Here is a 109,166-nt window from a genome sequence, read left to right as displayed (position 1 = left end):
ATATCCAATAACATAGTGTCAGTTAACCTGACCTCAAAAATTGATTGCCATATTGCTTTATCAATTGGATGTTTAATTTCAATTAATTAAATAATTAATTTAAGGAATAATCGTTCCTCTTTGAGGAGTGGATGTCCTTAAATTTATATAAATTAACATGCATGGTTACCATTTTAAAGTTTAAAATTGAATACAAGTCTTCAGTTGTCAGCATCACAGTTTGCTAAGTACACATTTACTTCTCAAGGGACTGGATACTTTGAACAGGTAGTACATGTACTAGTCCAATGTTGACAGAGCTTGAATTACCTGCATATTTCAGTGGTTTGTAAAGTTATATGCCAATAATATATAGATCTGCTTTATTCATTTTGTTGTACTGTCCAGGATTAAATTCTTATCTTATTACATTGTACCAGGAGCAAACGTAGAACCAGAAGTCTCTGATGAGACTGTAGCTCTACTGGTTTTTACTTAACAAAAGTAAAGAAATGTAGCACTTCGACTTGAAACTATGGCAACAGCAATAAATAAAATAACGATCCTTGGTTTAGTCTCTTTCTGAGTCAAGTTTAATTGCAATTGAAAAAAAAAAAGGCAGTATTAGTAGAAGTAACATTTTGAAAGAATTTCACACAAAGGATGACTGCACTTAAAGACATGTAAAAATGCAGCAAAATACTTTCAAAACAAGCATTTTTCTTTTAATTGCAGGAATGGTCAACATCTAATATACAACTTTACTTAATTATTATAAATAAAATTATGCATTTATTAAGTACGAAACTGTTTTCAAAGGTGGGGATCTTCACACTTTCTTGAATCTCCGTACGATAATGAGGATGCCCACTTTTTTACTGACTTTATACATAGTCAGCACATGTTTGTCTATTGTTCTCCATTTAACAGTGGTTGTATATTTGCATTAATAATGTTGTGTTAAAAGAAAATTAATAGAAAAACATATGCTTATGGTTTAAAGAGAAAAAAACTGCTTCTTCTTACTTTTGCTTTATCTGTTGTAACCAAGGGCTGTGACAAGTTTGGTCCAGGTAGGACTTATAGTTACTTGGGAATGGACCTGCTACAAAAACTTTCACTTGGTCACTCATCTGGAAAATCTAGGTCAGATCCAGTATCTGAAGTAAGTGTGGTACTGACCATCCCTAGATGCATCATACATGCAAGTTTGGTCCAGGTAGGGCTTATAGTTACTTAGGAATGGACCTGCTCCAAAAACTTTAACCTGGTCACTCATTTGGAAAATCTAGGTCAGATCCAGCATCTGGCCTGGAGGTTATAAAACTTTTTGAGTATGTACTCTGTGCTCAAACTCATACTCCGTACTCCAAAACCATACTTATGCTCCAAAATTCCACTCTAAGTTGTATATAAATTTTGAGTATGTTTATGGTATCAGAGAACAGAGTTTGATTTTCAGCACGGAATATGTACTCAAAAAATTTTATAACCTCCAGGCCAGAAGTAAGTGTGGTAGTGTCCATCCCTAGATGCATCATCCACGCAAGTTTGGTCCAGGTAGGGCTTATAGTTACTTGGGAATGGACTTGCTCCTAAAACCTTAACCTGGATACCAATCACAGGGGTATAGCATAAGCTCATACCGACTTTGTTGAGGTGAACTAAAAGATGGGATATGGTGCAGCCCAATTATATGCATGTCCTCCCAACAGCCTATTTCAAATGTAACCAATAGGGGATGGCCATTGTATTTTGGGATAGCAAAGAGATTTTAAACAAGAGGCATAATGGGCCTTAATTGTCACCTGAATATAAAACATTGTTAAGAATCTATAGCAGCATATAAAACAAAACAAAATAATCTGGTACATGAAGCTATGTAGCCCAAAAGCAAGGGAATTGGATGATCATGCAGGGATCAACAAAATAATTAGTCTAATATTCAGTAACACATTTTAAAGTACACATGTAAATTTATTTTTTTTGCCTGTACTTGCCCCCATTTGTCATGATCACCAATCTGACTACACAAAACAATAGTGCTTAAGCATTATTAGAACCAATCTCATTTCCTCTCACATTGGATTTTCTTGTTCTTTAAAGAATAAAGATAAGGCAGGGTTGTCCCTAGGAAATCAAAATAGCAGGGGATTTAAAAAGTAGAAGGGGTCTGGGGTTCCTCCATTAACAGGGTGGTGAGGGAAAATACCAGATTACCCTGGGAATTACAACATTATAGACAGGGAAATTCCCCGGCCCCCGGGTCTTAGGGACAACCCTGGATAAGGTATTATTGTCTTTTTATTAATCTATTATTTACAACTCTATCTGAACATTAAAGACTATGAAAGTACTCTTTGTATTATTCTTTTAATAAAAATTCTTGTTTAATTCTCTTATTCAATTGACCTTTCCATTACATTATCAACAGTGATTAATCATCATAGGTAATTAACAGAGGTCTGTCCAACACCAGAACACTTGACCTAGTGGTCCAGAATTTAAAAAATCTGGTAAAAATATCTTTGCTTAGTACAACTTTGTACTCTTGTTTTTGCTCCCTAGATGCTCAGGAGTAAAGAAGAAGATTTTCAAAGAATAATGCATTTTCACCATAATAGATTCAACATAGCCCCACCCTTACACCAGAACCTGACCCTGGGGCCATAAAAGTCATAATTTTGGAAGAGGCACCCTTTCTCATCATAACCATGCAATTGTTTTGTTTCCTCAATATACCCAGAAGCAGAGAAGAAGATTTTAAAAGAAATAATGCATTTTCACTATAAAATCAAAAGAGGCCCCTTCCAGTATTTCTGAGAATTCAATGAATTTGGTGGTTGTTTGCCTTGTATTTTAAAAAATATTTTACAATATATGCTCTAAGATTTAATAAAAATCGATTTCAATAAACAAAAAGAACAGTTTACATTTATCAGAAAACAGTTTACTGGGTAACTGAAAAAAACTCGTAGTGTTGCATGTGATGTTTTGAGCAAATAAACATGGCGCTGAAGGAGTTGCCTATTCCTTTAGTATATATACAAGTATATGCATGTTCTTGATATGACTTAACATGGCTTTCCTATTCTCGAGAAGAAAACTTCAAATTAAAAAGTTTTGGGAATTTATATACAAGGGTATAATTCCAAGGAAAACCAAATACTTATACTTAAAAATTTTCAGTTGTAATTATAGTGTCTCGGGACAAGCTCTCACCACAGTTAGCCTTCCAAATACCCGCAATGTAGCAGAAAATTGCAGAATCACTCCAAAATAATTTTGGAGCAAATAAATGAAGTTGCATTGAAAATAACCATCAAATTAATCATAACAAGCCTTTTTGAAATTGTGAATACCTTTTATACAAAAAAAAAAGGAATCCATATAATGGAAGAATTCAACATTTTTTTCTCGACTTTTTTTACTTGTTTCAAATTTACACACACACCATGTTAACATTCAGAACTCTCTGGATTGTTCATAGTGTATTCACCAAGTTAAGATTTATCTCTGACCCATGTTTTTTTGCTATATTGGCAATACTTAACGCATTCTATTGTTAAACCAGGTCCATAGGACATTTATCATTTTAACGATTAGAATATTCTATCTAACTTAGGTAGTGTACAGGTCCAGTATAATCGGTACATTTAGCTATGAATTACCTACCACAGCTTTATAGACTATACCTTTATTTTGGTTAATATTTCAATGCAACTTTTCACAATTTAGCTTTTTATTTAAAAAGGATAAAGAATATATTATATATATATAACTACTAATATTTATACTAAGGAGTTTTAAAAAAGCAATCCAAATTAAAGCCAAGATAGTGTGCACATTGCTGCTTTTGAACACTTTTAGGCAAAAGATGCACTCCCTTGTTTGAGTAACTGTACACTGTGACACTTTGTGTGCAGTAAGGCATAGGTAAGTGCGATTACCTCACATTGTGCTGAATTATTACCAATCAATTATCATGTTAACAAGAACTGGTCTTCTTTGTTATTTCATTCAAGAAGTAACTGTTTGGTCACAAATTAACTGTTGTATATAGCCCCAAAATTTTAGAAATGATATTGCAATTTAGTTAGAATAATCTAACTATGTCTCAGGACAAGCCCTCACCACAGTTAGAATATACTTGCAATAAAGCAAATCGGAGTGGATCCACTCTAAATAGAACGTTCTATCGTTAAAATGATATTGTCCTACAGACCCGGTTTAACGATAGAATTCGTTCCGTGTATTAGTAATGTTGCAAAATAAACACGGGTGATTACTTGTACTCTGTGCATTTTCTATGAACAATCCAGAGAGTTACGAATGTCAACATGGCGTTAAATTTGAAGCGAGCAAAAAACGTTGAGAAAATGAGTGGAATTTTCATATTTATATGGATTATTTTTTAGGTTAAAAGACATATGCCATCTCAAATAGGTTCGTTATGATTAATCTAGTAGTTATTTTAAGTGCGATTCCTTCTGTATTCTTCAAAATTATTTTGGAATGGATCCACTCCGATTTGCTACATTGCAAGTATATGGGACGTATTCTAACCGTGGTGAGGGCTTGTCCCAAGACACAGTTAGATTATTCTAACTAGATCCACTCCGAAATGATTTTGAAGAATACAGAAAGAGTTGCACTTAAAATAACTACCAAATTAATCATAACAAACCTTTTTGAGATGGTATATGTCTTTAAACCTAAAAAATAATCCATATAAATACGAAAATTCCACTCATTTTCTCAACGTTTTTTCCTTGCTTCAAATTTATAACGCCATGTTGACATTCTTAACTCTCTGGATTGTTCATAGAAAATGCACAGAGTACGAGTAATCGCCCATGTTTATTTTGCAACATTGCCAATAAACCGGGTACGTAGGACAATATCATTTTAACGATAGAATGTTCTAGCTAATTGCAATTGTGCTGAAAGAGACGCCTAAAAATAAGTGACATCTTCAAGAGTGATTTTTTATGAATTGTTTTAAAATCAGTTCAAAGTTTAAAATTATCAGTGCATCAAATTGGGTATTCTGCACATCCTGAAAAAAAAATGCTAATTTAGGAAATAAGTATAATTTAGTAGCTAAATAAAGCTACTTCGGGTAGGTTAGGTAAATAAGACTGTAGGAAATATTCAAGCAACCTAGCTAGATTTAATGATTGTACCAGACATGGTGTAGATTCAAATTCGTTTGTAAACAAGTTAAACAACCATATCAAGTGAGCAATGTAACCCCTAGGCCTCTTGTTCAATAGTCTGTATATGAAGTCTCCAACAGGTGCTGTCGTTATAAAAGATTTTTCACTTAACATCGCTGTAAATGTCCATTATCAAATAAAGTCATCTTGAACTTTTAATGCCGTCGTTGACCCACTGTCATACGTGTCGTTCTTACAGATATGTTTGACATTATTCTGAAATATGGCGGGAATGTTGATAAACAACTCTGCCGCGGAGTAATACTAAAACGTAGTAAAACTATGTGAATATTATTGAGTCAAAAATAAATAAAGTCAAGAATAAAGAACGTATAAAATAACTAAGTTTGGCTTCAGAAGATATGAATAAAAACTGAGGGTTGATAAGCTTTTCAGAGTACTATATTTTTAGTAAGTGCATCCGTTTGGTGAACTATGTTAGCGCCATATTCAACAGTTGACATGTGGTTGAAAGAAACCAAAAGACACCGTGCACTGAGTAAGAATTTGTAAACTTGAGTAATATCACTGCTGATATAACTTATACAATTGTAAAGCATGCAGACTTCTTCAATATATTATTGTTTTGCTTACCAAGGTAGGCCTACTGGAAAACTATTAAATCGAGGCTTCAATATTTATTACTCGCAGCGGGTATCACACAGCAGGTTATATGTTGAGAAAGGTAAGGACAATAGGACAATTGCAGTATTGTAAACAAGTTAAACAACACTTAAGTGATGCAAATTATTTCGTCAAAAACATTCTAAGGGTAAGTTAAAAACATTGTTTTAGCAGTGTAATTGTTGCTTTGTAAAATTGGTCGCTGTGAGCACGCACAGATGGACGCATTCCGTTTTCTGACAACCCCCGCCCCTTCCCAGTAAGTTACAAAGATCCAATTTACAAACATCTTTCGTTCACAAGATCTCCAAATCGATACAAATTTGAATAATTGTTATCTATTTACTGTATTTCAGTTAGATTTTAGAAGTGTTGCATTTAACAGGTCTGGTACAATCACTAGATTTAGCTACTTAGCTTGAATAACCTACATAGCTTTATTTACCTACCTGAAGTAACTTTATTTAGCTACTAAATCAAACTTATTTCATTAATTAGCATTTTTCCCAGAAAGTGCAGAAAATTGCACTTTGATGCACTGATAATTTTCAACTTTGAACTCATCTGAAAACAATTCATGAAAAATTCACTCTTTTTCTGCGCAATTGCAATCAAAGTTCTAAAAGTTTTTTGGGCTATATACAACAGTTAATTTGTGACCTAACAGTTACTTCGGAGTTCTTGAGTGAAATAACAAAGAAAACCAGTTCTGGTTAACATGAGCACAATTTGAAGTAATCACATACTTATCCACACCTCATCGCACACAAGGTGGTGTACAGTTACTCAAACAATGGAAATGCATCTTTTCCTTGAAAGTGTTCAAATGCAGAAGTGTTAAAATATCCCTGCTTTAGATTGTTTTTTAAATGATACTTAGAATAAATATTAATAGACATTTACTTGTAATTTTTTTGTCTTTTTAAAATAAAAAGCAAAATTGTAAAAAGTTGCCTTGAAATAGCTAATTTAAGCTACCTCAGGTAGGTAAATAAAGCTACGGTAGGTAAATGTACTGATTGTACTGGACCTGTTTAAATACACTGCAGGCCTTTCAAAATGTGCTGGTACTTTTACCCTGCTGAAATTATCAATGTACCGTCCAAAATATTTGTTGGAGAAAAGTTTGATAACATATTCAGTTAAAATGGCTTCCACAAGGTACCTCCTATTTTTGAAAAAGTACCGCCTGTTTCTAATCGTTTCGAAAACCCTGACAGTGATGAACATTGAAATGATAAAATTAGCTGTGTGAATGGAAGGTTTTGAACTTACATAATGACACATCCATTTCTTCAGAAATACTTTTTTTCTCAGAACTGCTGGGGTCGTCCTATTTAACGAATCGACCTATCTAAGGCTCAAGTTTACGAAAAATGCCTCCAAATCAGTAAAATTTACGTCAATTTTAAAGCAAATCTGTGCCATTTTCGTATTTTTAAAGATGATTTTACCGGGGAAAAAATAATAAACAACAAAGAATTAAATATTTATTCCATTGATTTCTTACAAAATAAGTTCCATTAAATATCCGTCGATGTACAAAAAAAACTTATTACCGGTATATCATCTAGTAATTAATGTCTCAAAGTATATTTACAACATGCTGTGTCCATCTTGTGAAGTTGGAAGTCGCAATCGTTTACTAAAAAGAAAACCGCAGCCGTATCACAATTTAAAATACAGAAGAGTTTAAAATCGCAATTGTAATTCTTTTTTACCATTTATTTGTAACGATTAATTGAAATAGTATGCCTAAATATTTGTTCATTGTCTTGTGATATTTATTTAAATGTAAAATGCATGAAGTAAATTGTTGCGAGTAAATTCTGAAATTTATTTACCAAATATACCGCTAGTAATAACTATTTTGTTTTATATCTTAATTAGTTATAATAAAACGAACTTATCTTGAATATACTATTATACGTTTTTGGAAGTTATAAATTCATTTATTTACAATACGTTATTTTTTATTCACAGTTTTTTTGTTTTTGTTTTACAAAATAAATATTTTTTTAAATGATAGAATTGAAAGCTTCCTCGTACCCAAGGAGTACACTGAATTATACAAAGACTGGCTTCTAATAGAATTTTAATTGTTTGACAGATAAAGGGATATACACTGTGTACACAAAGGTGTTAACACCAGTGTTGGTTAAAACACCTGCGGGGCATGATTAACAGATCCACGTGCCGTTACAGGGGTATTAGTGCTATACATCATTGAACCGACAATACTGTGAAATTCTTGATGACTGTTAAATTGCAAATGTACTCTCAATTAAATTTATTTTTTACAACAATATCTCATGCAAAATTATAGCATGTTAATATGATTAATTTCATTTGCGCACTGTTACATGTAATAGTCATTTGCGTGTTTTAGCAAATCCCTGCACAAGAAAATATAAAAATGGCGGTCATTGAAGTTAATTTTTTACCCCGGTAAATAATGTCGGAATAAAAGAATGTGTCCACGATGTTCTAAAATGGAAATGATTATTGTTTCATTTCGGGTATTTCCCTAATTATAGCTGTTTTATACCACCATATTTATGTGTTTAACGACAGAGTCAAATTACAACGGCATTGAACAGGCAAGTTGGAGAAAATACGTTATATCACAATTCTAGGAAGTTTTAACTACATTTGTATAGAACACTATTAAAATACTGTACTCATAAAAATACTAGTTTATTTTCTCAATACGTTAATATCACGGGTTAAGTTAAAGAGGTTTACAAGTTCTGATACGTAGTATCCAGGGATGGGGTAATCGTAATCGAGTAATCGTAATCGATTGTAATGATTACTTTTTTTCAAGTAATCGACAGTAATCTGTAATCGAAGAGATTTTCGATTACTTGTAATCGTAATTTAATCGATTACAGCTAAAATTTTCAATGTAATTATAATTACTTTTTCGATTACTTTCGATTATTTTATATATAAAATGGATGTTATTTTGGAGAATTATTTCTTGTCATTCACACACAAATATCAAATATAAACAACCTAGTGTAATGTTTGGATTACCTAACTTTTATTATCATAAGTTTAATAATGTTCTCAATAAAATTTGCATTATAGACCTACTGGTCTAGTATTAAATAATTCAGAAGTGTATTTCAACTATTTATTAATAAAATATATAGATTTTTTGTATGCATTTTACATTTGACCCATAGTCCTCTTGCTGCATGTCCTTTTTCATATTTCAAATACTGGAAAACTTTGTGGTTGTAATAGAAAATTATAAATAGCAAAAACAGATTTAAGTGCTGTATTAAATATAAATAATTTGGTAAATAAACTACATTGTACTTGAAAAAAAGAAGATGGAAATACTTATTCATATCTGAAAATGTTTAAACAACTTCAAACTTGTTGTTTTAGTGACTTTAAAATTGGCAAAATCATTCTCATGTTTTCAGTCAAAATTGTAAGGTTTCTTTTGTATCAGTGAGGGGTTATAAGTGTCTGTAAGAGAGGGAGTGTGTCACTTGTGTTTGCTTATCTTGGTTATTTAATTGACTGAGACATCCCTGATTTGCAGATAATGAGGTGTAAACTGTGAACTACCTAGTATTTAACTTTTATTATTCGTAGTTCTATTGAAGACAAACAATATTATTGAAACAATTAATAGCTCTCAAAACACTTATTTCAATACAGAATGAAATTGTGCTATTAGTTTAATTACTTAAAGACGCATTTGATTTACATGTTTATTACTAAGAGTTCTAATTTACTTATTTTTTTTTGAAGAAGACACAAGAATGTTTAATGTGTACTGTCAACATACGGGCAGCCCAAATACTTCTAATGAAGTTATTCACAATAAAATTATTTTATAATAAATAATTTTTGCAACAAGTCAAATCTGAATATGGAGGTTCAGATCCAAGGTTGAAAGGAATAATTAATTCCTTGACATATTTTATTGTAGGAATCATGTCTCCACTTTTCATGGCACAGAATCCCTCATTAGGGCATTTAGTGAGAATGTTAGCCAGAATAAAACCTTAAAAGAATCTGCACTGAAACTGCAGAACACATTCAAACTTCAGTGGAATATATCATCAACATTACCATTTAAATATTGCTTTGATATTTGAAGGGATAAAAACTTGGGAGTAATCGATTATTAATCGATTACATCTTCCAAAGTAATCGATTACAATCGATTACAGGACAAAAATGAGTGTAATCGATTAATAATCGATTACACAAAATTCCTCTAAGTAATCGATTATTAATTGATTACATTTTTCAGTAATCGTGCCCATCCCTGGTAGTATCTACGTAAGAATCTCTAGAAATCGATAAACAAAGCCTCGTCCTATCTTCCGAATTCATCCTATCTAAGGATTTTTCAAAAAATGCGGCTGAAAATGAGCCTTTCGACCTATACATTCCATCGACATATACCCCAAAACTTACGGTACGCATGAAGCTGGCTTAAACCAGCTTTATTGAAAGTGATATGATAGCGGCTGTTGAAGTTTAGAACCTTAAAAATGGTAAAGCTGCAGGGTATGATAACATTATAAATGAACATATTTATACAACGTTGTCATCTTATTTACCTGTATGTAAGAAGGTCTTTAAAATATTTTTGATAGTGGGTTTGTTCCAGATAAGTGGTTAATCAGTATTGTCAGACCAATTTATAAGAATAAGGGCGATCCAAACCCAGCCTGAAAATTACTGTCCTTGGCAAACTGGAGAAACTGACATGATGCACGTTTATAAATTTATTAAATAACGATCCAGACTTTTATTTTAAACATCAATCCCGCTCTAAAAAGTACGCATGCAAACATCTGTAGTATTCTGAATAACTTCTCGGAACTCCTCGGATGGCTTGTACATCACACAAAGAGAACATAAACACCTTTTTGTCATTTTTTGAAGTTTTTTATTTTAATAATTTACATCTTACTTTTTTCATATTGGGAATTTTTAGGTATAATTTTGGGGAAAACATGCACTTTTCAGCATTGGAATGGGGCCGAATTTTGGCCCCGGAGAGACCCTAAAAAAATCCCTGGCCAATGCTATGTGCCATTGCTCTGATGTCATAGGTGTCAATCCTGGTCAAGCAAAGTACTTCTTGTGTATACAAAACGGCTTATTTGTTGTGTCTATTAAGCCTGTTAGTAAATAAATAAGTGATAATTGGATAATTGACAGCTAGTGCGGTATAATTTGTGGGTTAAGTATTCACAAATGTGCACAAGAAAGGTTTTAGGAAGACTTATTACACATTTTCTGGACTTGGTCGAGAGGTGAAAGGGGGCCCTTTTTTCTGCAAACGAGAGGGTTTTGTCTCCATTCAGAATAATTGTTTATGCCCGATCACTATTTTTCTCTGTACTATAAAATATTTTTAGGACCTTTTCAAAACGGATAAAAAATACCCAAAACGCATTTTTATATTCGCACAGAATCTAGTACATGCTCGTAGGAATGTTGTAAACTTTGTAATAGCGTACGGTGCCATTGAATACTGTTGAAGAAATGTCATTTCTAGTACATGATATTCACTGGAACAGATAGAAGATATACAGGATTTATTTATATAACTATTTATTAAAATACTGAAGAAGTTAAATTTAAAATTCTCATATATATAAATATTTACGAAGTCAAAACTCAAGCTATCAGTTCTATCTAGTCAAAGTCCCGAGGTTGTCAACGGCTTCGTCTTCAGTGTCCTCTCCTATTATGGGTCTATTGTTTTGGTTATTTCTCTCTGCTAGACGTTCATGCATGCAAGATTGACCGTCCATAACCAAAAGAATATCGTCGATGTCAAAATTTCCACCGACCTTATTGTGTAGCCTATTTATTTAACATCAAAATCTATTTAATATATTTTTCTTAAGATAAGCTTTACGTATCTAATTGACCATTGACACCTATGACGTTTCAGTACCACGTGACCCCTATCTATTTGGTGGAGATTTTACTTTGAGAACTCTATATTATGGGCGTTTTATCACCTAATTATGACTGTTTTCAATATTATTTAATAATTAAACGATAATTATATGTTTCAAAAATATAACAGTGTTTCATTTTTAAGAAATTTAGATACATGATAAAAACCCTTTATTGTGGTAAGGCCAAAAAAATAATAGTCTTGTTTCATGCTACCCGACCGACCCTATTTTTTTGCACCCGACCTTAACGTGGTTTTTTTTTTTTTTTTTTTAGATTTTGGGAAAAAAAATCTGGAATTTCATGCTCCAAAACTGAAAAAAAATATATTTAAGTGGTATTTCATGAGATTCCATGTTTTAAATATGGACTTTCATAAAATACCACTTGATTGTGCATCAAGACTTGAAATTTTATTTTAAAAGATAATAATGACCTATGACATGTTTAATTTGGTTTTGTATTAGTTCATATCCAAAAAATACCGTTGGAAAAAATAAAATGAAATACCGTAAGTTTTGGGGTATATGTCGATGGGTTATATAGGTCGAAAGGCTCATTTTCAGCCGTAATTTTTAAAAAATCCTTAGATAGGACAATTTGGAAGATAGGACGAGGCTTTGTTTATCGACTTTTTAGAGATTCTTACATAGTTACTACGTATCAGAACATGTAAAGGTTTTTAACTTAACCCGTGATATTAACGTATGAAGAAAATAAACTGGTATTTTTATGAGTACAGCATTTTAATAGTGTTTTATACAAACATAGTTAAAACTTCCTAGAATTGTGATATAACGTATTTTCTCCAACTTGCCTGTTCAACGCCATCGTTGTTTGACTCTGTCGTTAAACACATAAATACGGTAGTATACAACAGCTATAACTAGGGAAATACCCGAAATCAAACAATAATCATTTCCATTTTAGAACATCGTGGACACATTCTTTTATTCCGACATTAAGTGCGATGACCGCCATTTTTATATTTCTTGTCCAGGGATTTGCTAAAACACGCAAATGACTATTACATGTAACAGTGCGCAAATGAAATTAATCATATTAACATGCTATAATTTTGCTTGAGATATTGTTGTAAAAAATAAATTTAATTGAGAGTACATTAGCAATTTAACAGTCATCAGGAATTTCACAGTTTTGTTTGTTCAATGATGTATAGCACTAATACCCCTGCAACGGCACGTGGATCCGTTAATCACGCCCCGCAGGTGTTTAAACCAACAGGTGTTAACACCTTCGTGTACACAGTGTATATCCCTCTATCTGTCAGACAATTAAAATTCTATTAGAAGCCAATCTTTGTATAATTCGGTGTACCCTTTGGGATATAAAACAGAATAGTTATGACTAGCGGTATATTTGGTAAATAATTTTAGGAATTTACTGGCAACTTTATTTCACACATTTTACATTTAAATAAATATCACAAGACAATGAAAAATATTTAGGTGTAGTATTTAAATTAATCGTTACAAATAAATGGTAAAAAAAAAATACAATTGCGATTGTGAAAACTCCTCCGTATTTTAAACTGATACGGTTGCGGTTTTATTTTTAGTAAACGATTGCGACTTCCAACTTCACAAGATGGACACAGCATGTTGTAAATATACTTTGAGACATTATTGATGATATAATAAGTTTTTTTGTACATCGACGGATATTTAATGAACTTTTTTTGTAAGAAATCAATGGAATAAATATTTAATTCTTTATTGTTTATTATTTTTTTTCTCGGTAAAGTAATTTTAAAAAATACGAAAATGGCACAGATTTGCTTTAAAATTGACGTAAATTTTACTGATTTTGGGGCATTTTTCGTAAACTTGGGCCTTAGATAGGTCGATTCGTTAAATAGGACGACCCCAGCGGTTCTGAGAAAAAAAGTATCGTCCTATCTTCCAAAACTTACGGTAAAAAAATAAAATGATTTTCCTACCTACATGCCTACCTACCCTATTTTTTTCAGGCTGGTAGCAGGAAACAACTTTTTTTTTTGGCCTAACTTGAATAAGCAAGATAATTTCAGTTATGTACATATTCATGGAGTTTTACAGAATTGTAGAGTCTCATTCTCTCCTAACTTCATAAAATCCCTATTTAGCAAAACTCGTGTTGCTAGTCGCAGAGAGTTGGGTGTCTTGAAACATTGCGATAAATATTACTTTCTCATTTCTAAAGAAATGACTATCGATAAAAAAGACCCAAATGTTCCATTCACACACAAAAAATTAACCACTACAATGCACGATTGCATGGGTTTAATTTCATGTAAAAATGATAAATCGTAAAATTGATGTTGTTAATTTCCCAATCTGCAGTTTATAGTTTTTTGCGTGACTACAAGTACCTTTTAAAATAAATAAATAAATAAATAAAAATAAAAAACAAAGAAAAAAACTAAGGTACATTTCACTAAATTGACATTTTATAATGGAATAATTTAGAAGTTTCAAGTGTGAATTCTATGTAAATTCTCATTAAAGCTCAATTTGTTTCCCTCTCTGTGTTTCAGCAATGTGGAAAATCAATTAGCAGAAATGAACCATAATATACCAGTGTACCCTTACCAGATAGGGGATGGATATACTAAGTATTACACTCAGCCAAATTTGCCATATGTCCCATATAATTCAGGTATGTGAAATTTTAAAGAAGTGGAAATGGAGTGGGAGGGGGTGTCGTCAAGAGGTTATGACCTGTTCCCCCCTTCAACCTATTGGTAAGAGATTAAAATGTGGTACAATTCCATCTTTATAGAGGTAAATATATTCACTTCTAATGTGTGTTTAAACTAACAGGAGTGCCAGTGGGAATAAATCCTTACCAAGAAGAAAACAAGCTCCCAGCCTACCATGCTCAGTCATACACTCGAATGCCAGGTTCCTTGTCTGTTAATGCAGGGTCCAGACCTCCCCAGAATGTGGCTGCACCAACAGTGGGTCCTAGATATCCAGAAGCTTCGACTGTATATCCTCGGTCAGTTCAGTTGCTTTACAATATAAAACAATAATACCACAATGCTGCTATGTTATTATGCTCATTTAAACTTTGAGCTCACATGAGCTTTCTGGTCAAAGTTACCCAACCCATCTGTTGTAATTAACTTTTTAGCTCACCTGAGCCGAAGGCTCAAGTGAGCTTTTCTGATCAAAATTTGTCTGTCATCGTTGTTGTTGTTGTCATGAACTTTTCACATTTTCATCTTCTTCTCCAGAACTACTGGGCCAATTTTAATCAAACTTGGCACAAAGTATCCTTAGGTGAAGGGGATTCAAGTTTGTTCAAATGAAGGGCCACACCCTCCTCCAAGGGGAGATAGTTATGAAATAGCAAAAAATTAATGGCATCATTGAAAAATCTTCTCTAGAACCAATGGGCCAGGTAAGATGAAATTCATGTGGAATTATTGTCAGTTAGTGTAGATTCAAGTTTGTTCAAATCATGACCCCCAGGGGTAGGATGGGGCCACAATGGACAATCTAAGTTTTACATAGGAATATATAGGAAAAATCTTCTCAAGAACAGCAAAGCCATGACAGTGATTTTTTTTGTTTTTTAAACCACCACCCCCTCCTTTTGAATTGGGAAAAATTAGCCACATTTTCCTCAAAATGGGAAAAATCATTTATAGTAAATTAGAATGCTAAAAAATACATAAAATAATCAAACTAAGTAACAACAACAGATTTTGTTTGATTTTAACTTTGAATTTGATTTAAATTCATAAAATAATCATTTAAAAAAAATTAACATCAATATTTTATTGAATGTGAACATGGCTTATATCAGTCACATCTTGTAGCTTCTATTTTCTTGGAATTGCTTTGTCTAATTTCATAAAAAAAAAACCCCCCAAAAAAACCCAGCATTTAGACTCATAATCTAGTAAATTGTCTTATATTGATAATCAAGTTTACAGTCTTTACTGTTTGTTTTTTTCCTGATTTTAGTGAAACCCTATGTGTTGTACATTTCCTGTTATTAGCCTGACCCTCTATGCAATAATGGCGGTCAAACCAAAATCATTATGTCAACATGCAACATGACTTGTATCTGGGAACTATTTACCAATTCATTGATTATATTATAAGCTACTTATCTCCTTATATGGATATCTGCATTGTTTTACACATTCATTAAAAAAGTCGGCTGCATATGCATGGATTTGAAGAATAAAGACGTATTTCCTCTGTCAGCAAATTTAGTGACATTTGTTCAAAATTAAAATGTAATTTTCGTATGTTTGAAATTGGGAAAAATATACTAATAATTGGGAAAAAATAGCTAATTTTTGTGAGGGGAAACAGCCGAATATTGGTGGCATTTTCACCCAAAAAAATCACTGTATGATTGGTCATATTTATATGGAAGCATCCTCAGGTGGCAGGGGTTTTTTTAGGGTCTCTCCGGGGCCGAAATTGGGCCCCATTCCCAATGCTGAAAAGTGCATGTTTTTCCCAAAATCATACCTAAAAATTCCCAATATGAAAAAAAAAGTATTAAGTTGTAAATTATTAAATAAAACAATGACAAAAAGGTGTTTATGTTCTCTATGTGCGATCTACGAGCCATCCGTGGACTTCCGAGAAGTTATTCGGAATACTATGGATGTTTGCATGCGTACTTTTTAAAGCGGGATCGATGTTTAAAAATTAAAGTCGGGATCGTTATCTAAAAAATAAACGTTCATCGGTAGACAGACACCTCGGCCCAACGACACCTCGGCCCATCACGTTTGACACCTCCACCCTGACAGGTCGGCCCAAAATTATTGACACCTCGGCCCATACTGAAGACACCTCGGCCCAAGGAATTTGTTTTTTCAGAATTATTATCTGTATTCAGTATGGTTATATAAATATATGTATGTTTATAATGACGATATGTATACGATAAACAGGGGCAAATAATTTCAAAATAGATTAATGACGATAAATCTATGTCAGCTGCTGTATCTATTTAGTGGGAGATAGAAGGTCTATTTATTTATTTATTTTGTTGCTTATGAAAATGCAACTTTATTCATTTCATAATGTTAAGAATTCTTTTACTTAAAAATCACTTCGTAGTAGGGGCGTATTGGGGTATGTGTAAAACGAGAAACAAGAAACGCGAAACGAGAAACAATGGAATGTCAGATTCAGCATAAAACACCTAATGACCTTAAAATGTCAACAAAGGGGGGCAGCTTGTGCTTTTGATTTCATTTTGTTAGATAACAGATGCAGAGTGAAATGAAATATCTAACTTAGGTACCGTTCACGGTAGCTCAGTCGGTAGAGCGCTCGCACCGTGATCGGGAGGTCGTGAGTTCGAATCTCGGCCGCGACAGACCTAAGTCGATAAAAAATAGGTAGCAACTGTTCCTTCGCCATGCGCTCGGCACTTTGAAGTGAAAGTTGCGGGTCCTTCGGATGAGACCTTAAAAACCGAGGCCCCGTGTCACGGCAGGCGTTGGCACGATAAAGATTCCTCACTGCTCAATGGCCCTGAGTGCCGAGTAAAGGTCAAAATTTGAAGCCCTTCACCGGTATATGGTGACGTCTCTATATGAGTGAAAAATTCTCGAATGGGACGTAAAACAATATACAATCAATCAATCTAACTTCGGTTTATCATCGACCCGCACAACTATCTCACACACACAAAAAAAAATAATAAAATGTTGACAGATTTAATTAATACAATACTATTACCTGAAAGAAATGCTTACTCAGTTTTTGCTTAGAATAATAATGTTATCATCAAATGATACAATTTCATTGATAAACTAATTTGATGTATTTCCGTTAGGATACTATATATAATGGTCCAAATTTCTACATCAGAACTCTAACTATACCTCTGTCAAAAAGAATCAACTGTTACTGATCATTAGCTTTTTACTACCACAATGATTTAGTAGTTCTGGTAATACATGTATTATTGGTGAAATTTATTGTCAATGTTTATATAATAGTTTTCGTTACTACATATATAACAAAAATATAAATATATTATTTATAAATAATTATTCATAAATGATTATTTATAAATATATTATTTAACATTTTGTTTAGCATTTTGTTCAACATTTTGTTGATTATGTAAAATGCAGAAAATAATTTGAAGGAATCTGTCTCTTACAAATTGTGTACTTTTCAGCTGTTGATGTTTAATTAAATCTGTCATGTCTTTATGGGTTAGCAGTGCCGGATCACTGATAAATCTGTCCTAAGTTATATGTTTTAATTTCACTCAGCACTTGTTTTCTAACAAAATGAAATCAAGGCAAAAGCTGCCCCTTGGTTGACATTTTTAGGTTATTGTGGGTTTTTTTTCATGCTATTGTTTCTCGTTTCTCATTTCTCGTTTCTTGTTTCTCGTTTCGTGTTTTACACATACCCGGGCATATTGTACACATGTTAACCTCACAGATAGAAATTACGTTAACCTGATAGATCTTCGTTGCGTAATATTAGAGCATAATGGATATATTTCCCTAAACCAACCAAGGTAGATATGTGGTTTGTACCCAACAATTGGGTTAATTTAGCCTGCTCGTAATAAACTCCTAATTGTCACCACCCCATATGACACGCGCTTGAGACGCCAAAGGATGCGCCGTATTTACTCTCGGAAGATTATTCATTTATTTTCTTTTTTATTTCATGGATATATAATAATATAATCCGTTGCATTTAGTCCCTATAATAATTAATAAAATACTTCAGAATATATTAAATAAATATGTTTAAAATAAAACATTTTTGTTTGTGCCGAGGTGTCTTTTACGTGAGCCGAGGTGTCTCAAATCCTGGGCCGACCCGTCGGGGCCGAGATGTCGTTGGGCCGAGGTGTCGTTGGGCCGAGGTGTCTGACATTCCGTTCATCATGTCAGTCTCTCAAGTTTGCCTAGGACGGTAATTTTCAGGCTGGGTTGAATCGCTCTTATTCTTATAAATTGGTCAAACAATACCGATTAACCACTCATTTGGAACAAACCCACTATTAAAATGTTATTTTAAAGAACTTCTTACATAAAGGTAAAAAAGATGACAACATATAAATATGTTCATTTACAATGTTATCATACCCTGCGGCTTTGCCATTTTTTAGCTTCTGAACTTCAACAGCCGCTATTTATATAATAGTGTTATTATTTGGATGTACTATGCCGAAATAGTAGTCAGGGTTTGACACATGGTGCACGAGCCGGAGGCGAGTGCACTATGTGTCAAACCCTGACTACTATTTCGGCATAGTACATCCAAATAATAACACTATTATAATTATTATGCTGACTGTTGTTTGTATACGACAATTTAATTAAATTCTCAATCCCAAACCTGTTTGCAGACGTTAAATCTAAATGAAAATTTTCTTGAACATTCTTTAATCAAGCGTTATATCAAAAAGCGTTTTATTGACTCCGAAGAACCAGTTCATGTTACGTTGCAATTTTGGTTACTGATAAATTCGATTATTTGTTAGAGAATTTATCTTTAAGATCCTTATCAATAATATCAGTCTTTTAGAAATTATATTCATTTATTTCTTGTTTTGTGACAAATGTATAAAAACTACGTTTATATACTTGAAAATACATTCCGTAAAGCAGCGGTGTTTGTGGCGTAATCGGTAACGCGTTGGACTGACGTTCTCCAGATCGTGAGTTCGATCCCCAGCGTGGGTGCTAATTACATTTTCTCTAGAAAAGACAGCCGTGCACTATTTCGGCATAGTATGCTTACGCTATATAAATCCTTAGAACACTATGCGAAAATAGTTGGGTATTGATTATAAAGAGACAAACTGACAGGAAGCATAATAATATTTCATATCACTAAAGCTGGTTTAAGCCAGCTTCATACTATAAAAAATAAGAAGAATGATTAAATATTTGACTTTTGTTTTTTCCTATTTATTTGTATGAAGATATTTTTCCCAATTTCAACCAAATATCGCTATTTTTCCCAATCTTGACGGCCCCGGCCCCTGGAATCAAGGGGTAAAAAAATCTCTGGGTGGTGTGGGTTCAAGTTTGTTCAAATCATGACCCCCGGGGGTAGGGTGGGGCCACAATGGACGATTAAAGTTTAACACAGGAGTATATAAGAAAAATCTTCAAAAATCTTCTCAAGAACAGCAAAGCTATGATTGGTCATATTTATATGGAAGCATCTGCAGGTGATGTAGATTCAAATTTGCTCAAATCATGACCCCCGGGGGTAGGGTTGGGCCACAATGAACGATCTAAGTTTTACATAGATTATATATGAAAAATCTTCAAAAATCTTCTTCTCAAGAACAGCAAAGCTATGATTGGTCATATTTATTTGGAAGCATCCTCAGGTGGTGTAGATTCAAGTTTGTTCAAATCATGACCCCCGGGGCTAGGGTGGGGCAACAATGGACGATCAAAGTTTTACATAGGAATATGTAGGAAAAATATTGAAAAATCTTCTTCTCAAGAACAGCAAAGCTATGATTGGTCATATTTATATGGAAGCATCATCAGGTGGTGTAGATTCAAGTTTGTTCAAATCATGACCCCCGAGGGTAGGGTGGGGCCACAATGAACGATCAAAGTTTTACATAGGAATATATAGGAAAAATCTTTAAAAATCTTCTCAAGAACAGCAAAGCCACGGTTTGTCATATTTATATTGAAGCATCCTCAGATAGTGTTGATTCAAGTTGTTCAAATCATGACCTCCAGGGGTAGGATGGGGCCACAATGAAAGTTCAAACTTGTAGAGAAAAAAGTCACAGTTGGTCAAAAAAAATTATGTAAGCATCTTTAGTTAGTGTAGATTTAATTTTGTTCAAATCATACTCCCCCCCCCTCTCCCCCCCCCCCCTCTCCCTTTTAGGGGTAGGTTGGGACCACTTATGCATTTAAGCTTTTCAATGCTAAACTAATTTTCCTTTTTTCATAACCACAGTGCTCAGGTGAGCGATGTGGCCCCTGGGCCTCTTGTTACAATTTTTGTCTTTTACTCCAGAACCACATGAAAACATTTCAGCAAAACTTGCCACAAAACTTTTTTGGGGTATAATAAAGAAATACAGAAATAAGATGGATTTATTTAAAAAAAAAATCATTTCTCAAGAACCATTAGACCAGGGAAAAACAAATTGATCATTCTGCTTTTGTACATTTTTTGCAGATCATCAAATGATGAAAATGCATGATTTTACATATATTTATGAAGACCATGAAAGCATCGTATATGAAAGAGTAGCCAGGTTATTTGAGAACTTTGCCTCTGTTTAAATGCCCGTGAAGGGGGCAAAACTCGAGTTACAGTTTCCTTTAATCCTTAATGTTAATTTTTTTTGGAACAAACCATGGAGCACTAAATCCAGTATGGTGGAGAATGTATGATTGAAAATTTGACAAATTATTTTTCATGGATTAGAAATAATATTCAATTGTCTTTGTATGTTAGCAATTACAATCAACATGATTTTTAAATTATTTTAAATAATTTAATCAATTCTTAATATATTTTATATTTATTTCCCCTGTTTAAAATAATCTATCAGCCCCACAGTGGAGTGATATAAAACTTCTACTCAGGGTTGTGGATAACCACTCGTAAAAAAAAAAAAAAAAAAAAAAAAAAGAAGGATTTTTGTTGTTTTGTTTTTTTTACGTCACCTGAGTCACTCAGGTGACCTATTGCTATCTGTTTTCGTCCGTCGTCGTGCGGGTGTGCGTCGTGCGTAAACTTTTCACATTTTCGACTTCTTCTCAAGAACCACTGGACCAATTTCCACCAAACTTGGCACAAACTATCCTTGGGTAAAGATGATTCATGTTTGTTCAAATGAAGGGCCACGCCTTCTTCCAAGGGAAGATAATTAAGAATTAATGAAAAATTAATGGTATCTTTTAATAATCTTCTTCTCAAGAACCACTGGACCAGGTAAGATGAAACTTATGTGGAAACATCATCAGGTAGTGTAGACTCAAGTTTGTTAAAATCATGACCCCCAGGGGTAGGATGGGGCCACAATGGACGATCAAAGTTTTACATAGAGATATATAGGAAAAATCTTTAAAAATCTTCTTCTCAGGAACAGCTAAGCCCTGATTGGTCATATTTATATGGAAGCATCCTCAGATAGTGTAGATTCAAGTTTGTTCAAATCATGACCCCCGGGGGTAGGGCGGGGCCACAATGGATGATCAAAGTTTACATAGAAATATATAGGAAAAATCTTTAAAAATCTTCTTCTCAAGAACAGCAAAGTCGTGATGAGTCATATTCATATGGAAGTATCCTCAGGTAGTGTAGATTCAAGTTTGATTAAATCATGACCCCCGGGGGTAGGGTGGGGCCACAATGGATCAAAGTTTACATAGAAATATATAGGAAAAGTCTTTAAAAATCTTCTTCTCAAGAACAGCAAAGTCGTGATGAGTCATATTTATATGGAAGCATCCTCAGGTGGTGTAGATTCAAGTTTGTTCAAATCATGACCCCCGAGGGTAGGGTGGGGCCACAATGAACGATCAAAGTTTTACATAGGAATATATAGGAAAAATCTTGAAAAATCTTCTTCTCAGGAACAGCTAAGCCCTGATTGGTCATATTTATATTGAAGCATCCTCAGGTAGTGTAGATTCAAGTTTGTTCAAATCATGACCCCAGGGGGTAGGGCGGGGCCACAATGGACGATCAAAGTCTTGCATAGGAATATATAGGAAAATTTCTTCTCAAGAACTGCAAAGCCATGATTAGTCATTTTGATAAGATCAAAGTTTTACATAGAAATACATAGAAAAAATATTTTAAAAATTTCTTCTCCAGAATCACTGGGCCAAGAAAAATGAAACTTATCTGGAAACATCCTAAGGTAGTGTAGATTCAAGTTTGTTCAAATCATGACCCCCAGGGGTAGGGCAGGGCCACAATGGATGATCAAAGTTTTACATGGGATACATTGGAAAAATCTTCTTCTCCAGAACCACTGGGCCAAGAAAGATGAAATGTGGAAACATCTTCAGGTAGTGTAGATTCAAGTTTGTTAAAACCATGATCCCCAGGGATAGGGTGGGCCACAATAGACAATGAAAGTTTTACATTGGAATATGTAGGGAAAATCTTGAAAAAATTCTTTTCTCAAGAACAGCAAAGCCGTGATTGGTTATATTTACATGGAAACATCAGGTAGTATAGATTCAAGTTTGTTCAAATCATGACTCTGGATTCTGGGGATAGGGTGGGGCCACAATGGACGATCAAAGATTTACAAAAGCTCCTTTCAGTTTATTTTATACTTCTATGGATTGTTGTTTTATACTCAGGTGACTGTTAAGGCCTTTGGGCCTCTTGTTTAATTTACATATAATGTGGGCCCGCGGATCACATTGTGGGCCCATAAAATTTGAAAAGTTAGAAGCCCACATGGTCAAAATTAATAATATACAAGCATCTTGTAATATAAAGCATGTTTAGATGCTAGGGTATCGTTGTTTTACTGTTTTCAAAATTTTTTTTACACTTCCTGTAATTGTAATTTAAAGGTTTGAAAAAACAAATGAATAATTTTTCAGAATTTATAATTAGGTACCTAAACACTGGTATTTAAGTCTCTGTATCGTGATACATATCATACAATAAAAAAATCACAATATACAAATATAGATAGTTTTCAATAGATGCGATTTTAGCATGAGTTATTTCCTGTTGGTCGCCATTTTGGAGGTCAACAAGCCCAGTTTCCTTCATTATTCAACCAATTTAAACTTATTATACTGGGCAATGAGGGGAAGATAACAAAGTTTTTCTTACGGATTTATGTTAGCAAAAGCCTCCTTTAATTCATCTTTTTAGTAATTTAAAGATTTTTGCCCTTAAATGTTTAAAATTGGTTGCTCAAAGAAGAAAATTCACTAGTTATACCCCCGCTCTGAAGGAGAGGGGGGTATACTGTTTTACCCTTGTGTGTCTGTCTGTGTGTCCGTGTGTCTGTCCGTAACAAATTTTTGTCACAGTTTTCTCAGCAACTACTCAGCGCAGATGCTTGAAATTTTAGCACAGTCTTTGTTTAGGCATGCCATATGGTGGGATTCATTTCTGTTAGAATCCGATGTCAATTTCCTGTTTATCCGTGCATCTGTCCGTAACAAATTTTCCTCACAGTTTTCTCAGCAACTACTTATCACAGATGCTTGAAATTTTAGCACACTCTTTGTTTAGGCATGCCATATGGTGGGATTCATTTTTGCTTTAATTTGATGTCAACTTCCTGTTTATTCATACATCTGTCCCTCCCAAATTTCTTTCACAGTTTTCTCAGCAACTACCCAGCACAGATGCTTTAAATTTTAGGACAATCTTCGTGTCAGCATGCCATATGGTGGGATTCATTTTTTTTTTAAAATCTGATGTCAACTTCCTGTTTATCCATGTGTCTGTCTGCCAAATTTCTGTCACAGTTTTCTCAACAACTGCTCAGTGCAGATGCTTGAAATTTTAGCACAATCTTTGTTTAGGCATGCCAAATGGTGGGATTTATTTTTGTATGAATTCGATGTCAACATGAGAGTGTATATTCACATCAGAGCGGGGTTATTACTAGTGAGCATTTGCTCAAAGACTTCTTGTTTGACCTCCAAGATGGGAAATAACTCTAAGGGAAAATACATCATATGAAAACTCTATACCGATAAAATTGCACATCCCTAGACAGTTAATGTTTTATATCTACATGTACAATTCATTTGTCAGGAAGAGAGTGGTGACTTGGGTAAGTGTTGTGTTTCATGGACCTCTTGTTAGCTCACCTGAGCCGAAGGCTCAAGTGAGCTTTTCTGATCACATTTTGTCCGTCGTCCGTCCGTCCGTCTGTCCGTCTGTCTGTCCGTCTGTCTGTCCGTCTGTGTAAACTTTTCACATTTTTGACTTCTTCTCAAGAACCACTGGGCCAATATTAACCAAATTTGGTACAAAGCATCCTTGAGTAAAGGGGAGTTTAAATTGTTAAAATAAAGGGCCAAACCCCTTTACAAGGGGAGATAATCAAGAAAAGACAAAAATAGGGTGGGGTCATTAAAAAATCTTCTTCTCAAGAACCAGTGGGCCAGAAAAGCTGAAACTTATGTGGAAACATTCTGGGGTAGTGTAGATTCTAAATTGTTAAAATCATGACCCCCAGGGCAAGGGCGGGGCCACAATAGGGAATCCAAGTTTTACATTGAAATATATAGAAAAAAATCTTTAAAAATCTTCTTCTCAAGAACCATTGGGCCAGAAAAGCTGAAACTTATGTGGAAGCATCCTGGGGTAGTGTAGATTTTAAATTGTTAAAATCATGACCCCCAGGGCAAGGGCGGGGCCACAATAGGGAATCCAAGTTTTACATTGAAATATATAGAAAAAAATCTTTAAAAATCTTCTTCTCAAGAACCATTGGGCCAGAAAAGCTGAAACTTATGTGGAAGCATCCTGGGGTAGTGTAGATTCTAAATTGTAAAAATCATGACCCCCGGGGGAAGGGCGGGGCCACAATAGGGAATCCAAGTTTTACATTGAAATATATAGAAAAAAATCTTTAAAAATCTTCTCAAGAACCATTGGGCCAGAAAAGCTGAAACTTATGTTGAAGCATCCTGGGGTAGTGTAGATTTTAAATTGTTAAAATCATGACCCCCGGGGAAAGGGCGGGGCTACAATAGGGAACCCAAGTTTTACATTGAAATACATAGAAAAAATCTTTAAAAATCTTCTTCTCAAGAACCACTTAGCCAGACAAACTGAAACTTATGTGGAAGCATGCTGGGGTAGTGTAAATTCTAAATTGTTAAAATCATGACCCCGGGGGAAGGGCGGGGCCACAATAGGGAATCCAAGTTTTACATTGAAATATGTAGAAAAAATCTTTAAAAATCTTCTTCTCAAGAACCATTAGGCCAGAAAAGCTGAAACTTATGTGGAAGCATCCTTTGGTAGTGTAGATTCTAAATTGTTAAAATCATGACCCCTGGGGGCAGGGTGCGGCCACAATAGGAAATCCAATTTTTATATTTAAATATATAGAAAAAAAATCTTCTTCTCAAGAACCACTTGGTCAGAAAAGCTAAGACTTTTGTAGAAGCATCCTGGGGCAGCGTAAATTCTAAAGAATTCAAATCTTGACCCCTGGGTGTAGGGCGGGGCCACAATAGGGAATCAAAGTTTTACATTGAAATATATAGGAAAAATCTTCAAAAATTTTCTCCTCAAGAACCTCTTGGCCAGTAAAGCTGAAACTTATATGGAAACATCCTAGGGTAGTGTAGATTTTAAATTGTTAAAATCATGATCCCCGTGGGTAGGGCGGGGCCACAATAGGTATTACAAAAAGATCATCTGGTGAAGAACAGCAGGGCCAAAGTTATTCAGGTGAGCGTTGTGACCCATGGGCCTCTTGTTTTTCTGTACAGTGTCAGCTGTTGTGATATATGTATTGTATATATATGTTGCCTTAGAAGCTAGGGGTGAATTCACATAAAGCAGTATGCAATGGTTTCTGATAACTTAGTTAATAACAATACATTAATATTCTCTTTGGTAATTTTTGTCCAGAGGTACTTTGAATAAGCACTCATGTTGTAAGGTTTCTCAGGCCAGATCTTTCTTGGGAAGTAAGGTTGCATAGCCCTTTAGTGCTGTAGCCATTAAGACTTGAATAATATTCTGATACAGTAATATGTTAGAACTACGAGTCTTTGATTCATCATTCCAGTATAGAAAGTCGTATCAAAGCCCCATGTTGTAGTACTAGATTCTTACAATAAACCTAGCAGCTGCTAATTCTAACACTTTATTTTACCTGTACATACAGTATGTTAAAGTTTAATGTTTTCCAGTCCATTTTAATTTTATGTAGAGTAAAACAGTTATATTGTTAAAGAAGTTGATTCATTTTATTTAGGTACACTTATTCTGTTACATTGTAATTGCTTCATGCAAAAGTTATTATATCATATGGATTCTTTTGGTAGCAGTACTTGTAGGGTGTTAGAGCACCTGCTTGGATAGTTGTAAATCTGGATTTTTAACCCATTCTAACAGAAACTTACTTCCTGGTATGACAATCCTCAAAGTAATCCTAGTTTGTAAGTGTATCTGATTAAAGTTTGTTAAAGAAAATGATTAAATCATGTTAATGGAATTAAGTATGTAGGTGGAACAACAATTGTACAGTTTCAAGGAGGTCCAAGGATCCGGTGATTGTCCATTGAAGACTTTTCTTATGCCCCCTTAATCAAAGATTTGGGGGCATATATAGTTTTTGGTCGCTCCATCTGTCTGTCTGAAAAAACCTTTAACTTTGCACATAACTTTTGAATGGTTGGTGCTAGGGCTTTTGTATTTCACATCTGTATCCTTTATTCGGGTACCAACATATTTGACCTCTTGGCCTTGGACTTGATCTAGTTTTTAAAAATTTACCAAACTTTAACCTTGCCATAACTTTGAACTGTTGGAGCTAGGGCTTTTTTATAACACATGTTTATTCCATTTGTCCAGATCTTTCTACAGGTACCAACATTTTTTACCTTTCGACCCTGTCCTTTGAGTTTGGCTTACTTTTGAAAAACTTAAACCTAGACCATAACTTTTGAATAGTGGGTGCTAGGACTTTCATATATATATATATCACATTCAATTGTATTCCTTGTGACAAGACCTTTCTTTGGGTACCAACATTTTTCACCTCAAGACCTTGATCTTGGAGTTTGATCTACATTTGAAAAACTTAACCCTCTCCTTGAGCTACCATACATTTGTACAGGGGCATTAGTGTTTCTCAAACACATCTTGTTTCTTTTTGTCAACCAAATACATAAGGTGATGTGAAAGTTTTTTTGTTTTTTTTTAGTTTTAATGAAAATGTTGTGTTAAAAATTTCTAGCTGGTAAGTGGTAAATTGCCCAATATATAGTATGTCACAAAGTTTTGTATTTAGACTAGTAATGGTTAAAAGCTGGTAAATGGGGTGTTTGTTTATATGTATCATAGTACATGTATGCCTATTAGCAAACATATTTCTTTGTATTTCTTTTAGATTTTCAGTTCCTAATGTAACAGGACAATCCTTAATTCAGTCAGTGGACCTTCCTCCATCACCCAGAGCTAAAACATACTTACCCGGAACCTCTAAATCTTTACCTATCAACCCTGTGATGCTTGTGAATTCACCAGACATGTCAGGAGATTACCCTAAACCTACAACAACACCACCTGGATCTTACAGATCTTTACTAGCAACAGCTTCTACCCTGGGGACTGGACCTATAAAATCTCCACCCCAAGAGACATTAAAACCTCTAGCAAACCAAACAAGTTTTCCTACATTGAGTGGATCTTTTGTATATCAAGGTACATCCCCCCCCCCCCCCCCCCCCAACATGAACTACCTCCATCTTTTTTTAGCTCACCTGAGCTGAAAGCTCAAGTGAGCTTTTCTGATCACCCATCGTCCGTCCGTCCGTTTGTAAACTTTCACATTTTTGACTGCTTCTCAAGAACCAATGGGCCAATTTTAACCAAACTTGGTACAAAGCGTCCTTGGGTGAAGGGGAGTTTAAATTGTTAAAATGAAGGGCCAAGCCCCCTTCCAAGGGGAGATAATCAAGAAAAGACAAAAATAAGGTGGGGTCATTAAAAATCTTCTTCTCAAGAACCACAGGGCCAGAAAAGCTGAAACTTATGTGGAAGCATCCTTGGGTAGTGTAGATTCTAAATTGTTCAAATCATGACCCCCGGGGTTAGGGCGGGGCCACAATAGGGAATCCAAGTTTTACATTGAAATATGTAGAAAAAAATCTTTAAAAATCTTCTTCTCAAGAACCACTAGGCAAGAAAAGCTGAAACTTAAGTGGAAGCATACAAAGGATGACTGCACTTAAGGAAATGCGGAATTTGCGACAAAATAAACTTTCAAAACAAGCATTTTTCTTTTCATTGCAAGAATGGTCAACATCCAATCTACAACTTTATGTAATTACGTTTAATAAAAGTGTGTATTTACGAAGTTCGAAGCTGTTTTCAAAGGCAGGGGTCATCACAATTTCTTGAATCTCCGTTCGATAATGAGGACGCCCACTTATTTACTGACTTTATACATAGTCAGCGCATGTTTGTCTATTTTTCTACGTTTAACAGTAGTTGTATATTTGCATAAATAATAATGTGTCAAAAGGAGATTAATAGACAAACATGCGCTCATGGTTAAAAAGAGAAAAAACTGCTTCTTCTTACATTCGCTCTCTGTGTTGTAACCAAGGATTGTGACATGTTGAATATTATAATTCACCACGTGATTTCTTACCTCAGGTAACTTTGTGAATACTAAATTCCGTCACGTGACTTGTAAGGAAGCATGTGATGTGCTAACTAGGACATTGTGTTCGAACACGTTAAGTCATCTGGCATTGATATAAATTTGCTTTAATTACATTGATGTGCTCATATTGTTAATTTCGTTTTGAAACCTTTGTCAGAAGTGTATTTGTGCTATACAGAATGGAGAGGGAGATTGGAAAGAGTGATCACGTTCGCTTTTCAAAACATGTCATTGTTATTTATGTAGTCTAATTTTAGAGCCATTCTTACAATATTAGCTCCACCTCTCATGCATATCTAATGTTCAATCAAGGGCAGGTAAGTGTAAATTCACTATATTTGGAAAGCAGTAAGGACAAAGAACATTGAATCATTTTATTGTATCACAGTCTAAAATCATTTTAAGATTTAAATGTGGTTCCAAATTGACAGTATTCTTTCATAAACATACAAAAGTGAGGTAAGGTTTAGATATAAAAGCAACAGAAGCAACCGAAAAGGACCCAAAAACAGGCGTTAAGTGCAGTCATCCTTTTCTTGAGGATTATATTCTTAAACATTGTAATGTTTTTTAAATGCTGTTTCACCATGGTGGAACATGTTAACAATGTATTATAAAAACAAGAAATATGTGCAGTAAACAAGGGCTATGCAGAATCTGAAAGTGGCACCACTAGAGTTGATGAAGAACCAAGATTTAACGGTGAAGAAATGATTTTTTTTTTAACTTGGTTATTAAAATTGGAAAATAAACTCACGGTTACTTGAATATAGTCTGATTTTTATCCCCTCACAACAGAGTTGGAGTGGATAAGGTAATGCGCCTGTGTGCATTAGTGGGTGAGTGCTTTTCCGTTATGCAAGCAATAATTTATATTGGGATTGATGTGCTCTTTTGCTCCGCCTTGCATGCCCTTGTTTAAGAACTGGTTTTGGGCCAGTCTTTTTAGCTCACCTGGGCTGAAAGCTCAAGTGAGCTTTTCTGATCACATTTTGTCTGTCTGTCTGTCCGTCTGTAAACTTTTCACATTTTCGACTTCTTTTCCAGAACCACTGGGCTAATTTCAACCAAACTTGACACAAACCATCCTTGGGTAAAAGGAATTCAAGTTTGTTCAAATGAAGGGTCACACCCTCTTTCAAGGGGAGATAATTCAGAAATAGTGAAAAAATCTTCTCAAGAACCACTGGCCCTAAAAAGTTGAAACTTATAGGAAACTTTTGTTACATAGTGTAGATTCAAGTTTGTTCAAATCATGACCGCGGGGGTAGTGTGGGGCCACAATGGGGGATCAAAATTTTACATAGGAATAAATAGGGAAAAATTTTTAAAAATCTTCTTCTCAAGAACAGCAAAGTCATGAAATGTCATATTGATATGGAAGCATCCTCAGATAGTGCAGATTCAAAATTGTTCAAATCATGACCTCCGGGGGTAGGGTGGGGTCACAATGGGGGATCAAAGTTTTACATAGAAATATATAGGAAAAAATCTTTATAAATCTTCTCAAGAACAGCAAAACCATGTTTAGTCATATTGATATGTAGGCATCTTCAGGTAGTGTAGATTCAAGTTTGTTCAAATCGTGACCCCTTGGGTTAGGGTGGGGCCACAATGGAGGATCAAAATTTTACATAGGAATATATAGGAAAAATTTTTAAAAATCTTTTTCTCAAGAACAGCAAAGCCATGAAATGTCATATTGATATGGAAGCATCCTCAGATAGTGCAGATTCAAGATTGTTCAAATCATGACCCCCGGGGGTAGATTGGGGTCACAATGGAGAGCAAAGTTTCATATAGAAATATATAGGAAAAAGTCTTTAGTAATCTTCTTCTCAAGAACAGCAAAACATTGTTTAGTCATATTGGTATGTAAGCATCCTCAGGTAGTATAGTGTAGATTCAAGTTTGTTCAAATCATGACCCCTTGGGTTAGGGTGGGGCCACAATGGGGGATCAAAGTTTTACATAGGAATATATAGGGAAAAAACTTTAAAAATCTTCTCAAAAACAGCAAAGCTTTGATATGTCATATTGATATGGAAGCATCCTTGGGTAGTGTAGATTCGTGTTTGTTCAAATCATGACCCCCGGGGGTAGGGTGGGGTCACAATGGGGGATCAAATTTTTACAAAGGAATATATAGGAAAACATCTGCTGCTCAAGAACAACAAAGCCATTTGTTATATTGATATGGAAGCATCCTCAGGTAGTTTAAAATTCAAGCCCCCCTCCCCCCTGTAAACTTTTCAATACTGAATTGATTTGTGCTTAAGAATGGGTGGACTTAACGCCCTATTTTGGATCTTTTTGCGACTACTCTACCAAGCTGTAAATGAAGTGAATCCAAAATATATTACAAGCAATAGAAAGAGTTACGTATACATGGTTATATTAGGTAGAACATTTGTACAAAAGCAATGCCCTGTTGCCATGAATCAAAATTGAAGCAATGATACATTAATGTCGTCTTCCGGAATATGGCATGTACCCGGAGTGGTTTTTAGGTCACGTAATCAATATTAAGGAGGGATTCTTCTCTTATTCTACTCATATTTCTCGTATTTAAAAATTAATGAAATTTTCAGAGATTCAAGAAGACAATATCACTAAGTGATGGTATCAATTAGATTAAATTTGACCGTTTTATTTTGGAAACAAGGTCAGGTCAAGGTCATTATCTTTTTCCTTGACATTTAGAGTAAAAAATTACTGTTGCTAATCATGTGATGCCTTTTTCTATTTTAAAAGATAAAATGTTTTTTTCTTTTTGCACAAAGTATGTTACCATATCGGGTCTATCAGATGATTCTACCAAATTAATTGACATTATTTAACTTAAATAGATATTGGCTAATCCAGATTTCCTCTGTTTTTTCTTAATTTTTTAGGATATATTAGTTATTTTTATATACTTCTTATATTTAAATATTTCTTATTTTTACATATGGTAAAGAATTCATATAAATATACAAAATGATACAAAAACAAAAAGCTTTGACCGCTTAGTAAGAGAGAAAAAACACTTTTTACTGATTTTTTTGCTCAAATCTGTTTTAAGGTTGGAGGCTTTCAAAAGCTAACAAGATTTTAGTTTGTTTAGAAAATCATTTTTATTTGCTATGTTTTAAAACTTTAGGACATTATTATTAATTTTAGTTACATATCAAAATTTCTTCAAGTCTTTGATTGTTTAAAAAAATTAACCACATGTTATGTTCTGTAAGTGATTTTACTAGGCAGAAAAGGAGATATTTTCATACGCCGCAGTTGCGCCAAAAATATAGTCCCTTATGGATTTCAAACTCAGTTTACCATTTCTATTTAAAATTGTACAATTATGATGAGTAAAGAAAAATATGATCTTTTAAATATATTACAGCTAAGTTTATAAGACATACAAGCAAATATACTTGGAATATTTTGTCTAGTCAGAAACCAGACAAGAATCCCTCCTTAATAGAAGGCGGGGCTTTCGATCGGTGTCATTGTTGACATCTCTCTCTCTCCCCCCCTCTCTCTCTCTCTAGAAATTCGAATATGTGTATGGCATATTACAGCAATGTCAATATGAAATTAAATAGAAAAATGTGTGGACACGCAAAATTAAAACAACATTTAATTTGCTAAATTCTGAAAACGGCAACCAAACACGCTCAAAGATGTGATTTAGAACGAGGTCAGGTTGAAGAATACAATGTAACTGTTTTCACGAGTACACTCGCAGGTGGACATCACGTGATGAATTGTAATATTTAACAGGTCAATCGAAGTCAAATCTAGGTTAACTCAGTTATAACAATGGAAACGAGAACTTTGTTTTGAACATGTTTTTTGTTAAATTAAGTGTGAGCGCACATTTGTCGGCTCTTCTCCTTTTAATATGACATTATTTTGTTCAATATACAACTACAGTTTTCTTAAGAACAGCCGACAAACATGCGCTATGTATTCAGACGATGAAAAACGCGTGACCCTGATTATATATTGATATTCAAGAAATCTTCAGGCACCATGCCTTCGATATTTATTTAGTTTACCTCGAAAAGAGTGTTTTAAATTCACATCTGTACCATGAATTCACGGTTAAGATATCTGGGATTTATTTGATGGAAAGAAATAATCATTTTATGAAACTTTAATTTACGGCATTTTTTCTGGCCAGTTAAGTCCACCCATTCTTTTTCCTAGCCATTGTGCTCAGGTGAGCGATGTGGCCCATGGGCCTCTTGTTCATACCTACTAGCCCAGTGGGACAGTGAAAGTAATAGATTGACCAGTAAAATTTAAGTTGATAGCCCAAGTGACTAGCTCTGAAGATTGTCTTGAGGATGAGTAGGGTGCACTGATACACAACCTCATGTATATGATACATATCACGATATTCAGTCCACCATATGATAAATATCACGATATGACATTTTTTATGAATATAGGTAAACAAACACGTCTTTCACATTTGTTATCATATTGCTATTATGACAGATTTTTATCAATTGTTCATGTTTTTGAAAATAAAAATACCAATTTGTCAACTTGGTCTGGATTGAGGGTAGATCTTTGAGTTGTGACAATATTCCCTAAACTAACAAAAAAAAATTAATCAAGAACTGCAGTAGCTGGATTCATAGCATAGTCTTACTTAGAAGGGGGAGTCTTTCTAGTTTGGAACTATGAAAGATTTTTATGGCATCAAGCTCTAGAGCTTGAACGTCATCTAGTTATGGCCCCGATCAAAATTGCCATCGAATTTTACGTAACCAAATGTGTCAGTCGATGCATCCGCAAAATAAAATAGTAATACATGCAGCTATAAATCAATTCCTTTGAAAATGCTCACAATTGATAATAACTTGAAAATAAAATTGCATCAATTATATCTACAATTAATTCTATTACAAAACAAAGGTACTATGTTTATTTTCACACAAGAAAAACATGATAGTTGTTGGGGATGAATTTCTAAAGAAAGGGCTCATCGAATGACATGAATAAGGTTTTGGAATGATAACAACTTAATAGGCGGTAAAACATTCACAAAATTACATAAACACGAATACTAGAGGACCTAAAATAATGAATTTCAAAATCTGAACTTGCTTTTACAATCTAATGACCAATTTTATCATTAAAACCGAAGTTATTGACCTGTTTTACTATATTTATCCATTTCCCATTATACCCATATACCACGCTCGATCGTAATCGTAACAGAGCAGAGTTAGGTTGTATAGAAGCAATTACTAAAACAGCGCTTAGACATTGGCAATTAGGAAAACATTATATAAATTTTATAAAATAATATATAAATCCTTCATAGTTCTTCAACTGACTGGAAGAGATGAGTTTGATATTCAGAATGAATTTTAGACTGGCCTGCCTGTCTGATATGTCGAACGGTGTCTGGTCAATTCAAACCCAGCTCTATTCGGATCATGACATAGAGCCCTTGGACTATAATAGTTGACATTCTGTTTACAAAAAATTTTGTTAGGCTACCTGAATCATACAATTGACTTTTGCTTTCTTCAAATTCAAAAATTGACATGCATTGTTTTTCATGTTCGACGCTATTGAAGCCTTTCAGGCTTTTGATTTTTTTATGCCAACACTTGCACTGATATATATTGGTTAGAATTGTGTCCATTTTTTTTTTTTCACTTGACCTTCCCTACAACCTCTGACTATAGAATTTGTTGTGTTCAAAACTCATTTTTAAAGAAACTATTTAAGATATTTTCATCAAATTTCAGATGCTTATACAAATTGATGAGAGCTATACAACTGTAGCATAGTCTTACTATTCATTTACCCTAATTATGAATAAAGAAGCAAAGTAAATTTCTTTTCATGTTGCATTACTAATGCACCTTGGGCAGGGTATTCGTGTCTTATGGACATATCTCTAGTTAACATGGTTAACTATGAAATGTTTTAAAAAATTTAAATTAAAAAAAATTCCTCATTACATTACATCTGTTTATTTTTAGCTATAAGAACACCTTCACCACCACAATCAGCCGAGGACAAATTCAAAGCTAAAGCATCCCAGTATGGAATTGAGATCAGCAGTACAGTGGAACAGTTTCTGAAAACCCAAGAAAAGGACCAGAAAATGAGGATGATGACAAGTGTTACTAAATCAGATGGTGGTCCAAACCTTAGTCAAAATAAGCATGACCTAGACATGCTCAGTAGTTTCCAAGAAAAAGGGCTCACAAATGGAATTATCATACAGAATTCTGAAGAGATACGTCAGACTGACTGCAGAGGGATTGAAGAAAATATAGACACACTAATTAGTGGTGAATGCAATGCAGGAAACGAGTTACTTGGTGATGAGGAAAGAGATTCTTCTTGGAACTTAAAGAGGAATGATTCTGTACTATCATCTATGTCTACAAACAGTGAGAATTTAGATTCTGAAGAAGACAGTTTAAAAGGAAGTTTAGAAAGTCAGAAAGATAATGCTTCATGTGAAAACTTTGAAAAGAAAGTTGAAAAGCATCAACAAGATCTACATAGGGAGTCCACTTATGTTAAAGGAGATAAAAGTGAAAGTATTGATGATATAGCTAAAAGACTTGTAAATGATGCCATTGTTACGGCAGTAAATGAACTGAAAAAGGAAGTGGAAGGGAAGGAAACTGGAGAGAGTAAAAAGAAGTTGTACTCTTGGCAGGCCAGATATGGGAGTGATAAACAGACAAATAGACAAAGTGTTGACACCAATAAATCAACCAAGCTGTCAAGTGTTTTGAATTCAAAACTTCTCAGAACTGTACTTGATCCAGGATCTCCTGAATTTATGCCAAAAGAGAAAACACAATCCACCCTAAACCCTGTTTCTCCTGAGTTCACTCCATCTGCTCGAGTTGGTGATCCTCACAGCATGTCTCTAGTACATTCTGTGTCATCTTACAAAGAACCAACAAGCTATTCGTTTGATCCTGCTCATCACATACACAAACTGAATCAGAGTCACGGCCATTACTCCAAGAACGCCTCATGTCAGACCTGGGTGGAACCCGTGGTGGACGTGTCCTGTAACACTATCAGAATTAAAGTTAAGGACCAGAGTGTGGAAACAGGCACATGTGATTCAAGGGAAGTGGGCGTGAACACCACTGAGACATTTGAACAAGAAGATGATGATATAATCATTATTCCTATGAATGAACTTCGAACCAAGGTTTTGGAAACTCAGGTAGAGAATTGTTTTTTGTGCATTAATAGTGATAAACATCCAAGGTTAAATATGAAACATCAAATGGATAATCTTTATTTTCACATGCCTCTTTTTTTCTAGAGGGAATTGTTATTACTGAAAGGAAAGGTGTGTTTAGATGAAATGGAAAGACAGGTGACAAGCCTGGAGAAGAGCAAGGACACCTGGACAAACTATTTTGATCTAGAGTAAGATAGAGAATTCTTGTTTCTTGAGCATTTGCAAAGTGGTCCATGATTTCTTGATTTCACATAAACATTAGCATGTAATAGACATTAGTAGCGATATATACAAGGAGTACAAGTGTCTTTGTTAGGTTGTTTGATAATGTTCTATTTTCTTGTGTTTGATGAATTCTGGGGACTCTAATATTTGCAGAGAAATGGATGTGGGAGAAGTGATAGACAAACAGATCTCTGATCTAAAGAGAAACATCCGGAGTCTCTATGTATGTACAGCGTATTAATGAAAAGGTTTAATTCGAGCAAAGTAACGGATCAAAATTGTAGTATTTTAGGATTCAGTATTGAAATAAAAGAAAGTGTTCTAACAGTTACTTGAATATAGTAGTGATTTGGAATCATTTACTTGTATTGTTAAAATTCATTACTAATTATTAAAAAAATGAATACTAGCATTAAGCACTAATATTGCTTGTGTTAGTTTAAAGTGATTATGATTATAAAATGATGGTTTTTCATTTGCTAAATTAATATAAAATTTCCTTAGGAGGAAATAGAAACTGTACAAGAGAAGCTAGATTCAGGTGAAATTCTGTCAGAAGTGCCTTGCTTTGAAGTCAATTTTCCAGTTCAGCCTAGCCGGATGGTTAATAAAAAGGTACAGAAAATATCATGATTGCTTTTATCTGTTGATATATTTGTTTAAAATAAAAATTCTTGGTGGATATTTTATGATATTACAGTGCCTGGGAAGGTCAAGCAACAGGTGGGGCCAATGGCCCCACTGTTCATAAAATGATGGGTCCATTTTGAAATTTAAGGGGCCGAGGGGAAATATATTGGGGCCATTCTGAAATAAATCATAGTATGATGCTATAGGATAATGCATATATCTCTAATAACAAAATTTAGGAAAATTAAAAAGAAAAATGCGATAGGAATTGACAAGTCATATGACATTGACTAGTACAAATGATTTTTCCGTTTCAAAGAACTTCAGTCAATTGTCATCTAGATTCTAACCAACTAGTATTTAGAAAAATTATATTTAAACCAAAAGCACCATTTTTTAACGATGCCGATTTAGAGATCACGGGGCAGGCTAAAATACATTGTAAATGGACTTCGTTGAAAAGGTTTTTCATTGTAAGGTATATAAATTAAATTTTCCATGTGCGTGAGTTTCGTAAAGCTGTGGTCAACCATCAAAAACAACTAGACACTTACGAATCAAACAACATGAAAAAAAAAAACCTGTTTCTTTGCCAGTGGATGTCTATATGCCAAATGATGGTTCTGATTTTATTATATAATACATCACAGATTCCATCTTACTTTGATGAAGAATACAGATAGCGCGGACTGCGAAGAACTTGCAAAGTAATAAAACATGCATACCCGCATTTTGCGGGGCGCGCCACATGGCGCTGCGCACCATTATTTCATTGCACCATTTTTCAACAGTATGCGCATATGGCGCATGGCGCGGCCCCTTCCCAGGCCCTGGATATTATCTCAATGTTTCAGTTGTATCCACCAAAAACTATCGAGAATTTGAAAACGATTTAAAATTTAGATTACTGTAATTGGAAATGAAATTCACTGGTTTTATTGGTTAAGATGTATATATTTTTCAGAAACTAAAAAGTCTTCCAAGTGCAGATCAATACATGAACTCTCTCTCTACTGCAAGGAAAACAACTGTTGTCAATACAAGCTGGTCTAGAAATATTCTGGAGGAGGTCAGAGGTCATCCGGAGGAAGAGGAAATAACAATAAGTCCTGATAATTCATTAAGTGAAAGTCAAATCACAAAGAAAAAATCCAAAGGCAAATCTAAGCAGAAGAAAAGCAAGTCTGGAGGAAAGGTTCATGTGCAGGAAAAATCTTCAGATGTCAAGGTCAAAAGGGAAGGGGACAAACCAGAAATAGAAGATCAAGTGGAACATCAGGAGAAATTAGACAGTGTAGATGATGCTTTCATTAGGGTAATTATTAGTGCTTGAAAAGAAAAACAGATACTGCTTACAAGATTATTTTTGCTCATTGTTATTTTTATACCCCCCACCTGAAAAGTGATGATATATAGTGATGGGGGTGTACATCCATCTATTTACTTTTTTTTCACTTTCATCAGTTAAACACGTAAAACTTAAACAGAATACATGTGTACCTATCTAAATAAAAGACAATATATAGGAAATGTATTTTTTTTTTTTTGAGGAGGAAATAAATGTATGATAATCATAATGTCTTTCGGTAAAGTAAAAGTTGGACCCTTTAAAATGGTCGCCTATTAATGGTGTCTAGTTTTGTTTTAACTCTTGTAATACCTTTCTTTAGTCTTTCTTTTCAATATTTAAATTTCTAGAATTAAATAAATATGTTTTACAAATAGGTCACAGGGGATCAAGGGCATTTGTCTTCAAATGAGCAAGTGGTGCAGTATTTGCAACAAGAATGGGAAAGGTCTGTGCCCCAAGGACTTGAAAAATATGGTGATTATGCAACCCCAGCCAGGACCAGCTTGGAACATTCTGAAATAAAGAATTCTAAGCAAATGCATTTTGAAAGTGGTGAAAGAGACTATGAACTTGAACCTTCAAGTTTGGATTCCATAAGTGTTTGTAGTGGGAAAATGAAATCCATTTCTTTACCTACTAATACAGAGGAAGAGATTATACAGCAATCTAGTCATGCTTTACAGATGGAGAACATACAGACATCACAAAGTTTTCAAGATCAAGTTGAATTATATGAAGATAAAGGTGGCAGTGTTGAAGGGAACATTACTTCTCAGGATGGATCAGCTGACCTTGGTAAAATTTCTTGCACTGAAACAAAAGCTGATAATGGACATGATTTGAAAATTTCAGTTCAATTGGAAAATCAAAAAAATGACCAAAGCAACATTAATGCCCAGCCATTGTCTGAAAATCAAAGTGTACAGAACTTGGTAGTCCAAGAGAAGACATCCTTAGCATGTTCAGAGTTGAATTCTAAGGCAGTTAATGCTGATGTCTTGCATCAAAATATGCTAAAACAGGGTGTAACTGTTGACCCAATTCTATTTGAGGCAGTGAAAGCACAGATTGCTCAGGTGTATCCAGATTTTGCTAAAGATCCAGCAATGCTGAATTCCATTAGCCTTCAGCAGACCATGGTGTTACAAGCCTGTATGCTATCAGGTGGAAATGTGGGGACTGCAGGGATGCTTCCAAATATGAACTCTGAACATACAACATCTGAACAGGAAAAGAGAAGCTCTGCTGAAAGCCTTCCTAGGGATGAACTTAAAGATACCACCAGCTGTGTTCAGTCATCAAAGTCATTATCATCAACAGATGAAGCTGCAGGAATCTCTGTGCCATCTATAGCAAGTGGTGCCATTCCAAAACGCTCAAGTTCCTACAAAAATTTGGGAATTGCTGCACGTCAGTTGCCTTCGAGGTCAGGATTATCTGCAGGACTATTTAAATCACCCCTGAAAAATGAATTTGATATGCCATTTGAGGTTAATCCAGGGATTGCACCCCCACCAGATCTTGTTGCTGAATCAAATGCCAACATTTTGTCAAAATCCTCAAATTTATCTTTTGAAAACACTAACAGAAACTCCAGCAGTTTACCTAATATTCAGACAACTGTAGAAACTTCAGGAACTAAACCTTATGTAGATCAACACCTTTCAACAGAGAACCCTCAGATTGCATGTCCACCTCCACTAAATTTAACACCATTCACCTCAGATATCAAGGGCCACAAACCCTACCATACTAACTCTACTGTGTCTAGTTCAAGTGTTGTCTGTGCCAAACCGGAGGATACTTGTCTCAGTGTGAAGGAACTTTATTTTCAAGACACAGAGGGGCAGCTTCAAAAGCATGTCAACCAAAATCAAGAACTGAATAAATCAAAGGGGCTAGAGGCAAAGTTTAGCAATTTGGACCGTACATCAAGTATAAATCATGATAAGTTTACAAATTATGAAGAAAGTTTGTCCACACTGAGGAATTGTGCAGTAAAACCAGTAATAAAAGAGGATTCCAAACTTGAAACTCTGAACTTAGATGAGATTGAAGATGATGACATGGAAGAAGAGGAAAGGCAGTTTGAAATGAAGTCCAAGTCCTCTCAAGATGTATATAATCAGTGGCAGAAGCCATTGATTAAGAAGACAGAAGAGCTACCTCCCCCACTAGAGGTCAACCAGGAGCACCATGTGATGCAGAAACTGGGCAGTGTAGTGAGTACAAAGAGAAGACCAATGGAGAAAGGGTCATTGAGAGAATGGATGAAAACAGACAAGCCTGGTAATACAATTACTTTTGTCATGGTAATATGTTTTGAAAAATAAGATATTTTCTATAGCAACCAATTTATTGAAAATGTCACAGTTTTAAATAGCCATTGATTTTATTTTCAGTGGAGGTTGGTAAAGATGCTGACCAGTTAGACCAGATCTCCTGTACTTCTGACATTCCAACATCTGAAGGGGCTCAGAGAGGATCAGGAAGACAAACACCATCCAATGAAATGACTGATGAAGAGAAAGAAAACTGGACTGAGGTGAGCTATTTTTTTCCTCAATTAGATGTTTTTAGACGCTTTTTGATTTCACTGACAATTTCACACATGCTTCTGACGTTAGAAACCATTATTTTTGAAAATATTAGCCTTAGAGATTGTCACATAATGTTTAGTAAACTTTTATGTCTAATAATATTTTATAGGTCACCAAAAAAGGAAAGAAGAAAGAACTGACCCAGCTTCCCCTACCCCCACCTCTTCCACCACAGAAGAATTTATCCCAGAAAGCGTCAACTGCAAGCGAAAAGGCTAACAATTTTGAAAAACTTGTTCAGCGACTTTCAGAAATCTTTGCAGGACTTAATAGGTTAAAGTCCAGTTTATTTAAAATTTTAGATTTTCCAGAATATTGAAATCTTAAATAGTTAAGTTAAAGCTTTGTTTGTGTCATGAACCCTTTCAGTAAGGTATTTCAGCTGTAGCAATAGTCCTTATCTGTGGTATTTTTACTGTGCACAACTTGATAGCATTTCACTATAAGAAGGGAAAATGGAAATAAGTAAATCAGCAATCCTTTAAGATGTTAATTAAGGAATAAAAGAGTTTGAATAGAAGTGTCTGATTACAGAGAAGAAGTGATAAGTGTGATAACATCGGTCAGGAAGCAGAGAGGGGGACTCAGTGGATTATCAGTCAAGGACATTGTAGCCCACGCCCGAGTGTTTGCCACACAGATCATGAAAAATAAGGTATGCCTTCATGCACAATATCATATTTCACAGATGCATTTTCTGTCAATATCAGAAAAGGACAAATATCAGGTGATGTCCTTTCAGCGAAGAAAAATTATGAAAAGAATTTTGTGTAATATAAATGTCATCCCCATCAAGTTTAATGTTGAAAACACAAAAATCCTGAGAAAATCTTTTCAAAATTTTACTTGAATGCACACTTGAGAAAGTTCGAAGCATTGATGAAATTTAGCTCTCTCCTTAGCTAAAGAATCAGGTGAACTTTTCTGATCTTGGGGTGTCTGTCTGTCACCTGATGTCTATCATCTCTAAACTTTTTACATTTTTGACTTCTCAAGAACCTCTGGCAACAGTGGTTAAAAGGAATTCAATAGGGCGGCTAGAGGTTTCCTATTGTGATATATTGAGATTATTTTGTTCTTTTTCAACATGGGGTATATGTCATAATTATTTCTCCAAGAAAAGCGGTTATAGGCAATGATGTAAATGTGAAATAGATCTATATTGTTTACTTACACTGGAAATTTGGAAAAGTGCATGCAAATAATATTTCAGTTACTTTATCTTGATCTTATATAATGTTGTGAGTACTTTGATCTATTTCAAATGATGACTGCACTTGATGCAGTTTTTTTTGGAGGGGGGGTCTTTTTCAGTTACTTTCGCTTTTATATCTTAAACCTAATTTCACTTTATTTATCAAAGCAGTTTTTTTTTTTTGGGGGGGGGGGGTCTTTTTCAGTCACTTCTTTTGCTTTTATATCTTAACCTAATTTCACTTTATTTATCAAAGAATCTTGTCAATTTTTAACCAAATGTTAAAATGATTCTAGACAGTGAGACAATAAAATAATTTTCTGTTTTTTTTGTTCTTGCTACCTCCAAATATGAGAATTTACACTTACCTGCCCTTGATTGGGCAATAGGTTGATAAAAATATGCACGAGAGGTGAAGCTTACATTGTTATAGGTTTAAAATAAGACTAGCTTAAATAACAGTTAAGTATATATTTTAAAAAATGTGTGATCACTCTTTCCCCATCTCCCTCTCTATTCTGTATGGCACAAGTACAGTAGAAAGGTTTCAAAACAAAATTAACAATATAGTTATGTCCATGTAAGTACAGAAGATTTTAAATCAATGTGTGACATTTAATCATGTTCGAACACAATGTTATAGTTACAACAAAACATGCTACCTTAAAGTCACATGATGGAATTAAGTAATCACAAAGTTACCTGAGGTAAGAAATTGTATGTATTGTAATTTTCAACATGTCACAACCCTTATTTACAACAGAGAGCAAATGTAAGAAGTATATTTTCTCTTTTAAACCATGAGCGCATGTCTGTCTTTTAATCCCCTTCAGCCACCACTTTATTAATGCAAATATACAACCACTTTTAAGTGGAGAATAATAGATAGACATGAGCTGACTATGTATAAAGTAAGCTAAAAAGTGGATGTTCTCATTATCGTATGGAGATTCAAGAAATTTTTATGACCCCTGCCAATGAAAACAGATTTCTACTTTGAAAATACGTACTTTTGTTTAATGTAATTACATAAAGTTCTAGATTGGATGTTGACCATTCCAGCACTTAAAAGAAAAATGCGCGTTTTGAAATTTTATTTTGTAGCAAATTTGGCATGTCCTTAAGTGCAATCATCCTTTGTTATTTACTGAAAATTTCGTATTTAACATCAAAGGACAGACAATTCTAACTGCTTAAAACTACCATTGAATTAGAACTTCAGTGAGCAGTATTTAGGGGCCTGTATTTAGAGCTTTCTTAAGATAAATCAATATAGAGCTTATTAGCTCACCTGAGCCAAAGGCTCAAGTGAGCTTTTCTGATCGAAATTTGTCTTCATCGTTGGCGTTGTTGTTGTCGTAAACTTATCACATTATCATCTTCTTCTCCAAAACTACTGGGCCAATTTCAACCAGACTTGGCACAGAGTATCCTTGGGTGAAGGGGATTCAAGTTTGTTCAAATGAAGGGCCATGCCCTCCTCCAAGGGGAGATAATTACAAAATAGCAAAAAATTAATGGCATCATTGAAAAATCTTCCTCTCAAGAACCAATGGGCCAGGAAAAATGAAACTCGTGTGGAATCATTGTCAAGTAGTGTAGATTCAAGTTTGTTCAAATCATGACCCCCGGGGGTAGGATGGGGTTACAACGGACGATCAAAGTTTTACATAGGAGGGTATAGGAAAAATCTTCAAAACTCTTCTTCTCAAGAACAGCAAAGCCATGATTGGTCATATTTATATGGAAGCATCTGCAGGTGGTGTAGATTCAAGTTTGTACAAATCATGACCCTGGGGGTAGGGTAGGGCCACAATGAATGATCAAAGTTTTACATAGGAATATATAGAAAAAATCTTTAAAAATCTTCTTCTCAAGAACAGCAAAGCCATGGTTGGTCATATTTATATGAAAGCATCCTCAGATAGTGAAGATTCAAGTTTGTTCAGAGCAATAACCCCCAGCAGTAGGGTGGGGCCACAATGAAAGTTCAAACTTGTAGGGAAAAAGTTAGTTAGTCAAAAAAAAAATATGTAAGCATCCTTAGTTAGTGTAGATTCAGTTTTGTTCAGTTCATCCCCCTTCTCCCACTCCCTTTTAGGGGTAGGTCGGGACCACTTATGCATTTAAGATTTTAAATACTAACATGATTTTTGCTTCTTTTTTTCCCTAGCACAGTGCTCAGGTGAGCCATGTGGCCCCTGGGCCTCTTGTTAACTTGTATGCCATTGTTTTCATTTAGAACAAAGTGGTAACCCAGTCCTACCCTGACTTCTCCATGCCATTTCAGAAGACACAAGTGAAATCTGTGAGTATGATGATTTCCAAATATTTTTCCCTTTGATTCTTTGCAAATTGGAAAACAGTTTATTTTCACTACCATGAATGAGCATGAATATCTCCATTGTTACATCATAATACTGTACTTGATATCAAAACCATAGTGTTAAGTGCTTTGTTTTAAAATTAATATGACATATAGTTGATGGACATAATTTATTGCCAGTCCTCTGGTATGTAATTTAAATACAAGATTTTACATGTATATATACTTGAGGTGCCTGAATTACAATGCTTCATGCCTGTATATTTATCTTGTATGCCATTGTGAAGCGTCATAGTTAATGTACTCGGGATTTCTCAAAAAATATTCATTTCTTAAGTACATGCTTGTTAATCTTTTATATACCCCTGCAAACAAAGTTTGGGGAGTATACTGGAATGACCATGTTTGTAGGCAGTATTTGTCAAAAGATGATCATTGAAATGACTCATTATTTTTTTCCAAACTTTATAGAATATATGTGGGGTGATCAAAAAGTTTGCGAACTAATTGAATAACTTCGATAAAAGAAATAAAATTAAATTTCGTTGTTTATTATTATTTAAAGTAGTCCTCTCCAATTTTAATTCACATCTGCCACCATTCTGCCCATGCGCGAATCGTGATCCAGGCGGTCACTTGACATGCTCCCTAGCAGTCTGTTCAGAGAAGCTAAAAGATTTTTCTGAGTCTTATATTTCTTACGATGTAAGTTATTTTTTAAAACAAGAATTGTCCATTTGTCATAAATGGCCACATCTCGGCAATAGGTATGTTTGATAATGATATCTTTTCCCACAATGAGCATGGTGACCATCACAACCCGACTTCTCTGTCTTGTGTGCGTCTTTTTTCCATTGTGGATAAAGTATAGATGCCTTCTTTTTATCATATCTGATGTGTTTAAAGACTAAAGTAAATGGTACTTTAGGGATTTAATAATTATAATATTCTTAAAATATTCGACTATATTTCTAACTGTAACTTGGCAATCTTTCATAACAAATTGCTCAACTAAGGATACATCTCTTCCCCAGCTTACTTTCACTGGGCACCAGAACAAACATCAATTTTAACCATCTCCCTTCCTCCACTAAAACAATCAATCCAATTAATGATTGAACTTCTGGCAAGTTTTTTGTCTTCATAAACCTTGTACAAATTATTATATGCTACTGCAAAGGAATTTCCAAGATATACGTTAAACTTCACAGCCTTTCGTTGCTCGAGTACGACTGAGTTAGCCATTTTTATTGGGGCCTCGCAAGGATTTGCGGGTGCCCCATAGTAATCACTCTGTCTGTCTGTCCGTCTCTCATTCTTCCGTCCACAAATTTTCTGTTTTTCTCTAATAACTTTTTTTGTAGTTGACCAATTAAGTTCAAATTTGGTATGTTGGTTGAAGAGGCAGTAAGACATATTTTGATGCTAAGTTTGGTTCTCTGTCATCCAGTTTGGAGCTGGGGTGGTGGGGTAGATTCCTTAACTTTACATTAGAATGAATGCCAGGGCAAAGAGAGATAACTGCTGAGAATGTTCCTATTGTAAACTATGAAAGCTGCAACTAGTCCCGTGGGATTAATTAACTTTCCTCTTGAAGAAAATCCAAAGCATTTTATGTTTCTGTCAAGTTGAGAGTAATTAATACCTCTGTCTGCAAATGAAATTTGTTTTGAAGTTAAGGTCAATTCTGAATGATGTTTACATTCGCTGAAATGTTGATTTAAATAATGTTGATACTTTATTTTGGTAAAATACACAATGAGTTATGATTTTATTGAATTCTAAAAACAAGATATACATAAAGATATGTGTTGTTTTTTTTTTTTTGTTTTTGTTTTTTTTTTTTTAATATATATATATATATATATATATATATATATATATATATATATTATTTATTTATTCATTTCTTTTTTTTTATTGCTACCGTATGTAAATTCAAGAACACTATTAATTTTAACAGGTAGTCCAATAATAAACTCATTCTATCATTACTGAAAAAGTTCTTATTGTAAACTTGGAAGAAAAGGATGAGAGAGCAGTACAATTAATCCCCTGGGATGAATTATCTTGTCTGAGGCAGAAATGTTTCCAGGCTTATCTTTATTTGTCACTTTAAGATAAATTAACCTTTGTCTGCAACTGGTGTTTGTTTTGAAGTTAAGGTCAAGTCTGGGTGATTTTGCATTCACTGAAGGCTGGCATTTTATAAAACACATGCTTTTTTCTTGTTTAAATATACATTTAATTGAGTTATTATAGATATGATGTTTTTACTGCCTTATGTAAATACAGGGAGGATACTCTTTACAGGTTGTTGCATATTTAGGAATTATCTTGAAATTTTATAAATACAATTGTTATTGCATATTCTTCTTCATATATTTTTAAATTTTTGTAATCAATTAAAATTCTCTGTAAGCTGCACCCTTATATTTCTACCCCTCCGCGGGGCCCTTGCTGACTGGTCAGTTTTCTAGTTTGTTACAAGTCACCTACATATTGATGTCATTTTCACATTGTGACATCACAAACATGGAGCAAAACATTACGTAACATCTGCTTTTTATAGAACATGTTTATGACTATTTGTGTGCCAAATTTCATTCTGATCTGAATAGTGGTTTAGTATATATAGAGATAGTTTTTGATCACCTCTTGTACATTTGAAGTTGTGCACCTAGTATTTTTAGATAATGACTTTTAGGATTTTACTGTACATAACTTCTTTGACAAAATTAAGAGGAGTAAAATTCATGTCTGGGTGAAACTTTGTAACAGGAAACTTCAGAGATTCATACTTTATACAAAGGTAGCTTGTGTCCAGAAATATGCCTTGACACAGTACCAAGGTTATTTTGGACAAGGTCATATGGTTCAAAGTATTAAATTATTGTCTTAGAAGCATATCCTTACCATAAAAATATATATTTTTGATCATGTTTCAAATGTACAGTGTTTAATTTACATTAATCATACTTCACTTTCATGATTCATGATTGTGTCGTGTACTGTCTACATTCTAGATTATTCTGGATCCATGGTATAAATTCCTGCAATTTGTTTATCTTGCTTGACTATTGCTAGAAACTGATAATATTTTATGCACTTTTACTTTGGCCCGAAGCTGTATACTGACCTGTACAGAGGGTTATGTCTCCTACTTTTCTGAACCAGTTGATCTTTGCTCTAAAACTCCTGACAAATTTTTCTTACGAAAAATTGTATGTCAGTTTCGGAAATATATGAGAGTTACCAAAGTTTTTGTACCTCCAGATTTCTTGAGTATTTTTGTGAAAAGAACTTTATGGTCAGTTTTTGGCTGGAAATTAAAAATGAACATAAGAATTTTTGTGAGGTCAGTTGATCTTCACTGAGCTATTGGTAAGTTTATTTTCTGTTCACTTGCTAATACTCTGCAATACAGAACTAAATATTCTATTGTCAGTGAATGGCTTTAGGAGATTCAATAATAATGCTAATATAGCCTCTGATGTAAACTGTTTAAAAGATTGTTTTCAGTAATGGAAAATTGCACACTGTATTTTATAAACTTCTTAAAATGTAACCTCCCCCCCCCCCCCCCCCCCCCCCAAAAATAGATACCGGTAAACTAGTACATCGTCATTCTCCTTTAATCTCCATCAACTGTGGTGCTATGTTTAATCTGTAAATCCTTGAGTTGTTAGTTCATTTAGGTTTGTGATTTTGTACTTTGCCTTAAAACCAGGTCTCAGCTTGAAGTATCTAGGCATGTTTTCTCATCTTGAATGAAAAGATTCTAACCAACAAATATTGACATCTTTTTATCAGCAACTCAAAGATAAAAAAAATTGTTTTCAACCTCTAATCAAGATGTTATATTATCCTCCCATTAGGATTCAACAATTTATGATGACAAGTGAATATTATGGGCTAAGTGAATCTTGCATATATTTCTCTCACTTGACTAATGGTTGGTTGACAATACTTTCTATAATATGGATATTGGATAACTTTTTTATTTAATACTCTAGGTCCCATTTGATATGTATATTTTTGTTTTACTGTTTGTGTTATATTAAACAGCCACCAAAGGATGATGAGGACATATGTGTGATCTGTCATGATGGCCTGAGTTCTGAAGAAGTCAAGAATTTGGAATGCGGACATATTTTCCATGCAGGGGTATGTTAAGTAGTCCTTTCTTATATTTTTGAAAAAAAAAATGCCTTCTTTTGAAAAGTCCAATTTGCACTACATTGTGGCCATATAAATTAAAATTCAAGAAATAAAGATTTTTATGCCTGACCATGAATATGGACAGGGCATGTAGAGTTTGTTATGTCTGTCTTCCGTCCCTCTATCTGTCCTTCCGTCACACTTTGCGTTTAGCTCAGTTTTCAAAGAAACTATTCAAGATAATTTTTTATTAAACCTCGTATGCTTATTCATATTGATGAGAGCTATTCAATAGCAATAACATTTCTGAACTTGACGGTCCTTTTGACCTTGACCTCACTTTTCTTAAATTAGCATTTTTCTTAGTTTGAAAGAAACTATTCAAGGTATTTTTATGTAAGCTTCATTTAAAAAAATATATTCAAGATATTTTTATGTAAGCTTATGTACTGATACATAATTTGGTGAGAATTTCTCAACTTTGTCCAATTTTTACCTTGATCTTCCCAATGAATGACTTACTATTTATTGTGTCCAAAACTCAGTTTTAAAGAAATTATTCAAGATATTTTCATCAAACTTCATACACTTATACAATTTTTTATGTTGCATTACTAATGAACTCTTGGTAGGCCATTCATGTCCTATGGACATATTTCAAGTTATTCAGTACCTTGTACATTGTTGAATAATACTTGTGTAATATGAATTAAGGCAGTACCAGATGGAATAAGATTTTGTTAAAACAAAATCATCAGATGTGATAATTATGTGATATGATATAACAAGTACATGTAATTCTACCAAAATTTCCCTATTCTTGTGTGTAGTTGTTAACCAAAGTTAATATACCTTGTATACTTTACTTTCAGTGTATCAAACAATGGGTTTATGGCAGAGAAATGACCTGTCCCACATGTAGAAGACTAGTGTTGTTTCCTGAAGAATTTCCCAAACTTGGAAAATAATCTTTTCAACCAGTCCTATAGTGATTATATAAAACAGTTGTTTTTAGCTCACCTGAGCCGAAGGCTCAAGTGAGCTTTTCTGATCACATTTTGTCCGTCGTCCGTCCGTCCGTCTGTCAGTCTGTCTGTCCGTCTGTCTGTCCGTCCGTCTGTAAACTTTTCACATTTTTGACTTCTTCTCAAGAACCACTGGGCCAATTTTGACCAAACTTGGTACAAAGCATCCTTGGGTGAAGGGGAATTTAAATTGTTAAAATGAAGGGCCAAGTCCCCTCACAAGGGGAGATAATCAAAAGAAGACAAAAATAGGGTGGGGTCATTAAAAAATCTTCTTCTCAAGAACCACAGGGCCAGTAAAGCTGAAACTTATGTGGAAGCATCCTGGGATTGTGTAGATTCTAAATTGTAAAAATCATGACCCCCGGGGGTAGGGCGGGGCCACAATAGGGAATCCAAGTTTTACATTGAAATATATAGGAAAAATCTTTAAAAATCTTCTTCTCAAGAACCACTGGACCAGAAAAGCTGAAACTTATGTGGAAGCATCCTGGGGTAGTGTAGATTCTAAATTGTTCAAATCATGACCCCCGGGGGTAGGGCGGGGCCACAATAGGGAATCCAAGTTTTACATTGAAATATATAGGAAAAATCTTTAAAAATCTTCTTCTCAAGAACCACTGGACCAGAAAAGCTGAAACTTATGTGGAAGCATCCTGGGGTAGTGTAGATTCTAAATTGTTCAAATCATGACCCCCGGGGGTAGGGCGGGGCCACAATAGGGAATCCAAGTTTTACATTGAAATATATAGGAAAAATCTTTAAAAATCTTCTTCTCAAGAACCACTGGGCCAGAAAAGCTGAAACTTATGTGGAAGCATCCTGGGATAGTGTAGATTCTAAATTGTAAAAATCATGACCCCCGGGGGTAGGGCGGGGCCACAATAGGAAATACAAGTTTTACATTGAAATATATAGGAAAAATCTTTAAAAATCTTCTTCTCAAGAAACCACTGGGCCAGAAAAGCTGAAACTTATGTGGAAGCATCCTGGGATAGTGTAGATTCTAAATTGTAAAAATCATGACCCCCGGGGGTAGGGCGGGGCCACAATAGGGAATCCAAGTTTTTCATTGAAATATATAGGAAAAATCTTTAAAAATCTTCTTCTCAAGAACCACTGGGCCAGAAAAGCTGAAACTTATGTGGAAGCATCCTGGGATAGTGTAGATTATAAATTGTTCAAATCATGACCCCCGGGGGTAGGGCGGGGCCACAATAGGAAATACAAGTTTTACATTGAAATATATAGGAAAAATCTTTAAAAAACTTCTTCTCAAGAACCACTGGGCCAGAAAAGCTGAAACTTACGTGGAAGCATCCTGGGGTAGTGTAGATTCTAAATTGTTCAAATCATGACCCCCGGGGGTAGGGCGGGCCCACAATAGGGAATCCAAATTTTACATTGAAATATATATAGGAAAAATCTTTAAAAATCTTCTTCTCAAGAACCATTGGGCCAGAAAAGCTGAAACTTATGTGGAAGCATCCTGGGGTAGTGTAGATTCTAAATTGTTCAAATCATGACCCAGGGGATAGGGCGGGGCCACAATAGGGGGAATCCCAAGTTTTACATTGAAATATATAGGAAAAATCTTTAAAAATCTTCTCAAGAACCACTGGACCAGAAAAACTGAAACTTATGTGGAAGCATCCTGGGGTAGTGTAGATTCTAAATTGTTCAAATCATGGCCCCTGGGGGGAGGGTGGGGCCACAATAGGTATTACAAGGGGGGAGTCTGGTAATGAACAGCATGGCCAAAGTTACTCAGGTGAGCGATGTGGCCCATGGGCCTCTTGTTACACTTTATGACTGTAGCCAAAATATGATGTCTTACAAATTCCATCAAACAGATTCTATGTAAAAAAAAGCTTCAGTAGTGGACATTATAGTTCTTTGTGAAAATTTCATAAGATTCATTAAATGAATGTTAATCTTTAAATGCTTCATTATTTTAGATTATATTGAAAGACTTGGTGAAGGTTTTAAGTTCATCTGGTTGAAAAACCACAAATGATTCATTGCAAGTCAGGAGATGTAGTGAGCCAGTTGGTTTCTGAAACTTGAAATGTATTGCATTTGTAAGTGATATTTATATAATAAAAATTGCAGGCTAAAACCCCTGCTAGCCTTACTTTGCTAACAAGCTATCAGTGATACTGAGATGAAAGTTCCTGGCTGAAACACCTGCTAGCCTTGCAATGCTTAATACATGTTATCAATGATACTGTTGAAAAAGTTCTGGCTAAAACCCTTGCTAACCTTGCATTGCTAACAAGTTATCAGTGAAACTGTTATAAAAGTTACTGGCAAAAATTCTGCTAGCCTTCCATTGCTAACAATTATCAGTGAAACTGTTATGAAAATTACCGGTACTGGCTAAATAACACCTGGTAGCCTTATATTGCTGACAAGCATTCAGTGATACAGACAACAGTTGCTGGGTAAAACCAGTTTTTCATTGTTAACAACCAATCAACATTTGCAGCAAGCAACACTAACATGATGATTATCAGCTTAAAGACTCCTTTAGATACTGCTTACAGATATAGTAAAACACTTGTAACGAAGTGCCAGGGACGGATGATTTTGCTTCGGTATAACCGTAATTCATTATGTCTGTTCATTTCCCAATATATTTTATAGCCTTGTAGAATGAAAATCACTTCGCTTAAGCATCAATTCATTATCATGATTATAAGCGTGTTTTACTGTACATTATTAGAAATATTCATACAAGAGTGACTGTTCCTGACAGTGAAGGTTCATAGTACTCCCACTAGTGAAACCTCCTTTTATGTCACTAAACTCCTTATGGGTGCGTATCATTACCGTTACATTTTCAAAATATTCATTACCGCTACAAAAAAGGTTACGTTACCGCTACATTTAAAAGTATACATTACCGCTTCATTTCCTCTTTCATTAGCCAGGGGACTATGCATGTACAGATTGATTTGAAGTGCATGTACATCCATAAGACCTGTTACCCCTGCTCACCACGGGCAGGTGAAAGACTTTGAGCAGAATGTTTTTGTTTTCAATTTTTATTTAAAATCTATTTTATTCAATAAAACTTTTTAGAAAGTGTTAAAACCAAGCATTGTTAATGGATAAAACACATAGTCTTTACATAATTGGTAGAGCTTTGAAGGCCATTTGCTTGACGTACTGCTGTCTTGAAATCTCTTATAAGAATTATAATGACTAGAACTTGTATTCCGTGTCATTGCTGGCTGATTCGATATGTAGCGGTAATGAGTTGTAATCGGCAATAGTGTTATTGATAAAATGTAGCGGTAATAATCACCCGAAATTTCGAAGAAATGTAGCGGAAATGAGTTGAAATTTTTCGCAATGTAGCGGTAATGTTGACCTCCCCTCCTTATATACTTGGACCAAGTCAAAAGGAATCAGTTACAATGAAGTAATGTAAACCAACCTTGCTAAGCTTTTAATAAAGCTGTGTGAGAGAATGTGCAATAAATAGTCCATATCAATTTTCATCCTAGTTTCCAAACTCATTTTGCTGTACAGGAGTGAAATAAATGGAGTATCTGACGGGTTAGCATGAAAACAGACCAGCAGCATTGAATCGTACAAAGGTTTTGATTCAGACAAAATGGATGTAAAACTTCAATCCCCAGCTGTGTCCTCTCCCTAACCCCCGGGGGGGGGGGGGGGGGGGGGCAAGATTTTAACAAACTTGAATTTTGGACTATGAAGGAGGCTTTCACATGTTTTGTCTTTGTGGCGTATTATTAAGAAGGGTTTTTTAGCTCTAGTGGTCAGAGACCAGAAGAGCTTATGCGATAGTAAGGTGTCCGTCGTCCGTCCGTCTGTCTGTCTGTCTGTCTGTAAACAATTTTTCAAAACGCTACTCCTCCTACAGTTTTTGTCTGATTTCAATATAACTTGGCACACAAGTAGACTACACTAAGATACATAATTTAGTGCATCGGTTTTTGATTTCTATGAACGGTGTTGCCATGGTTACTAAAAATAGAAATTTCTGTGAAGTTCCTTTAAAACACTACTCCTCCTACAGTTTTGGTCTGATTTCAATATAACTTGGCACACAAGTAGACTACACAGAGATACATAATTTAGTGCATCGGTTTTTGATTTCTATGAACGTTGTTGCCATGGTTACTAAAAATAGAAATTTCTGTGAAGTTCCTTTAAAATGCTACTCCTCCTACAGTTTTGGTCTGATTTCAATATAGCTAGGCATACAAGTAGACTACACTAAGATACATACTTTAGTGCATCAGTTTTTGATTTCGATGAACGGTGTTGCCATGGTTACTAAAAATAGAAATTTCTGTGAAGTACCTTTAAAATGCTACTCCTCTTACAGTTTTGGTCTGATTTCAATATAACTTGGCACACAAGTAGACTACACTAAGATACATAATTTAGTGCATCGGTTTTTGATTTTGATGAACGATGTTGCCATGGTTACTAAAAAATAGAAATTTCTGTGAAATTCTTTTAAAATGCTACTCCTCCTATAGTTTTGGTCTGATTTCAATATAACTTGGCACACAAGTAGACTACACTAAGATACATAATTTAGTGCATTGGTTTTTGATTTCAATGAACGGTGTTGCCATGGTTACTAAAAATAGAAATTTCTGTGAAATTCCTTTAAAACACTCCTCCTCCTACAGTCTGATTTCAATATAACTTGGCACACAAGTAGACTACACTAAGATACATAATTTAGTGCATTGGTTTTTGATTTCGATGAATGGTGTTGCCATGGTTACTAAAAATAGAAATTTCTGTGAAGTTCCTTTAAAATGCTACTCCTCCTACAGTTTTTGGTCTGATTTCAATATAGCTTGGCATACAAGTAGACTACACTAAGATACATACTTTAGTGCATCGGTTTTTGATTTCGATGAACGGTGTTGCCATGGTTACTAAAAATAGAAATTTCTGTGAAGTACCTTTAAAATGCTTCTCTTACAGTTTTGGTCTGATTTCAATATAACTTGGCACACAAGTAGACTACACTAAGATACATAATTTAGTGCATTGGTTTTTGATTTTGATGAACGGTGTTGCCATGGTTACTAAAAAATAGAAATTTCTGTGAAATTCTTTTAAAATGCTACTCCTCCTATAGTTTTGGTCTGATTTCAATATAACTTGGCACACAAGTAGACTACACTAAGATACATAATTTAGTGCATTGGTTTTTGATTTCAATGAACGGTGTTGCCATGGTTACTAAAAATAGAAATTTCTGTGAAATTCCTTTAAAACACTCCTCCTCCTACAGTTTTTGGTCTGATTTCAATATAACTTGGCACACAAGTAGACTACACTAAGATACATAATTTAATGCATTGGTTTTTGATTTCGATGAACGGTGTTGCCATGGTTACTAAAAATAGAAATTTCTGTGATATTTCTTTAAAAGGCTACTCCTCCTTCAGTTTTAGTCTGATTTCAGTATAACTTGGCACACAAGTAGACTACATTAAGATACATTATTCCATTTATTGCTGCGTGTTGCAAAGTTTCAAATCCAAGTGCTACATTTCCTTTGTAATATGTACAGACCAGTAGAGCTACAGTCTCATCAGAGACTGCTGGTTTTAATGTACAACAACCCTCTTTTTGATTTTTAGCTCACCTGAGCTGAAAGCTCAAGTGAGCTTTTCTAATCACTTTTTGTCCAGCATCCTTCTGTCTGCCTGTTTATAAACTTTTCACATGATTTTGGAATAAAGAGGATTCTTAATTGTTCAAATGAAGGGCCAAATCCTATTCCAACAGGAGATGATCAAGAAAAGGCTAAAATAGGTTGGGTCATTAAAAAAATCTTCTCAAGAACCAATGGGCCAGAAGAGATGAAACTTATGAAGGCTTCCTGAGGTAGTTTAGATTCTAGCCCCCAGGGGTAGGGTGGGGTCACAATAGGGGTCAAAGTTTTGCAATGAAATAACATAGGGAAAATCTTTTAAAAATCTTCCTCTTAAGAACACTGGACCAGAAGAGATGAAACGTGAAAAAGTTTACTGGGGTAGTATAATTTTGAAATTTTTCAATTCATGGGATCAAGGGGTAGGGTTGGGCCACTGAAGGGGATCCCGATCTCAGTTTTACATTGAAATAAATATAGGATCGATGTGATTCGTCGTGAAACATTTGTTAAAAAACACTATTACCCGCAGAATGATGAAGCCACGCCCTCTAGCGTAGCAACAGTCAACATTGCCATCCCTTCATCCAAGGATGCTTTGTGCCAAGTTTGATTGAAATTGGTCCAGGCATAGCTACTGTACACTTGAGTCCCCTCAATAATCATGAATAATAACGTCTGATGACCTTTTTTTTTTTGTTACCCCCCCCCCCCCCCCCGACTGAAATGTTTCTTACGAATTTACAACGACGGCGATGACAGACAACGGACAGATCTCATCAGAACATGTGGCTCAGGTTAGCCAAAAACAACTAAAACATCTACACGTGTCATGCAGACTGCTTGCCTTCATCTCATGAGTACATAACCCGCTACCTAAAATTCATGCCTTCTGGGCTCAGCGTTTTGGGGCCCAGGTTGGGCTAAGTTGGGCATCAATTATTAGTAATTTACATCATATAGAATGGAGCTGGCAAATTGTTTGAAAGAAAATAATGCATAGCTACTAGTCCTCAGCAACAGAATTCTGTCCCCAGGACGGGGCAAAGTTGACCTTTGTACCTTATTTTCTTTACTGCTAAATTTCTAGGAGACGGACAGCATGAATATAATATGATTGAATTATTAACTGTAAAATATTGTCATTTCCAGATAAACCCAAAGATTTAGTAATTGGTGTTTATATTTTTTTTTCTCTTATTTTTATTACACACCGGGATCAAGCCCTAGTGCTGACACGAGTCTCTTGTTAAGGAAGAGGAAAATCCTTTTTAAACTGATATAAAGCTGGGAAAATGTAAATCACACCCCCTACCAAGTTTCTACGAAATCACCCTTTTTTGTTTCTCATTTGTTTGTTAATTAACCTCACCCTTCAGAAAAAAAAATATGTATACATGTAATGCCTTTTATGTGCCTTTATATCTAAATCTTTAGAATAGAAAACAAAAAACCCACACAATCATAAATTACGGACAAACGCTTGTGGACCCAATATATATATAGTTTATTAAATCTCGAGTTGCCTCCCGTATGAAATGACGCTTCAGGTGTAAACAGGTAAATGTGCACGCCGGGTGAGGTAAGGCCATGTTTACATTGTTTAAGTGAAATAATCTAATAGATAAGGAAATAATCGTAATGTTTCTTATTCAATATTAACGAATTATTTCCTATATGTTCCGGGGAGTAGCTTGATGTAATTATAGAAGGCACAGATCTTGTTTCATACCTTGGTCATTAGCCTGTCATGTTCAATCGAAATATACATCGTTTTTTCAAATCTAACCTGCTAACGTAGTGTCAAGTTTATGTATGAGAATGTATGGAAAATGTACGCACTGTACGGCCGAGTGCGTATTGTATTGATTGGATTGTGTTCAATGATAATCTAGTATTTTATCCAACCTTTAGATGTGATTAAGAATATGTGTTTTGTTGTTTGACCTGCCATCTATTCAACGTAAACATTGCTGATAGCATGAATACGAACATTTTAAAAAGAGGGCTGTGGGTTGATGAGCAAATGTAACACTGTATGGAATTCTTTTCTTGTGAATAGAATCTACTGTCGACAATAAATTGAGCGGACTATACAAGAGGGAAAGGGGAGTCTGTATGTCTTATATGGTGCGAATTTCCCTCTGAAATGGGCCTCACTTTTCTACTTACATGTAAGAATATGTAATATTGATGATTGGTTATACTATACATGTATATGATTAGCCCCAGTTTAATCCTTTATATTGTTTATTGAAAGAGCGTTTAAAAAGTATCAATTTAATAAGATTTTATTGAATTATTTTATTTTTGTTGTATTATCTATTTTTTTTTTTGACTTCATATACAATCTAGGTACATGTATTATAAAAATAGGTTACACTGCTATATCGACAACAATAGGTTACACTGCTATATCGATATCACAAAAATAGGTTACACTGCTATATCGATTTCACAAAAATAGGTTACACTACTATTATATATCGATATTACAAAAGATGGATTTGTAAGAACTTAAATTAATGAACTCCTATTCCTTTCAAGAGAAATGGATGTGAACGACGACAAGAAAACAAGTAAATCTGAAAGTGAGGATGACGATGACTTCGAGGATATTCAACTCGAGGTTGACACACATCTAGCGAAATACTCACCAGATCACACGAGTCCTAATTCGAAGGAAAACAGTGAAACTCATAATAATGTCATTAGTGACCAACCTGTTGACGCCTTACCCCCACCGTCATACGTCAGTGACGTCACAGTTTACAATATAGACGCACCTGTGGTTCGACAGGGACCATTGAAACCAAAGCCAAAAGACTACGTTGTGACGTCATGTTTTGTCTTGCTATGTTGCAATTTTATTTTTGGTCTATTAGGGTATCACTTTGGAGGTAAATCTTGATTACTAGCAATTTACTGGTTTTAAATAATCTAAATAATACAATTACATTCTGAAATTATATGTCCACTGAACCAATTTAATGCCCAGTAATGAAATTAAAAACTAAATTTCAAATTGAATTAAAGAAGATAGCACACGATCATTGAGAAGAAGTATTTATTTAGGAAACTTAAAATTTTACACGTTTTCCTTTTACAGTTCAAGCGAATCATGCATGGCAACTTGGAGACGAAGCGTCTTCCCGGAAGCGCGCCAAGGTAGCGCTGATTTTCGTCATATGTGGTGTTATTGCAGGACTAGTCACATATATTCTGGCTTTTACTTTGTATTTTACTCTGAATAACAACGAACCTGTGAACTACCATCATTCTAATACACAAGCAGGATAAGTTACTTACCCTAGTCATTAATAAAAAAGTAAATACTCTAGAACATATCTTACTTGCTATATGGCATGGGGTAAATCTAGTTTTTATATGGTAAAGTTCTAAACTATATTCAAATGTAGATTAAAACTTGTCAAATAAAAGTTTTATGAATTCTTTTTCTTTTGAAGGCACATTTTTGTTTTATTCGTCATTTAAAAAATGTAATAATTAAAACGTAAAGAGAGCTTGGAGCGATATTTTTACACTGTAAATAATTTTGCTACAAATACAAAAATATTTTTATTGTAAATTATGCAATCATTGACTTTTCCATAGTTCATTTTTATTGGACTTCAGTGCATGTATACATTCTTTGAAGAATGGTGTTATTTAATGTTATTGGATTCGGTAACTTTCTACCGCTTTTATCTCCAACGTGTATTGTAACATGTATTTTGTAGTTTATATGATTTTTACTGGGTTTGGTCACATTAAACATTTTTACCTGTTATTCTCAACTTTGTATGAGATGATCTTTTATTGTTGTAAAACATCTACAATCATGCAGTGTAATTTTTAAATATCAGAGATAAAATCATTTATTACCACACGTGTTAACCTGTATATATTACCATACTTTTGATGAAATTATTACTTTATATTGCTATAAAATCTATACTTTTTTTCTGTTATCTTCTGTCTGAAGCTCTTTTATCAAAGACCAGAAAATTACACTAGAGTAACAATATAAAATATCGACTATCGAAATCTCCACAAATTCAGATTGTACTGATTTTTATCTGAATCTGGTTACTGGTAAACTTTGTGTCACTTGAAACACAGACTACAGACTTAAGATTTATTTTCCATCATTTGCAAGAAATTATGTTAACATGGAAGGAAAGTATGTCAATATGCATGATAATTATGTTTACATGCAAGATAATTGTTGACATGCAAGTTACAAATCTTTTACGAGAATCTGATTTTAATATTGGTAAATCTAATTAACGCCAGTATCTGACATCACAGATGCAAGATGCAACATAATAATGTCGATATGCGACTTATGTCAACATGCGAGATAATTATATCAATATGCGACTTATTTATGTTTTTGTTTGCTGTTTAACGAAGGTGGACGAAAAAGGCGAGCGCAATGCCTATAGTGCAACAAACATAAAGGTGAAAAATTAAATCTCAATTATAACAAAATTTTCTTTGATATTTCATCTAAAATTAAAGTATACTTTATGTAAAATCTCCACAATTTGAAAAAATATCACTAATTAAATTAAAATTATTTACTTATGAAATAGCATACAAACACTAGATAGGGCAAATAGAATCATTTTCTCATACTATAACACAGTTTTTCGATATGAGTGGGCCTTCGCTCCATATTTTTCAAAGTTTGTCCTCAAGTTCGAAAAAATATACATTTTTTGGTCAACAAAAACATGGAGCAAAGACCCACTATAGCTTAAAAATACACTTTTATGACACAACATTTGCATCTTTTCGAGAAATACTCCATTTGGTCAAGGGTCATTTCACAAACATGATTCACCAAGAGCTGTGCAGCGTAGATGTTAGCGTGCTATAGTCTCAAAGGAAAATGATACTTGGGATTTTTATTGTTAGGGATTCGAAGCCCACGAATACCACATAATTTTTTTTAATAACAGAATAATTTTTGCAGAGAAAAATTTCCTCAGAAAAGTTTTGTTTATCATAATTTCATAATTTCCAATAATGAGAGAACTTTACTCTAAATACTAAATTCACAAATTGATTATGATTTTTATATACTTAAAGCTATAGGCATTCTGCGCGCCTTGCATGGATGATGCATTTAGGAATACATAAAAAGTAGATATGCTTAGGATGCTGGATCTGACCTTCGTTTTCCAGATGAATGACAATATTAAAGTTTTTCGGGCAAGTCTTTTCCCAGGTAACTATAAGCCCTACCTGGAAGTTGTATGGATGATGCATATCTCTTCGGATGCTTAATCTGACCAACAGAATAGGTTAAAATTTTTTGGAGCAGGTCCATTCCTAAGTATCTATAAGCCCTACCTGGATGAACTTACTTAGCCGATGAGTTATCTAAGAGTGCACATTTGACATTACTAGACATGCTTCCGTTGCTGGATATAACCTATATTTTTCAGTTTAGTGACCAGGTTTAAGTTTTTGGAGTAGGTCCCTTCCCGGATAGCTGTAAGCCTTATGTTGACCAAACTTGCATGGATTATGCATCTATGGATGCGTACTATCAGATGCTTGGTCTGAGGTGAAACGTTTGTACTCTTATAAATTTTGTGACGTCTGCTGCTCTCGGAACTTTTCATTCAACGAAATAAGTAATGTGGTCAAATGCACGAGGTTGAATATGATGAAAAGCATGACGACAGCATGGAAATATGAAGTTTATTGGTCCTGTCACATGACTGTCTCTAGACAGAAACGCCTTGTATAGGATAATTATAATTATGTATAATGATATTTCCTATCATTTATATCTGTATCTGCAAATGATTTGCATATCTTACTGTATAAACGCATTTACATATTAACTGCTGTAAGCATAAATTTGAACATAGTGTAACAGAGACATTTTTGTGCCTCTGCTAGGGATTGAACCCGGGGCCTCTGGCTTGCCAGTCCAGTGCTCTACCAATTGAGCTAAAGGGTTAACCCACTAGCCCAAGCTAGTAGGAAGCCGTGTATCTGACACTACCACAATAGTAAGGGACAGGTGCAAATCTATTTACTGATGCAAACCACATATTGTGAGCTAAATATTTCATCTATGGGGTTTCTCGATGGAGAAAGCTTTCCAGTAAGTCCTCTACGGATGAAAAGATCAGTCTCTCTTAATTCTAAAATTCTTCAACAATTGTTCATCATTTAATTTTTAAATTATAAGAAAATCATTGCCAACTAGATCACACCCTAATACCGGCAATGGGACTGCCGATGCAACTGGGACGACAGACGGCAAAGTTGTTAAAATTCGCTCTTACAGGTAAGTGATTTTTCAGGTATTTTGACTATAAAATTGATTTACAAGCGTATGGTGGTTTGTCATTTTGGTCATACCATAAAATAGTGTTTTTTTTTTAATTTAAACAAAATACAAAAAGAGTAAAAGTTAATTAAACCGACGTTCAAAAAAAAAATCCTAGTTGCAGTCCCAGTTGCCAGTAATGTGGTGTGTAGATGCTTGATAGATCGAGGTCTTCTTTTAATTTTGCGCTCAATAAAGCGTCATACTGTAATCCCAATGCTTTATACATTTGAAAGTAATTGTATGAGGCCATTTTTAAGGAAATCATTGATTTAAAAAAAATAAAATTGTAGATTACATAATTCCATATTTACTTACAGTGCATAAGATCGCAGGGGGCGCGTATAGTAAATACTTTTTGCACACAGGAGCAAATTTGCTTATGATTAAATACATGTAGTCATATAAACCCCCATTCATACGACACGATTTGCATACTTCAGTATATTTTGCACATATGTAAATTTACCTACATGGACAATTTTTGTCGTAGGAACTGATTTGCCCATATGCAAATTCTGCACAGTGGAGTAAATTTGCAACTGGTCAGGACAAGGTGCAAATTAACTTTTGCATACATGTTGTCGCAAATTATTTGCTCCAGTGTGTGAATTTTGTCTTATGAACATGCAACAAATTTACTTACTTAAGTTTTTCGTCTTGTGTATTGCATCAATCTCCATTTTAAGCATTGTTACTGTTGTGTATGCATTGGCGTGTAAAATATCAGTCGGTAACATGGCGGCTAGAAAGCAAAGCTCTAAAAATGCGGATTTTCAATGGTCATTCTTGCTCTACTTAAACTATAGCTGAAAGTGAATTCAGTTTTTGTAAGGGTAGATCTGTTGGTGTATGGCTTCAAAAGCCAACTCTACAAAGGATACATAAAGGTCGCCGAGAAGTACTGCTGTCTAGCATAGTACTTTCTCCAAATTGCTTTCTCCACTCTGGAAACAAGGAGCCATTATCTCCTCTGAAATAAATTTTTGAATTTGCAAAAAGAGCGGGCTTCATGAACCTTTCTTGGCAAACCCATTTATGTCTCTAAAGGTATAGCTGTGGTCGCAAACATCCTGCAGATGCAACGAGTAGAACCCCTTTCTTTTCAAGTAGTCTCCATGTGAACGCTTAAGAGTAATGATAGGAATATGCGTGCATCAATCGCCCCACCAAAGTTTAGCCCTTGATGACTTTCTTCATCCTTTTTCAGTTTTTAAACCGAGGCAAGCTACTGATATATAAGTTGATGTTACAGGGATGTGAGCAACCTCGTTTAAAGTCAGCATTTCGTAAATAGATAGTTTTCATATGAAGTATTTTCCCTTCGAGTTATTTCCCTTGGTCACCATCTTGGGGTGTCAAACTAGTAAATTTTCCTCTTTTACCAACCAATTTTAAACTTGTATGGCAGAAATATAAGGGCAAAGATCTTTAAATAACTTAACTTATGAATTAAGGAACCTTTTAACAACTGTTTTCTTTGCCTCATTGTTCAGTATGACAAGTTTGAATTGGTTGAATAATGAAGGAATCTGGGCTTGTTGATGTCCAGGGTTATACTTTGGCTGACTTGTTTCATACCAATTGTTAGGACTTTGTTTAATACTGATTTGACTATGGAATGTTCCGTCTACCTGATCATTACATTGGTCTCTCGGCGGGTGTGACCGATCGACAGGGGATGCTTACTTCTCCAAGGCACCTGATCCCACCTCTGGAATTGCCAGGGGTCCGAGTTTATTCCCTCTTCACATATATTTGTTTTGTTGTAACCAGTAGGTGGTAACAGCCACCTTTTTCTTTACATCTAACGGCTCTTCTAAAGTCTTTGGGCCGGGACCAAAGTATTTTCCAACTTTTCACAAAGTTTTAAGAAATTTTCCTTTTTTCGAAAATTCTAATACCAATCTTCGTTCTTAAAATTGTTAAGAACGGTTCGGTCTGCCAATCAGTGGATTGATTTTTCTTCTAGTTTCCTTCTGGATCATCCAAAAGTTAGTCCCACACCCAAATAGTAAAGAAATACCCCTTTTCTGTGAAAATTCACAATTCTGAATCTGTCCATCTCCTTTTTTTATATGACAATATGAGGGTTTATTTACAGTACATAAAACTCGTCTGAACGCATAACAAATTAACTCTTACTTATGTGTGTAAATTAACTCATGTGTAAATTTGCACACATGAGCAAATTTTCGTCGTATGAATGGGGTAATATAAAATGAAAAAGGTGAAGATAACGAACAGTGACGAACTCAAAAAATCTACACACAAATCTGTGAACAGGGCATAAAACGCGGACCCCTGAAAATTTCAGAGGATGGATCATGTGCCTAGGAGGATAAAGCATCCCCATTTGACCGGTCACACCTACCGTGAGCCCTATATATTGATCAGGAAGACGGAACATTCCGTAGTCAAATTTAGTATAGAAATATAGGCCTAACAATTGTGTGAAATAGGTCAGCCAAAATACGACCCAATGATAGGTCATTTGTTAAAAAGTTCATTATAACGACCATATAATTTACGAAAAGCGGACTTTAAACGAGGTTGTTGAAATCCCCATAACATCAACTTATCTGTCAGTAGCCTGCCTCGGTTTAAAAATTGATCATACTCGGAGCATGCTCTTGAATATCGAATAAGTTGGGAGACGTTTACACCATATGCAGGTGACTGCAGAATATTACTTCATAAGTATATTGAAATTCAATGCAGGAACGTGAAAAATTGTTATCTCCCTAAATTAAAGAAAAAATTGCTTCAACTTTACAATAATAATTTCATTTGCATCTAAAAACAGTAAAATACAAAAAAGTTGTGATAAAAACCCACTGTCTTCTTAAAATCCAATTTTACAAAAGGAGGTCATCCAGCAAAATTTATAATTGTCGTTTACATAGACCAATCATTATTTTCAAATTCCATGATCCATATGCTACTAAGTTCTGTCTTGACCTGCCTCAGCTACTGCTACGTGTTCCTTGTTGACTTGCATATTGTAGTCTTTTTCGTCATTCACATAAATTTTTAACTGTTTTTGCTATGTACTGCAAGATTTTTTTTTTAAAGATTGAGTTCCGATTACTGCGACGAGTATACCTGGTAGAACATGCGCAATTTCATGCACTTATTTTAGTAGGGTCAATACAATTATCCGGTATTCGAATATGTCATCAAACAAATTTCCGTCAAATTCATTGGGTTTCCTCTGCATATTTCAGATTCTAAATCAGGATGTACCTCTGCAGATAATTTAAAAGCCAAACATGAGAATACACATGTTTTACGACTTCTACCACTATAATGATGTCCACAATGACGCAATACATGTACTTTTCCAGGTTTTTGTGGAAAAGACACCACTACTTTTGAGTTTCGCATCGTTTATGATCTGTTGGTCTCCACTCGTTTTGTTTTCGTTTTATAGATTCGTGTCCCCCAGCTGCCCCTCAACTTTCAAGCACGCGTACGTGTTCTATATATCTTACTGGAATACATTTTGTATTGGATCATGTCGTTAGTTAAGCAACGCAGTCAAAAAAACTGGAGCATGTGATAAATGCATTTAACAGACACTGAAATATGAAATTTAAAAACTTTTAAAGAGATACCTGGATCTATAGCAGTTTCAAAAATTTAATTTTGCAGTGTGCATGTCTGAAATCATCAACAGAACATTTCATGCTATATCAGTAAGGTCAACACAATAATCAGATACGTCATCAAAACAGATTTTTGTCAGATTCATTGGACTTCCTTGGCATATTTCAGATTCAAAATCAGGATGTTCCTCTGCAGATAATTTCGAAGCCAGAAATGAGAACAGCACGACTTCTATCACTATAATGATCACAGTTACAGTCAAGCATATTTTGTCCAAAAGCAAGGCAATACATTTCCAGGTTATCTTTGATGGATTAACACCAGTGCTTTTGAGTTCTTCGTCGTTAATGATCTGTTGGTCTCCATATTATATTTTCGTTCGGTGGATTCGTGTCTCCCAGCTGCCCTTCAACTTTTCGAGCACATGTTTTATGTATCATATTGACGATTCGTAGGAATGCATTTGGTATTGGTTTTTCTTCTTGTCGCTGGTTGAGCAACGCAGTCAGAAAACTGGAACATGTTATAAACGCACTAAACAGGAACTGAAACACCAGAAAGTAGATAACAAGAGGAACTGGGTTTGGGGTTTCCGGAATAAGTCCAGCTATATAAATAAGATACACTGTAAAGGATAGTAGAAGTGCAATACAAAAAGACAATTTCTCGTCTGGGACTGCTGGGATAAAGTAAACGACCATATTCAAAAGACTGAGAACAAAAAGTGGGACGGCAATATTCACAAAAAGATAGGAGGGTCTCCGAATAAGTCTAATTGGAAAAACGAGAACGCGACGCTCATTGTTAAGTTCTACTCCATAACGGCTAGGAGAAAGATCAAGATCACAAGGTGTCATTTGGAAATATATCCATTTTGCATTGTCATTAAAGACTTGTGGTTTATTGTTTAGGTTTGCAATCACTGTAGAAGTTGCAACAAATTGAACGGAACATTCGTGTTCGTCAAAAGGAAAATCCTTCAGGTTTGGTTTACAGTAGGTGCCTGTTTTCAATAAGCCATCGTAGAACAACACACCAGGGAAGCCAAGGATTACCTTTTCACTTTCTTTTTCTTTGAATATATCCATTTCCTTCAGAGGGTTAAATAATTTTATGTCTGGTTTCCAAATATCTTTCAATTTCATTTGTAAGTAATCGATTTTTAAAGGATATCCGGCCTTTTCCTGAAAAACAGAGAATCTATCCGGATCCCAGGCTAATCTGACGTCAGACCAAAACATAAAAAGAGAGGAAAGAAGTTTAAGTTCTCCTGCAATTTCATCAAACTTTTCTAATCTTGAAATTTCAAACCGCAATCCAGCTCGCGTGATGGGGTCGTCTGCTTCTTTGTAGCCCGAGTTTTCGTTCAAGAGTATATTTCGAAGGAAAGAAGAAATATTCAAAAGTTCCAGTTTTTCATCTTGATTGAAATTAAATTTTTCACGAAGGTAACTCTCTCCTGAGTATATTATTGTCACCATTATCAGAGAGAAAACTATTTTGATGCTACGTTCTCCCATCATACCAGTTATTTACATTCTTCTTGGTCTTGTTCATCAATGGTTACACATGTTACGCACGTATCACAGCTGACTGCCGTTAAACAAATATGTTTCACCAATTTTTTCCCCTATCTAACAGACTACATTATATTGTTTTTAAACTCAAGCCTCCAAATGAATGTTTAAAATATTAATGATAACATCCCCAAAAGGATAATTTCGATAATGATAATTGTGACATTTGTCTCTGTAGAAACTCCGAGGGCAAAGTGGACACTCAAAGCTCTAATGTCTAATGTTCACTACAATAATTGAAATCAAATCTAAGTGGAGTAGTTATATTTACAAATGTAATTGATTGCTCACATGTCTTAATGTCAAATAGAGAAAACATTCTGAACAGTGGCGTATGACATTGAAAATTAGATTGAACGTTTTATCATATATGTATTTACGAGCAATAATGATCAAAATTAGAATTAAAAATAATAATTGAGATTTATAAGTAGAAATCCGAAAGCTTTTCACATTTATCTGCCTTATGGCAGCATTGAAAGGAGATCACAATTGGGTATTGTTTACTAAATAAAATATGTAGTATAAGGATCTATAAATAATTGAAATCCTAAATACTCTGTTATGAAAACTAAGGGAATAATCAATTAAAAGTATATTCTGATTATTCTCATTACAATATCAATCTGAGAAAGAGAACCAATCATTATAATAGAGAGAATGTCAAGGTTAGAATTATTTTTGCTGCTAGAATTTCTCACGAAGATTGTCTCTGTGTATGAAATATACATGTATGTATAATTTCTCCAAGTTCTTTATGACAGTGAATCAATTACAGAAGTGTGTATCTTGATGTTATCTATAACCGAGCACTTATGTGCCTCAGTAATTACAACTTGATTCTTTTTTTACATAAAACAAATAAGCCTACAGTGGCAAACCGATTTTAATTCTCCCTCTCTCTCTCTCTCTCTGAAAATATTAAAATCCCCATAAGAAGAAATTTTGATTGTGTTTTTCTGCAAAGGAATACAAATTAATGATATTACCACTCTGATTTTAAAAAATCGTCACTTTTGTGACGGAATCTTAAATTTTCAATTTGTGATTCCACGTCACTAGACGCTGCAAAAAGCGAAGTTCACTTTCTGCATAAAATGGCCCTGCAAATCTAGTGTTTTGTCGCCTGGTATGATTGATTTTTAATGATTGATGATTGATTGATTTTTAGAAAAAGAAAAAAAAAACTGTTATAATAAATTCAACTAATATGTAGCACAAAACACATTTGATTTTTTTCTTCTTCCTTTCTTTCTTTCTTTATTTATTTTTAATTATTTAGCTTTGTTTATTTGAATATTTCGCCCTTCAAGACATTTTCTCTAATATTCGCCCTCAAAGCATGGACTCCTGAGTGTTAAATTCTAAATCAATTGCAAAAATAAAAAAAATAGAAACAAACAAACAAAGCCCTTAAAAAAGCAACAACAACAAAGCCCTGTCTAAGAAGAAACTAAATGACATTCACTACTAGTATTACACGTCTCCATGTGGTAAAGTCTTAACAGGTCTTATGCCTAAACATTAACAAACTTCTATTAATAATTTATATAAACTTTCATAATTTAAACCATTTTCAGACAAAAACTTTGTACCAGGACACGGAGTCTTTTTAAATATTCATTATTGTTATGCTTCAAAATGTGTTTTCTATATAAATTCTAACATTTTTAATGTTTTACTGAGCGGTCCAAAAAGAATCGATGTTGGACCGCTGGGTGAGATATTAGTTCTGTCGATGAGATATTGGACCGCTATTACTTTTTTACGTCACATTGTAGGTGGTATCAGCTATATTAAAAATTATCGCAAAAATATAAAGTAAAAGGTATAACAAAATATTTATTGACTGTGTTCTTGGGCAAAATGCGTTTTCTTGACTCTTCGAAACAAACTGTTTGGTTCTTGGGTCCGACAATAATGCCCTCGAACCCAGTCAATAAATGTATACTAGTACCTGGTAGAACACGCACAATTTCATTCACTTATTTTAGTAGGGTTAATACAATTACCCGGTATTCAGATACCGTATGAGTGGAATTGTTAGCGAGACGCAAATTTAGCGATTTATCCCCCCCCCCCCCAAATTGGTATATATTTCTAGCAAGAAGTAATTAGCGGTTTTATAATGTCAGATAGATAATTATGACAACCGATACAGAATATATTTTTAGCGATATTCAATTTTAGCCATCTCAAATCTCTCGCTATTAATGTAAAAATTTAATCCTCGTCTAAAATTCTGCTTATATGGTTTGTCATCAAACAGATTTCCGTAACCATTCATTGGACTTCATCGACATATTTCCAATTCAAAATCAGGATGTACCTCTGCAGATAATCTAAAAGCCAGACAAGAGAATAGCACGACTTCTCTCACTATAATGATGTCCACAATAACGCAATACATGTACATTTCCAGGTTATATCTTTGTGGAAAAGACACCACTGCTTTAAAGTTTCACATCGTTTTTGATCTGTTGGTCTCCACTCGTTTTGCTTTCGTTTTGTAGATTCGTGTCCACCAGCTGCCTCTCAACGTTTAAACATGTGTTCTATATATCTTATTGAATACATTTAGTATTGGTTCAGTTTTATCAGTATAAAATATTTGATTTTGCAGTGTGCATGTCTGAAAATCTTCAACAGAACAATTCATGCTATATCAGTAGCGTCAACACAAAAATCAGATACGTCATCAAAACAGATTTTTGTCAAATTCATTGGACTTCCTTGGCATATTTCAGATTCAAAATCAGGATGTACCTCTGCAGATAATTTCGAAGCCAGAAATGAGAACAGCACGACTTCTATCACAAGAATGATCACAGTTACAGTCAAACATATTTTGTCCAAAAGCAAGGCAATACATTTCCAGGTTATCTTTGATGGATTAACACCAGTGCTTTTGAGTTCTTCGTCGTTAACGATCTGTTGGTCTCCAGTCTTTATCATCATATTTTCGTTCGGTGGATTCGTGTCTCCCAGCTGCCTTTCAACTTTTCGAGCACGTGTTTTATGTATCACATTGACGATTCGTAGGAATGCATTTGGTATTGGTTTTTCTTCTTGTCGCTGGTTGAGCAACGCAGTCAGAAAACTGGAACATGTTATAAACGCAATAAACAGGAACTGAAACACCAGAAAGTAGATAACAAGAGGAACTGGGTTTGAGGTTTCCGGAATAAGTCCAGCTACATAAATAAGATACACTGTAAAGGATAGTAGAAGTGCAATACAAAAAGACAATCTCTCGTCTGGGACTGCTGGGATAAAGTAAACAACTATATTTAAAAGACTGAGAACAAAAAGTGGGACGGCAATATTCACAAAAAGATAGGAGGGTCTCCGAATAAGTCTAATTGGAAAAACGAGAACGCGACGCTCATTGTTAAGTTCTGCTCCATAACGGCTAGGAGAAAGATCAAGATCACAAGATGTCATTTGGAAATATATCCATTTTGCATTGTCATTAAAGACTTGTGGTTTATTGTTTAGGTTTGCAATCACTGTAGAAGTTGCAACAAATTGAACAGAACATTCGTGTTCGTCAAAAGGAAAATCCTTGAGGTTTGGTTTACAGTAAGTGTCTGTTTTCAGTAAGCCATCGTAGAACAACAAACCAGGGAAGCCAAGGGTTACCTTTTCATTTTCTTTTTCTTTGAATATATCCATTTCCTTTAGGGGATTTAATAATTTTATGTCTGGTTTCCAGATATCTTTCATTTTCATTTGTAAGTAATCGATTTTTAAAGGATATCCGGCCTTTTCCTGAAAAACGGAGAATCTATTAGGCTCCCAGGTCAATCTGACGTCATACCAAAACATAAAAAGAGAGGAAAGAAGCTTAAGTTCTCCTGCAATTTCATCAAACTTTTCTAATCTTGAAATTTCAAACCGCATTCCAGCTCGCGTGATGGGGTCGTCTGAATCTTTGTAGCCTGAGTTCCCGTTGAAGAGCATATTTCGAAGAAAAGAAGAAACGTTCAATAGTTCCAATTTTTCATCTTGTTTAAAGTTAAATTTTTCACCAGAGTAACTCTCCCTTGAGTATATTATTCTCACCATTATTAGAAAGAAAACTAATTTCATGTAATCTAGTTCCATCATGCCAATTATTCACATTCCTCGTGTTCATCAAAAGTTACACTTTACGCATGTATCACAGCAAACTGTCGTAAATCAAATATGCCATACCATATTTCCCTATCTAACTGAATACAGTTCATTGCTTATATAAACTCAGATCTGCAAATGAATACTGAAAATATTTATGACAAATTTCCCAGAAGAATAATGTCGATAATGATAATCGTGACAGTTGTCTTTGTAGAAACTCTTGAGACAAGGTGGAAACTAAAAGCTTTAATGTTCACTTTAATATATATCAAAAATCAAATCTTTGTGGAGTAGTCATATTTACAAATGTAATTGATTTTTCATACATGTAGGCCATAATTGATTTTTGATAGGGAAGCATTCTGAACATAAGATAATGAAAATTATGACTGAACATGAAACTCCAAGTTCATTACGAAAGTGATCAATTACAGGGCTGTGTATCTTTATGTTTTCTGTAACCGCCTATGGGCCTCAGCAATAACAACTAGATTTTTTTTTTCAAAAAACCTGTAGACAGTGGCAAACCGATATTAATTATATATATATATATATATATATATATATATATATATATATATATATATATATATATATATATATATATATATATATATATATATATATATATATACATGTTTATATATAATAGATAAATTTACTTTCTTTAAGATTTTTGAAATGCTTTCTTGTACTTTATATAACCAGCAGACCCTCTCCTCAAGAACAACCATAATCAAGCATTATTTCTTTACATTAGTAAAAAAAACTTTTTGAACAGTATTTATTCTTAAAAATTAACACGAAATAGTGATGTGTATTATTCTAGAGTACAGAGCAAGTGGAGTACAACCAACCACACTAACCGCTGATCTAGTAGCTAGGATTCTGCTACATTACAGTTAAAGCTAGCTATCCATCTGATACAAGTTCTCTAACCTCTTCATATCTCCTGCTAATTGTAATTAAGAATATATTGGGAACTCTCTAGTCCTTTTCAGACTTCCGATACGAAGCTAAGAACACAATTCAAGGCATACCAGGAAAAGAAATTCGTTCATAGAGTCCACAAAGAAGGTTATTCTAGAAACACAGAAAAAAAAGTCTCGAGATGATTAACTGATTTTATACCTCATGGCTACGTCAGATCCGTCACATCATTGACTCGAGATATCTTGGAAGAAGATACACCTCCTTATATTCCGCCTTTGTTGAAGGTCGACAGGATCTCCTTTGGTGAAGATCTTTGTTGAAAACCAAGTTTAGTGGGATCAACACAAAATCCTGATAAGTCATCAAAGCAGAATTCAGTCAATCTGCTACAGGATGGGGTTCAACAGACAAGCGAGATGCGAGGTAAGCAAACAGTATGACTTCAAGCAGAATGATGCTACAAGTTACGGTCAAACGCAGTCTTTCCGCTAGCATGGCGATGCTTTTCCAGGTTATTTGAGTTGAAACAACATTTCATCTCTTGAATGTTTCATCATATGGGTTAATGTGTTCTTCAGTCTTTTCTTCCATTATATGTTCTTAAGGTAGATTATTTACTTCATCGTCATTCTCAATTTTCAACACCTTTTTGTGAAATCTTATAAAAATTTCTGTTAACACATGAGGTATTGTTTTTGTTCCTTGCCGCTGGTAAAGTGTAGACGTCAAAAAGCTGGAACGCGTTATAAATGCACTTGGCAGAAATTCAGAGACCAAAAACTATATAATCAGATGGACTGGGTTTGAAGTTTCTGGAATGAGTACAAGCGACATAAAAGATATAACTGTAAACGATAGCAGAAGTGCAATGCAAAAAGACAATTTTGCTTCTGGGACTACTGGGATAAAGTAAACAATTATGTTTTAAAACATTGAGAACAAGAGGCGGAAGAGTAATATGTACAAAAAGATAGGAGGGCCTTTGAACAACCTTTAAAGGAAAGACAAGAACTCCACGGCTTAGGTTGTTTTCAAGTTCATAGCCACTGGAAGCGATATTAAGAACACATGGTTCTATCTGGAAATATATCCATTTTGCATTCTCATGAAAAACGTGCGGCTTTTGAGGAATGCTTGTAATAAATGTTGACGTTGCCACAAATTGAATAAAACATTCATGTTCGTCGAAAGGAATTTTTTTTAGATTCGGTTCACAATAGGTGTTTGTTTTCAGCAAACCCTCGTAAGTCGTCAGACCTTCAGGATATAGAAGAACCTGATTCATACACATGAGTCATACCTGATTCACATATGCTGAATCAGGTAGCATAAGGTGATTCGCGCCCAAAGCTGTTATTGCCATCCGATGCATTTATTTGCCATTCCTAATGGACATTTTCTCTGTCTTTGTTCTGCAAACGTGTTCCAAATTGCTTTCGAGTGTTTTCAGACCAAAGTAGACAAATACAACTTAGAACATAAAAAAAACTTGAAAAGCATATATTCTATTCATCCCTTTGTTGAATCTGATTAGATTTGAAGACAAATGTCTCCATGAGGTGAAATTTTTTTGATTCATTTCTATAAATGTAGATGTAATAGATAATTTTAACAATTGCTGTTGCATTATTGAAAAAGGAGATGGTCATGGGTCCCACCTCCTTATTTGTGTTTTGTTACATGATGTGGAATGTGCTAAGGGTTAGCAAGACTTCGGTGAATGCAAAATATCACAACACAGATTTTTTCCATGTTTGCTGACTATTTTCAACTAATTTGAATAAGCCTTCAGCCGTTCCTTAGACTACATATTATTTTAGAACTAAATTTTCCCTTAAAGAAAATTTTTGACTTATTCACATTGAGATAACTATGTAGTAATAAAAACCGGTGAAATCAGTAAAGCTCAATACCAAATTTCTAGCAATTAGATCAAGATTGAAGAGGTATAACATTGTGTTCACATTAAAAAAAGGAGAATTGACTAGTAATTCTAGATTAAAATTCAAAGAATCTCTGAAAACCGAGAATTTTATTTTTAAAATGCAAGTGATTATCAAATTGTTTGCTAAATTATTCAACAATATTAATTTTTAAAAAAAAAAAATTCTCCGTCCAACGAACGTTTATGCAAGTGAAAATTTTCAGCACATTCGTCAGTTTAGAAAAACAATCATGATTTCAGTGCTTTTTAATCTTTTACAATAAAAAATGAAACAAGACAGGTTCTTCTGTGTATATCTTAATTCAATGTTGAAGTCAGTTCTGGTCAATGAAAAATTTTGATGTATGATTTTTGATATCTTTCAGAGGAAACTTTATCACTGAAGTTGCATCCGAGTTAAATTTTCAGGATTGAATCACAAATTCGTGCAATCATGATCAATTTCTTGTTTTTAAGCATTTTGAATGTATAGGAAAATAAGTTCCAAATCAGATATGTTTATCAGTGTTTATTATTTGATAAAACAAGATGCAATGCATTAAATAAATCATTGATACTACAGTACAGAAAAAATCAACACATGGACGGAACTTAAGATTACATGATTACATGTTCAATACAAATCCATATATATACATTGTGTATATATATATATATATATATATATATATATATATATATATATATATATATATATTCAATAAAATATTTGTCCTTGGTATAAAATAAATTACAAATCTAAATGAAAAACTCAAACTTTAATCTATAGGGCTTTCGTCCAATGTGGGCTTATCAGTATTTATTATACCTCTGTGAATTTTTTCTATATAAAAATATGACAAATAAACCTGCTATTTTTTCGAAACAACCCCTACTGTGGAATAGTGTCCATGGTGAAATAGTCATTAAACTATTCACCGGCAGTATTCCTTTTCCCTTATTTTTATCTCAAAACTATCTGGTTTGTGGTATTGTGACGTATCCGGTTTGTGATGTAACAAAAGTAAAGCCGCCTTTGGTATAATAAAACACCTATTTACTGAATATTCGGACAAGCAAGTTTACCGTCCCCCTCGACAGCAACTATTTCCCTCGACTGTGCCTCGGGAAATAGTTCCTGTCTTGGGGGACTATAAACTTACTATTGTCCTCATAGCCAGTAAATAGGTGTATAATATATACCTTTAGGTTCATAATCTCAAATCTACTGATGAGCTCACATGGGGCGAAAGTGCTATGGATTAAAGTTTGAGTTTTTCATTTAAATTTGGATTTTATATAATATATATATATATATATATATATATATATATATATATATATATATTTAATGCTAAGTATTGATGAATTGATTTGATGAAAAAAATATTTCAATAAACAATGTTTACACTATGTAAAACACTAATACTTTAAAATATTTGAGCAAAACCTCACTTTTCTGTGATTAATCAGAACTTCTTGAACAGAAAATCACTAAGAATTACAGTGGGTTCAATTCACAGACATACAGGTGTGATCTAGATAAAATTTAAAAACAAGACAAAATAAACAAAATTTCGAGTGAATGACGTATTATTGCAAATAAATGAACTCCTTTGCTTCATAAGATAAGCTAAGCTTTATTTAAAATCAGTATGGCAGTTAAAAGACAACACAAGCTCTAACGAGCTGTTGACTGTCATTTTATGTCAAGTACTCTTCATTCATGCATTTCCCTCCTTTAAACATGAAGACTAATAAAACTTTTTGTGGCAAGTCATGTAATACCTTAAACATTTACTGAAAGGTTTTTACATCTTTTTTTTATTTTTCCTATATAAATATCTCGAACAAAAATATTCACACGAAATTCAAAATATTGCAAAGACACACATTGAGAAGTGATCTATTTATATACTTAAGGTAATAAATAAGAAGTCTCCTCCACACATACACATTTTACGCACATTCATTTTGTTTATGCAAGGTCCAGTTTCCTTCATCATCTGTCTAGGAACCTCTGTTTATTGCAAGATTTTAAATATAAATGCTTAAATAATTCAAAAACTTAATAAAATTGTTTTTGTGAAAAAAAAATGTAAAAGCATGACTAATTTATAGAGCGCTATATATCTGAGTGTAGCATTTTCTGTGTGGCACTGTTCACAATCTCTAAACTGTCTCTGTCTAACTCCCGTATTAAAATCAGCACAGCTTGTAAAACATGGGCATTCTGAAAGTTAATAATATTAAAATCAGTACAGCTTGTAAAACATGGGCATTCTGAAAGTTCAAATAATGTTCAAATTCAGCTAGTATCTCTACTATACAAAGTCTATCGCAATTTAGAAAAATTGTACAAAACTAGTAGATTGTCCCAGAAGAATGTGAACATTGTTTCACTAATACATGTATTATAAAGTTAAAAGTTGGCATGCACCATAACCAACATTTTTTGGAATGCTACATACAGATATGAATAAAATATCTCTATAAATAACAATTTTCTCTAATTAAATGAGTCTCCCAAAATTGCTGTCAGCTCAACACTAAATCAAAACCTGGTTTGTAGTGAGTGTTAATTTGTGTACCAATTGTGCATCTTTAAAAATTCAGTTGAAGCATAAATTCTACACTGCATTTGATTGTTGTTTAGTTACCAAGTTATCCATCTCTTATATACTAGAGTCCTCAAAAGAATTGGTTCTCTGAATAGACATCAGCCAGGATCATAAACCTAATTACTTGCATAATTAAACAGCAGTCTCCACGTATAACGTCCATCTCCTGACTTCAGTTTGATGTCCTTTTTGTTGGTCTACCAAACGCCTCTTCCATCTGATAACCAGTCCAGCTATCATTTAACATCTTTTGCCAGGTATGTATACCAGTGTCCAAGTCATGTTTTTGTGTCTTTCTATCATTTTCATTACTTTTCCCTTATGGACAGGAATCTTACCCCACTCAATACAACACTGAATGATAATTAGGTGCACCGGCAGCACCACATATCGTCTGAACTCACCATTTTTGACAATTTCTAATGGAAAGTGTTTGTGCATATTATATCACATACTTTTTATCTACGATGTCAAGCTAATGAATTTTCCTACATTAGTACTCTAGTACCAGTAATAATTTTTATGGATGTAAATTTTATCATATTAAATTGCCATACATGTATAATCTGGTTATAGAAAAAAACTTCATTGGCAATGTTACTTTTAATAATCAGAAAAACTGTTCTGCCGACCACCGATATTTAACACCTTTTAAAAGCTGTTTCCATATGCATATGACATTACTATTCCATATAACATTCTGTCAAAATGACTAAAATATCATTTTCCAACTATGTGCAAAAAACGAATAATTTTGATGAAGTCATTTATAAAATATTTTCAAAAGTTTGCATTTTTCTGGGACAACCCTTACCTTAAACAGTTAAGGCTTAAACAAGTTTTTAAAAAAAAAAAAAAAAAGCACTTGTATTTCACTCTCTACATAAACAATCTACAATATATAACCTTTACCCTTGATTTCTCATTGGATTTCTGCACAGGTTTTGGCGTTGTGATTTTCTCAAATGGCAAGGGTTTTAAGCCTAACTCCTCTCTGATTTTGCTGGAAAATAAGACACAAATGATTTTTAATACCAACAGACAGATTTTCACGTTCTTTATACCACCACAGAATATACACTGAAAAGTCATAAATTGTTGGAAGATACGTTACAATACATGGTAGGTTTTTTTCAGCATTTTGAATGTATAGGGAAATAAATGTCATTCTAGAAAATCAGTTATATTTATCAGTGTCTATTTAAGAAATTATTCCTGCGTCGGAGGAATTGTTGGAGAATATACCCCGATAGTCGAGAGATTTTGTTGGCAAATAAAAACCGAGCCTGAAGGGCGAGGTTTTTATTTGCCAACAAAATCTCGAGACTGAGGGAATTACCAGTATTTCTGCTCTGCTATGGTGAATATTGAAACTTTTATATAGAGAAATGCAGAAGCTATATTTTTACGTCCTCATAAGTGTCTTATGACGTCACAATTGAATGCTATCCTTGTTCATTTGTATTTCAAGGATTAGAAAAAGTACGATGTAACCCGAACCCAGGGTAACTTTTCCCCCACCAATTTGCGTCACAATCAAAATATACCTCTATCCTTTTCCTTGTGAAGGCAGTCTAAATTAGAGAAAACCGATTTTAAATTATTGATAATTTGTTGATGACATTTGTGATTTAATGGAGAATAATGGCCTCAGCATCTCTTTGATCTTTTCAATAATTGTAGTAGAATATTTGATAATCATTGAAAAGTCACCAATCTACTAATGAGTATTTTGACATGTAATATCTGTGTCAGTTACTTCCATCAAAAAAAAATTACATTTTTATTCAAATACATGTAAATCGCTTAGGAATGGAACAAATATTTGGTTGCTTTTGCACAATAGATCAATAAAATGATTTATCCCGAAACACTAGGATCCCACAAGCACATAAATTATGATAAGTTAAAATGTAAACTCTGAGAGAAAAAAACTGAACCTTTAAATATAGTTCTTGAATACAAAACAGGTGCAAAAAAGAAATTAAACTGGAACCAGTATTTCTGTAAATCTTCTGTAAATTACTATATTTTCAAAATGATACTGACTTTGTTTCTTCCCAGGTTAAAGTGACAGGATCCAACATGGACTGTTTGGGTTTTACAGGGGAAGTCTTCGGTTTGTGTTCTGGTGTTTTGACTTTTGAGTTGGCATCTGTCTGTTTGTCTACTTGTGGAGAGTTATCTTCCTTGGGAGATTCATCATTTTTTTCACTTTCAACTGTTTCTTGCTCGCCGTTTTCTGGTAGATTCTGATCATCTTCATTCAACACTTCTTCAAAATCTTCAGGAGGGGTTAATATTTCTCCGTTTTCTTCTGCTTCCTTTTTATCCTCTTCTGTGACAACTAGACAGAATATATAAAAGCAAATGAATTTGTAGAAGTTTATACTATATATAGACCATGGATATTGGCCAGGGTAGCTAAGTGGTAGGGCACCTGACCAGTGATACAGGGGTCCCAGATTCAATTTCTGGTCCAGTCATATATTCAGGTCTTTCCACCTTTCTGTGGAAAGACCTATTGAAATTGTTCTGTTTATTATTAGGTCTTTCCACCTTTCTGTGGAAAGACCTATTGAAATTGTTCTGTTTATTAGGTCTTTCCACCTTTCTGTGGAAAGACCTATTGATTTTCTTCTGTTTATTATTAGGTCTTTCCACCTTTCTGTGGAAAAACCTCTTGAAATGCTTATGTTTATTATTATTTTATTTCTCACCAGGACTTTTGAAACCGCAAAACTTATCAAAAAAATTTATAGTTCGTGATACTGGATATAAAAAGTTATTCCGAAAAACGACCCCCCATGTTTGAACTTTGACCTCTTATGCGGTTATTGCCCCTTTCACCGTAAAGCTTGTTATCGCTACTCATTTGAAACCTTAAACCATAGAGGTACGGAACCTTCACCAATGTCTTCGACTAATTGAGGGGACTCTTCAATCTTTTCATTGCGAAACTATTCGTTGACCCCTTCAATGAGTTACTGCCCCTGCAAGTTTTTGAAGTTTACAAATAATCAAAAAATTTCAAAACGATAAGTCGTAGAGACAAGGAACCAACTGCATTTGATTCTTTGACTTTTGACCTTGAAATTTATATGAAGGTCAAAGGTCAAGGTCATTCCATATATGAAAAATATATTTCCTTCTATAGCTCTTTTGTCCTTAAAGATTTATTATCTATTGTTACATTACTGATATGTACTCTTAAAACTATTTACAATATTTCATTCTTGTTCCCTAAGTTTAACCCTTTTGAAAGTTATTGCCCCTTGTGCAAAAAACCTTGTTATCACTACTCCTCTGAAACCGTAGACCGTAGAGACATCAATCCTTCACTAATGTCTTCAGGGTCTTTAGACACAACTTCAATCTATTCAGTGCAAAAGTATCCGATAACCCCTTATTTGGGTTATCGCCCTTTAACGTCTTTGCGCTTACTATTAAACCTTATAACTTTAAAACTAAGAGTCGTAAAAGCATGGGGTCAAGTGCAATGTGACCCTTGACCTTTGACCTGAATATTTATTCAAGGTCAAAAGTCAAGGTCATTTCAAAATTTTTAAAATTTTCATTTTTTCTATCTTTCAAGCCATTTATGGATTCTTTTTGTATAAAGATTAACTTTAGAGAGTAAAATATAAAGATTAAAGAAATTTAAAGAAGGTGGAAAGACCTCCAATTGTTCGAGAACAATTAGTCTACTAGTTATTATTATTCTTCTTCTTATTCTTCTTCTTATTATTTTTCTTCCGCTGATTTTTTGTTTCGACATTTATCGAAAAGACTTTTTGTTCATCGTAAAGGTCATAAAAAGTTATGAACAAATTTGACCCAACGCGTATAACCTATGACCCCTTTCGCAGTTATTGCCCCTTTCACTAGAAACCTTGTTATCGCTACTCCTCCAAAACCGTAAACCGTAGAGTTACGAAACCTTCACCAATGTCTTCGACTAATTGAGAAGACTTTTCAATCTATTCATTATGAAAGGATTTGTTGAGCCCTTTTATGAGTTATTGCCCCTGAAAGTTTTTGAAGTTTACAAATAATGAAAAATTTTCAAAACGATAAGTCGTAGAGACATGAAACCAACTGCATTAGATTCTTTAACCCTAGACCTTGAAGATTATGTCAAGGTCAAAGGTCAAGGTCACTCCAAATATGAGAAATAAAGCTCTTTTTAGAGCTTTTTTGTCTTTCAACATATACAGTTTATCTTTGCATCTTTTATATGTACTTTTAAAACTATTTCAAAGATTTCAATCTTGTCCCCTAAGCATAAACCTTTTAAAAGTTATTGCCCCTTGTGCGAAAAACCTTGTTATCGCTACTCCTCCGAAACCGTAAACCGTAGAGTTACGAAACCTTCACCAATGTCTTCGACTAATTGAGAAGACTTTTCAATCTATTCATTACAAAAGGATTTGTTGAGCCCTTTTATGAGTTATTGCCCCTGAAAGTTTTTGCAGTTTACAAATAATGAAAAATTTTCAAAATGATAAGTTGTAGAGACATGAAACCAACTGCATTAGATTCTTTAACCCTAGACCTTGAAGATTATGTCAAGGTCAAAGGTCAAGGTCACTCCAAATATGAGAAATAAAGCTCTTTTTAGAGCTTTTTTGTCTTTCAACATATACAGTTTATCTTTGCATCTTTTATATGTACTTTTAAAACTATTTCAAAGATTTCAATCTTGTCCCCTAAGCATAAACCTTTTAAAAGTTATTGCCCCTTGTGCGAAAAACCTTGTTATCGCCACTCCTCCGAAACCGTAAACCGCAGAGACTCAAAACCTTCACTAATGTATTCAGGGTCTTTAGGCACAACTTTAATCTATTCAGTGCGAAAGTATCCGGTGACCCCTTATATGAGTTATCGCCCTTTAACGTCTTTGCGCTTACTAGTAAACCTTATAACTTTAAAAGTTAAAGTCGTAGAAGCATGGGGTTAAGTGCAATGTGACCCTTGACCTTTGACCTTGAATATTTGTTCAAGGTCAAAGGTCAAGGTCATTTCAAAAATTTTAAAATTTTCATTTTTTCCCTCTCTCAAACCATTTCTGGTTTCTTTTGTATAAAAATAAGCAGTAGAGAGTTAAATGTGAAGAATATATGAAATTTAAAGAAGGTGGAAAGACCTCTAATTGTTCGAGAACAATTAGTCTACTAGTTAGGTCTTTCCACCTTTCTGTGGAAAGACCTATTGAAATTGTTCTGTTTATTATTATTATTATTAGGTCTTTCCACCTTTCTGTGGAAAGACCTCTTGAAATGCTTATGTTTATTATTATTTTATTTCTCACCAGGACTTTTGAAACCGCAAGACTTATCGAAAAACTTTACAGTTCATGATACTGGATATTAAAAGTTATTTCGAAAAACGACCCCCCGTGTTTGACCCATGACCTCTTACGAAGTTATTGCCCCTTTCGCAAGAATAGCCTGTTATCGCTACTCCTTCGAAACCATAAACCGTAGAGATACAGAACCTTCACCAATGTTTTCGACTACTTGAGAGGACTTTTCAATGCGAAACGATTTGTCGAGCCCTTTAATGAATTACTGCCCCTGAGAGTTTTTGAAGTTTACGAATAATGACAAAATTCTCTAAACGATAAGTCGTAAAGACATGGGACCAACTGCAATAGATTTTGTGACCTCTGACCTTGAAATTTTTGTGAAGGTCAAAGGTCAAGGTCATTCAAAATATGAGAAAATTAGCTTTTTTAATATCTCTTTTGTCTTTCAACATATACTGAATATCTTTGCATCTGTAATATGTCCTTCTAAAACTATTTCAAAGATTTCATTCTTGTCCCCCGAGCTTGACCCATTCAAAAGTTGTCACCCCTTGTGCAAAAAAACCTTGTTATCGCTACTCCTCCGAAACCGTAAACCGTAGAGATTCCAAACCTTCATCAGTGTCTTCGACTCATTTAGTACTCTCTTCATTCTATCATTGCGAAAGCATTCTTTGGTCCCTTGTATGAGTTACTGCCCCTGAAAGTTTACGCTGCTTACATTTAATGAACTTTTTTTTTAAAACGGTGTATCCTAGAGACATGGGATCAACTGCATGGGCATGTTCGACCTTTGACCTTGAAATATAGGTCAAGGTCAAAGGTCAAGGTCATTTAAAAACATAAATCCTTTATATATGTGTAAAATATAGCAATTCACCAAATGACCTTGAACTTTGACCTTGACCTTTGACCTTGGGTCAAATAGAAAAGCTAGGACATGCATCCAGCTCCAGTATCTGGTAAAAAGACAGAAAGTAAAGATTTCTTGGGGGGTTTTGTTGTTGTTGTTGTTTTTTTTTTTTTTGAATGACCTTGACCTTTGACCTTGACCCAAGGTCACAATCAGGCTTAAGGAATTGGAAGTAGTTACAATTCTTAGTTTAAAAGAGGCATAAAATAAATAATTAACCTACCCCCCCCCCTTCTTAAAAAAAAAAAAAAAAAAAATCACATCAACAACAACGTAGAATATTTCTGTCAAATTCAAACCAGACCTCGGATCGACACCATATTTGGTACAATTGTAGTATAGACCTCAGAGAAAGTTTCTGGAGAGTTTTACGGTGAGTCCTATAAGTTTATAGAAGTCTTGAAGTTTCACGGCAAAAACTACAAGTTCTGTTGTGTTTGTAATTAAAGTGCAGGTGAACGAAGAAATGATCTAAACCTTTTATCGGCTATTTCTTCAGATGTCGTTAGCAGCATTCGATTCTCCTGATATGATACGACATTTTAATACCAAGCATTCTCTCTTTCTTTTACATTTGGAATTTATTTGATTTTTATTTAGAATTAATCAGTTTCCAGAAATAGCGATTTTCGGTAGATTAAAAACAATTCTCGCTTTCATTGTCGTGTTTCCCTTCTAAAAATGCATGTTGGGAGTTTAATTTGTGATACACATATTTAATTTAACCCAAAGAAATGCTTATTTAAATGTTTCATAGTTATTTCAGGATATTCAGTCAGAAATGTTAAAATCCGAACCCGATCTTTTAAGCTTACAACAAAGCTATTTACAAAAAAAATCAGCATGCTCACAATATCGATGAATCGGGCTACAGTCCATTAATACATTTTCATTAGGGAACAGTGTTAATGTTTTCTTACGCAGTCCGTCCCTTATTATTTAATATACTGCTTGCAAATTCAGGAACTATTTCCTTTTACGGAACTTCTTTCTTCCCCTACCGATTCTAAAAATACGCTTGCATTTCTTTTATACTCTGAAACAATTAACTTATGTGTGTTATCGGAATGCGTGGCCGAATGGTTAGCGCACCTGCCTTTCAACCCAAGGGTTTTGAGTTCGATCCCAGCTGGAGGAGCATTTTCTTTTTTTTTCTTTTTTTTTTTTTCATTTTTTGCATTTTTCTCCTTTTTTTCAGCCCAAATGACATGGAAACACTTAAAAAGGTGGAAAGGCCTCTAATTGTTCTCTGAACAATTAGTCTCCTAGTGTTTTATTAGGTCTTTCCACCTTTCTGTGGAAAGACCTCTTGAAATGCTTATGTTTATTATTATTTTATTTCTCACCAGGACTTTTGAAACCGCAAGACTTATCGAAAAACTTTACAGTTCATGATACTGGATATTAAAAGTTATTTCGAAAAACGACCCCCCGTGTTTGACCCATGACCTCTTACGAAGTTATTGCCCCTTTCGCAAGAATAGCCTGTTATCGCTACTCCTTCGAAACCATAAACCGTAGAGATACAGAACCTTCACCAATGTTTTCGACTACTTGAGAGGACTTTTCAATGCGAAACGATTTGTCGAGCCCTTTAATGAATTACTGCCCCTGAGAGTTTTTGAAGTTTACGAATAATGACAAAATTCTCTAAACGATAAGTCGTAAAGACATGGGACCAACTGCAATAGATTTTGTGACCTCTGACCTTGAAATTTTTGTGAAGGTCAAAGGTCAAGGTCATTCAAAATATGAGAAAATTAGCTTTTTTAATATCTCTTTTGTCTTTCAACATATACTGAATATCTTTGCATCTGTAATATGTCCTTCTAAAACTATTTCAAAGATTTCATTCTTGTCCCCCGAGCTTGACCCATTCAAAAGTTGTCACCCCTTGTGCAAAAAAACCTTGTTATCGCTACTCCTCCGAAACCGTAAACCGTAGAGATTCCAAACCTTCATCAGTGTCTTCGACTCATTTAGTACTCTCTTCATTCTATCATTGCGAAAGCATTCTTTGGTCCCTTGTATGAGTTACTGCCCCTGAAAGTTTACGCTGCTTACATTTAATGAACTTTTTTTTTAAAACGGTGTATCCTAGAGACATGGGATCAACTGCATGGGCATGTTCGACCTTTGACCTTGAAATATAGGTCAAGGTCAAAGGTCAAGGTCATTTAAAAACATAAGAAATCCTTTATATATGTGTAAAATATAGCAATTCACCAAATGACCTTGAACTTTGACCTTGACCTTTGACCTTGGGTCAAATAGAAAAGCTAGGACATGCATCCAGCTCCAGTATCTGGTAAAAAGACAGAAAGTAAAGATTTCTTGGGGGGTTTTGTTGTTGTTGTTGTTTTTTTTTTTTGAATGACCTTGACCTTTGACCTTGACCCAAGGTCACAATCAGGCTTAAGGAATTGGAAGTAGTTACAATTCTTAGTTTAAAAGAGGCATAAAATAAATAATTAACCTACCCCCCCCCTTCTTAAAAAAAAAAAAAAAATCACATCAACAACAACGTAGAATATTTCTGTCAAATTCAAACCAGACCTCGGATCGACACCATATTTGGTACAATTGTAGTATAGACCTCAGAGAAAGTTTCTGGAGAGTTTTACGGTGAGTCCTATAAGTTTATAGAAGTCTTGAAGTTTCACGGCAAAAACTACAAGTTCTGTTGTGTTTGTAATTAAAGTGCAGGTGAACGAAGAAATGATCTAAACCTTTTATCGGCTATTTCTTCAGATGTCGTTAGCAGCATTCGATTCTCCTGATATGATACGACATTTTAATACCAAGCATTCTCTCTTTCTTTTACATTTGGAATTTATTTGATTTTTATTTAGAATTAATCAGTTTCCAGAAATAGCGATTTTCGGTAGATTAAAAACAATTCTCGCTTTCATTGTCGTGTTTCCCTTCTAAAAATGCATGTTGGGAGTTTAATTTGTGATACACATATTTAATTTAACCCAAAGAAATGCTTATTTAAATGTTTCATAGTTATTTCAGGATATTCAGTCAGAAATGTTAAAATCCGAACCCGATCTTTTAAGCTTACAACAAAGCTATTTACAAAAAAAATCAGCATGCTCACAATATCGATGAATCGGGCTACAGTCCATTAATACATTTTCATTAGGGAACAGTGTTAATGTTTTCTTACGCAGTCCGTCCCTTATTATTTAATATACTGCTTGCAAATTCAGGAACTATTTCCTTTTACGGAACTTCTTTCTTCCCCTACCGATTCTAAAAATACGCTTGCATTTCTTTTATACTCTGAAACAATTAACTTATGTGTGTTATCGGAATGCGTGGCCGAATGGTTAGCGCACCTGCCTTTCAACCCAAGGGTTTTGAGTTCGATCCCAGCTGGAGGAGCATTTTCTTTTTTTTTCTTTTTTTTTTTCATTTTTTGCATTTTTCTCCTTTTTTTCAGCCCAAATGACATGGAAACACTTAAAAAGGTGGAAAGGCCTCTAATTGTTCTCTGAACAATTAGTCTCCTAGTGTTTTATTAGGTCTTTCCACCTTTCTGTGGAAAGACCTCTTGAAATGCTTATGTTTATTATTATTTTATTTCTCACCAGGACTTTTGAAACCGCAAGACTTATCGAAAAACTTTACAGTTCATGATACTGGATATTAAAAGTTATTTCGAAAAACGACCCCCCGTGTTTGACCCATGACCTCTTACGAAGTTATTGCCCCTTTCGCAAGAATAGCCTGTTATCGCTACTCCTTCGAAACCATAAACCGTAGAGATACAGAACCTTCACCAATGTTTTCGACTACTTGAGAGGACTTTTCAATGCGAAACGATTTGTCGAGCCCTTTAATGAATTACTGCCCCTGAGAGTTTTTGAAGTTTACGAATAATGACAAAATTCTCTAAACGATAAGTCGTAAAGACATGGGACCAACTGCAATAGATTTTGTGACCTCTGACCTTGAAATTTTTGTGAAGGTCAAAGGTCAAGGTCATTCAAAATATGAGAAAATTAGCTTTTTTAATATCTCTTTTGTCTTTCAACATATACTGAATATCTTTGCATCTGTAATATGTCCTTCTAAAACTATTTCAAAGATTTCATTCTTGTCCCCCGAGCTTGACCCATTCAAAAGTTGTCACCCCTTGTGCAAAAAAACCTTGTTATCGCTACTCCTCCGAAACCGTAAACCGTAGAGATTCCAAACCTTCATCAGTGTCTTCGACTCATTTAGTACTCTCTTCATTCTATCATTGCGAAAGCATTCTTTGGTCCCTTGTATGAGTTACTGCCCCTGAAAGTTTACGCTGCTTACATTTAATGAACTTTTTTTTTAAAACGGTGTATCCTAGAGACATGGGATCAACTGCATGGGCATGTTCGACCTTTGACCTTGAAATATAGGTCAAGGTCAAAGGTCAAGGTCATTTAAAAACATAAGAAATCCTTTATATATGTGTAAAATATAGCAATTCACCAAATGACCTTGAACTTTGACCTTGACCTTTGACCTTGGGTCAAATAGAAAAGCTAGGACATGCATCCAGCTCCAGTATCTGGTAAAAAGACAGAAAGTAAAGATTTCTTGGGGGGTTTTGTTGTTGTTGTTGTTTTTTTTTTTTTAATGACCTTGACCTTTGACCTTGACCCAAGGTCACAATCAGGCTTAAGGAATTGGAAGTAGTTACAATTCTTAGTTTAAAAGAGGCATAAAATAAATAATTAACCTACCCCCCCCCCTTCTTAAAAAAAAAAAAAAAAATCACATCAACAACAACGTAGAATATTTCTGTCAAATTCAAACCAGACCTCGGATCGACACCATATTTGGTACAATTGTAGTATAGACCTCAGAGAAAGTTTCTGGAGAGTTTTACGGTGAGTCCTATAAGTTTATAGAAGTCTTGAAGTTTCACGGCAAAAACTACAAGTTCTGTTGTGTTTGTAATTAAAGTGCAGGTGAACGAAGAAATGATCTAAACCTTTTATCGGCTATTTCTTCAGATGTCGTTAGCAGCATTCGATTCTCCTGATATGATACGACATTTTAATACCAAGCATTCTCTCTTTCTTTTACATTTGGAATTTATTTGATTTTTATTTAGAATTAATCAGTTTCCAGAAATAGCGATTTTCGGTAGATTAAAAACAATTCTCGCTTTCATTGTCGTGTTTCCCTTCTAAAAATGCATGTTGGGAGTTTAATTTGTGATACACATATTTAATTTAACCCAAAGAAATGCTTATTTAAATGTTTCATAGTTATTTCAGGATATTCAGTCAGAAATGTTAAAATCCGAACCCGATCTTTTAAGCTTACAACAAAGCTATTTACAAAAAAAATCAGCATGCTCACAATATCGATGAATCGGGCTACAGTCCATTAATACATTTTCATTAGGGAACAGTGTTAATGTTTTCTTACGCAGTCCGTCCCTTATTATTTAATATACTGCTTGCAAATTCAGGAACTATTTCCTTTTACGGAACTTCTTTCTTCCCCTACCGATTCTAAAAATACGCTTGCATTTCTTTTATACTCTGAAACAATTAACTTATGTGTGTTATCGGAATGCGTGGCCGAATGGTTAGCGCACCTGCCTTTCAACCCAAGGGTTTTGAGTTCGATCCCAGCTGGAGGAGCATTTTCTTTTTTTTTCTTTTTTTTTTCATTTTTTGCATTTTTCTCCTTTTTTTCAGCCCAAATGACATGGAAACACTTAAAAAGGTGGAAAGGCCTCTAATTGTTCTCTGAACAATTAGTCTCCTAGTTATTATTATTTTTATTATTTTTCCGCCGAATGGTTTTTTGTTTCAAAAGTTATCGAAAAGATTTATGGTCCATAAGAATGTACTTCATAAAAGATTTTTGCAGTTGACCCTGCGTATATGAACTTTGACCTCTTAAGGAGTTACAACCCCTTTCGCAATAAAAGCTTGTTATCGCTACTCCTTCAAAACCGTAAACCGTAGAGGTACAGAACCTTCACCAATGTCTTCAACTAATTGAGGGGACTCTTCAATCCTTTCATTGCGAAAGTATTCATGGACCCCTTTTATGAGTTATTGCCCCTGAAAGTTTTTGAAGTTTACAAAAAATAATTTTTTTTCAAAATGATAAGTCGTAGAGACATGAAACCAACTGGATAAGATTCTTTGACCTCAGACCTTGAGATTTCTGTCAAGGTCAAAGGTCAAGGTCATTTAAAATATGAGAAATTAAGCTCTTTTTATATCTCTTTTGTCTTTCAACATATACTAAGTATCTTTGCATCATTAATATGTCCTCTTGAAACTATTTCAAATATTTCACACTTGTCCCCTAATATTTACCCCTTTAAAAGTTATTGCCCCTTTCATTGAAAACCTTGTTATCGCTACTCCTCCGAAACCGTAAACCATAGAGACACAAAACCTTTACTAATGTCTTCAGGGTCTTTAGACACAACTTCAATCTATCAGTGCGAAAGTATCTGATGACCCCTTATATGAGTTATTGCCCTTTAAAGTTTTTGCGCTTACTATTAAACCTTATAACTTTAAAACTAAAAGTCATAGAAGCATGGGGTCAAGTGCAATGTGACCCTTGACCTTTGACCTTGAATATTTGTTCAAGGTCAAAGGTCAAAGTCATTTCAAAATTTTTAAAATTTTCATTTTTTCTATCTTTCAAGCCATTTATGGAATCTTTTTGTATAAAAATTAACTTCAGAGAGTAGAATATGAAAAATATACGAAATTTAAAGAAGGTGGAAAGACCTCTAATTGTTCGAGAACAATTAGTCTACTAGTTATTATTATTATTATTTTTATTATTTTTCCGCCGAATGGTTTTTTGTTTCAAAAGTTATCGAAAAGATTTATTGTCCATAAGAATGTACTTCGTAAAAGATTTTTGCAGTTGACCCTGCGTATATGAACTTTGACCTCTTAAGGAGTTACAACCCCTTTCGCAATAAAACCTTGTTATCGCTACTCCTTCAAAACCGTAAACCGTAGAGGTACGGAACCTTCACCAATGTCTTCGACTAATTGAGGAGACTCTTCAATCTTTTCATTGCGAAAGTATTCGTCGACCCCTTTTATGAATTATTGCCCCTGAAAGTTTTTGATGTTTACGAATAATTAAAAATGTTCAAAACGATAAGTCGTAGAGACATGGGTCCAACTGCATAAGATTCATTGACCTTTGACCTTAAAATATATGCAAAGGTCAAAGGTCAAGGTCATTCAAAATGTGAGAAATTAAGCTCTTTTTATATCTCTTTTGTCTTTCAACATATACTAAATACCTTTGCATCATTAATATGTCCTCTTAAAACTATTTCAAAGATTTCATGCTTGTCCCCTGAAATTTACCCCTTTGAAAGTTATTGCCCCTTTTACTGAAAACCTTGTTATCGTTACTCCTCCGAAACCGTAAACTGTAGAGACACAAAACCTCCACTAATGTCTTCAGGGTCTTTAGACACAACTTCAATCTATTCAGTGCGAAAGTATCCGATGACCCCTTATATGAGTTGATGGTCAAAGGTCAAGGTCATTTCAAAATTTTCAAATTTTTCATTTTTTCTATCTTTCAAGCCATTTATGGATTTTTTTTGTATAAAAATTAACTTTAGAGAGTAAAATCTGAAAAATATATGAAATTTAAAGAAGGTGGAAAGACCTCTAATTGTTCGAGAACAATTAGTCTGCTAGTTTCTTTACTCATTCCTCCTTTCTTACTACAAATTTATCCATTATATATAGATTTGAGGATTTTCAAAGTATTATCCCAATAAATATATATATTAACACTTTCTCACACCTTTCGCTTATAAACAGATAAGTACCATGGAAAATTAGTGGGGTTTATTTTTTTTACATTTACCGGTACACTTTACAATACATGTAATATAATTTGCAGTATCTATCCACATTTTCTGTGCATTTGAATTTATGAATTTATAATTTGTCGTAGTCATGAATTAGTGCACTGTAAACAGCTAAATATAAATCCTGGTCAAATAAGATCAAAAAGTAATCAGTTAATAGGTAAATTGTGATAAAATTCTTACTTAAAAGTTATTTGTGCCAATTTATTTAATTTCGATTTTATATTTCAGATATATATGTACATATAACAATTTTGAGATAATCCATCATACCAACATTATCCAGTTTCTGTAGATTGGGGAGGGTGCGTAGAACCGTTTGTCTGTAATTTTTCCTTTCAGCACAAGGGTTGTCAGCTAACCACAGATTCCTCAGACGGGGTAAGTTTTTTAAGTAATATATTTCAGATAAGTCCTCTATTTTGTTTTTTCTTATGTACAACTCAGTTAGTTGTTTACATCTTGCAAAATCAGCTAATGTCGTTATGCTGTTTACACTGTAATGAAATAATAAGGATATCATGCTTTAATAAGAATGATGTATATCCATTCTTTAAATAATTCAAAAAATTTTTTTTTGCAAACTTTGAACATAGCCTATCATTGACCTTTTTTTAATCTCATATATAAATAAATGTTATAATATCATGAACAAAAATCCAGTTGACAATCCTTGATCTGCTGTATGCTACTTATATCTCCACTTTTGTATGTACATGTACAATTAACAGGTTGGCCTTTATTGTAAAAAAAAAAATGTGTATTCTTCTACACATTAAACTCACCTTACACTGCAAACTTCTAGATTTGGCATACTTCTCACGACACTAATATCACTGATTTCTGATCCCCTGTAAATCCAAAACATTCAAAATCTATACTTCTTATATATGCAAAGACAGAGTAAGCATTTGCTTTTAAAATTAATCTTTCTTCACAAACAATAAAACTATGTAATCAGTATCTTTTCTACATTGATTTAAACATTTCATATATCTACATCTCCATTTGTAAATGTATTGTTTGTATTAAAGGGGTAAAAGTAATATTTTCAAAAAACATGTTTATCATCAGTTTTTAGTTCACAGACTTTTGAAGATCATTGTAACTAATAAGCCTCTTGCATGTAGAATTTTGCTAATGGATTTAATTCTGTAATTTCCGTTTGAGACAAAAAGAAATCACCGTCTAACCTTGATATATCAAACATGGCAGGAAAAAAAAATTAAATCACAAAATTTGGGATACTTTACTATTCAGAATATCAACATCTGACATAAATAAGTGCAACTGTAGTTAGAATATCAGAAAATTCCATAACAATAGCTAAATAATGTCTGCAGATTAATTGTAAAACATCCTACATGTGCCTAAGAAAGAACTGAATATTTTGATTTACTTTGAATGTGTCAATGGAAATCAACCAATATACAATAAATGTCACATAAAATGTGATTGGCTACTGAAAGGTCACGTCATAGGTCAATTACCAATAATGCTTTACTTGCAACTATAACAAATTTTAATGAGCTATGAAGTATTTTTTTTCTCATTCAACCATGGCCAGAATGGGAGAGGATTAAACATTTTGGTGGGGGTTTATGGAGACGAAATTTTGCAGCCATTATTTTAACGTGCATAGCAAGCTCTTAAGGCACTGCCTTGGCAGGAAAAAATCACACATTAATTCAAATGATTTTTTTTTCGCAGTAACCTCTGGACCCACAATGCACTGCATATAGACTGTTTTTCCATATCTGTCATTCTGTGGTACTGTTCTTTAGCTCATATTTTGCAGTACATGTACCAAAGAAAAGTCACAACTAAATATGTAACTCACTTTTTCTTTGCTGGAAATTGCAGATAAATACAGTAGATTACATACTCCTTATGCAATATTTGCCCTTTTTAGACTTTGTTACGGAAATGCAACTAACATTTGACATCATAATGTTACAGTCTAAAGTTTACGTTTTGAAGTTGTGGATCTAAATGAAAACTAAATAGGTATCCAGTTAATACTGTTTTTGCTCCAACAGTGGCACCCTCAACATATTATTAATTTTTTATGTGAATGTGCAATATTTGTCACACAATATTGAATGCCAGAGCCTTTATATAATTCTCCGATTTGTTTTGTACTACTTTGACAATCAAAATGGCATGTTATGTTGTGCAGGGATGGGGTAATGGTAATCGAGTAATTGTAAACGATTGTAATGATTACTTATTTTCAAGTAATCGACAGTAATCTGTAATCGAAGAGATTTTCGATTACTTGTAATCGTAATTTAATCGGTTACAGCTAAAATTTTCAATGTAATTATAATTACTTTTTCGATTACTTTTGATTTTTTTATACATAAATGGATGTTATTTTGGAGAATTATTTCCTTTCAGTACACATGGTACATCACACATAAATATCAAATATAAACCATCTAGTGTAATGTTTGGATTTCCTAACTTTTATTATCATAAGTTTAATAATGTTCTCAATAAAACTTGCATTATAGACATACTGGTCTAGTATTAAATAATTCAGAAGTGTATTTCAACCATTTATTAATAAAATATATAGATTTTTTGTATGCATTTTACATTTGACCCACTGTCCTCTTGCTGCATGTCCTTTTTCATATTTCAAATATTGAAAAACTTTGTCTTGTAATAGAAAATTATAAATAGCAAAAACAGATTTAAGTGCTGTATTAAATATAAATAATTTGGTAAATAAACTACATTGTACTTGAAAAAAAGAAGATGGGAATACTTATTCATATCTGAAAATGTTTAAACAACTTCAAACTTGTGTTTTGGTAACTTTAAAATTTGCAAAATCATTCTCATGTTTTCATTCAAAATTGTAAGGCTGCTTTTATATCAGTGAGAGGTTATAAGTGTCTGTAAGAGAGGGAGTAAATGTCACTGTGTTTGCTTATCTTAATTGGCTAATTAATTGACTGAGACATCCCTGACTTGCAGATAATGAGGTGTAAACTGTGAACTACCTAGTGTTTAACTTTTATAATTCATAGTTCCATTGAAGACAAACAATATTATTAAAACAATTAATAGCTCTCAAAACATTTACTTCAATGCAGAATGAAATTGTGCTATTAGTTTAATTACTTAAAGACACATTTAATTTACATGTTTATTACTAAGAGTTCTAATTTACTTATTTTTTTAAAGAAGACATGTACAAGAATGCTTAATGTGTACTGTCAACATACGGGCAGCCCAAATACTTCTAATGAAGTTATTCACAATAAAATAATATAAATAATTTTTGCAACAAGTCAAATCTGAATATGGAGGTTCAGATCCAAGGTTGAAAGGAATAATTAATTCCTTGGCATATTTTATTGTTGGAATCATGTCTCCACTTTCCATGGTAGAGAATCCCTCATTTGGGCATTTAGTGAGAATGTTAGCCAGAATAAAACCTTAAAAGAATCTGCACTGAAACTGCAGGAACACATTCAAACTTCAGTGGATATCATCAACATTACCATTTAAATATTGCTTTGATATTTGAAGGGATAAAAACTTGGAAGTAATCGATAATTATTTGATTACATCTTCCAAAGTAATCGATTACAATCAATTACAGGACAAAAATGAGTGTAATCTATTAATAATCGATTACACAAAATTCCTCTAAGTAATCGATTATTAATCGATTACATTTTTCAGTAATCGTGCCCAACACTGATATTGTGATCCTATACTGAGAGAGTATATTTTGCACTCTCGAGACTACCTGTCAATTGTCATGTGAAACATTGTTTTGTCATTCATCGGCAGCAAGATCATTATTCTGCAGATATCAATTATAGCCAGCGCAAAGTGCCGCTCGCACTGCGAGCTCTAACGACAACGCCTGGGCGAAGAGAAAATTCGGACTTACACAGTGATCCAAATGATTTTTTTTCCGCAGTAATTTCTGCTTCACTTGTTTAAGCTACGTTCTCGCGAGAATAACAATAAAAGTTCAACAAAAAATAAACTCGCCTTGATTCAATGAATATGTTGCAGATAAATAGTAAATAAAACTTTCGTCTTCAAAATGAGCACTGTTCAGGCTTCGGTTTGGTAATGCAACTTATATACGACGTCATGTGACGTCAGAGTATCTAGACGCACCAAATATCACGTGCGGTTTGAAGAGACGGTTCTAAATAGTAAATAATGCACTGAAAAGGTGAATCTGCGTTCGCCCTAACGGTCGCACCGTCAACATATTAAAATCAAAATTCTCTAATTAAAAATCATTTTACCAGAAATTTAACTTTTTGACGCCATCTAGATCTACAGCTCGAGTTCGAGCCAATACAAGACCTTCTGTTAACTTTTCTTCCTCGTATTCCATGTTGATCCCTTGATCATAAATTCGTTTTTCTTTCACCGGAAGTAAGATGGTATTTATTAACTTGTTCGAGGTATCGATTCATATTTTTTAGTAACTCGTTCCCCAGTTTACTATTCAGTCATCTATCTCTGACATATAAGGAGATGGGTGAACATAGCGTGCAGAAAGCCTATAGCTTCAGATCTATAAAAATCATTTCAATTTGTGAATTTATTATTTAGAGTAAAGTATCTCATTATTGAAATTTCTGAATTTATAATAAACAAAACTTTTCTGAGGAAAATTTTCTCGGCAAAATTTATTCTTTTATTTAGAAAAATAATGTGGTATGCGTGGGGTTCGAACCCTAGCAATAAAAATCCTGAGTATCATTTTCTTTCGATACTAGCACGCTAACCACTAGACTACCCAAGTCCTGATGAATAGTGGCATTTAAACCATGTTTGTGAAATGACCCTTGACTTTATGGACTTCAAGTATTTCTCGAAAAGATGCGAATGCTATGTCATAAAAGTATATTTTTAAGGTATAGTGGGTCTTTGCTCCATGTTTTTGGAAACCAAAAAAATGTATATTTTTATGCAAACTTTGAGGATTAACTTTCAAAAAAATGGAGCGAAGACCCACTCATAACGAAAAACAGTGTTATAGTGTGAGAAAATGACTCTTTTTGCCCTCTTTAGTGTGTGTATAATATTTCATAAGCAAATAATTTCAATCTTTGTGAGATTTTTGAAAATTGTAGAGATTTTACATAAAGTATATTTTAATGTTAGATGAAATATCAAGGAAATTTTTTACATAATTAAAATTTAATTTTTCACCTTCATGTTTGTCACAATATAGGCTTTTCGCTTGTCATGTTCACCCATCTTCTTTTAAAACAATAAATGTAATTTAAAAAAACATGAAACAAAAATAGCAATAAAACCAAAATCCAATCGGATGTGATAAAAGAATTAGAAAGACTACATGAACAATATGTTACTGATAATCCCAGCAGACAATGCTTGTAACAATATCGTCTTTAATATCATTATTATTAGAACTGTATTTTATAAGAACTTGGTTTGAATTCAATGTCTGGAATTCCAACGTATACATACTCATAGTTCACTTTCTAAGGATGAAATTCTTTAAATTCACATTTCATTTTTTTTTTACACTTTTAACATTCCAGTCAACCAAGGTGAGTTCGACTATCTATCCTATCTATACTGAATTCCTAAACTTATAAAAAATCTTACAAATTAAGATATTGCCAGGTCCACCAAATGCTCTGCCAAGCCCCTATCTTTACTCCTCACAAAAAACATTTAAAACTGCTGTAAAGGAGAAACTTCAGACGAACTGATCTACACTATATTATCGAAGTGGTGAAAATCAGATGTGGATTTGTCAATTTAGAACTGAAATTTACCCAATTTTTCAAAAGTTAGTAATATCAAAATGTACGACATTTTTACACTTTATACTCGTACAACTATTCCTCACGACAAATTAAAAACTGGGCTTTTTGATTTCATAGTCAATTGCTTCTTAAATAAAAATGAAACTCAGATAATTTAATATCTTATGGTTGGTCATCAACACAATTGTTAAAAATCACTCTGATTCTACACACAGGTACCCTGTAGTTGATATTAAAATGATGCTGGAATTCCTCATTGACAACATTTATGTAGTCTTTGGAGACCAGGTCTTCCAACAAACTGTTGAAAATCCGAAGGGCACTAATTGTGTTTCTTTATTAACTGATTTTTTTATATTCCTGTGAAGCAGAATATATTCAAAAACTTCTACATAAGAAGAAGAAAACACTTGTTTTGGCCTTCAATTCCACATTCAGATATATCGACGACGTTTTATCAATAAACAATAGTTACTTTCATTCATATGTCGAGTCAATATATCCCAGTGAACTCGAAATAAAAGACACCTCAGAGCCTGCCACATATGCCATATTTGGATGTTTTACTGACTAGAGACGATAAAGCCAGCCAACAACTAAATTGTATGACAAACTAGATGATATCAGCCTTTTCATCGTCAACTTTCCCTATTTATGAAATTATATCACTATTACCTGCATATGGTATTTATGCCTCCCACCTTATTCGATACTCAAGAGCATGCTCTGACTACAATAAATTTTTAAACAAGCAGGCTACTGACAGATTAGTTGATGTTACAGAGATTTCAACAACCTCGTTTAAAGTCAGCATTTCGTAAATTCTATGGTCGTTATAATGGCCTTGTTAAAAATATAACCGATTATTGGATAGTATTTTGGCTTTGTTTTATACCAATTGTTAGGCCTTTGTTTTTATACTAAATTTGACTACGGAATGTTCCATCTACCTGGTCAATACATATGGCTCACAACAGGTGTGACCGGTCGACAGGGGGTGCTTACTCATCCTAGGCACCTGATCTCACTTGTGGAATATCTGGGGGCTCGTGTATTACCGGGTATGCCCTGTTCACAGATTTGTATTGGTTTTTGTATTTTTTTTTTATCACTGTTCGTATAATCATCACCTTTTTCATTATTCACGATAATATATTCGAGATAATAAAATTTCGGCACGCAAATAGAGTTGATTTTATCGTCACAGTTAACACATATTTCCAATAGTTTCAGAACAATAGGATAGTCAAAAAACTGAAAATCAGAGGAATTTTATGTCTAAGGGCTTTCATCCTGCTTATTTTTACTTCGACTCGATTTTGCTTATCTTCTTTCAGTTCTGAGTTACTAGCAAAAATGCATATTACTTTATTATGTTCTATACACAAGAAAATTAAAATTGAAGATCAATGTTTAAGAAAACTTAAGCTCATGTAGGCGAGCTTTGTTGACCATTATCCTTACTTGATAAAACCTATAAACGTTCAAAGCAAATTGAAAGGGGGGGGGGGCGCAAATCCATCAAAAAAAGTTTGGGGTCTAAGCCCCAATTTTCAATGCCTATATTATGTCTATCTTTGGAAAAAAAGGGGGGGGGGCTAAGCCCTCCCCTCAGGTTATTCAAAGTTAAACAACGAATCATTGGTCATATCATACATGTTTAAACCTTACAAAACACAAAATAATTTATTAAAAAATACTTTTATTGCAAACTGCTTTTGAGATCAAAAACACACTCGCTGTCAACATAGAATTTCTCTGACAAATGATTTTAAGTTTCTGTTCCTCTACTGAAATTCCTACTTGCGGATGGCATCTTCGCAGGCACGTCTGATCTTCCGGTCACACATACAGCAAAATTCAAAAGATGGTCCGTACATTTCTCCACAAGGTCCACAAATCGGGTTTAACACTTTAAATTGTCCGAGAGGAATGTCGTCATGGTTACACGGTTTACATGGCAATTTACCATCCACTGGGATGTATTTTTGACTATACACCACGCTACTCACAACAGCGACAGCAGCTAGGACAAACAGGGTCTTCATTCTGATTCCTTGGTGACCTGAGATATAAAATAAAAATATAATAATACATTATATGTGTATTTAAAAACCCAGTCTTTTTCGCTGGGTGTTTTGCATAGATCATAGTAATAATTCAAGCCGTTCTTTGTGGAAAATTTATTGGTGCGGGTACTAGGGGAATAATTTTATTCACTGCAACCCAAAAGTAAAAGTTCTTATAGTTTTTCAAGCACATTAATTTCGTCATAGAGAACACCGAGCTGTTTCCAGCATCTGGGTCATACATTTCTATATTTCAAAAATACATTTGTCTTTTTAAAAGACAACTCATGATGTAGTTTATTACTTAGCTTTAACTATAAAATAATTATCAGTGACCAAAAATTACATTACATAATTTGTCATGCACTCATTGGAAATGTTAAATAATTGAAGGACGCAAGAATAAGAATGCAATGTGGATATCTTCTCTGTGTATAGGAAATGCAGGTTTTATCATCTTGATAATCCCACAACACTATCATGTAGAATAATTTTATTCCATATTTTTAATTACTCAGTTTTGACTTCGAGTTAAAAGCAGCAAAATGACCCAAGATTTTAAATTGTAGACGAAAGTTTGAAATCATGAAAATAGTTGAAGTATCATGATTTTAAATATACAAGAAAAGACATTTGGTTAACAACCCAGAATGGAACCTTATCAGTTTGTCCATATTTACATGTTAGCGTGACATCGTCTTAAATTTCGTGAAATTAAGTATTACAAGTTTGCAAATGAAACGAAAAAAATTATAACTACCGTAAAAAAATGAAAAGTTGCAGATTTCAAGACCATTTACTTAATCTTCAGTGTTTATAAAAAGCAGATAAAAATTTAATCACAACGACCCATATTTACTACCCAGACAGTTTTAGTATTACTGGTAATCAGAATTTTGTAAATAATACTTACACAAAAAGTTGTCCCTTACTTCCCTGGATCTGAACTCTCTAGAATGATGGAGGAAGAGTTGAGGATATCGGTCCCTTATATAGCTGACCGGGCTTGCAATTGCCGTATCCATCACGTAGGAGCGAGCCCATGAAAGCTCCTAAGTGCTCGTCTCATTTTAGGGGAGGTTGATGAATCAGGGAATGGTTCTGCATTCAATGGTGTGTTCTCAGGCAGGTGCTATACACAAGGACAAATGGCAATTATTCGCTTTATCATTATAAAAGGAAATTAAAATCAGAAGTGTCTAGAGTAAGTAGGGATGACGGAGCATGCCACGTGGCCGAGTGACGTAGTACGTTCGGGTCATAAACTCGGGGAATTCTTCCTTCTCAAGACCTGGGTAATCGACCTACCGGCTCATGTCAGGTAGACCTCAATTGTTGAACTTTTTTTTAATCGCACTTGCTCTCTCGTTCTAGTTAACCAACCTGTGTCTGCTACTTTTCAGATCGAAAGGTTACTACTTATTCAGTTTAACACTAGTATACAAAGGTTAATTGAACAGGAATGTTTTAATTTAGTTGAAGGTGAATTCAAAAAATATCATCTTTAGTAACCATACAACGAAATCGTCTGTATCAGGATTGTGTTCATTTGATACATGTATATGGGTGACTGAGAAGTATATCACATCTAAATATATTATTATAAATCATTACATCGTTCATGGCTCACCAGAGTCGATAAGAGGTCCCAGTCTTTGATCTTTGCGAAGATGCAGATCCTGCTGATATGAACATGATTTATTTAAGTATATTTATGTAATAATGGAAACTATTGTAACCAATCATCTAACTCCATTATTTTAGCTGTGAATGTAATATTGTGTTTATCGGTGACATATGGTGATATAAAAAAATGAAGAGACAAATGTTTTTGTTGTTTATTTGCTTTTCATTCAAAAACAAAACGATGTACAAAATTGAATTCAAGATTTCAATATAATTCATAACAGTATATTACATGTATTGCATCATTTTTCAAATGGCTGTAATATATTGTTAAGTATAGTTGGGAAAAAGTTTGGGTTTTTTTATTTTTTCATTAACTTAAAATATTTTAATAAAAACATTTTAAAAAATACCCCCTCTTAAAATATGTATTAAATGTTATAGAAAAAAGGATTCTTCCCCCTTACCTATACACCATCCTATCTGGACATAACCAGTCACCTGTAAAAATATAAGAATTTAGGCTATGTGGGAAGATACCCTTTGGTCAGAGTCTGCACATGTAGGTCATCGTTTTCAAAAAATATATGTGATTAAAGGGGATAAAAGTTTGCAGAAATACATACAAAATTCATACATGTATGCAAACGAAAATATTTGCAAAACAAGTGATGCTTAGCTTTGAACAATTCCATTGTATTTTGTACTTTTTAAAATGCAACAAAATATGTTTAAAACCAACAGATATATTTAGGATATACATGTACTTCTCCCCGGACAGTTCAGTGTCACAATAGGGTTCAGGATATACATGTAGTAAGGGTCGAGGATCCGACACAAGAAATGACATTGTATACTTTTTAAAAGTATTCCACGGAACAAAGTAATTATACACAATGTCATGTACCCCCACCATGCAAGTATTTCAACTCTTTTGCAAGAAGTTTGCCTTCGAAGTACCCAAACATTGGAACAACATTTATGCAAAGGGTTATCAAAATCGGCAATTTGACTTCTATAACACTTCAGATCTTTCATGTGTACCTCTCTTCAGATCTTTCATGTGTACCTCTCTTGCTCCGAAGGCGAAATAATATTTCATTTACATTCATCATCATCATCATCATTTATTTGGTATCATATGTCATCATACATAAAACAAATACACATAAATATACATAATCATTTGAAAGACAATATTTGGGAATCCATAAATTTTAAATAGATTTATAAATAAATATTCAGGAAACCATGTTTTTAGATAGTGACTAGTTGATACCAGGATAAACCATTAAAGCTGGAGAGCTTATTTCCAATGGGGTCCTACCCTAAATAAGATAAAAATACAATGTTTCATCATTAAAGCAATATAATTTTAGCACTGCGTTAATTGCTTGCACGTTAAATTTAATTTAAGTATGACAACATATAGGATCAATAAAATAATAAAATATGTTTTATAAGTTAATGCTGAAACATATCACTTTCACGTTCTAAAATGCCATTTTGTAAGATAAAACTCTTAACTTGTTTCTTAAAAGTACTCTTTCCTTTAGTACATTTAATAGAAGCTGGTAAAAAATTCCAGTCCTTAATGCCATTATAGTAAAAAGTATCCGCTTGACATGCTTTCACATGAGGAATAAAAAAAATCTTCATTAGTGGATGCTCTAGTGTTTCGTGAAGGCACAGTTGACCTTAAAGTAAAATTTTCGCTTAGATAGGATGGCGCACAACCATGACATATGTTATACACATGGTTTAATCTGAGTTGTCATACCCGGTCTTCTATATTTAAATAATTTAATGTACTAAGCACTTTGTAGTTTATGGAATGTAAAGGAGTTAAATTCAGAATAAATCTTAGCATTTTGTTTTGACATACTTGTAATTTCTTTTTCAAACTCTTTGACAAATCTGCATACCATGCACAGCAAGCATAATCTAAATGACATTGTATAAGAGCAGAACATAATAACATTTTACTTCTTATATCCAAAAAACGAGCTTGTCTGTATAAAAAATGCAACCTGTTGTTGACTTTTTGTACAATGGACTCAACAATAAATTCACCACTCAAAAATTGATCAACAAAAACTCCTAAATATTTAACTTTTTCCATAGAATGTATTGTATGTCCATTACACTCAATGTGAAAATCTTGGACTCTTGAAAGCTTCTATCTTGATCCAAATAAAATACATTCAGTCTTCCCGAGGTGTAGAGATAGCTTCGTGTTGAAAGTTCAGAAAGTTAAAGAAGAAACGGAACTAAAGTCAGATATGACGTAAGGAGACATTGTACGGGATTTTCAATGAACGTTTACATTTAAACTGTATATGTTCATACATGTACTAAAGGTGCATGTTTATTAAAGAAGAAAAATGTATGTTCTTGGAGGTATATACATTCTAAAAGTATGGGGGAGACGCATCCTTTTTTATTATAGAATAAGAAGCTAAATTAGAAAGGGATGTCAATTTTGTCAATAATTCATATTCGAATATTCAATGAAAGTATTCGAATATATTCGAATATTCGATAAAAATAAATAAAATCTGTCTTCTTTAAATATGCATCATCCTACTATAAAGAAATGTTTAGCGTAGGTATACTTATATTGGAAGTAAAATTGTATGAAGACTTTTGTAGTTGTACAATAAGAAATTCCATTTGATATTTGTCAATGTTTGAAATAAATAATTGTCTTTTATTGATTCGTGTTACCGAAGGCAAGATAGTCGTAACGGTATACTGTTCAGACTTCAATACGTGTATTCAATTACAATTATCTGCCTAATAAGATATATGATTATAATTTAATTTCGTTTGTATTCTAGCCTCTGATTGGTTAATATCCAAAAACGAACACAAATTATTTCTGTATAACCTGGTTTGGTATGGGGACACCCCCCCCCCCCCCCCCGACAACCAGCTGAATCACCTGTATCCATACAATCCTCTCATTTCCAGTCCTTGGGATTCATGGCAAATTAAAGGTTTAATAAATGTACCTTTAACTTCAAACAATAATTCGATCTTACCACATGTAAACAAACAACAAGGCTGCTAGGCCTATGTATCAGTTTTTACCTCCCCTCGCTTCCCATCACTTCCGTTTCTTCCGTTACTGTGGTTGTATTATTGAGCGGCAAATTTGAACTAATAAAAAGCAACGAAATTTTACACCCATAGTAATTTAATGATTTTAAAATTAAATTATAAGGAATGACTCTAATTCTTGGCCACATTATTCGAGTATAACCTGGTCTGGGTCAGTTTACGCTGTTTTATAATCCGCTTCGCGGATTATAAAGCGTAAACTGACCCAAACCAGGTTATACTCGAATAATTTGGCCAAGAATTTGAGTCATTCCTAAAATAATCTTTGATACAATATGATTTTAAAATATAAACAAATATTTTAAAAGACAATTTTCCTAAATAATTAACTAATTTCCCGATAATGAATATAAAATTCAGGATAATGTACAACCCAAGCTATAATCATTTATTCTGATTGAGCCCTTTACAATATTAATTACAGTCTAATTCTATTGGACATTCATTTGAATGATCAGTTGAGATTTGTTTTTATAAGTATAGATTGTACAATTCTTTAACACCTTACTCAAAACAAAATACATGAAATTTAGTAAATCTATAAGAAAAGAAAGTAGTGAAAGAAAACAGGCGATCGAAATTGATCGCTAGTAAATTAAACAGGGATAATCCCAGCACTGTTCTAATCAAAATTTATTAATCACAGTACTTCTTTTTATGAAATCTGAAAAACACCGAATATTGGAATCTTAAATTCATATTCGAATATCAACTCATCGAATGAATATTCGAATGTTCTAATATTCGTTGCCATCCCTAAAATTTAATTTATTTTAGGAATGACTCTAATTCTTGGCCATATTATTCGAGTATAACCTGGTTTGGGTCAGTTTACGCTTTATAATCCGCGAAGCGGATTATAAAACAGCGTAAACTGACCCAAACCAGGTTATACTCGAATAATGTGGCCAAGAATTAGAGTCATTCCTTATAATTTAATTTTAAAATCATTAAATAACTATGGGTGTAAAATTTCGTTGCTTTTTATTAGTTCAAATTTGCCGCTCAATAATACAACGTAGTAACGGAAGTGATGGGAAGCGAGGGGAGGTAAAAACTGATACATAGGCCTAGCAGCCTTGTTGTTTGTTTACATGTGGTAAGATCCGAGTTACTGTTTGAAGTTAAAGGTACATTTATTAAATCTGGAATTTTCCATGAATCCCGAGGACTGGAAATGAGAGGATTGCATGGATACAGACGATTAAGCTTGTTGTCGGGGGGGGGGGGGTGTCCCCATACCAAACCAGGTTATACAGAAATAATTTGTTCCTTTTTGGATATTAACCAATCAGACTCTAGAATACGAACAAAATTAAATTATTTTGATATAATTTGTTTTTGAGTCAAATTAAATGTTTATATTCTTATGCATGTATTTAATTATTTGCGTTACAGATTCATTCTTTTTCCGTAAAAAAAAAACTATCGCTTTCTTTTTCTTGCCACCATTGAATGCAAAATCGTTAACGAATTCATAAACAACAAGGATTCTTCTTGTTTTGTGAGAAAAATGAGAACTGTACATTCACTTTTGAACACTCTACCCATGAAAAATAGGCAATCCCTACTTAAAATTGTTATTTTCCGACTGGAATCGGGTAGTGCTATTCATAATCTATTGATTCATACCAAAGTCACACATATTGCGAGTATTGTTTTTTTTTTTTTTTTTTTTTTTTTTTTTTTGAAATCGCCGACGGGTTTAAAAGGTGTGGTACTTAAATTGTAAAATGGCACCAACATCGCGCGTAGTTAACGTCTATTACATGTAGATGGTGTAGGGAACATGGTGCAACTTTAGTCCAGATTGATGATACGCTTGAAAATCGGTGGATAATGAAGAACTTTCCCAAAGGTATTCAATCTTCTGTCAAATAAATTTAATCACTACAATTAGAATATGTGTTTGAAGATTGAAAAACATTTATTTTTAATAAGAAATAATGCTACTCGCATACATTTTTATTTGTTGACTTAATTATAACGTTGATAGTTCGCTTTTGGCTTGACCACTCTGATGTGGGTACAGGGGGTAGATGGAAGCTGTTTTCCACCGGTAAGACTCCAACTTTTTCTAACTGGTCCCGAGGTCAACCCGATAACTACAAAGGAATGCAGGATTGTGGTTACTCTTACTTTTTAAAGAGTGGAGTTTGGGACGACGGCAGCTGTGCTTCTAAAATGTGGTTCATTTGTGAATCCTCAGGTATTTATGCCTATGTACAGGAACGATATTGTTCATGGTTTGTTAATTTATCAAAGAAACAATTTTAGAATTGAGGTATTTTGAAAATAATATTCAATTACAAAAATCAATTAAAACTGGGGAAAAAATAGTACACTCTTGTCCGTATACGTCTGCTTATTTTGCTTCATATTTCTATGAAACGAGGAGAATTTTTGATATTGTATAAAACAAAGAACGGTTGATTGGTATTGAAACGTTGAGTCTCTATGTGTGCAACTCCTTAATTGTTTGTCTTTTATTGTGGGTGGGTGGGTGGGTGTGCGTGTGTGTGTGTTTTGCTTTGCCATCTATTTATAAAAAGCTACAAACATACATAATTATGCAGTTACTAAATAAATATCTGTTTTCATTCTAGGTTCACTTTGTTGAGTGGAACATGGAAAACGACTGTAACATTAGACTTCATCAAATAAAAGAATGATAAAAGCGTAGTTTTTTTAATTATTATTATTATTATTATTATTTTTTTTTTTTTTGAAATTAAAATGAGGATAAGTAAAAAGAGGGAGGGGTAGAGACAAGGATAGGAACGTGTCTGGTCATAAATAGTTAATGCCTTTTACCTGTAGATACGTAATTAACCCCACCGAAGCTTTGGGAGAGCTTTACACACTATTTTAGGTTATACCTTACAACCCACATGGATCCTATGATTCAATCCTATGAAACAGGATTGCTGTATCGAAGTCTCCGCATTCAATTTTACAATCCTGAAACTTAAGGATTGGCATTTTCTGCATTTTTCCGCCTTTATATCTTTTGTGTAAAATAATACCTTCTTAATTTAGCAGCTCCAGTGTTGTTAACAGTACCTATATCAATAAGATACTCTAGCATATCTAGATGGATACTTTCACAATAAAATTAAAACTACTGTCATTTAGATACATGTATATAATTTCTAAAGAGGACAGTATTAAATACATGTACAAAATTGAAAGCAGCTTAATATCATTACATGTACAGACATAACCAATGTACAAACATAACCAATATGACACTAGTTACTCAGACAAGATGGACACATAATGATGTGCTTTGAAACTCATTCTTGAAATCAAAATCGGCATAAACATCAATAAAAGCATAGAATTAACATGTAAATTATTTAAACAAACACGTTTCACATATTTTGTTTTAAGACTACGATATATTTCTGGTTAAACCCAATGCATGTTCATATATTGGAAACACAAAATACAAGAAAAGTCAATTGTTGTCTGACGTCATGGCGTCAGACAGTATTAGATTTAGCCAAGGCTTGTTGGTCAAGTCGTTCAATAGAATTCTTGTGATAACTTGATCTTGGAAACTTCATACTCAGTTGGAGAGCATGGGGAGTACAGAAAACAATCATGCTAAACACCCAAACAAGCGAGAGTACTGGACCTATTTATTATCACATTATACATTACAGGTTACATAACATTTGGCCATTCTCGAATGCATAATTATCATTTATGTCCAGCAAAACAGCAGGAATGAAGCTGATCAGGTCAACACTAGTCGATTATCTTTATCAGATTAACTAATGGATGTTTATTTTCAATACATACTAAGACTCTCTACCTTTAGAATTTTTATAAATCTACACATTTCCGCCCCTCGTGAATTAAAAATTGTGAGTGTATTTACCAATAACCAGTTAATATCTATAATGTAACTATGACATAGTTAAAAAATGATCAAAATGAAGGATAGATGTTGAATATTCTTTTGCTTAAGGACAGATGATACAAACAAACTTTTATTGAATATCTTGAAAATAACAACTAAAGCCATGTTTATATAAGTAAAATGAATAAATTTAACCGCATAGTTTTTAATTTTTCATTCGAAATTTCACATTAATAAGATTTAAAGTGACAAAAATTGCATAGATTAATAAGGATTAATAAGGATGGTTGAAGACAGGTAGAATTTTGAACACCATAGAAAGTTTACAATTTCTTAATAATTTAGAAATTTATTATTTGCATCATTTGCAATCAAAATAGGTCCAAAAATATACACCTATCCAGACATCCAGACATCCATTTTTTGTTTGTATCATTTGTCCTTAAATGCAAAGATGTTAGCTACGTTCACTTTTTTAAATAAGACATTTCTTAACTATCAAAATTGTTCACCAATTGACGTTTAGATTTTTATATGTTGCAACTTTTTCTTTCAAAAAGAAAATTTCAGAAATTTGCAGTTTAGGGTGGACACTATCAAGGAAAAATTCCTTACAGAGCATACAAAAGTTATCAGAAGTTAATATTTACATGATTTAGGTGACACAATCATAAAATAGCTATGTATATAAATCGACTAAATTATTGGGGGGGGGGGGCACCCCCAGTTCCTACATCTAAGAAAAAAGAAATTACAAGTAATATAATGTACACAGAATAAATTCATGACAAGTTTTATTTTATGTTGATGCCACTGAATTGAAATTTTCTTGTTTCTTAGCAAAAGACTTCATTTCATGTCTAAGACTCATGTTGATTACACTGTATTTGACATTTCTTGATTCTTCACGTAAAAATAAATTTGCTCAAGTCAGACAAGCTTTTTAGGAAAGCTAATACTTGTAGTGCTATTATAAATGTTACAGGGCAGCATTACATGTGTATAAACATCTAATGATTAAAAAGGCGAACTTAAAAAGGCGCATTGGAGAGCAGTTCAGTTATATCATGCAAATTAAGTATTAAGGACGCTTTAAGATACTTTAAATGATAAAAAAAAGACAACAAAATACAAAAAATATCATGAATACTTTTTGATCGAGTCCCAAGTTTGAACAAACTTACAGACAATCGGCTGGCAATAACAAAAGACGCTATCATTGCAGACCGTCGAAAAACGACTTCTTCTTTACTGAGTATATGGTTGAATGAAAGTGAGAGTATCTTCCGTAACTTACCAATACAAGTCTTCAGAAGGTCCCATGTATGTGTGAGACTGGTCCTTCAACTGTTTATGGAGGAATAAAGGGAAACTAGAGTGTGTGCATTGGTGAAATTTCCGGAATTTAAGTAGGACGTTTTTTAAAAGCAAAACTGAAACGTGACATTGCTTGTGAGACTTTGACGCTTTTATCCGTGTGTCACCCAAATTAATTCTGAAGTTAAACTTGATGAAACTGGGTCTCATATTCAAAATGTTGAAACATAGATTAGCACCCACTCGGGAAAAAGATTTCAACAGGATGTTAGTAGTACACTGTATATAGGGATCGCAATTTGCAACCGGATAAACGGCTGCTGCAACCACTAACGGGACTAGAGGTTCTGTGGGCACTGAGCTCAGTAAATGATACCCCCCGCCTCTCATATGAGTATAATGACAAAGTCCATGTTTTTGCGATGGGTACCCCAAATATCTGTCCGATCAGAACATAAAAGGTGCACAATGGCACAATGTTCTTAAGATTCTGTGAAAGTTTCATTAAATTTTATCCATTGATATAGGAGAAGTTGCCGATAAGAGAATTGGTACATGTACATAGTGCCATTGTGCACCTGCTATTTTATTTTTCCATCGGACAGATATTTGGAGTTTC

General features: G+C 33.9%; 4 protein-coding genes and 1 pseudogene across 4 annotated transcripts; 2 read left to right on the top strand and 3 right to left on the bottom strand.

Moving 5' to 3' along the window:
- Window positions 1–5,677: 5,677 nt before the first annotated feature.
- Window positions 5,678–51,809, top strand: LOC133191196 (uncharacterized). Its single transcript, XM_061326927.1, has 17 exons — window positions 5,678–5,697; window positions 14,308–14,429; window positions 14,594–14,771; window positions 27,843–28,156; window positions 35,117–36,333; window positions 36,436–36,542; window positions 36,733–36,802; window positions 37,084–37,194; window positions 38,174–38,524; window positions 38,935–40,849; window positions 40,963–41,105; window positions 41,270–41,433; window positions 41,695–41,815; window positions 44,598–44,663; window positions 48,750–48,848; window positions 49,715–49,857; window positions 51,671–51,809. Exons 2-16 carry the CDS (start codon window positions 14,333–14,335, stop codon window positions 49,808–49,810), a joined length of 5,049 nt encoding a protein of 1,682 aa, XP_061182911.1. The 5' UTR covers window positions 5,678–5,697; window positions 14,308–14,332; the 3' UTR covers window positions 49,811–49,857; window positions 51,671–51,809.
- Window positions 51,810–57,539: 5,730 nt separating this feature from the next.
- LOC133191470 (uncharacterized) lies at window positions 57,540–59,067 on the top strand. The gene is made up of 3 exons (XM_061327222.1): window positions 57,540–57,697; window positions 58,071–58,423; window positions 58,633–59,067. The coding sequence occupies exons 2-3, from the start codon at window positions 58,075–58,077 to the stop codon at window positions 58,821–58,823; spliced, it is 540 nt and encodes a 179-aa protein (XP_061183206.1). The 5' UTR covers window positions 57,540–57,697; window positions 58,071–58,074; the 3' UTR covers window positions 58,824–59,067.
- Window positions 59,068–65,504: 6,437 nt separating this feature from the next.
- Window positions 65,505–67,007, bottom strand: LOC133191285 (acetylcholine receptor subunit alpha-1-A-like; annotated as a pseudogene).
- A 2,712-nt stretch (window positions 67,008–69,719) lies between these two features.
- LOC133191284 (neuronal acetylcholine receptor subunit alpha-6-like) lies at window positions 69,720–71,132 on the bottom strand. The gene has a single exon (XM_061327036.1). The coding sequence runs from the start codon at window positions 71,130–71,132 to the stop codon at window positions 69,720–69,722; it is 1,413 nt and encodes a 470-aa protein (XP_061183020.1).
- A 4,266-nt stretch (window positions 71,133–75,398) lies between these two features.
- Window positions 75,399–95,155, bottom strand: LOC133191194 (cilia- and flagella-associated protein 410-like). The gene is made up of 6 exons (XM_061326925.1): window positions 95,042–95,155; window positions 91,544–91,609; window positions 91,032–91,255; window positions 78,711–79,008; window positions 77,574–77,664; window positions 75,399–76,273 (listed from the first exon to the last, which is right to left on the bottom strand). The coding sequence occupies exons 1-6, from the start codon at window positions 95,131–95,133 to the stop codon at window positions 76,166–76,168; spliced, it is 879 nt and encodes a 292-aa protein (XP_061182909.1). The 5' UTR covers window positions 95,134–95,155; the 3' UTR covers window positions 75,399–76,165.
- Window positions 95,156–109,166: the final 14,011 nt, after the last annotated feature.

Source organism: Saccostrea echinata, unplaced genomic scaffold (genome assembly GCF_033153115.1).
Source record: "Saccostrea echinata isolate AGI-Se365-2 ecotype Australia unplaced genomic scaffold, CSIRO_AGI_Sech_v1 ptg000023l, whole genome shotgun sequence".
NCBI lineage: Eukaryota > Metazoa > Mollusca > Bivalvia > Ostreida > Ostreidae > Saccostrea > Saccostrea echinata.
Note: the sequence above shows the minus strand (reverse complement) of the source record. Positions and strands in the feature narration are given on the sequence as shown.

Excerpts from the sequence above, each read along its gene's own strand:
- LOC133191196 (XM_061326927.1), top strand. The coding sequence starts at position 14,333 with ATGAACCATAATATACCAGTGTACCCTTACCAGATAGGGGATGGATAT. Across the intron at positions 14,430-14,593 it reads ATATGTCCCATATAATTCAG|GAGTGCCAGTGGGAATAAAT; the intron begins GTATGTGAAATT and ends TTAAACTAACAG. Across the intron at positions 36,543-36,732 it reads ACAAACTATTTTGATCTAGA|AGAAATGGATGTGGGAGAAG; the intron begins GTAAGATAGAGA and ends TAATATTTGCAG.
- LOC133191470 (XM_061327222.1), top strand. The coding sequence starts at position 58,075 with ATGGATGTGAACGACGACAAGAAAACAAGTAAATCTGAAAGTGAGGAT. Across the intron at positions 58,424-58,632 it reads ATTAGGGTATCACTTTGGAG|TTCAAGCGAATCATGCATGG; the intron begins GTAAATCTTGAT and ends TTCCTTTTACAG.
- LOC133191284 (XM_061327036.1), bottom strand. The coding sequence starts at position 71,132 with ATGGTGAGAATAATATACTCAAGGGAGAGTTACTCTGGTGAAAAATTT.
- LOC133191194 (XM_061326925.1), bottom strand. The coding sequence starts at position 95,133 with ATGGAATACGAGGAAGAAAAGTTAACAGAAGGTCTTGTATTGGCTCGA. Across the intron at positions 91,610-95,041 it reads GTCAAAAAGTTAAATTTCTG|GGGATCAGAAATCAGTGATA; the intron begins GTAAAATGATTT and ends TTGGATTTACAG. Across the intron at positions 76,274-77,573 it reads AATCCAATGAGAAATCAAGG|AATGCCCATGTTTTACAAGC; the intron begins GTAAAGGTTATA and ends ATTAACTTTCAG.